The sequence below is a fragment of the Hyla sarda genome, chromosome 2, assembly GCF_029499605.1.
Source record: "Hyla sarda isolate aHylSar1 chromosome 2, aHylSar1.hap1, whole genome shotgun sequence".
NCBI classification, from domain to species: Eukaryota; Metazoa; Chordata; class Amphibia; order Anura; family Hylidae; genus Hyla; species Hyla sarda.
In genome coordinates, this window is record NC_079190.1 from 73,709,403 (window position 1) to 73,853,581 (window position 144,179).

The following is a 144,179-nucleotide window of genomic DNA, read 5'->3' on the forward strand; positions in this document are numbered from 1 at the left end:
TATCTAATCCTCCCAGGTGTGATCTGTCTGATGAGCAGTGTATTTAATCCTCCCATGTGTGATACTGTTTGCTGAGACCCTGTATCTAATCCCCCCATGTGTGATACTGTTTGCTGAGCCCCTGTATCTAATCCCCATGTGTGATTTGAGCTGTGTATTTAATCCCTTTATGTTTGATATTGTCTGCTGAGCTGTGTATCTAATCCCCCTATGTCTGATACTGGTTACTGAGCCCCTGTATCTAATCCTATAATGTGTGATACTTTCTCTATCTAATACTGTTACACTGTCTGCTAAACAGTGTGTCACCCCAGTAGTAAGGAGATTACATGAGGAGGTTTGTTACAGTGTGTCACCCCAGTAGTAAGGAGATTACATGAGTAGGAGGTTTGTTACAGTGTGTCACCCCAGTAGTAAGGAGATTACATGAGTAGGAGGTTTGTTACAGTGTGTCACCCCAGTAGTACGGTGATTACATGAGGAGGAGGTTTGTTACAGTGTGTCACCCCAGTAGTAAGGAGAGTACATGAAGAGGAGGTTTGTTACAGTGTGTCACCCCAGTAGTAAGGAGAGTACATGAAGAGGAGGTTTGTTACAGTGTGTCACCCCAGTAGTAAGGAGATTACATGAGTAGGAGGTTTGTTACAGTGTGTCACCCCAGTAGTAAGGAGATTACATGAGGAGGAGGTTTGTTACAGTGTGTCACCCCAGTATTAAGGTGATTACATGAGGAGGAGGTTTGTTACAGTGTGTCACCCCAGTAGTAAGGTGATTACATGACGAGGGGGTTTGTTACAGTGTGTCACCCCAGTAGTAAGGTTGGGCATGTCAAAGGGCAAAGCCAATGTGTGGGGTCAAGGGGGCGGCAAAATTAGCTTTCGCCTAGGGTGCCAAAAGTCCTTGCACCAGCCCTGATCATGTATGATTGTGACTGTCTATTATATGTAGGCTCACAGCTAAGGACTACACCCCCATCATGTGTGAATGTCTATTATATGTAGGCTACATATAATAGACAGTCACAATCATACATGATGGGAATGTAGTCCTGAGCTGTGAGCCTACATATAATAGACAGTCACAATCATACATGGCAAAACCTTGGCAAATATAAGATCAGGGGTAGAATTAGTCCCGTAAGCCTCATGGTAAATTCTAGACTTGTCCTCCTCCCTACAATTATAACTATACTGCACCTAATGTGGGGGAACTATACTCCACCTAATGTGAGGGAACTATACCCCACCTAATGTGGGGAACTATACTGCACCTAATGTGGAGGAACTGTACTACTAACCTAATGTGGGGGAACTATACTGCACCTAATGTGGGGGAACTATACTGCCAACCTAATGTGGGGGAACTATACTACTAACCTAATGTGGGGGAACTATACTGCACCTAATGTGGGGGAACTATACTGCCAACCTAATGTGGGGGAACTATACTGCACCTAATGTGGGGGAACTATACTGCCAACCTAATGTGGGGGAACTGTACTGCACCTAATGTGGGGGAACTGTACTACTAACCTAATGTGGGGGAACTGTACTGCTAACCTAATGTGGGGGAACTGTACTGCACCTAATGTGGGGTAACTGTACTACTAACCTAATGTGGGAGAACTATACTGCACCTAATGTGGGAGATTTATACTGCCAACCTAATGTGGGGGAACTATGCTGCCAACCTAATGTGAATACAAAAATATAAAATTGTACTATTCTGATCCCTATAGCACTTTTATTTTTCTGTATATGGGGATGTATGAGGGTCATTTTTAGCGCTATGATTTGTACTTTTTATCGGTACCATTTTTTTTTTTTTTGCTTTTTAGATATTTGTTATGGTATTTGAAGTGACCACAAATGTGCTAATCTGATTAGTGCACTATTACAACTTTTGGGACCCCACTTCTGATTTTGCCCAGAGCCATGCTAAGCCTAAAACTGGCCCTGGATCCAATCCTCCTACACTATGCAAGTAGTGTTGAGCGGCATAGGCCATATTCGAATTCGCGAATATTCGCGAATATGTGGAAGAATATTCGCATATTCGTAATATTCTCATTTTATTTTCGCATATGCGAATATTCGCGCATGCGAAAATTACCATGTGCGAAAATTACATATGCGAAAATTAGCATATGCAAATTTTCGTATATGCGAAAATTCGCACACCGGTCTCACACAGTAGTATTAGAGCCTTCTTTACACCACACAAGCTGGAAGCAGAAAGGGATGATCACTGTGATGTGTACTGTGAAAAAAAAACAAAAAACCAATATTCGTAATTACGAATATATAGCGCTATATTCGCGAATATTCGCGAATATGCGATATTCGCAAATAAAATTCGAATTGCGAATATTCGCGAGCAACACTATATGCAAGCAGGAGTGTGTGTGTGTGTATATATATATATATATATATATATACACACACATACATAAACACACACATACGCGTACGCGGAGTGAGTTTGTGCTTTAGGGTGCACACCCTAGTGCAATAGGCTGCGCACGCCTATGATAACAACAGTCAGAATCCAGGCACTAAGAACTGGAATTCCATACAAGGAAAAAAGTTAGAGATTGAGCTCCCGCTCCTCCTGGCTCCCGCTGATAAAATACTGTTTCAGGGGTGCTTTGTCACCCGTTTTGTTCTGCCGTTTCCTGACTGAAGTTGCCATGATGACATTAGGGTCTGTAGGAGTCGCAGGTATCGTCGCTGGCAGGTAAATCAAGGGATTATTGAGAGTCTGGTGCGGAGTTCTGCAACTATGCGACCATTCCCTCTCGTGGTCAACATTAAAAAAAATTATATTTTTTAGAACAAAATTTTTATTAATTTTAAAACAGGGATCAATTTATGTGGGCGAGGAGAGAACTAAAAATCTAGCCGGCAATATATAAAATGTAGAAAGGGACCATTTAATTATAAAAATTATATATTTTTTATAATTTTGTAAAACTTTTTATTAGTAATGTATTTTAATTATGTGTTTAATAAAATGTGTGTGTTTTTTTTTTTAGGTAGTACTACTACTCCCAGCATGGAACAAACTGTTCCATGATGGGAGAAGTAGTACCTGTACTAATAGACAGATCGCAGGGGGTGTCACTTCTGACACCCGTTACGATCCTCTGGTATAAGCTATAGAAGCGGGTGGCACGCTGCACTTGTCTGGTCCCCTGCCTGCACTATACTCCGCTGTGATGGGAAGTTCTCTTCACTTCACAGATTCATATTTCCCGCTGAGAGCTGTGAATGGCCAGATGATTGTGTCGGACACTCACAGCTCTCAGCGGCATATACGAATCTGTGATGTGAAGATAACCTCACATCACAGCGGAGTACACATTCTACAGCACTACACTGCCCGCCAGTCATGGCCGTAAATGTTGGCACCCCTGAAATGTTTCTAGAAAATCAAGTATTTCTTACAGAAAAGGATTGCAGTAACACGTTTTGCTATACACATGTTTATTCTCTTTGTGTGTATTGGAACTAAACCAAAAAAGGGAGGAAAAAAAGCTAATTGGACATAATGTCACACCAAACTTCAAAAACTGGCTGAACAAAATTATTGGCACCCTTAACTTAATATTTGGTTGCACACCCTTTGGAAAAATAACTGAAATCAGTCGCTTCCTTTAACCATCAATAAGCTTCTTACACCTCAGCCGGATGATGAACCATTCTTCCTTTGTCTCCAGGTCTCCCTTATTGGAAGGGCAATTTTAAGATCTCTCCACAGGTGTTCAATGGGATTTAGATCTGGACTCATTGCTGGCCACTTCAGAACTCTCCAGCGCTTTGTTGCAATCCATTTCTGGGTGCTTTTTGACGTATGTTTTGGGTCATTGTCCAAGATTTCTGACTCAAACCCAGCTTTCTGACACTGGGCTGTACAGTGCGACCCAAAAGCCATTGGTAATCCTCAGATTTCATGATGCCTTGCACACATTCAAGGAACCCAGTGCCAGAGGCGGCAATACAACCCCAAATCATCATTGAACCTCCACCATATTTCACTGTAGGTACTGTGTTCTTTTCTTTGTAGGCCTCATTCCGTTTTCGGTAAACAGTAGAATGACGTGCTTTACCAAAAAGCTCTATCTTCTTCTCATCTGTCCACAAAACGTTTTCCCAGAAGGATTTTGGCTTACTCATGCTCATTTTGGCAAAATGTAGTCTTGTTTTTTAATGTCTCTGTGTCAGCAGTGGGGTCCTCCTTGGTCTCCTGCCATAGCCTTTCATTTCATTTAAATGTCGAAAGATAGTTCACGCTGACACTGATGCTCCCTGAGCCTGCAGGACAGCATGAATACTTTGCACACACCCCCCCCCCCCCCTCGTCATCATCACTAGAGATGAGCAAATCAAAGCTGACTAACCCGAATTCCTTACGAATTTCATGAACATTTTGATTCGCAACAAATTATTCTATCGCACGAATTGCGTCATTAGACTCCATTTAGAGCAGTCCAGGCTCCAGGGCATCTAAAATGGTGGATCCACATGTCAGGACATGGGGCAAGGAAGGATGGAAGGCCGGTGGGCGGGATGCATCCTATCAGCAGCCAGTCACCCCTGTGATGTCACAGCCCTATATATTCGGCAGCCATATTCCGGCTTGTCATTTCATTCATTACACTGCAGAGAGATAGGATGGACATCGCTGTGTGTGTGTTACACAGAAAAGCTTGTTGCAGCAGCGTTTCACCTCTTAGTCACCTCAGCCTTCTGTAGGACACAGAGCACAGCACTTTTGCACAGATATTAATTCTTACTGCAGCAGTTTGCCCCTCTCTGTAATACAATGCTGTTCACAGTTACTGAGGGGTTGAGAGCTGTGTGTTGCCTCTGCAGAAACGTTTTCAAAGGAGGGAGATTTTTTTTTTTTTAGGGCAAATCTGTGTCTTTGTTCCACAACAACTGGTCTGCTGGTTATACTAGTCTGTAGATGGTATAATCCATACCCAGCAGTCCATTCCTAATAGTATTTGAGAGAGAGTCTTTTTGCAATTTTGGGTTTAGTACAAAGCGACTTTTTTTTAAGCATACTGCAGCGCATTCTTCCTCCCTCATAAGTTCATACCACATACCTACATCTAAGTGGTGTACTATTTGGTACCTGTTAATCTGTCAAGGGCCTACATACTGTGAAAGGACAGCCAAAAGTAATCACCTGCTGGTGTTTTACTCAAATAATTTTTGAAGCATACAGTAGTACATACCATAAATTTTTGTGTTCCAACAGTCCTGGAGGGATCTATCCAATGTGGGTTAGTGTCAGATCAATAGTGGTGGTTTTGTTTGTTAACTTCACCATTCACATAAAAGTTTGCCTCATCACTGAACAAAATCTTCTGTGTAAACTGAGGGTCCTGTTCCAATTTTTGTATTGCCCATTCTGCAGCACCTGAAACTCGGATACTGGAAGCCTGTGCTAGCATTTCTCCTGCGGTGTTGCTATCAGTGTGTGAAGAGTGGGAGAAGAGGGTTGCATTGACAATCCAACACAATGGGGAGCACATTGAACGCATGTTATAAGTGGTCAGAAACTTGTAAATAACTAATGAAAGAATAAAGTTACGTTAAAACCAAGCACATTATTGTTTTTCATGTGAAATTCCCAATAGGATTGATGTGTCACATGACCCTCTTCCTATTGAAAAAACAAAAGTTGGATTCAAAATGGCCGACTTCATAATGGCCTCCATGGTCATCACTCATCTTGAAAAGTTTCCCCCCTCATATATACTAATGTGCCACAAACAGGAAGTTAATATCACCAACCATTCCCATTTTATTAAGGTGTATCCATATAAATGGCCCACCCTGTAGAATTGGTGGCACAAAAAAAAAACAAAGACCTCATATGGTTTTTTTTAGGTGCAAAATTGAAAGGTTATGATTTTTAAAAGGTAAGGAGGAAGAAAGAAAGTGAAGAAACAGAAAAACGGTTGGTCCTTAAGGGGTTAAGCATACTGTTGCACATTTTTCTGCACTCATAAGTGCATACCACATACGTACATCTAAGTAGTGTACTATTTTGTACCTGTTAATCTGTCAAGGATCTAGATACTGTGAAAGTCCATACAAAAGCACTCGACAGCTGGTGTTTTTACTCACATACTTTTTTAAGTGTACTGTAGCGCATTTTTCTGCCCTCATAAGTGCATACCACATACCTACATCTAAGTAGCGTACTATTTTGGACCTGTTAAACTCTCAAGGGCCTAGATACTGTGGAAGGCCAGGGAAAAGTAATCCAACCTGCTGCATCACCCAGTGGCACGCCACTCCCTCTTTCAGCCAGCCAAGGCTCCATCACCTCAGCCATACGGAGCGGTGTGTTATAACCTCCTTCTGTCTCTCCAGATGCTCCTGCTCCTCCTACTTTTAGTCAGTCATACCACCAACAATCCATTGGCAAAGCCACATCCAAGAGACAACGGTATGCGCCCACTCATTCAATGGTGCAGAAGCTGAATGTGCTCCTGTCTAAGTTGCTGGTGCTGCAGTCCCTCCCTTTTCAAGCAGCAGCACATGTGATTGGTGAGCAGTGGGTCAGCGAAGGGTGACACAGGGACTTAACGTACAGAGTCTGTGGCGGTGCGGCATAGCGCCTGACCGCCACCCGCAGCAGCCTTATGAACGCTGGTGCCCGGACAATTAATCGGGCGATTATTCGATAACTGAATTCGTTGACAACGAATCCCATTATCAAATGTTTTCATTTTTTATCGAATAATCGTTGTAGCCCTAATAACAGTGGTGATTGACACACTTTTCTTCCTTGTTTCAATGACAGCAGTACAGATCTGACCCGATGGAACTAACTGATAAATATGTCCTCCTGTTTTGTGGTCACTCAAGGTTGTCCAGGTCATGATTAACCAGCATATCTCCTGAGACCAAGAGAAGCGTTCTCCAGGTAAATTGTTTCCTATGCCATGCATTTCTCAAAGCAGCTATGGCAGATCACTTTGTGACTGATAACTTTCTCCTGGCAGCTATTTATTAGACCACTAGGTTTACACTCAACTGTGTCAACACACCATGAAGATCCGCTGGACTTCTGGGCAGCCAAATTTGATTTGTGGCCACAACTAGCAGAGTTTGCCCTGGAAAAGCTGTCCTGCGCGGCTAGTAGTGTGCCATCAGAGCGGGTGTTTAGTACGGCGGGGGCCATAGTCACCCCAAGGAGAACTCGTCTGTCCATGAAAAATGTGGAGAGACTGACCTTTATGAAGATGAATCAGGCATGGATCAGCCAGGATTTTCACCCACCAATGCCTGATGCATCAGAGCAGATTGACCATGGTGCAACACTTTACAAATATGGATAGTGCCAAACACGTTTAAGGCGCTGCTCTCCAGTTAAAACATTCCTCCGCATCAGACATTTTTTTCACCCACCTTCGTCACCGGGTACTGGTATTGCCACCACACCACTCTATCACCTGGTCACTTTCAGGACTCCTCATGCTGCCACCTCCAGGCTGTGCCATTCAACCACTATATGGTCTCCTCATGCTTCAGCTACCTCCAGGCTGTGTCATTCAGCCACAATATGGTCTCCTCATGCTTCAGCCAACTTCAGGCTGTGCCATTCAGTCACTATATGGTATCTAGTGTTGAGTGGCATAGGCCATTTTCGAATTTGCGATATTTCTTGAATATATGGACGAATATTCGTCATATATTCGCTAAATTTGCATTTTCGCAATAATCACGTTTTATTTTCGCATATGCGAAAATTTGCGAATGCGAAAATTAGCATATGCGAAAATTAACATATACAAAAATTAGCATAAGTGAACATTCGCACGACAGTCTCACACAGTAGTATTAGAGCCTTCTTTACACCACACAAGCTGGAAGCAGAGAGGCACTGTGATATGTACTGTGGAAAAAAAAACACAAACAAAAAACAACGAATATTCGTAATTACGAATATATAGTGCTATATTCGCGAATATAATAAAATTTGCAACACTAATGGTATCCTCATGCTTCAGCCAACTCCCGGCTGTGCCATTCAGCCACTATATGGTCTCCTCATGCTTCAGCCAACTCCAGGCTGTGCCATTCAGCCACTATATGGTATCCTCAGGCTTCAGCCAACTCCAGGATGTGCCATTCAGCCACTATATGGTATCCTCATGCTTCAGCCACCTCCAGGCTGTGACATTCAGATACTATATGGTCTCCTCATGCTTCAGCCACCTCCAGGCTGTGCCATTCAGCCTCTATATGGTATCCTCATGCTTCAGCCAACTCCAGGCTGTGCCATTCAGCCACTATATGGTATCCTCATGCTTCAGCCAACTCCGGGCTGTGCCATTCAGCCACTATATGGTCTCCTCATGCTTCAGCCAACTTCAGGCTGTGCCATTCAGCCACTATATGGTATCTAGTGTTGAGGGGCATAGGCCATTTTCGAATTCGCGATATTTCTTGAATATATGGACGAATATTCGTCATATATTCGCTAAATTTGCATATTCGCAATAATCACGTTTTATTTTCGCATATGCGAAAATTTGCGAATGTGAAAATTAGCATATGCGAAAATTAACATATACAAAAATTAGCATAAGTGAACATTCGCACGACAGTCTCACACAGTAGTATTAGAGCCTTCTTTACACCACACAAGCTGGAAGCAGAGAGGCACTGTGATGTGTACTGTGGAAAAAAAAAAAAAAAAAAAAACAACGAATATTCGTAATTACGAATATATAGTGCTATATTCGCGAATATAATAAAATTTGCAACACTAATGGTATCCTCATGCTTCAGCCAACTCCCGGCTGTGCCATTCAGCCACTATATGGTCTCCTCATGCTTCAGCCAACTCCAGGCTGTGCCATTCAGCCACTATATGGTATCCTCAGGCTTCAGCCAACTCCAGGATGTGCCATTCAGACACTATATAGTCTCTTCATGCTCCCACAAACTCCAGGCTGTGCCATTCAGCCACTATATGGTCTCTCCTCATGCTTCAGCCACCTCCAGGCTGTGCCATTCAGCCACTATATGGTCTCATCATGCTGCCACAAACTCCAGGCTGTGCCATTCAGCCACTATATGGTCTCTCCTTATGCTTCAGCCACTTCCAAGCTGTGCCATTCAGATACTATATGGTCTCCTCATGCTTCAGCCACCTCCAGGCTGTGCCATTCAGCCTCTATATGGTATCCTCATGCTTCAGCCAACTCCAGGCTGTGCCATTCAGCCACTATATGGTATCCTCATGCTTCAGCCAACTCTGGACTGTGCCATTCAGCCACTATATGGTCTCCTCATGCTTCCGCCAAGTCTGGGCTGTGCCATTCAGCCACAATATGGTATTCTCATGCTTCAGCCAACTCCAGGCTGTGCCATTCAGCAACTATATGGTATCCTCATACTTCAGCCACCTCCAGGCTGTGCCATTCAGCCTCTATATGGTATCCTCATGCTTCAGCCAACTCCAGGCTGTGCCATTCAGCCACTATATGGTATCCTCATGCTTCAGCCAACTCCGGCTGTGCCATTCAGCCACTATATGGTCTCCTCATGCTTCTGCCAAGTCTGGGCTGTGCCATTCAGCCACAATATGGTATTCTCATGCTTCAGCCAACCCCAGGCTGTGCCATTCAGCCACTATATGGTATCTCCTCATGCTTCAGCCAACTCCAGGCTGTTGCATTCAGCCACTATATGGTCTCCTCATGCTGCCACAAACTCCAGGCTGTGCCATTCAGCCACTATATGGTCTCTCCTGATGCTTTAGCCACCTGCAAGCGGTGCCAATCAGACACTATATGGTCTCTTCATGCTGCCACAATCTCCAGGCTGTGCCATTCAGAAGCTATATGGTCTCTCCTCATGCTTCAGCCACCTCCAGGCTGTGCCATTCAGACACTTTATGGCCTCCTCATGCTGCCACAAACTCGAGGCTGGGCCATTCACCCACTATATGGTCTCCTCATGCTTCAGCCACCTCCAGGATGTGCCATTCAGACATTATATGGTCTCCTCATGCTGCCACAAACTCCAGGCTGTGCCATTCAGCCACTATATGGTCTCTCCTCATGCTTCAGCCACCTCCAGGTTGTGCCATTCAGACACTATATGGTCTCCTCATGCTTCAGCCACCTCCAGGCTGTCATTCAGACACTATATGGTCTCTTCATGCTGCCACAAACTCCAGGTTGTGCCATTCAGCCACTATATGGTATCCTCATGCTTCAGTCCTGGATCCCCATTAGTGGAGTGAGCGCCTCTCTGCCCAGAACCAGCCCTGCGTGCCACTCAAAAGAACCCCGCGTGCCATGAGTGGCACTCGTGCCAGGGGTTGCCCTGATATAGTGTATACCTCCCAAAGGGGCTATATGAGCAGGGAGTTCTGTCAGTCTGGTGACTGGATTCCCAGCTCCTGTATATTATACACGGGTACACTATGCCCCCCTGTATACTATACGGCCGGGGGAGGTGAGGAGTGATGCTATACATCACTCCTCATCTGCTTACACTCTGTGGACTGGGTGCTCAGCATCCAACCCACAGAGTGGTCCTGAAGGCAGTGAAAAAACTGCCACAAGGGACAAATTTGGCAGTTTCCACACACCAGGAAAAAACTGCCAAAACGCTGGAAAAAGCTGTGGCTTTCTGCCGTTTTTGCTGGTGGGAAAAAACCTCACTGGAATCCTAGCCTCATTGTTCAGACAGTTACCCATATATGTAAAAAAAATGTTTTTTACTTTTTTTTGTATAGCAATAGGAAAAGGGGGGACTAATTTTTATTGGAGGAGTGGTTTATTTAAAATGTTTTTTTTTTTTTTACTTTACTTAATATAGCACTCCTATACACATGGGGGTTTGTACAGACTGCAGAGCATTGCACCCGACCCATGTCTGTACTACACTCTGTATTAGTACAAACACTAGGGTGCAAATGCTCTGCACATACCCCATGTGTAAAGCAGTGTGTGTGTGTGTACTACATACACACTGCTATACACATGGTAGTATGTGCAGAGCATTGCATCCTAATATCTGTACTATAGACACAAGGGTGCAATGCTCTGCATATACCCCTATGTGTATAGCGGTATGTGCAGAGCATTGCACCCTAGTGTCGGTAGATGACACTAGGGTGCAATACTCTGCAGATACCCAACATGTGTGTGTCAATATGCAATGCGGCAGTAACAGTGGCAGGGCGCATCAAATAGCAGGAAAGTGGCCTACTGGCATCAGTAGTATGGGTGAGGTCCTCCAGGGAAAGCTGAGGCTCCATAAAATGAATGCACAATGTAGTGCGTCCACAAGCGGTGGGGGAGGGGAGGAGAGCAGAGCAGCAGCACATGTGATTGGTGAGCAGTGGGTCAGCGAAGGGTGACACAGGGACTTAACGTACAGAGTCTGCGGCGGTGCGGCATAGCGCCTGACCGCCACTCGCAGCAGCCTTATGAACGCCGATGCCCGGACAATTCATCGGGCGATTATTCGATAACTGAATTCGTTGACAACGAATCCCATTATCAAATTTTTTCGTTTTTTATCGAATAATCGTTGCAGCCCTAATAACAGTGGTGATTGACACACTTTTCTTCCTTGTTTCAATGACAGCAGTACAGATCTGACCCGATGGAACTCACTGATAAATATGTCCTCCTGTTTTGTGGTCACTCAAGGCTGTCCAGGTCATGATTAACCAGCATATCTCCTGAGACCAAGAGAAGAGTTCTCCAGGTAAATAGTTTCCTATACCATGCATTTCTCAAAGCAGCTATGGCAGATCACTTTGTGACTGATAACTTTCTCCTGGCATCTATTTATTAGACCACTAGGTTTACACTGCGTTTCCGTCTTGCTCTTTATCAGTTACCTGTTGGCAACCTCTAACAACGGTGTGTCAAAGTACAGCTTTATGTGCTGATAGATAAATTGGGCCAAACCAGTCTAAGGGCCTGTTCACACAACGAAAATTCCATGCGGATTCTGCTTGCAGCAGCCTCCCATTGATATTATTGGAATTCTGCTGCTTAGTTCACACTTGAGAAGTTATGCTAGGGAAATTCCAATGAGGAATTGGATTGAAATTTAACATCACCGTCTGTCAATGGAAACACCGAAATTTAGAGAGGAATTTTTCTTCCTGAACTTCCTCAGTGTGAACAGAATCTATGTGACTCTATTCCGTATATTTTGCACACATATCTTTTGTGTGGTCAGGGATCAGAAACATTTATGTGTAATCTCTTTATTGGCACAAAATACAACACAGTACAATGGTAATAAGGAAAGCAAAATGAAAACAAATCAGAAACGTATTTAGAAACCTGTGTAAGGGTGCATTCACACGTGCATATGTTTACTGCAGATCTGCAGCAGATTTGCTGCTGCAGATTTTGCTGCCCATTGACTTCAATGTGCAGCAAAATCCGCTGCAGCAGATCTGCAGCAGTAAATACGCATGTGTGAGGGCACCCTAAGGGTGCCACCACACCACGTTTCAGAGATCTGGCTGCCGGATCCAGCTGGGAAACCGCGGCATACCATGGTTTTCAGTCCGGCCAGAAAACCAGATACGGGGCTAAAATGAGTCGACCAGAGTCACTAACTGACTCTGGTCAGCGCATTTAAATGAATGAGATTCAGCGCCATTCTGGCTGGGATTCGGCAGCAGCTGGTTTTGAATTTTCCCAGCCGGATCTGGCAGCTGGATCTCCGAAACGTGGTATGACTGCACCTTAAAAGAAAAACAGTTTCTGTTACCCATAGCAACCAATCACAGCTTTCATTTCATGATCTGAGGTAAAAATCAAAAGCTGCCTTGTAATTGGTTGTAATGGACACAAAAGTCAGTTTCTCCTAGAGCAGGGTAGCGTCACACGTGCATTATTTTGCTGCGTATTTTCCCACTCATTGCAGCCATTAAGAAAATATGCAGCAAAATATGGCACATGTGACCCTACCCTTAGGGCTTGTTCACACAATTGTATTTTGCTGTGTATTTTAGTGTGTATTTTGCTGCAGATTTTCAGCTGCTTATTTTCTTTATACAGCAGAAAATGAAAAACAGCAGATCAGCTGCGGAATATCCGCACAAAAATCTGCTTGTGTGAACGAGCACTTAAACAGGTTTCATGGTCCTGTTTCTTGAAAAACCCAAATTTTGTTAGGGAGATTTATATAAATAACAATAAATATTATGCAGGAAAGATGTATACAAAAACTGTTTACTACGTTATTGTGTACGCCAAAAAAAAACTATATGTCGCAATCTGGGTTTTTTTTTCAGAAAAAAATGTATACATTAACAGATGCTAAAACCAAATGCTGCTGTATGCCATCCGTTTCTCATTGATTTAAAGTTTTTTTTATTTTTATAATGTAGTGTACACTTTTTTGTGTAGCTGACTACATTTTTGCATACAGCTAAATTTAACGTACCGTAGCGGAAACGGGTAAAGGAGGACAGAAACGCAGAAGGCAGACATATTCCTGTGCGAAACACATGGATTCTAAGCTACTGCGCATGTGTAAAAATTTAAAAATTTAAATCATGTACAATTAAATGGATCAAAATGTACAGGGATACAATTCAATACGACTTATATACATAGACAATAATGTAAAAAAATAAAACGGATTAACCACTTAAATTAAAGGAGTATTCCAGTGCAAAATAATTTATCCTCTATCCAAAAGATAGGGGATAAGTTACAGATCGTGGGGGTTCGAGCGCTGGGGCCCCCTGGGATCTCCTGGACGGGGCCGGCAGACACCCCCCCTCCATGTATCTCTATGGGGTACATTGAGGGGGCGTGTCGGCCGCCGCGTCATGCTGCGACCCCGTCCACGAAATCCCGGGGGACCCCAGTGCTCGGACCCCCCGCGATCTATATTGCACTACAGATCTCCTTTAAGCTCCCCAGAGTCCTCCTTTCTCAGATACTTTTTCCCTATCCACAGCCTAGGGCATAAGTGTCTTCTCACTGCTGTGAATGGCGCAAATGTAAATGAACAACAACAAAAAAGAAACAAAACTTTTATTTTTGCTTCGCCGTAGAATTTGTGGTAAAATGAGTAATGTCCTTACAACATACAATTAGTGGCACAAAAAAACAGGCCCTCATATTACTTTGTAGGGGACAAATCGACTATAAAAAAACTATTAGAAGGCAAAAAGAATGAATAAGAAGAGAAATATCAAAAATCTCTGGGTTAAAAAGGTTGTTCAGTATTAGCAAAACACTGCTTCTTTATATGCAAAAACAGCACCACTTCTATCCACAGGTCGTGTGTAGTACTGCAGCTCAGTCTCATTCACTTCAATGGAGCCGTTCTGCAATACCGGACACAACCTGAAGATAGAAGTGGTGCTGTTTTTTTTTTTTTTTTTTTTGCAAAAAAGCAACAATGTTTTACTAATTCAGAACAACCCTTTTAAAATCTGTTTTTTTTTTAAATCTATTCGGGATTAAAAAAAACGCGGTCAACTGTGAAAAATGTAAACAGACCAAAGCAGGTGCATGTGTTGGATACAATTTGCTAAAAGAAGTCAATGGATACGTCTAGACCAGCGTTTCCCAACCAGGGTGCCTCCAGCTGATTCAAAACAACAACTCCCAGCATGCCCGGACAGCCTTTGGCTGTCCTGGCATGCTGGGGGTTGTAGTTTTTGCAACAGCTGGAGGCACACTGATTTGGAAACACCGGTCTACATCTACAATTTTCAAGGATGGAATCGCATTGATGCAAATTTTGTAATGTGAATGCAGCCAAAGGCTGTCCGGGCATTCTGGGAGTTGTAGTTGTGCAACAGCTGGAGGCACCCAGATTTGCAAATACCGGTCTACATATACAATTTAAAGCATAGAATTGCATGGATGCTAAATTTGTAATGTGAATGCAGTCAAAGGCATGCTGGGGGTTGTAGTTTTGCAACAGCTGGGGGTACCCTGATTTGGAAACACCGGTCTACAGCTACAATTTTCAAGGATGGAATCGCATAGATGCAAAATTTGTAATGTGAATGCGGCCAAAGGAAGTCAGTGCATGCTGGGAGTTGTAGTTGCGCAACAGCTGGAGGCACTCTGATTTGCAAATCTACAATTTAAAGCAGTGGTCCCCAAACTGCGGCCCTCCAGATGTTGCAAGACTACAACTCTAAGCATGCCTGGACAGCCAACGGCTGTCCAGGCATGCTGGGAATTGTAGTTTTGCAACATCTGGAGGGCCACAGTTTGGGGACCACTAATTTAAAGCATAGAATTTGCATGGATGCAAAATTCGTAATGTGAATGCAGCCTGCAAAGAAAAAAAAATATGAAGGCAAGCACTAGCGTAGTCACCAAGGGGTTAATACACAATTGCAGGCGCCGTCCAATGAGGAGACGTCTCACATCCCAACCAATCAGATCTCCGCTTGTATTCTACAACCAGGGACAAATAGCAGCCACGATAATGACACGGAACACCGCCAGCAGCGCTCTCCCGGCGCACGTCAGTGACGTCACGAGAGGGAGACGCGCCATGTCTTTCCCTTTGTGGGTGCAGCAAGAGGGCGGCGGCGGCGGCGGCGGCGCTGGTGAGCAGATATTCCGGGTGCGGTCTGTCCCGGGGGCGGGGTCTGGGCAGCAGCATTGTCAGGCCCGCCTAGTTTCCGTGTCAGATTGAAGAGCGGGGGAGCGCGTCATCCCCCGGAGCTGCTGCTGCTGCTGCCTCTGTGCCGTGTATCTCGGCGGCGGAGCTGCTGCAGGAAGATGTCTGCCCTCTCGGCCTGGTTCTGGAATGAACGCTTCTGGCTCCCGCAGAACGTCACCTGGGCGGACCTGGCGGACACCGAGAGCGGGGAGCAGTACCCGCGGGCTGGACACCTCCTCTACGCCTTCCCCACGGCGCTGGGGATCTTCGCATTTAGGCTGCTGTTCGAGAGGTGAGGCGCCCCCTGCAGACCAGTGGTGACCATCAATAGAGACCAACAGTGGTCACCAGTCCCCTCCCCATAGCCACCAGTATGATCCATAGAGCTCCACTTCTTCACACTTATTAGTCTATTGTCAGTGTTTCCCAACCAGAGTGCCCTCTGCTGTTGCAAAACTACAACTCCCAGCATGCCCAGACAGCCGTTGGCTGTCTGGGCATGCTGGGAGTTGTAGTTTTGCAACAGCTGGAGGCACACTGGTTGGGAAATGCTGGACTGGAGATGACTTCTATCTCCATAGTGCTGGAGAGAAGTGTCACCAGAGGTGTTCTCCCGGTCAGCTGACGGCGGTCTGGTGTATACGCCGCTATTCAGACGCTATAAAAATAAACCGGAATCCTCAAGATAGGAGTAGCCTGAATGAAAGTGTAAGGGCCCGTTCACACTGCGGAATCCAGCGGTAAAAAACTCTGCGCTCAATTTCCGTTCTGTTTTCAATGAGATTCTAATGCACCGCGCACATGGTAGAATGCGTAAAATTCTACGGCAGAAATTCCGGTTCCGGAACTCATCATGGTCACTTTCTCCGCTCCGAGATGCGTTGCAGTCAGTGGATTAGTTGTTTGTGGTGCACAGAATATATATATATATATATATTCCGGCGTGATACATTAACTGCATGACACGAGTCGCTGTTATTTCTCCTCAGGATTATGTGCAGTTTCTATGGTCTATTAAAGGAGATCTGCAGTGTTAGATACTCATGTGTCTGGTCGCGGGGGTCTGAACGCTGGGACCCTCACGATCTCCTGTATGGGCCCCCCTATAGCATGACTCTGTGGCAGACACCCCCCTTATTGTATCTCTATGGTAGTGGTGGAGATGCAGCGTTCGTGCATCACCACCTCTCCCATGGAACTGTATGGAGGGGGTGTGTCATTGACCTCAGTGAGGTTGACGACATGCGCATTAGCCGTGCAGAGCTGCAGCAATGCTGGGTCCCCATGCGGGAGATCCCAAGGGGTCCCAGCGGTCGGACCCCTGCGATCAGACACTTATCCCAGATCCTGGGCATAAGTGTCTAACACTACAGTTCTCCTTTTAAAGGAGTAGAGCAGTGAAATATTTAACTTATCGCCTATCCAAAGGATAGGGGCTAAGTTATAGATCGCAGGGGGTCTGACCTCTGGGACCCCCTGCGATCCTCTGAACAGGGCCCTGGCAGTCTGCTGGAAGCGGCCATTCTGACCCCCGCAGGAAGCCGTGGCTGACACACTCCCTCCATGTATCTCTATGGGATGTATGGAGGGGGCGTGTTGGGTGCCGCTCCATGTGAGGGTCAGCACGCCCCCTTGGTGGTCCCCCTGCAATCTATAACTTATCCCCTATCCTTTTGGATAGGGGATAAGTTATATTTCACTACAATGGGCACTTCAAATGGGCACTGTCAGCTACAAAAACTTTTGATATGTTGTAAAGCATGCAAAACCGATAGGTTTTGCAATTGCTTTCATTTCGAACATTTTCAGTGTTTCATACTGAAAAAGACAGTCAAACAACTGCCCCCCCCCCCCCCTGCCTGCTTGGACACATACTAGTCCTACTGTGTCCATGCGTCATCACCTATGTCATGGACACACTTCCTTGATTGACAGCTGTGAGCGAAGGGCTCAGAGCTGGAGGAAAAATCCTCCCACTGTCAGCTTGTGTCCCGCTACTGTCAGTGAGGACAAGCTGGGAGGTGTAGGCTAATGCTAGGGGAGATGTGAGCAGACAGCATACTGAGCGAGGGGGCGGAGACGTGCAGTGAGGCCACGCCCCCTCCCTTTGAGAGGAATTCAGACTAGTGAGCTAAATTAAAAGTGTAATCAAAAAAATAAAGGTGCTAGACACATAAATTAGATGTACATGGTCAGGATTAGGTACTGAGTAATTTTTTTTTTTTTTTTTTGTTCTGACGGATACCCCTTAAGGACCGGGGGTTTTTCCGTTTTTGCATTTTCTTTTTTTGCTCCTTGCCTTTAAAAAAAATCATACCTCTTTCAATTTTGCACTTAAAAATCCATATGAGCTAACCGGCAGTTCTTACTTTCACTTTTAGCCGCGTGGCTCAGCTCTGAGCGTGCGGCTAAAGGGTTAATAGCGCGCAACTATTAGCGGCGGGTCCCGGCATCACTATGATGCCGGGCCCGCCGTGATATGATGCGGGGTTACTGTGTAACCCCGCGTTATATCACGGGAGCAGGACCAAGGACGTACCGGTACGTCCTTGGTCCTTAAGGGGTTAAAGCAGACTGCATACATCTATGTAAAAATAAAGGATATCTTAAAGTACCAGCTGGTGCTCAAGGGAACTACAAGTCTCAGCATGTGCACTCTAAATGCATGTAAACAAGAGAACTGTGAAGTGTCTAGGATATAGCCTGAAACTGTATATAGAATCCTGTAGAAAGCAATGACAGCGACTCCAATTCGCATACGTAACTTGTCTCTTGAGTAAACTTCATCACCCTGGAGAGAGATTCAGCCGTCTAAATGGACCCTAAGGGGAATTTCCTTGGTGAGTTTTCTCACTGGATCTGCACCATTCTAAAATTGTCCAGAATCGGTGTTTATTTTTGCTGCCAATGTAAGCGCCGTTCCATTGACAAATGCCGACCCACCATTGGAATCTGCCAGAAGATTGAACATGTTCAATCTTTTACCAGAATCCAAGTCCTCGTTACAAGTTGCGCAGCGGGACTTCTGACATGTGAACTGAGCAGCAGAACTTCCTTTGAGTTTAAAAGAGAAATGTGGCAAAAAACTTTTATCTTCTCCTGTGTCCAGGCTGCAAAACAAATAAATAATAATATAATAAAACCACTTTAGCTCACCTTCCTATGTTCCCCCGTGGCGGTGGTATCAGCATCCCATTCCCACTGCTCGGGTCCCTGGTTCTTAGGCTCGAAACGTCGCACTGCGGTCAGTGAATTACGATGTCCCGCCTCGGCCGGTGACAGGCTGAGCGCACTGTCATGTAAAGGAGCCCGGGCAGCAGGGAGAAGGCGGGGCCCAGGCTCCTTATGTGACGGTGCACTCAGCCTATCACTGGCCAAGGAGGGACATCGCTGCGGCCGGCGATACACTGACAGCACTGTGACGTTCCAAGGAATTGAAGCAGGGACCCGAGCATCATCAGAGGAACGTGATGCCGATATCTCCGCAACGGGGGAACGTAGGAAGGAGGGCTAAAGTTTGTTTTTGCAGCCCGGGCACAGGGGAAGGTAAAAGTTTTCCGCCACATTTCTCCTTTAATGAGAGGCTGCTGCAGGCGTGATCTTGGTAGCGTGAATGGGGCCTAAGGCTGGGTTCAGATCTGCGTTGTCATTAATTTATTTTGGAAGGAAATTTTTTTTCCCCTTGTTATAGGACAATTGACATGCGTGTGTGTATGTATGTATAATATATATATATATACTTTTATTTTAATTTTTTTACCTTCTTCTGGATCAACACAGTAGGGTTAGGTCACGTTCACATGACGGAATCTGGTGGAAAAATTCTGCTCAGAAACATCTTCCACAGATATCCGAATTCCAGCCTCCGCCGAAAGAATGGATATGTCAATTCATTCTACTCGGAAATGCATTGCCCTCTATGGAAACGTGCATTTCTGAGTGGTCCTAGTGCCGGCATGTTCTGCCGCTATTTGCAGAATGTCCACTCGTGTTTTCTGGGTGGACAATCAGTAAATATTGCGCTGTGTGAACATAGCCTTAGGTTGAATTGATGGACTCTGGTGTTCTCTCAACCTTATGAACTATGTAGATCAATTTTGCAACACCTGGAGGTCCAAAGTTTGGAGACCACTGATGCAGACAAATGGATCCCAATAAAACTGATGCAAACAGAACACTTTTTCATATACATCCTTCACCATAAAATTAAATTTTCGAATGTCCCAAAGGATAAGGGATAAGATGTCTGATCGTGGGGGCCCTGCTGTTGGGACCCCCATGATCTCTGTGCAGCACTGGCATTCTATGCGGGGCTGCGTCTCCAGTCTCAGAAACCTCTTTGTTTCCGAGACTGGAGACATGTCTAGCCACGCCCCCTAGTGACGTGGATAGATGTATTTATTTGGCCGGAAAACACCTTTATTTAAAAAAAAAAAAAAAAAAAAAAAAAAAAAAAACATAAACTGAGTTGCACTGACATATAATGTGACCCATTAAAATCAATGGAATATGTTCACTTCCATTATTCTGATGCTTCAGACAAACTGGAATCAAGAGCTTAAAGGGGTACTCCAGTGGAAATCTTTTTAATTTTTTTTTTTTATCAATTGGTGCCAGAAAGTTAGATTTGTACATTTTAATTACTTCTATTGCATTTTTTTTAAATCCTTCCAGTACTTATTAGCTGCTGAATACTACAGAGAAAATTTTCCTTTTGAAACACAGATCTCTCTACGGACATTGACCACTGTGCTCTCTGCTGACATTTCTGTCCATTTTAAGAACTGTCCATAGCCGCATATGTTTGCTATGGGGATTTTCTCCTACTCTGGACAGTTCTTAAAATGGACAGATATGTCAGCAGAGAGCACAGTGGTCATGATGTCAGCAGAGAGCTCTGTGTTCCAAACAGAAAAGAATTTCTCTGTAGTATTCAGCAGCTAATAAGTACTGGAAGGATTAAGATTTTTTTTTTTTTTAATAGAAGTAATTTACAAATTTGTTTAACTTTCTGGCCCCAGTTGATTTAAAGGTCCCTACAGACGCACCTTCCACTTTCCTGACTTCCCCATTCTACATATAGAAATATGAATAAAAAAAATATAAAAATCACCAATAAATATTGACATGGTTGCGTCACTACTAATGAGCTGGACATGGACAAAAAATGTGGGCATTTAGCCCCAATACATTAGCCTCTATTTTCCAGTACATTAGATTGCGGTGCGGCATGACTCTTGTTGGTGTGCGTCATACTGTGTGCTGCCTGTACTCCTAAGGGCCTGCTCACATCTCCATTGTAGTGCACCCAGTGATGAATGGAGGTGCCGCATTCTTCAATGGCGCACTCCACCTGCCCCTGTACTTGCACCACAGCTTGTCAGTCACCGACGTACACGTAGGAAGCTCTAGAAAGCACAAAAATGTTATATCATTTATGTATCTTTTTTTTTTTTTTTTTTTTTCCCCTCTGTGCTTTCTAGGCTAATTGTATCGACTTGTAGCATTTAAAATGCAGTACATTCAGCTGACTGATCTGATTTAAAGGGGTACTCCGCTGGAATTTAAAAAAATAAAAAATGTGTGTGTGTGTGTGTGTGTGTGTGTGTATAGATAGATAGATGTTATGCTAAAGGGGATGAGTATTTATCTCAGGGAGAGATTACCACTCCTGGTATGACGGAGCTTCATAAGGCCATTTTGCACTCCGCGGGCATTCTGGGTAGGGGAATATGCAAAGCAGCTCATTACATCACCTTATTCAGGTAGTGTTCCCTGGTATCAGCTTAGCTCCTGTTAAGGAATATGAAAAGCTCCCGATCAGCTTTTCATATTCCTTAACAGGAGCTAAGCTGATACCAGGGAACACTACCTGAATAAGGTGGTGTAATGAATATATACCGCACCGCCCCAATTGCCTCCCCCATCCCCGGTTTTATAATTACCTGTTCCCAGAGCCCACGCTACTTCTTGCTCCTGCTGCGTTACGCTGTGCGCAATGACGAGTGACGTGCGCGATGTGACATCACAGTCAGTGCGCACAGTGACAGTTCAGGAGGACGCCACCGGAGCCAGATGTAGAGTGGACCCCGGGAACAGGTAGTTGTAAAACCGGGGATGGGGAAGGCAATGGGGTCGGTCGGGGGGGCGGTCGCAAGTGTGGTGCGGCGGTGGGGGGGAGCGGTGGCGGTGATAGGTCTCAGGACCCCCGGACAGGCAGAGGGAGAGAAGCAGGTGGCGGCGGCGGCCTATGGCACCGCAAAAGCCGCTGCAGTGCATTGACTTAAAGCGCCCGCTTTTAAATCAATGATCTGCAGCGGTTTCGCGGGGGGATAAATAGCCGATAACTTATATTGGTATAACCTCCACCGATTATCGGTATCGGCCCTAAAAAAAAAAACCGATATCGGTCGATCCCTAGTCGGCAGGTCCTGATGCGTTTGGGGTGTTTAGTTGCAATAAAGAGAACCTGACAGCTGTTTTTATGCTGTCGGTGATTCGGGCAGCATGAAACAGTGCAGTAATACAGCTAAGTATTTATTATGAAAGAGGTCATAGTTTTAAAAGCTGCCAGGAACAGAGTAAGTAGTCACTTGGGAAGGCTCTCTGCGGATCTGACATCTCTCCTTATGTTCTGTGTAGCTGCTCTCCATCCTAGCCAAGAGATGAGGCTTTACCTCCCCTGCATTACTTTAGAATTCCCCAATACATGTCATGGTAAGAAATCTTCATCATCATTTAATTTATTTATACATTTTTTTTTTCTTTTTTTGTGAAGACCTAAAAGCTCCTATGCTTCCTTTTAAGGTTTTGACCATTTATGATGGCTTTTATAAACGGGTCTTTCACCTTATTTACACCTTCTAGGCTTCTGTTCTATAATCTGTACATGTTAATGCACCTTTAGACCCAGAGCTTGTATCTTGGCTTATTTACTTTTTCTTCTCCCATATCTAATAGAGCTCCACTATAGCACTGATAAGCTGTGTGCACTCTTCAGGACGGCCGGCATGTAGCATAACTGTACGCTGCAATCTCTGCTATTACTCTATGGAGCATGTAAACACCTTCGAGTCTGCAGCATTTTCTGGTAAAATGTAGTGCAGTGTTTCCCAACCGGGGTGCCTTCAGCTGTTGCAAAACTACAACTCCCAGCATGCCCGGACAGCCTTTGGCTGTCCGGGCATGCTGGGAGTTGTAGTTTTGCAACAGCTGGAGGCACCCCGGTTGGGAAACGGTGATATAGTGACTAGCCAGTATTAAAATACAGTTTCCAGCGGTGACATATACCTCCCTGTTCTCACCTGTGCACTGCCGGGTTGGCACTTCTTTTTGGCTGTATTCAGACAATTAGAGCAGCGCAAATGGGATACAAGCAAACTACTTAAAGGGTTAGTCCACTGGACAACCTTTTTTATTTAATTTTTTTCCTAAATCAACTGGTGCCAGAAAGGTAAACAGATTTGTAAATTACTGCTATTAAAAAAAATAAAAAATTAATCCTTCCAGTACTTATCAGCTGCTGTATACTACAGAGGAAGTTCTTGTCTTTTTGAATTTCCTTTCTGTCTGACCACAGTGCTCTCTGCCATTTTGGGAACTGTCCAGAGTAGGAGCAAATCCCTATAGAAAACCTCTCCTGCTCTGGACGGTCAGACAGAGAGCACGGTGGTCAGACAGAAAAGAAATTCAAAAAGAAAAGAACTTCCTGTGGAGCATACAGAAGCTGATAAGTACTGGAAGGATTAAGATTTTTTTTTTTTTTTTAAATAGAAGCAATTTACAAATCTGTTTAACTTTCTGTTACCTGTTGATTTAGAAGAAAATGTTTTCCAGTGGAGTACCCAATTAACCCCTTAATGACCACGGACGTAAATGTATGTCCTGGTTTGGCAGTACTTCGCGCACCAGGACGTACATTTACGTCCTGCGTATGACCACAAGCATCGGAGCGATGCTCACGTCATACACGGCAGGTTCAGGCTGCTATCAGCTATATTGGTCCTTAAGGGGTTAATGTACACATTGTTATGCATAATCTGCATCAGCCCGTTCACTTTAAGTTAGACGTACATATAACTCACAGTATATGGACAGATGTAAACAGTGTTATTCATAATACTACTCTGCCCCAATAAAATTGACAAGAGGGTACTGTGGGTATCCCTTCTAAGACTTTAAAATACCCCCCAGCCCCTCCTCTGGTTCAGTTTATTACTGATTAATGCTTAGGCGCTTACCCGATTAATGCTGTCTTTTCCCTGCAGTGAAATGTGTAGAGAGACAGCGATCAGAGAGTCAGGTCTGCGACTCTCCGCCAATATTTTTTTTGGAAGGGGCAGAAATTTTTGGTAATATGAAAATAATAAATAAATACTGTACAATAATACATATCTATTTTGTGCGATTTTAATACAGCAAACACAAGATCGTCAGCAGGATCTATGGGGCTGCCAAACTTATTCACTGGAGGAAACATTCATTGTATTGACATGTGATGTCAGTCATATGATGTGATGAACATCATTCAGCTACAAACAAAACCTATCATGGGCTTTGCGGGGCTGGTGTGATGAATGAAAAATATAACTTTCCAGTATACAGTTCATTATCACCAATTTACTTTCTAAGCCATTGGTGCAGTATGGTTTTATAGGTCTGAAGGCATTGGATACCCATATCCGAGGTTTAGCTGCCTCTCTGATCTCAGCGACAGCTTAGTAATGTAGATTTTTATCCAGTGCCGAGGCGGACATGTCATTTAGGTTATTGAGGTGTGGTTGTTAACGAACTATATATTTTAACTATTTTCCCCAGTGTTGTTTTGCACAGTTAGTACAAGGCTAACACTCTGTACCTTCAGGTAGTAGATGCCTGCACCATATAGGTAGTTACGCACACCCCCCCCTGCCCCCCCCCCCGTAGCAAGTTGACCTGTCGCCATGATTATAAACCAATAACTAACTCTCCTTCCCCTACTTAAACCCACGCAGTCCTAGCCTAGCTGGCTAGTGATTACCAGCCTGTATTAGCTGCTGTAAGGCCCCTTTCATATTACAGGTATCATCCTGCTTTTTTGCTGCCGTTATTTTACAATAATGGATGTAATAACGGATGATAACTGATGACCATCATCCGTTATTTTTAATGGGCTTTTTCTTAAAAAAAAAAAAAAAAACTGATGTTTATCTGTTATTACCTGTTACATCTGTTTTTTTTTTTTTTTTTTTTTTTTTTTTTTTTTTTTTTTTTTTTTGTAAACCTGTACTGAGCATGCTCAGTACAACAAACTGATGTATATTTTTTTAACAGCAGTTTCCTATAGACTTCAATGTTATATTATATTATTTTTCACCATTATTTTTGCCGGACCAAAAATTAGTGCATGCACCGTCTTTTGTGCCGGCAAAAATAACTGACATTAGTAAAAAACGGACATAACTGATGCAAAAGGATGGTCAAAAATCCCATTGACATGAATGGGATTTTTTGACAGCCGTTTTCAGGACTTTTTGCCGGGAGTAATAACGGAGGTTTTTACAGGATGATACCTGTAGTGTGAAAGGGGCCTAAGATGCTGCCTGTATTGCTGCACATTACTGAGACTGAACCCCAGCCCAGCATTAGGACATAGTGTCAGCAGTGCAGGGAACATCATCATAATGCCATATACACATAGCCTTGTGATCTGGAGGGGGCCTGGCGTGGTGGCTTCTGCACTGTAAGTACTTGTGTGGAGGGTGGGGACTAATTGTGGTGCTTCATTGAATGGGAGGAGCGTCTTTCCTTAGCTGCTGCAGGAATGTCCTTCCTATGCGTTCCTGCATGACTTAAGCTCTGCTGTCAGGACAATATTTGTAAGAGCTGATAAGACACAGACACTAGGATGAAAAACATAGTCAATCTGGTGCCTGGAATGTATTGAGCTACGATTTGTGCAGCTCATGGGGGCATTGCTACCCATAAAGAGGTATTTTCCGATCAGCAAGTTATCCTCTATCCACAGGATAGATTGGGGGTCTGATCAATGCAACCGTAGAACAGAGATGAAATGGCCCCCAAGGGATTAATGGCGCGCACCACGTGTGGCCAGCACTTCATTCACTATGAGGGTGCGTTCACACTACGTAATTCCTGAGGAATCCCGCAAGCGGAATTACGCGCAGTGAACGTTAACATCTGTGTGAATAGGTCTTCCGTGAGACCCGTTCACAATGAGCAATTTCAGCAGTGGACAATTCCACGAGCAGAGATTCAGGAAGATTTCCTCAGTGTGAACACACCCTTAGGCTCCATAGAAGGTCCCGTCAGCTTTTTACTGGTGGATTGTAAGGTAACGTTGTCATTACTTCAAAAAAAATTCCCACTGTGGCTCTGCTGTGTAATAAGTACAAAAATGGTTAAAAAATATTATTTTTATTAAGTTTTTATGGTGGGTCTCCTTGAAGTACTGTTTGCACAATGTGCTGCCTGGAGCTTACAGTGATTGTGGAGCATTCAGTGACACAAATAGTCACTCAGCAAAGTCATTAGCACTTAAGGATTAGTTTCAGAGAGAGATCCCTGTCAAGGATTTGGTTGCAATCCCTTGTATTAAATTGCATCCTCTACCTCCAAGAGATCTCTTGTCTTCTTACACTAACCAGTTAAAATAAACACTGATAAGCTTTGGCCAGAAAACATGTTTAATTCGTCCTGTGTGTGCGGTGCCATTCACATATCATAAGGGTACAGTGGTAAAGAAGGCAATTAATGTAACAAACTTATGGAGCCGGTACACGTAATGTCAAGGTGTGCGCTCCGGTTGTTGTCTTTGTAGACACCGCCATAGATTTCAATGGAGTGACTTACATAATTTGCTTTACATTCTGCTTAGGCTGGGTTCACAATGCGTTTTTGTCTTTCACTATTTCACAGAGAACTTTTCGTATGGAAGGGGGTTAATGTTTTTTATTTTAAACACTTTATTAGTCCCATAGACGACTTTAAGAAGGAATCATTAGATTCTGCTTAAAATCAATGCAGTTCCATAGAACTGATCCGTGCTCATTTGGTTGAGTCTGCCCAAAGCAGGCTCAAACAAATGCATTTCCACGCCAGCCATGGCATAAGAGGTAAGCCCTCCTGCTACCTCTACAGTGGATCGATCCACCCCAACTAGACCACCAGGGATGATTAAAAGGTACCCATTCAGATCGCTGCTGGGTTAATAGTTGGGAGCATTCTGGCTATTAGCGGCAGCCCTAAGCTACTGAAATCAGTTGGGGGGCCGCCGCATATGGAGCATGCTCGAGTCAGCACCCCACTCCATACACCCTGAGCGCCGCCAGCTTAAAAATCAGTGGTCTGGTTCTGCTTGCCCAAAGCAGGACTTAATTCATGAAAAATTCACCTGCCTGGCACCCGGAACTGCATTTCCACATCCCTGCAGCAAAAAAAAAAGTTATTCCATGGAGGACTGTAATTTCGGTACTAGACAAGGCATTTAGGTCTCGCAACCCTTTTCTCAAGGGCATCAGCAAATCTGGAACAAAGCAGTATGGAAACCCTGACCAATGTTAAGGCCTGTGTTTTGTGGTCTGTTTACAATACAAATAGTTGTCTGTTTTTAGTCTCGCCCTTTTTATTTTATTTTTATTTTATTTATTTATTTTTCAATATTCTTTGTTTTTTAGTTTCAGATTTTGTGAGATTTGACTAAAAAATATCAGGCTAGGATTCTAGGTTTTTCATGCAATACAAAACTCCAATAAAAAATGCCCATTTTGCCGGACAGTGTTTTTTCTTTAAAATAAATAAAATCCGCAGCAGCCAGATGTTAGCTGCAAGTCAATAGTGAATTGCAAAATGGCAGATACACTTCGTGTTTTTAGTTTGGCGATTAATTTTTTTTATCCTTTGGGCGTTTCTTGGCTCCTCCTTTTTTTTTTTTTTTTTTTTTTTTTTTTTTTATATTTTTTTTATTTATCTTTTTAAATTCTTGGTTTAGTGGTCTATGGGAGTAAAAAGAAGAAAAACACGAAGGAAAAACTGCATGCGAGTTTTAACTTTGGCGTTTTTGCAGGCGGTTTTTATTCTTTTTTTGGACTTTAGCGATCCAAAAAAGTGGAGATTCCACTTTTTTTTTTTTTTTTTTTTATTAAAATGTATTTTAAATGTAATAAAAACTTTACATTTATAACATATTTTTAATGTATTTTAATGTGTTGACTAAAGTGTGTGTTTAACTTCCCCCCCCCCCCTTTTTTTTTTTTTTTTTTTTTTTTTTTTTTTTTTTTTTAGTTAGTCCTACTACTCCCAGCATGGAACACTCTGTTCCATGATGGGTGTAGTAGTACCTTAACTAATTGACAGACCGCCCCAAGTGTCCCTTCTGACACCTGCTGTGATCCTCCTGTATAATGTATAGATGCCGCCGGCCGCTCTTCTATGGTCCCCTGCACTGACGTGTATATATACACATATTCATATTTCCCGCAGAGAGCTGTGATTGGCCAGATGGTTCCAGCCAATCACAACTCCTCTGTAGGAAATAAGAATGTGTGTGTGTGTGTGTGTATATATAATATATATTTTCAGCTGCATCCATACATTATACAGGAGGAGTACAAAGCAATGTGGTCATGGGAAGTCAGTACCCTGGGGTCATGTGGGAAGAATCATGACTTTTGGTCCACATTGGACAGGAATGTAAAAAAAATTAAAAGATTTCTAGTACTTCAGACATTTGGTCTATGGGTGTTGCAGCATATAGGTGGATATAGGGATTAGGGGTTTGGTCTTTGAATGGAGTTTAAGGTAATAAGTCTTTTTGTGGGAGAAAATAATAAACTCTTCCGTATTGCTGTAAGAGTTAAATTCTTCCATCTTCAAATCTGTTGCGTTTTTTCCTTCTCATGAATTTCCCACACCATGACTGTTGGCATGGTCAGTGGTAAATGCTGCTGGCATCTCCACAGAGATGACAACAAAAGAAGTCTGGTTTCTGTAAGGAGAGAGGATGGAGCTGTCCTGTTCTTCACCCAGAACTATCTGCCATCGAAGATGTAGTCAATGACATGTTGTAGGATCTCTACTTAGCTGAGCTTGCTCCCTTGAGGAATCCCAGGCACTAGCTCCTGAAACTTGGAGTAGTAGTCATTCATGTCATAGAGTGGACCTATGGGCTTTCCTGATCCCCTGTGACTGCTGCTTCTGGCTTTGCTCAGGCTCTGTTCAGACAAGCAGCACACAGCCTGGTAGCAGCTGACCATTGATCTCATGGGGTTGATGGCTTTTATGGTTGCTGTTGGTATAGTAGTAGCTTCTTTGGGGATGATATTGAAGCTCAGGTGCTTAGGACTCCTCAAAGGTAAAGTGCTGCTCTTGGAACTGAGAAGGTGTAGCTGTCCAAGGTCCTTGTCGTCTATCTGGGAGTGTGTTTTTATACAGGAGGATCACAGCAGGTGTCAGGAGTGACACGCTCTGTGATCTGTCCTTAACTGCAGGTACTTCTGCTCCCAACATGGAGCACACTATGCTCCATACTGGGAGCTGTAGTACCTGCATTAATAGGCAGATCGCAACAGGTGTCAGAAGTGACACCTGTGCCATCTGTCTATTAATTCATGTACTACAGCTTCTAACATGGAGCAGAGTGTGCTCCATGTTTGGAGCAGTAGTACCTGCAGTTAAGGACAGATCATTGTGGGTGTCACTCCTGACACCTGCTGCGATCTTCCTTCATCCTTGAGATGCTTTCTCCTGCCCTCCGCATCTCTGCACTATACTCTGGCCGGTCAGTGATTCATATTTCCCACTGAGAGCGGAGATTGGCTGCCACTATTAGGCCTATCCCCACTCTGGGCGGAAAATATAAATGAGTGATGTGAATTACTATTAACATCACCGGCCGGCCCAGAGTACAGAGCAGAGCCGCTCCGCATCTCTGATATATTATGGACGATGGCATCGGGATATATATCAATTTAAATGTAAAAATACTATCTACACTTTTATTATTGTCGGCTACATGTTTAGTTCCCTGCCCACCCACATAAATTGATCCTTGGTTAAAAATGTTGTTATAAAAAAGATACCAAACAAACTTTGAAAAAAAAAAAAAAATGCCAAAGGGGCCAAAAATGCAATTTCCACTCAAAGGCAAAAACGCAGGGAAAACCAGTGGCGTTTTTAAGCATAAAACCTCAGTGGAATCCTAGCCTCATGGTTCAGTTCACCTACAATCACACTCACTGTAAAACCTTTCATACATCAGAAGTGATAGTAAATTTTTTTTGGACCTGTCTATGTATCCTGCATTTGGTTCACAAACACCTGCAATAGGTCCTCTCCATCTAGATCTCTGTAGCACTGTGTATTGAGAACTCTCTCTCTCTGCCATGGACCATGTGTAGAGATTGCGGTGTGTATAATTGTCTGTAGAAATACCTATTAACTACCATAAGCAGTCACTAAAAGACCATTCTTGCCATCCACTTGTTAGGATAAAAAAAAAAGCCCACAAGCTTCATTGAACTCATATATGAAAGTGTAAAAACTAAATAAACACACTATTAAAATCTTGTGTTTACCCTTTTGTCTCGTACACTATTCACTCAAACACATGCCAGCCGGCCATGTATGTGCATTGTCTGTGATCAGGATTATCTGCAGTCTAATCCCAATTGTACAAGGGGTATTCACACTAGTTTGAAATACTAGATCAATGCCCCCTCCTCGACATGTTTCGCCACGCTGTTTGTTTATCACTTTCATATATGATATCAATAAAGCTTGTGGGATTTTTTTTACTCTGATAAGTGGATGGCAAGAATGGGCTTTTATTAACTGCCTATGACAGTTAATAGGTATTTCTTGGAATTATTAAAGGGGTACTCTGCCCCTAGACATTTTATCTCCTATCCAAATTATAGGGGATAAGAAGTCTGATCGTGGGGGTCCCGCCACTGGGGACACCTGCGATCTCTGCTGCGGCACCCCGGACATCCGGTGTTCAGAGCGAACTTCGCTCAGTGCCAGATGACTGACGTAACGCCCCCTCCCATAGACTTGTATTGAGGGGACATGGCTGTGATGTCACGAGCCTTCGGCGCTGCACCCAACACTCTAAACGAACGCCGGGTGCAGCAGGGAGATCCGGGGGGGGGGGGGGGGGGGGGGGGGGGGGGAAGATCCGGGGAGTCTACCATTGGGAATTTGTTGTCTGTAGGATTGCATCCATACGGCCCCACTTTAGGCCAATATCCTGTGAAGCCTCTTGCGAGTACTTTGAGCAATTTAAACTAAAACTGTTGATCACATAATAAGCCTTACTAACGCCAAAGACTTTCTGATGGGACTTAATGGATGTAATAGAGTACAACATGCTGCATATGAAAACGAAACACCGAACAGAGGTCCACACTAATGTTCATGAAAGTAGGTGCAAAGAGCTCCATACAGTGTCTTCTATAGAACAGTGTTTCCCAACCAGGGTGCCTCCAGCTGTTGCAAAACTAAAACACCCAGCATGCCCGGACAGCCAACGGCTGTCTGGGCATGCTGGGAGTTGTAGTTATGCAACAGCTGGAGGCGCCCTGTTTGGGGAAATACTGTTCTATAGAGGGGTAGTTTTATTTCTCACTGAAACCAGGCCAAGCACGCAGGTGTGAATAAGCCCTAAAACAGCATAAAAACATCCCCTGAGGTCAGAGGTAATGTGGAATCCATGTTCTGAAAGTACAAGTGGGACCTACACACTATTGAGCAGGTGGCCTTAAAGTGGTTATCCACCATAAGGTAATTTAAAGGGGTACTCCAGTGAAAACCTTTCTTTCTTTTAAATCAACTGGTGGCAGAAAGTTAAACATATTTGTAAATTACTTCTATTAAAAAATCTTTCCTTCCTGTACTTATTAGCTGCTGAATACTACAGAGGAAATTCTTTTCCTTTTGGAAAGCTCTCTGATGACATTACGAGCACAGTTCTCTCTGCTGATGTTATTATAATAACGCTTTATTTATTGTTGTCCTTAGTGGGATTTGAACCCACTAACCACTGAGCCACCATGCTGCCCTTAGCATACATCTGCTATACATCTGCTATGCATGGTTGCTAAAGTGGACAGAGATGTCAGCAGAGAGCACTGTGCTCGTGATGTCATCAGTGTTCCAAAAAGAAAGGAATTTCCTCTGTAGCATTCAGCAGCTAATAAGTACTGGAAGGATTAAGATTTTTTAATAGAAGTAATTTACAAATATGTTTAACTTTCTGCCACCAGTTGATTTAAAAGAAAAAAGATTTTCACCGGAGTACCCCTTTAAAGGAGTAGTCCAGTGGTGAACATCTTATCCCCTATGCTAAGGATAGGGGATCAGTTGCAGATGGCGGGGGGTCCGACCGCTGGGGCCCCCTGAGATCTCCTGTACGGAACCCCAACAGCCCGCGGGAAGGGGGCGTGTCGACCTCCGGTCGACACCCGCTATCTGGCCGGAGAGTCTGGCCCCGTACAGAGGGATCGCAGGGGGCCCCAGTGGTCGGACCCCCCGCGATGTCAAACTTTTCCCCTATCCTTAGGATAGGGGATACGTTTTTCACCACTGGACTAACCCTTTAAGTACGTACCTGGCACGCAGTAATGGACGTGCTTAGGATCTTGTCTTGGGGCTAAATGGCTATGTTGGGAGATTACCATAACACTGGATAGCTTTTTGTGAACTTGTATTTCCTGTTTGACTATCTTCTTACTACAAATTCCACAATTCCGTTTTCCTCCCTCCCACACATCAGCCACCCGACCCATTGAAACATAAATGAGCTGCATCCATTCAAAAGACCTGTGGTTTTCAATCAAGGTGCCTACAGCTGTTGCAGATTGAGCTCTCTCCCACCAAGTGATCCCTCCACCCATTGAAGCAGACTGGCTCCCTGTCATCAGTTGGCTAGTGAGTCAGGTCTCGGCCACATTGCAACCTGGGAAAAATCTGAGACAAGTAATTTTTTATGCTGTTAAAAATAAATAGTGAAAATCACAGAAGAATTGTGAGAAAACCGTCACAGGTACAGACACTATATTATGAACTACACTAACTTTACAGCCGCTGTAGCATAGTTAAATAAAACAAAATTCCTGGAATCCTCCTTTTAAAGCTATGGCTGGTTGGTGTACACTTCGGGGGAGATTTATTAAAACCTGTCCAGAGGAAAAGTTGCTGAGTTGCCTATAGCAACCAACCAGATCGCTTCTTTCATTTTTAACAAGGCCTCTGCAAAATGAAAGAAGCAATCTCATTGGTTGCTATGGGCAACTGGGCAACTTTTCCTCTGCACAGATTTTTATAAATATCCCCCTTCAAGAGGGCTAATGGGTGATTTTTATGACTTTAAATTTTTTTAAAATATTTTTCCCCAACTCAACCGTCGTTCTTTTCATTAATCTGAAGACTGAAATCCAGAATGCATATGACATGTATAAATAATGGATGGTAAATACATCAAGTTTTCACAGGAACTGTTTTCCTTGTGGTTATTTTAGCTGTGGTTAAATAAACATTGGTTCATTATATAAGCATTACTGTTTAGCAGGAAAGCAGGCACTGATAATTGTCAGTTTTATAGTGCCGGTGTAATCCATAGCGCATTACATGTATAAGGAAAGCCAGAAATTGCAGAGCAACAGACTAATTCAAGCAAGAGCTACAGTCAATGTGGACATATGGCCGGTTACTAGAGATCACGTTAGATAAGCAGGAGCTGGTGGCGCTGTCAGGCCTGCAGCTTGTTATGTCATCGCCCTGTAGATTTGACTGTACTAGACTTACCGATAGGTAACTGATATGCCAGCCTGTGCTAATGGATTCTGGTGTCTGTGTGAAAGGCTTCCTGACTGCCTGTCAATCAATAGAATTACTAGTGCTTGTATGGGAAGAGGATATCCTGCCTCTATTCATAAGAATATTAAAGGGATTATCTGGCATTAAAAATAGATTGCCTGTCATCTGTATCAGATCAGCAGGGATCCATCTTCTGGCACCGGCGGTTTGAAGGGACCCCGACACACGGGGTTCAAACTGTGAAATTTCTGAAAGGAATTCCGGTCAAAAATTCCGGTCAGGAATTCCGCTGCATGAAGGTTTACATGCAGGGGAATTGGTTTTATGTAAACGCATTCACACCGCGGAATTTTCTGTCAGAATCCGTTGAGCGAACTTACAGTAAATTGGCTCGTAGCGAACCTCACAGCTCTGCTGTTGATTACTTTAGTCTACATAAATTAGTTCAGCTTTCCAAGGGCTCCAGTTACCTGTAAAAGGTGGATACAGACCTAGGAGACCGAAGACTGTCATCCCGGAGGACTTTTCCAGGTAACCAGAGTAGGGATCAACAGATTATCGGTTTGGCCGATATCGGACGATATTCACGATTTTGGACATTATCGGCAATTACCTTGCCGAAAATGCCCCTTCCCAGCCAGAGACCACCGCTGCCCCATTGCCTCCCCCCATCCCCGGTTTTATAATTACCTGTTCCCTGGGTCCACGCTACTTCTGGTTCCTGCGGTGTCCTGCACGCTGCGCAGCGCAATGACGACTGATGTCCTCAACGCGACATCCCCATCAGTGCGCACAGTGACCGCTCAGGATGCTGCCGGAGCCAGAAGTAGCGCGGACCCCGGGAAAAGGTAATTAAAAAATCAGGGATGGGGAAGGCAATGGGGCAGCGGTGGTGGTTGGGCTCAGGACCCCAGGACAGGCAGGGGGAGAGAAGCAGGTGGCGGCAGTCTCTGGCCCCGCAAAAGCCGCTTCAGTTCATTGATTTAAAGTGCCCGCTTTAATTCATTGATCTGCCGCGGCTTCTGCCGGGTGGGTGGGGAAATAGACGATAACTTATACCGGAATATCAATATAAGTTATCGGCTATCGGTCACAGATTATCGGTATCTGCCCTTAAAAACTCTATCCCTAAAACGGAGCCCTTGGAAAGCTGAACTAATTTCTGCAGACTAAAGTAATCAACAGCCGAGCTGCGAGGTTTGCTACGAGCCAATTTACTGTAAGTTCGCTCAACTCTAGAATCCGCTCCACAGATATTGCTTTGCAAGTGTGAACCTGGCCTAAGAGTTACTTGTAGTCACTTTACTATTTAGTATTGATAGTGAGAGGTACTGCTGTATTGTCTGATTAAAGTGACTGTACCTTCCACCACTGCCACAAATAGTGCAGGACTTGAAGAGGCAGCAGTCACACAAATGCAGTTGCTTCTCCAAACAGCTGATTGTTGGGGTGGCCAGAAATGACCCCCCCCCCCCCCCCCCCCCCCCCCCCCGATATTAAGGGCCTATTCTGATGAGAGGCCATTAATATTTACAGGCTGGATGAGAACGCTTAAAATAGTGCTGGTAGTAAAGTGCTGCAGGGGCTTATAGCAGTGTTTCCCAACCAGGGTGCCCCCAGCTGTTGCAAAACTACAACTCCCAGTCAGTAAATCAGCTGCATGCATTCCCTGTCTACTCCTGTGGCATTGTCCAGCACAAGGCAACACTCTCCCTATATTTCCCAACAAAGGAATATATAATCAAGGAGATGGTAATGTAGGCTTTAGGGGCTGGACAGAGGCGATGACATCGCTCAGGGTGGGATTTGAGCTCAGAAACCAGATCCAGTCAAGCCTCCTAAAAGGATGATGGAGGAGATTTATCAAAACCTGTGCAGAGGAAAAGTTGCCCATAGCAACCAATCAGATCGCTTCTTTCATTTTGCAGAGGCCTTGTTAAAAATGAAAGAAACAATCTGATTGGTTGCTATGGGCAACTGGGCAACTTTTCCAATGCACAGGTTTTGATAAATCTCCCCCGATGTGTAGAGGGAGGAAGGAGCCCGGAAGCTGCTACACCACACTGAATATGTAAGGACTACACAACTTTCTTGTGGCTAATTCAAGCAAAAATCATGTTAAAGCCTGAACAGTTTGACAACATTATATTAGAAAGTTCTGTCTTTTTGAAGTGATTTTAGTTTTTATACAATAATATTTTATTTTTCATAATTTTTATTTTTTTTAAATAAATATACATGACCTTTTCTAAAAACTGGATTGACATGTTAGGAGCAGTTTTTCCCAAACTGATGAAAATTGTATAGGATAAGTGGGTCAGAGTGCTTTAGTTAGGTAGGTTTGGGGAGGTAAGTTGGGTCCAATTTGTTTGTCACACCCACAGTCTATTCCTGGAGGCTCTTTTTATATGAAGCTCATATAAGGTCAGACACACAGATGTGAAATTTCACCTTGTGGTGCCAAGGGAGAGGTGTGACTATGAAGACTTGCAAGACTCACCATAAAATATTAAGCACCGTTTTCCCAGTGTGCATCCGACCCGCTTACGTTACTGGTGGATATGAGTTGCGGTTAGATGCTGGCATCTCAATGAATTACGTGTAGATGTCTATGTAGCCCCCCCCCCCCCGGCCAGGTTCCTGTTAGACTGGCTTATGAAGGGGTTAATGATACGGCACTGGAGTGAGCAGGTCCTGCTGAAGTGCAAATGAAACTTCCATTGTTAAGGGACACTGTTTTTTAGAAGATACTGTAATCTCATCCATTTTGGTTAGACACAGGCTGATCATTTCTAAGGTGAATTTCTAATAGGAAGATTTGTATTTGGTTCATGACTACTTTAGTGTACATAGGCACTTACTTGTTTCTCTATTTTTCTACAAGGCTACCATGTTTGTCATGTAAAGTTTAGCATATTCCATACTTGTTTTGTCCTGTAATACTTAGATACCGTATTTTTCGCTGTATAAGACGCTCCGGCATATAAGACGCACCCAATTTTAAAGGAGGAAAATCTAGAAAAAAAAGATTGTGAACCAAATACAATGTAAAGTATAGGAGGGTGGTCTTCAACCTGCGGACTTCCAGATGTTGCAAAACTACAACTCCCAGCATGCCCGGACAGCCGTTGGCTGTCTTGGCATGTCGGGAGTTGTAGTTTTGCAACATCTGGAGGGCCGCAGGTTGAAGACCACTGGTATAGGAGGTAATACTCGCGTGTCCCCACCGCTCCGGACCCGTCACTGCTGCACTGGATGTCGCCCTCCATCACTGTCACCGTGTCTCTGCTGCCTGGGATCCTCGCTCTTTGTCCTTGCCATCATGTCGCTACGCACGTAGCTCCTATTGGATGACGGGATGGCGTGCGCAACGACATGATGACGACAGAGAGCGCCGGCCATACCGGGGATCCTGGCATGGAGCAGTCATTCGCCGATCGGATACCGAAGAGGCAGTTAAGGTCCCTCCCGGTGTCCTGTAAGCTGTTCAGGATGCCGCGTTTTCACCGCAGCGGTCCCGAACAGCCCGACTGAGCAGCCTGGTTAGTTTTACTTTCGCTTCAGACGCGGCGGTCAGCTTTGATCGCCGTGTCTGGAGGGTCAATACAGGGCATCACCGGGATCGGTGATGTCCTGTATTAGTCGCGGGTCCCGGCCGCCGGGACCGCCGTGATATGACAGGGTTTTAATGTGTATAAGACGCACCAACCCCCCCCCCCCAAACTGGGGAAGAAAAAGTGCGTCTTATATGGCGAAAAATATGGTAAGTGCTGCTGACATTTATACTGAATGCTTGGATGAAATGACTTTCCAGTGGCAAGTCTTATATGTGAGAATTTTCATGTGTATAAGGGTGTTGTCTAGAGATGTGGTGTAGAAGTAAAATCGTCCTTCCACATTTAAAGAGTAGAGCGAAATGACATAAACAGATAAACAGGCCATTCACATTACATAGCTGTTGGCCGAACCCTCATTATTGCTTCCAACCATACAAATGTGTGTTTGGCCAAGCGTGCATCTGTTCTAAATGGTTAGGGGGGAGGATGCTGCTGCAGGACACCTCTTTGTTTGTGGCTTATTTTAACTGAGAACAAAAGAACTGTATATGTAGAAAATCCAACAGCCAGATCATTCTTTTCCCAAACACCTGGCACTGGGATGAGGAGAGCAGTGACGCCCCCATACACATTAGAGGTTTAAAAGGTTCGGCCAACATTAATCTAACATGTGTGGCCGTCTAGTGGGTATCTCATGTTGGGACTTACAATCTGATACACAGTAAAGGTGCGTTCACACGGCCTTCTGTCTCAGTTCCCTCCCCCCCCCCCCCCGTTTAGGTTCCGTTGTTGCTGCATGTAAACAGATTACAAACGGTTGTAAAATAATCCCATTGATGTCAATGGGATTTTTTATTTTTTACAATCCTTTCACATCCGTTTGCGCTCCATTTCCGTTTTTGTATTATATTTTTTTACAGGGTAATAAACGGTGTATGCAGTATTTTTTTTTCCTCCCGTCAAAAAGAAAACAGAAGAAAAAAGGGATACAGTAAATTTAACGTTGAAATCTATGGAAAACGGATAAGCCTTTAATGTCATCCATTTGCATGCGTTTTTTCACTTCGTTTTTTTGATCTGTTTTAATTCTGAGCATGCTCAGAACAAAAAACATTTTTTTTTTGTTAACTGAACAATAACGGATTCAAACATATAGCATCCGTTATTGTGAGTTTTTTTTGTTTTTTTTTTTTGACGGGAGAAGAACAGGACGGGTCTAGATGGCCGTGTGAACGCAGCCTTAAATGCAGCGCTGTGGAGTCGGAGTCGAGGAGTCAGACGAAATTTTGGGTACCTGGAGTCGGCAAACAATGCATCGACTCAGACTCCGACTCCTACTAAATTTAGATTGGCATAAAAAAAAAAGCAAGTTTAAATGTCCCAATTCACAAAAAGTTCTAATTTAATGAATTCTCTACTATAAGAATTAAGATCAATGCATGCAGTGCCTCATGTAACCCAAAACGAACACGTTAAGTGACTGTGAAGAAGCATGCTTTTCATGTGCTTTACTATTTGGCACGCAACACACAATTAGGAGCGGCAATACTTATACTTTCCATAGTGTTGTGTCCTGCTGTTACAGGGAACCCATGGGTAACCTAGCCTCTCACTGATAAGGGATTAAGAAATATGTTTTTTGCAGGACTAGAGACACTTGCATAAGTGAAGGGAATGGAGGGTCAATAGTTCAAGACTGAAGCTGTAAACCATTGGAAAAACTGCTGCCATTCAGCTAAGGCTATAAAAACTTGTAAACTCGATTTGTTAGCTTAAAGGGGTACTCCGCCCCTAGACATCACGAGGGGCGGAGCCGTGATGTAGTGATGCTCCGGCCCCTGTATCGCCCATCATTACGCACAGAGTGAACTTGCTCTGTGCAGTAATGATAGCGCAGTGGCGTTCCCGGGGGTCCTCAGCAGCGGGACCCCGGCGATCTGACATCTTATACCCTATCCTTTGGATAGGGGATAAGATGTCTAGGGGCGGAGTACCCCTTTAAACTTGACTATGGGATTCTACTAGGGAAATCCTGTTTTTATAATAAATGCCCCTTCCTGGATCCTCCCACTGCCCTATCTTCAGCAGCAGATCAGCACACAAACTGTTCAATACAGTAGACTGTTGGCTTCCCAGCCAGTAGTCCTGTGGTAATGACAGGTATGTTGCCTTTCTTTCCCTCAAGGAATGTATAAAATACATTCACATATTAATACAGAGGAGTCGGAGTTGGAAGCACAGAAAACTCCGGAGTCTGAGTTGGAGTCGGAACATTTATCTACCGACTCCACAGCCCTGCTTAGATGAATATGTAATCAAAACGTTATCTGTTGAAACAAAGTTTTTATTTTAAACAAACATACATGTTTTTGGGTTTAATCTTTGATATTTGTAATTCTATGTCACTACATTCTTAAAATTATACTGAAAACCCCTTTATGGTGGGTTCACTTGGGCGTATTACGGATGCATTTTACTTTTTCATTCATATCATTATTATTCATTTTTATTTATTTATTTATTTATTTTACTTGGTGGAAACCCTGCTGACTTAGAAAAAGGGAGGGTATCAGGCTTTCTGTACTTTGGCTCCTAAAAAGTGTGATAAAAACTGTAATTCAAGCCTTTTGTGGCCTACTTGGCTTAGGATTGGCTCTAGATCAATGCCCTCTATTAGTGTTTCCCAACCAGGGTGCCTCCAGCTGTTGCAAAACTACAACTCCCGACACCCTGGTTGGGAAATAGTTGTCATGTCAGTTGTTAAAGTCTTCTCTTGGGTGTTGACCAAATTAACTTGTTATACCATTGTAATATTGATATCTCATTACATTTTTACATCTTTTCCAGGTTTATTGCTAAACCATGTGCACTACAACTGGGTCTCCAGGGCAGTGGACCCCGAAGAGCACAGCCCAATGCCATCCTAGAAAAAGTCTTCATATCCATCACAAAGGTCAGTGACAACACATAGCTCTGTTGGGTGTCTTTCAACAAGCTTCCATTGTTTAGGTTTTTCTTGTTTGATGAGATGCACTTTTTCCATACCCTTGGAGAGTTGGTAATCTAAGTACCATTTTTAACACCTTAACGATGAGTGGTGTAAATGTTCGGCGCTGTGAAGTGTCACTTCACGCACAGTGCCATGCATTTACGGCGCTGCGTTCCTTGATCACTGAGTCTCTGGACGCGGTGATCAGAACAGGATGACTACTGATATCTATCAGCAGCCATCCCGGCATATTGCCCAGAGGAGGGGTCCTGAAACAATGCCCAACGCCATCCCCCCCCCTTGTCGGCAATCACTGTGATTTGCCAGGCAATTCTGGTGACCCGATTGCCCGGAAAATAAGGATGATCAGAGCTGTTAGAGACAGCCCCTGTCAAAGTTTTGAAAAAGTTCCATTTTCAAATTTTTCATGAAATTTTTGATTTTTTCACCAAGAAATGATGGAAGTATTGACGAAAATTTCCCACTAACATAAAGTAGAATGCCAAGAAAAAACAGTCTTGGAATCAAATTCATAAGTTAAAGCATCCCAGAGTTATTAATGCTTAAAGTGACAGTGGTCAGACTTGCAAAAAACGGATGCATCCTTAAGGTCAAAATGGGCTGTGTCCTTAAGGGGTTAAAGAAAACCTAAGTAAACCCTTTAGCATGCAGTCCTTTACAATAATGGTCTATGAGGTCTCGAGTTCTTGCAGGTGGTATAGCTGTTCTTTTAGTCGTTTTGTGTGTACGGCACATTTTGTGGTCTACCCGGAGGTGCTCAGTGATATTAAAGGGGTCATCTACCTGGCAGACAGTAATGGACATGCTTAGCAAGGATCTGTGCTTGTCTTGGGGCTAAATGGCTATGTTGTGAGATTACCATAACACTGGGGCTAGCTTTTTGTGAACTGGTATTTCCTTTTTGAGTTTCCTTTTTTGCCTACACATCCAATAATTCCCTCCCACACATCAGCCACCCCACCCATTGGAACATAAATGAGCTGCATCCATTCAAAAGACCTGTGGTTTTCAATCAGGGTGCCTAAAGCTGTTGCATTAGTTGCAGATTGATCTCTCTCCCAACAAGCGATCCCTCCACCCATTGAAGCAGACAGGCTCCCTGTCATCAGCTGACTAGTGATGTCAAGTCTCGGCCGCATTGCAACCTGGAAAAAATCTGAGACAGCAGTCATTTTTGTATGCTGTTAAAAATAAATATTGGGGTGAAAATCACAGAAGAATTGTGAGTAAACAGGTACAGACACTAAATTTTGAACTACACTAACTTTACAGCAGGTCTTTTGACAGTCTCCATGGCTCAGTTTCTCTCCTACTCAGTGAATCCACGAGGGCTAACAAACTCATTGACTATATGATCAAAGACAATTTACAATTTAAAAAGTCACAGATGTGACAAAATAAGTGGGAATTATTGTAGGTTATTAGAAGTCCTTTTCACACGTGGTGAGGGTACAGGTTGCAGGGACCAATGAGGTGTTTGTATTTATTTATTTATTTTTTTGATAAAAGCCTCCAGAGTTTGGCAACCTTCTAACACATGCATACAAAATGACTATGCACAGGGAGCTTAGTTTATGTGGATACATAAATTACACCCTTTACATGTCCGTACATGCAGGCTGGAGAGCTAAGGTGTAGAGTGATGGCATGCCACCAATAAATCCTTGCATCTACAATTTCCCATTATTGGACCTTTTTTTTTTTGTAATTTTTATTTTTTTTAAATAAAGGTAATTTAAAAATTCCAATCTTATAGTAATGACTTCATGTAGGGGAATATCTGAGATACAGCACCACTCCCTCTGCAGAAGTGAATGGTCCCCCGTGACACAAACTGGGCATACACGGGTAATTCTGAAGATGGCTACCTTCCCTGACCTATCTGTATGACTAAGGCCTTGCTCTAAGTCCGAAACGAGTCACTGTACCTTGTGTTCCTGTATGTGACCATCTGGTGAAATAAATATCATCCTCTGCGTTATTGGACGCTGGACTCCTTCCTCTTCTTGCTTCCCTGACCTATCTGTACACAAACCTGATCAACTCAGGCAAGTTTTTTAACATAGAGGCAAAGCCAGAGGTGTCTGAGAGCTGCTTATCTCCTTGGATTGGAGAAGCAGGTTTTAATTGAAAAACCTTTGTCGATCCCACCTACTATACAAATGAACCATAAATTCCATTGCTGTAAAAGATTAGGAGGATCACTGGAGTAAAAAAACGATTACATGGGTCATATCCAGAAATCTGTATGCTTTTGATATGCCGGTCCGGTCAGAAAACCGTATACAGGGCAAAAATGAGACCACTGGAGTCAGCGTTTGACTCCGGTCGGCTCATTGAAATAAATGGGATTTGGACTGTTTTCGCTCCTCCCAACCAGATCAAGCACCCGTACACTAAAAACATAGTGTGAACCTACCCTAACACAGTCTTGTAATGTCTACGGGGACCTGAGGTCTTGTTGCATCTTCAATAAGTGATGACTGTAGGTCAATAGTTGCATGTATACGTTGTGGGAAAACATGCATTATATGGGTTAAGTTCAGCAAGCAAAGAATAAATGTGCTGCATGGTTATAATTTGTGCATTGAGGAATGGAAAGGGTTGAACCAAACCCTGCACACAGTGTGGCACCGCAGTGTAAACTGACTGGTTAAAGGGGTACTCCGCCCCTAGACATCTTATCCCCTATCCAAAGTATATGGAGATAAGGTGTCTGATCAGGGGGGTCCCACAGCTGAGACTCTCGCAATCTCTGTGCAGCACCCGGCGTTCGTTTAGAATGCTGGGTGCCAGTGGTAGGGTTCGGGACACCATGACGACGCCCCTGATAACGTCACACCACGCCCCCTCAATGCAAGTCTACTGGAGGGGGCGTAGCCACATTTAATTTGCTTTAAAATGTCTGCGAGAAGAATGGCGTTGCTCATTCTTCCGAAGGATATACTCGTGGAACACATTGCAGTCTATTGGGGGCTGCAATGTCTGCGCGGTCCTGATTCAGTCGGCGCTGGCTGTACTCAGAATCTCTAGACCTTAATTTTCCGTCTGGAGATTCTGCAGTCTGAACCTAGCCTTAAAGTCAATGGTTGGTAAGATCAGCTGCATATTTTGCTAGCCATTAACTTCAATGGGTAGGAAAATACGCAGCAGCAAAATATGGCACGTGTGACCCTACCCTTTAAAGAGGTTTTCCAGGCAAGTACATTACTTTTATATGCTTCCCTGTGCACTAAAAGCAAGCCTGCATACTTGTCTCCCCCAATGCTATCAGATCTTCCGGTCCCTACTGGTCCTGTAAATTCTCCTAATGATAATGATCCACTCACCACTCGGAGGAAAAACGGGACCGCAGTGGGAACTGGAAGATCTGACAACTGTATCTCACTCTATTAAGCAATTGCAGCTCCTACACTCTCTACATAGATAGAATACTGCGGGGGCGGCACATTATCGGAAAGGTAATTGCCGATACCGATAACGTCAAAAGTCGTGAATATCGGCCGATAATATCGGCCAAACCGATAATCAGTCAATCCCTAATTTATGTCCATTATCCTTAAGGGGTTAAATGGGCACTGTCCAAAAATGAAAAATTGTGGATTTACATTGAAAGGATGCTTGAATTAAGTTTTTAAAACTACTCTGTACAGTAGCTTGCTGTGGATGAAATCTCCCGTGTCTCATTGCACCCTAAATCTCTATCTTGCCTTCAATGTTTATGTATTGGACAGATAAGTTCCTAGAATTATCTTTACGTTCACATGCCATAAAGGCTTCATATAGGGGATTAGTATCAATAAAGTACCGTATTTATCGGGGTATACCGTGCACCGGCCTATAACACGCACCCTCATTTTACCAAGGATATTTGGGTAAAAAAAGTTTTTTACCCAAATATCCATGGTAAAATGAGGGTGCGTGTGTGTGCGTGTATACCCCGATATACCCCCAGGAAAGGCAGGGGGAGAGAGGCCGTCGCTGCCCGCTTCTCTCCCCCTGCCTTTCCTGGGGTCTAGAGCCCTGCTGCCGGCCCTTCTCACCCCCTGGCTATCGGCGGCGCTGCCCGTTCTGTCCCCCTGACTATCGGTGCCGGCGCCGATAGCCAGGGGGAGAGAAGGGGCAGCGGCACCCATTGCCGGCGCCGCTGCCCCGTTGCCTCCCCCCATCCCCGGTGGCATAATTACCTGAGTCGGGTCCGCGCTGCTGCAGGCCTCCGGCGTGCGTCCCCTGCGTCGTTGCTATGCACGGCGCGGCGCACTGACGTCATGCGCCGCGCCGTTCAGCGCATAGCAACGACGCCGGGGACGCACGCCGGAGGCCTGCAGCAGCGCGGACCCGACTCAGGTAATTATGCCACCGGGGATGGGGGGAGGCAACGGGGCAGCGGCGTCGGCAATGGGTGTCGCTGCCCCTTCTCTCCCCCTGGCTGTCGGCGCCGCTTCTCTCCCCCTGGCTATCGGCGCCAGCACCGATAGTCAGGGGGACAGAACGGGCAGCGGCGCCGATAGCCAGGGGGTGAGAAGGGCCGACAGCAGCGCTCTAGACCCCAGGAAAGGCAGGGGGAGAGAAGCGGGCAGCGACGGCCTCTCTCCCCCTGCCTTTCCTGGGGGTGTATCGGCGTGTAATACGCACACAGACTTTAGGCAAAAATTTTAGCCTAAAAAGTGCGTGTTATACGCCGATAAATACGGTATATCAATTCATTGCTTCCTTTTGGTATCCAATAATCCCCAACTATGCAAATACTGTATTTGGTAGGCCGGAGCGTTTTTTGCAATTCTGACCACTGTCACTGTAAACATTAACTCTGGAATGCTTTTACTTATCAGTCTGATTCTGAGATTGTTTTTTCGTGACATATTCTACTTTAACATAGTGGTAACATTTTGCGGTAACTTGCATCCTTTCTTGGTGAAAAATCCCAAAATTTGATGAAAAATTAGAAAATTTAGCATTTTTCTAACTTTGAAGCTCTCTGCTTGTAAGGAAAATGGATACACCAAATATTTTTTTTTAATTCACATATACAATATGTCTACTTTTATGATTGCATCATGAAATTGATGTGTTTTTACTTTTGGAAGACATCAGAGGGCTTCAAAGTTCAGCAGCAATTTTTCAATTTTTCACAAAATTTTGAAACTCTTTTTTTCAGGGACCAGTTCAGGTTTGAAGTGGATTTTAAGGGTCTTCATATTAGAAATACCCCACAAATGACCCCATTATAAAAACTGCACCTCCCAAAGTATTCAAAATGACATTCAGTCAGCATTTTAACCCTTTAGGTGTTTCACAGGAATAGCAGCAAAGTGAACGAGAAAATTCACAATCTTCATTTTTTACACTCGCATGTTCTTGTAGACCCAATTTTTGAATTTTTACAAGGGGGTAAAAGGAGATAATGTATACTTATATTTGTAGCCCAATTTCTCTCGAGTAAGCACATACCTCATATGTATATGTAAAGTGTTCGGCGGGCGCAGTAGAGGGCTCAGAAGCGAAGGAGCGACAAGTGGATTTTGGAGAGTACGTTTTTGTGAAATGGTTTTTGGGGGGCATGTTGCATTTAGGAAGTCCCTATGGTGCCAGAACAGCAAAAAAACAAAAAAAAAACAAATGGCATAATATTTTGGAAACTAGACCCCTTGAGGAACGTAACAAGGAATTAAGTGAGCCTTAATACCCCACAGGTGTTTCACGACTTTTGCATATGTAAAAAAATATATATATTTTTTCCACTAAAATGTGTTTCCCCCCAAATTTCACATTTTTGCAAGGGTTAATAGCAGAAAAGACCCCACAACATTTTTAACACCATCTCTTCTGAGTATGGAGGTACCCCATAAGTTGGCCTGAAGTGCACTACGGGCTAACTACAATGCTCAGAAGAGAAGACGTCACATTTGGCTTTTTGAGAACAAATTTTGCTAGGGGGGGCATGTCGCATTTAGGAAGCCTCTATGGTGCCAGGACAGCAAAAAAAAAACACATGGCATACCATTTTGGAAACTAGACCCCTTGAGGGACGTAACAAGGAATTAAGCGAGCCTTAATACTCCACAGGAATTTCATGACTTTTGCATATGTAAAATGTATCTAAAATGTGTTTCCCCCCAAAATTTCACATTTTGCAAGGGTTAATAGAAGAAAAGACCCCCCCCCCCCAAAATTTGTAACCCCATCTCTTCTGAGTACGGCGATACCCCATATGTGGCCCTAAACTGTTGCCTTGAAATACGACAGGGCTCCGAAGTGAGAGAGCGCCATGTGCATTTGAGGCCTAAATTAGGGATTTACATAGGGGTATTCTACGCCAGTGATTCCCAAACAGGGTGCCTCCAGCTGTTGCAAAACTCCCAGCATGCCTGGACAGTCAACGGCTGTCCGACAATACTGGGAGTTGTTGTTTTTGCAACAGCTGGAGGCTCTGTTTTGGAAACAGTGGCGTACCAGACGTTTTTTTTTTTTTTATTGGGGAGGGGAGCTGTGTAGGGGTATGTGTATATGTAGTGTTTTTTTACTTTTATTTTGTTAGTGTTAGTGTAGTGTAGTGTTTTTTTTAGGGTACAGTCACACGGGCGGGGGATCACAGCGAGTTTCCCGCTGGAGTTTGAGCTGCCGTGCAAAATTTGCTGCAACTCAAACATGCAGCAGGATACTGTAACTGTAACCCCTGCCCATGGGAATGTACCCTGTACATTCAAGGGGGGGGGGGGGGGGGGGAAACCTCCAGCTGTTGCAAAACTACAACTCCCAGCAAACCAAGACTGTCCAGACATTTGAAGGGCCAGATGTTACAGAACTACAACTCCCAGCATGCCTGGACAGTCTTGGCAAGCTGGAAGTTGTAGTTTTGTAACATCTGGAAGGGCACAGTGGTCCCAAAACTGTGGACCTCCAGATGTTGCAAAACTGCAACTCCCAGCATGCTCAGATGCCAAGGGCTGTCTGGGCATGCTGGGAGTTGTAGTATACAGGGTCCCAATACAGCAATGCATGTCGCTTTACGGCGCCGTGCATTGCTGTAAAGGGCCCGACCGCGGCTGAAGAGGAACTCGCCTGCCGGCGCCGCCGTCTTCATTGCCGGGATCCAGGTCTTCAGGGACGAGGTAAGTACTGGGGCCGGTCCCCAGCACTCCCCCCATCCTCCGGTCTTCTTCCCGTCCTCTCCGGACTTCCAGGGGCCGGGCAGGGCGGGAGGAAGTAACCGCCCCCCCCCCCCCTGGATTGGTCGGTTAGCTAACCGACGGATCGCAGGGGATCGGAGGAGGTTGCAGGCTTGCCACCTCGCTCCTAGCATCCAGCATGGTCCTGGCTGTCTGTGACAACCGGGATCATGCAAAATTACTTGGCGGTCGGGTCCCAGAGACCCGATCAGCCCGGTATCGCCGCAAATCGCTAGCGCGATTTCGCCGGCCATTTGCGGTGATCGCCGACATGGGGGGCAGACATGGCCCCCCCCCCCCCTCGGCGTTTGCCCTGGATCCCTGCTGAAGGATTTCAGCAGGGATCCGCTTCCGATCTCTGCCCGGCGCGCGGCAGATACCAGAAAACGCCATGACATCCTGGGACGTCATGTGTCCTTAAAGCCCAGGGTGCCATGACGTCCCAGGACATCATGTGTCCTTAAGGGGTTAAAGGAGTACTCCCGTGGAAACCTTTTTTTTTTTTTTTTTTTTTTTTTAAATCAACTGGTGCCAGAAAATTTAACAGATTAGTTAGTCATGTGTAGTATGTGTAGCTCACCTAGGATAGAGATAGTACTTGAGGTTAACACTGTTTCCTTCACCCAAAAAGGCGTATAGCTAAAAAGTATATGTAATATAAATATGAAATATTTATCGGTTCCAGTCCTCTAAAGTACTGCAGATATAGGGTGGAAGTAAAGTGGAGAATGAATAGTAGAACTGATAGTATAGATGAATGAAAATTTATTGATTTATACAATTGGTGCATGTAGTCACCTTTAGCAGGGCCCTTGCGTGGGGTGAACGGCACTACTGGTTAATAACAATAGAATATAGAATGGTATTAAAAATATTAATAAAAATATCAATTTCAATATATAAAAAGTAAGACGTAAAAAGTTCTCTCTCTCACTCGCTTCTTGCACTTAGTCCATTCAGTGTATATATAGCATTGGATCCATAGATGATACAGTTCGTATGATTGTATACTTGTGTATACTTCCTATGTAGTTTGTACATACAGTTCATAGGTATAGTTCGTTGGTGGTATAGTGCCAATAGTGATGATAATACTAGTAGATGATGGGGTGTCTTAAAAGCGTAATAATAGTAGTGGTAGATGCTGGGATGTCTAGGAAGCATGCTGTCAATGTGGCGCTTGTAAGGAAAAACGGTGCACAGCACCTCTCACCCTCCGCAGGATATATTTCTGCTTAGGCTGGTGCGGCTGTCACGACTGCGTCCTGTGCTGGGGACGGCTGCGTCCTGTGTGAGCCCGTCTGTGTGATGGGTGAGTGGTTCTCCGGCGGTTTGTGGGTCCCAGGCTGGCACGGCAAGCGTCTGGCCTGTAGAGATGATGTCCGGGGCTGTGAGGATGGATCAGAGAGAGCGTTCCACGTATGTGAACGCGGCACTATGTGCGCGCGGGCTGCAGTGGTCTCCAAATAAGGGGCATCCAGCAGTTTCAAATGGTGAATCTCAAATGGCAGTTATGATAGTCTTTTATGGTTGATGTACAATAGCGTATAGATTGTGGCAAGCTAGACGCGTTTCAATGTCACGGACATTTTCTTCAGTAGCTGTATGATATCTATGATCATATGATCTAAGATCCAATGCTAAATATACACTGAATGGACTAAGTGCAATAAGCGAGTGAGAGAGAGAACTTTTTACATCTTACTTTTTATATATTGAAATTGATATTTTTATTAATATTTTTAATACATTTTAATACCATTCTATATTCTATTGTTATTAACCAGTATTGATGTTCACCCCACGCAAGGGCCCTGCTAAAGGTGACGACATGCACCAATTGTATAAATCAATACATTTTCATTCATCTATACTATCAGTTCTACTATTCATTCTCCACTTTACTTCCACCCTATATCTGCAGTACCTTAGAGGACTGGTACCTATAAATATTTCATATTTATATTACAGATTAGTAAATCACTTCTATTAAAAAATCTTAATCCTTCCAGTACTTTTTAGGGGCTGTATACTAAAGAGAAATGCATTTCCTCTGATGTCGTGACCACAGTGCTCTCTGCTGACCTCTGCTGTCCATTTTAGGAACTGTCCAGAACAGAAGAAAATCCCCATAGCAAACATATGCTGCTCTGGACAGTTCCTAAAATGGACAGCAGAGGTCAGCAGAGAGCACTGTGGTCATCAGAGGAAATGCATTTCTTTTTTGGATTTCTCTTAAGTATACAGTCCCTAAAAAGTAATGGAAGGATTAAAATGTTTTTAATAGAAGTGATTTACAAATCTGTTTAACTTTCTGGCACCAGTTGATTTAAAAAAACAAGTTTTCCACAGGAGTACCCCTTTAAAGGGGTACTCCGGTGCTTAGACATCTTATCCCCTATCCGAAGGATAGGGGATAATATGCCTGATCGCGGGATTCCCGCCGCTGGGGACCCCCCGTGATCTTGCATGCGGCACCCCGTTTGTAATCAGTCACTGGAGCGTGTTCGCTCCGGGACTGATTACCGGCGACTACAGGGCGGGCGGCGTGTGACGTCACGCCCCCGCCCCCGTGTGATGTCACGCACCGCCCCTCAATGCAAGCCTACGGAAGGGGGCGTGATAGCTGTCACGCCCCCTCCCGTAGGCTTGCATTGAGGGGCGGAGCGTGACATCACACGGGGGCGTGACGTCACACGCCACCCGCCCTGTAGTCGCTGGTAATCAGTCCCGGAGCGAACACGCTCCAGGGACTGATTACAAACGGGTTGCCGCATGCAAGATCACGGGGGTCCCCAGCGGCGGGAATCCCGCGATCAGGCATCTTATCCCCTATCCTTTGGATAGGGGATAAGATGTCTAAGCATCGGAGTACCCCTTTAAGTGCCCTGAAGTTGAGCTTTATTGTGAAAGGCTTTCTACCTGAAAGGCCAGAAATAGTTATTCTCAACTCCTAAAGTTATCCCCTAGCCACAGTATAGGCCATAGCAAGGTGGTCAGTGGGGGTCGGTCCACTGGGTCTACCACCGGTCATAAAAATGGAGGAAAATTGTCCCCCAAATAAAAGCTCACACAGCGCTCCATTCATCCTCTATGTGGCTACTAATTATTGCCGAGCTCGGCACTTGCCAATGTTTAATGGAGCGCTGGCCACACGTCTGCTGCCCTCCATTCGAGGAATCATTTTCTGCTATTCTAATGATTGGTAGCAGATCCCTTCAGATCAATTTGTTGTCAATTAGCCTGTGAATCGGGTATAATTGTAGGAGTTGGGAATTCCCCCTTTTTTAAGTCTTTTGAATTATGTGAAAATTTAAATTTAGACTTGGTCACAGTAATTGTGGAAGGTTATTTACGTGTGCTAATCACAATATAAGATGAAATCAGTTTACAATGGCCGTACAAATAGGCTTTATGAGATATTGAGGGAGAGTTGGCTGTTAGCCAGACCCTCTCATATGGGCAGAATTACACTAGTGAGGCTGCCTCTTAGACTGCATTTCGCTGACAATAAAGACTGAAGGTGGCCATATGCTTTAGTGGTCTGCGAAATGCTTGTCTGGTAACACCTGTTTCCTGCACCCGCCAACCCCCCCCCAAAATAAACATCCATGACTGACTTGGCCAAGCATGCATATTTATTGCAATGGGGAGAGAGAAATAGGCAGTGCCAGCTTATCTACCGCAGAACAAAGCATTAGGTATGGTAACATGCAGCAGGCCAAAGACATGACATTTCTGTCAGATGGCTTCTGTACACATTAGACCATAATAGGGGGAATTTATTTCCTGTACCAGAAAAGTGCCAAAGTTGTGCGCACACCTCCTTCTTCACTCCAAACCACCATAGGTAACAGCTCACCCCTTCTTGTTGCTGCACACTTGTGCATGGAGCCTGCCGGTGTCATCCCTGGTCAACCAATGGGATATAGCAAGAGGAAAAGTCCAGCACTACAGCATGCAGTCCAGATGCCTTTACTTTTATTGAATGTATTCGTACAGGATACAAACAGGATACAACCACTTACTCAGGTTTCCCCCACATATATCCGTGACACAAAACTTGTCATTGGCACATTGGAAAGTATAAAGTGGCATTCAGATTTTTTCTGTTCTGTGGGAACAAGGTCTACTGGCTCCTTCCCAACTACTTGATCAATACAGCAATTACTCCCCTGTTCTGAAGGAATTCCTCATCTTATCAATAGATTTTTTTGTTACATCATAATTTTTTTATGTTTGATGGGGAATATTCCCTTCAGACCAGGGGCGCCCCTATGGGTTTTTAAACCTATTCAATGTGTGGGATGTTTTATAGATGACCTTTTTAATTGTATGGAGGGGTACAGAGCTGGAATTCGTTAATTATATCATTACGAACTATTTCAGTCTTAGGTTTACATCACACTACCATTAGAAATACCATAAACTTTTATGGATGTCAATATCTCCATATTTGATAATAAAGTAACAATTTCTCCATATAGAAAAGATGCAGCTACCAACTCTATCTTAAAAGCATCCTCGTGCCACCCTAGGCACGTAGTTAATAATATTCCATGTGGAGAAATGTGCCGTTTTCAAAAGAAATTGATGTAGAGTAAGTACGTTTGAGGTAGGAGTCCTACTTAAAAATCCTCTAAAAGAGAGAGGTTGTGGAGAAAAAAAAAATCCATAAATAAAGCTAAATCTGAAATACATAATGTGAACGGGGATGAATTAACAAAACCTATTAGTAAGAACCGGAGAGGAGAAAGTAAGAAAAAATGCCATAAACCCACCTTTGTAACTGCGTACAGTGCACAGTTTAATGCCATCAAGAGGATTATTGACAAGTATATCCCTGTTAGAAGTAGATCCCGTGTTGAAAAAGATCGTGGGGGAAGGTGTGAATATGGTGTCCTGGAAAGGGCCATTGCTGGATTCGGCAATATCCCAGAGCCTGTTTGTTGGCAATAGGACAGGCAAATCTTGCCGCACATGGTTGACATATAAAGGGAACTGGAGATGTGGACATGCACGATGTCTGACGTGTACCTACATTGCGGTAGGTGGTTCTTTTGAGTCATCTGTTACTAATAAGGTGTACAGTATTAAGAATTACATCAACTGTAACACATCATCCGTAGTGTACCTCGCATCGTGCATGTCCTGTTCAGTACAGTATGTGGGCTGCACACGTAATGCCCTAAAAGTAAGAACAAGGAAGCATTCATCAGATGCAAAAAATGAAAGCGTTAATATTTCTACTCTATCACAGCATTTTAGGGATGTTAACTAGAGATGAGCGAACTTGCAGTAAATTCGATTCGTCACGAACTTCTCGGCTCGGCAGTTGATGACTTTTCCTGCATAAATTAGTTCAGCTTTCAGGTGCTCCGGTGGGCTGGAAAAGGTGGATACATTCCTAGGAGACTCTTTCCTAGGACTGTATCCACCTTTTCCAGCCCACGGGAGCACCTGAAAGCTGAACTAATTTATGCAGGAAAAGTCATCAACTGCCGAGCCGAGAAGTTCGTGACGAATCGAATTTACTGTAAGTTCGCTCATCTCTAATGTTAACCAAGGGGACATCCGATCCTTAAAGATATGTGGTATTGACAGAGTACGTTTTAATGCAAGACTGGGAGACCTCAGAAAACGACTATACAATCGTGGGACGTACTGAATGTTCATTCTTGGTACAAGACGACCATCAGGTTTGAATTGTAGATTGGATCTCATTACCATATATTAAAAGGATTGGGTACAGTTCAGATCATGCGTTTTTTGTGTATTATAAGTTTGGTCTGTTTTTTTTTTCTCTTCCATGCAATGGTAACGTGAACATGTGCAGTAGAATTATGTCATTTGTGTTACTATTGTAAACCAACTGTTTATTCTCCTGAATGATACAAGCTGCCAGTGAAGTGTATACAGTATATACAGTTATGAAGGCAGGAACATGTTTATGTGGCAGCTTGTTCATCTGTGCTGGAGTTAACATTTGGAGAGAATCACCTGCTCAGAGGGTGACTATTAGTTTGGAATTTCACGTCATAGGAAGTAGGATGTGGCTTACAGAGTATTTTAAGGAAAATTTGTGTCTGTGTAACTATTCTATGACTAAGCACTGACGGCTCGAAGCGCGTCGTTTATTTTTTTTATTTTTTTTATTTTTTTAAATCTCCAGTCTGTATCCTGTATGAATATGTTCAATAAAGTAAAGGCATTTGGACTGCATGCTGTAGTGCTGGACTTCTCCTCTTGCCACCAAACGGGAGTTTGCACAACCTTTTTTGGACTAGGACTTGAGTTTTGCCACTCTGCACTGGTGCAGGGAATGATAAATTCCCCCAATGTGTATGTCAGCTTAGGACTGGACTAGTGCTTATGTGCGTTCATAGTTCAGATGTGTCATGAGTTCGGAGTTCACATTCTTTGTGTTAATGTCTCACATAAAACATTGTCATCAAAGATGTGTAATGACTGATCATAAAGCGGGGAGATAAGCTCTGACTTGATTCTGTCTAATCATAGGATTTCTTATCGCCAATCTTCGCACCTTGTACTTCAATAGCATGTGAGAAAACACGTGGTAAAGAAGTTGACTGACTGGTATGGTGTGGTGTGTTTTTTTTTAAATTTATTTATTTTTTTATTTTTTTATTTTTTTACTGAACTTTAACATTCACAATCTGTTTTTAGTTAAGGAATAAAATGCATTCAATAAATAAAAATGTATTCCAATTGAGGATTAAACAAATAAAAGCTACTTTTGACGCCAGTACAATCAATTAGCATGCATTGTGCTTCAGTGTCAGATCTCTTGACGCAGGTCTGAACAGAGCCTTAGTTACCGAGATGTCATTGTGACCTGAGCTTTTTTGTACAGAAATATATTTCTCTATAATTTACAGATTGAAGATTTTACGTCCTAACCCGCAATGTTCCCTATAGTGCGCATGTTTGAACCAGACTAACTGTAATAATGATAATGCATTAATGGGAAAGGATAGTAAATGCATATATGTGCCTTATGGAGTGAAGACGTAGATGTTAGAGGATCTCATTCATTTCAGTGATGACAAATTGGCTAGATAAATGTCTAAAAGACTAGATAAATGTCAGCCAAACCTGCTGGGTTGGTCAACCATGTAATCTCTATATAGTGGTCTTGATCGCAGATATAAAATTTTAATGTGCCCGATCCTGGAGGAATCTGGAAGTGTCTGAAACTCCCCTTCGTACTGAGGACTGGGGGAAGGTTGGGAAGAATAGCTGTTGGTCAAACATTTGGCCGACAGCCATTGTAGGTACCTAGTCAGATATCTGAACCTCAATGCTTGTGGACATTTCCATCTTTGTTTAGGAAAGGACTGAAAAAAAAGAATGATCCAAATCCTCTCCATTCATCCGTTGTTTATTCTACCGTCTCCATATCCTAGCAAAAGCAAACACATGTAAACTGTATACAAGTGCCGTATATTAGAGCAAGCACTGTCCTTAAATGTTCTCATTGTTATACATCAGGTAAAAGCATTGCCGCTTTGTTATCCCGTGAATAGAATGGGATTGATCAGGAAACTTGCTAAACTAGTTTGTAAATGACATGACATTTGTTATCGTGTGTGTGTGTGTTCCCTCAAGTTACAATGGTCGTCCCGGAACCAATTAATATTGTATGTTGAGACCAGAACTCTATGGAAACCTGGTAATTGGTTCTGAAGCTCCAAAATGTCATCCAAAAAAATAGGAAAAAGTGAGGATTAAAGAAAAATAAGTAGATAACGAATATAGATAAAGAAAATCCTTCCATATAAAAGTAAGAAAGATCTGCTGGGAGCTGTAATCACTGTCTATGTCAGTGTTTCCCAACCAGGGTGCCTCCAGCTGTTGCAAAACTACAACTCCCAGCAGGCCCGGACAGCCGTTGGCTGTCCGGGCCTGCTGGGAGTTGTAGTTTTGCAACAGCTGGAGGCACCCTGGTTGGGAAACAATGGTTTATGTAGAGGACAGGAGCTACTTCAGGGTCCTATACAGTACACACAGTGTCCCAAATGGAGCCGCCCTTACTTGGTGTCCAAAGGAGCAACTAACCCTGGCACAGGTAAGGAGTAGTACGGAACTTGTAGTTCCTCCCTGTACTGTAGGGGGCGTTACCAGACAGCCAGTCAGTGCATGCACTTCAGTAATAGAGGTGATTTACCAGTAAAATGCCCATTCTGATTGGTCAGTTCCTCCAGTTGTGACACGTTTCACAGATCTGGACTGTCCATACATTGTATGTTGAGTCTGGTTTCAAGTTACAATGGTCCAGAAAAGACCATTGTATGTTGAAACTATTGTATGTTGAGGCCATTGTAAGTTGAGGGATCACTGCATATGTATTTTAGAGGAACCAACAACTCTGCTTAGTGCATTCAACTAGTAAGGCCTCGTTCACATTGCTGTTCGCATCCGACCCGCACTATTTTTTTTTTCTCTGCTAAACTCCTTTTCTTCTGGCCGGATTGCTGATGGAACGTCGAATAGCAGAATCTGATGGCAATGTGAACGAGGCCTAACCAGCATTATGAGACAGGGCTTTGGTGATGTGTTGTGTTTTTTAAGACTTACTCCAAGTTGTACACTCATATACTCTTGTTGTATTTTTGTACACCTGTAATATATGTAAATGTTGAACATACCACCTCAGTCCTTTCGTCTGTGCTATTCTGTACATTGCATAACCCTGTTGGTTGCTCTTTCTTTCTCTTGCTCATAGGCTGCATCTGATATTACAGTTTGCTCCAAATCACAGCTCTATCCAATGGACAATATAGTGACTGTATGCTATTCTTATTTCGTACAGTAGAATCTCCCTTAGCAGACACCTCCCAATAGCGGACAGTTTTTAATTCCCTGGCCGAGTCCCATAAGACTTAATGTATTTGCACCCTCCAAATAGAGGACACTCCCAATATCCCAATAGCGTATGCGGTCATACGGAATGGGGGACAAAACACTCCCAATAGGAGATAACCAGGCTTATATTCCGGCCCTACCTTGCACACAGGGCTGCTGCGAGGTACAGCCAATACCCCAGCAAGGGGTCCAGGCCCCGCTGCACCCCCTTTCAGAAGCCCCAGCACAGAGGCATAAGACCGCTCATTAAACAGTGGTCTTCTGCTTCTGTACGTTTGGCAGCCCTCCTTCCCCGATTTCCCCCCCCCCCCCCTTTATTACCTCCTGTGCTACATCATTTCCTCTTGATTAACCCCCCCCCCCCCCTTGTACCATTTCATCCCCCCTTTATCCCCCTGTGCCACTTCATAAAGGAGGACGATGACTTTACACAGAGGATAATAAAGGGGGAATGAAATGGCACAGGGGGTATAATTTGGCATAAGGGGATGAAATGATACAGGGGAGGGATAAGGGGTGATTAGATAGCACTGGGAGATTATCCTGTAATATTGCTTTTATCATGTTCTATAGGTAATTACGCTCTATAGTGAGTACAGTACAGTATTCTGTCATTTTGAAAGATTTTTGATATTTTTTCCCAATAGGGGACATCTCTCAATAGTGGACCCTTTTATTTTTATTTTTTTTATTTCCCGTGACTGTCCGTTATTGGGAGATTCTACTGTAATATGCACTCCAAAGCAGTGGTATCCAAACTGGGGACTTCCAATTGTTGCAAAACTACAACTCCTGGCATGCCTGCACACTACTCTAAACACTCTTTGAGGATACAGCCTTAAATACTGCACAATGGAGGCCTGACTAGTGATCTGTAGTGCTATCATCGCTTGTTCATCACTTGGACCGTCAGAGGAGATTATTTTTTTTATTACACTCTGTGCCAAGGCTGCATCAACCTCCTACTTGCAAAGAATTAGAGTACCTGTCACCAAATAAAACTTTTAATAAAGTTTTACTTGTGTAATTAGCAGACACTTTCCATTCACTTGCTTTTAAAATTATCAACCTGAATATATTTAAAATGTAATAGAAAAAACGGCCACTAGGTGGTGGCTTTGTTCTGTTCCCTGCCATAATTAATACAGTGAGTTTGGTCTCCTCCCGGCCTGGCAGGAGACCAAACTCAGGAAGTGTTTCTCTGCACTGAGCTTGATCGTCAGCTGCACAGAAAGTGAAAGCTCCACAGATTCTCACAGAAAGCTGCACAGACTGAAAGCTGCAGGAGAGCCTCACTGATAGCAACACAGACTGAAACATGCACAGAGCCTGAGGTCTTCTATTAATCACAGCACTGCAACCATGTGAGGGCGAAAGTGGTCCCCCAGCCGCCTTCAGTGATGTCATGGCTGCTAGGAAACGCCCACTTTCTCCTGCAGGGAAATTACACTATGTGAGTGAGAAGAAAGGTATGATACACAGCTTTTTAAAGCTCTGAAATTGTTTTTGATGGCAGGAGGGGTGTTAGGAAAACAGTTTATTTGGTGACAGGTACTTTTTAACTTTGTGCATTATATAAGGTATATAGCCTGTTCTTCTGATGCTACTCTCATTTAACCCACAGTGTCCCGATGGGAAGCACCTGGAGGGACTGTCAAAACAGCTGGACTGGGATGCACGCAAAATTCAGAGGTGGTTCAGGCAGAGGCGGAATCAGGATAAGCCAAGCTTAGTAACAAAATTTTCAGAGAGCATGTAAGTACAAAAAGAAAGTCATATATACTGATTTTTTGTGTGGTGGTGTTTTAAATTTATTTGTTTTATTTCATTTCTGTCACTTCCAATGCGGAAGAACAGAGATCTGAGCAGTAAGCTGACTTTTTTCTAGGTATTACAGAAGATTTTTGTAGAAATTTACTCCAGTGTCATACCTGCTATTTTAACCATTTGGGGACTAGACTATTTTAGGCCTTTAGAAGGCTGCAGCCACAGTTGAAAAATGTGTTGGCATACTGTTAAAACTAAAAAAAAAAAAAACAGACATAAAGAGTTCACCTAGGTGTAGAATTAGAAAGTCTCTCTCTCTCTCTCATGAAGCCCCAAGTTCATGTGACCTATTTATTTTATTTTTTCTCATTTATTTTATTACAGCCATAATTTTAATTGGCATATTAAATTAGCTTAAGAATAAGTGCATTGTACTTATTTTGTACATAGTATGACCATTTGACATGCAAAACAGCATTTATTTGCATTTTGTTTTACTTTTTGTTTGTTTTTTTTTTACTTTGTTTTTGCATGTAAATGCTCCCAAACAATCTGATTTTCTTAAAACTCCCCAAAGCATGCCAACAAAAACGCTTCTAAAAGCATTCCATTAAACAAAAAACCTGCTTAAACACTCAAAAAAGCAAAAAAGAAAGTTTTAATTCAAATTTTAGGCTTTTTTTTTTCTTGCACAATAAGCATGTTTTTACATTTAGAATATTGTCTGAAAATATCCTGTGTTAACTCACACAGTGCTGCCATGCCACCTTTTCTACTACTGGAGCCGTCATGTGGGTGCAATTTTGCACCTGTATTACAACCACAATACTTGCGGTAAAACTGAACTTGTCATGTTTTTATTTTATGTGGAATTGTGTTATCTGAGAATACAAAGTCAATGAGAGAATGTGCTGGTGCTAGTACAATAGGATATTCAGGACAATTTTATTTATATATGTGTAAATAATATATTATAACAAAATATAATATATTTTATTTTAGTACATTATTTTATTGTTCTTGGCCTCTTGCATTGTAAAGCTTACTAGGTGTGGCATATGTTTTATCAGATTAAGGCGTGCCCTTGATCAGCTGGATTTTCTTCTTGCTGGTTATCTAACTACTGTGATATTACCAGGTTATGTTAATGCAAATGTTACAAGCCACTGAGACCTCTTAATGTGCAGAGTCAATACATAAAATGTATTTCTCTATCGGCTCCATTGGGGGACACAGACCCCGGGTGTATCTTGCTGTCTCTAGGAGGTGTGACACTATGGTAATAAAAAAAGTCAGCTCCTCCCAGCAGGATATACCCGCCTTCAGGCTCTGAGCTAGTCAGTTTAAGCTTAGTGTCTGAAGGAGGTGGACATGGGCTGGATTCTCCAGTCCATGTCTTCTGTTTTTTATTTTCCTAGTATAGGGACGTGTTAGTTTTTTATTCCCTTTCTTTTCCGTTTTCAGGTGGGGACTCAGGAACTGCGGTTCACTGTTTCCCCATTGCGAGTAAGGGGGCACAGACATTGCGTATATGCGCTGTTAACCCCCTCTCGCCAACGGTCAGCGTCTGGGTGGTACCTTATGGGTCCCGGTCCCCCTTTTTTCTCTGCTCGCCTCGCTCGCGCATAGCAGCCAGGCGTGATGCAGGGACAACAAAGCTGACTGAAGACTTCATTGAAGACTCATTAGGTAAGTTCTTTTGACTGAGGTAAGTACTTTCCCCTTTTTTCCCATAGGTATGGACTCGCAACCTCTGGAGACTTCCTGTTTTGGCCCACCTTCACTGTATGGGGCTTGATTTTTCAGGGGCTGCACTTATGCTGGGGGAGCAAAGACATGAGGGGGCATATTTTTATGTGGTTTAAAGCTCTTTAATATGTGTGTGTGTGTGTTGGTGCACTACTCAGCCCCTTATATGTGGCTGTCAGCCGCGACGCTGCTTCGGGTCAGGCGCTTTCAGCGCCGGCTTCCTTCTTATGCTTGCTCCTTATTCGCGGCTGCAAGCCGGCGGCGCTGTTACGAGCCGGGCGCTTCGCGCCGGCTTACTTTCACTTTCGCCGGCAGCGGCTGCCAGCGTTCTGGCCGCCCGCTCTGTTCCCCCGAGCGCATATACAGCTAGGCAGGTGCTCTCGGGACAAGGAGCGGGCGCCATGACAGTTCTTCTTTGGCCATCTGGGGCTCCGCCCACAGGGCTGGGAGCTCTAAGAGGTGCGAAGCATCGTCCTATCAGTGCTGTGGGCGCGATTTTCTTGGGTAGGAGTCGGTTACTGGGTGCTTTGTTCCAGGCACGCCCCTCCCTCCCTATTGGCTGGCTTGTTCGGTCTCTCTGGCTGCACGGAGCTAGTTCTGTTCACTGCAGCTTACAGGGGACTCGGATCTAGGTGAGACAGTGCCTGTCTTCTTTTTTACCCCATTATGTCTGTACCCAGGGCTGTTCCTCCCTCTAATCAGAAACCTGGGAGTTCAGTGACTTACTATACCTGTAAGCACTGTCATACCAAGATGCCTGGCTCCGCTGAGCCCGCTTGCTCTGCCTGCTCCGCTGCTCCCCCAGACCCCCTGGTGCCCCCTGATGCCCTTTCGGTCCCGGTGGGTTCAGCCGCCCCTCCGGCTTGGGTTTCTTCCCTGACCCAGTATATTGCTGACTTGACCCAAGTCTCCCGTTCGGTGGCTGAGGCCTCCTGGGGAAATGGTGTCCGCCTTGAAGGGGTCTTCCCGGCGCAGGACCTCTGAGAAGGCCCGCTCTTCGTCTCCTCGTACTTCACGCTCTCACAAGCATGCTAGGGGTGCCTCGTCGGACTCTTCCATTGAGTCTTCGGATAGACGTGAGCGTTCCCCTCGTGGGTCCCGCCCCCCTATCATCTGGGCACAAACGTCGCTCTTCCAAAGGACGTCCTCTGAGTTGCCACTCTGCCACGCCAGAGCCGCGTACCCGGTCTGGATTGCCCCCCCCCCCCCCCCCCTCCAGTACTGCCTCTACTCACTCACATTCCCCTGGTGAACTAGTGGACGAGGCTTCCGAACCGACATCTGACCCAGAGGACCGCTCAAACTCAATTGCTACGGTGAACTCATTGGTGACAGCCATAAGAGACACCTTTCACTTGGAGGACCCAGGATCTTCGGATGTCAATCCAGGAGTATCCTTTCATCGTACTAAGCCAGCACCTCAAAGGTTCAGCTCTCACACTGACTTTGACGACATTCTGGAATCCACATGGAAACATCCAGACAAGAGATTCCTGGGAGTCAAGGCAATTCAAGAGCGTTATCCATTTGACAAGGACTTTGTGGCTAAGGTGGCTTCCCCTCCCTCAGTGGATCCACCAATCGGAAGTCCTTTTCATTTCGGTACTTTAGGACCTCTGGCTCCACTAAGGGGTCCGGACAGGTGCCCTCGCGGGACAAGAAGGCTCCCTCGTTCCGGGCACGCCCGTCTTTGAAGTCTGACTCTAACCGCTCTGGCCGTTTTGCGCCCAAATCGGGCAACCACAAACAGACTTCTGCATGAAGTGAGGCCTCCACCCGTGGTTTCTTTGCGGGTGGGAGGTCGTCTCTTGTTTTTCCGAGACATCTGGACCTCACACATTCAGGACTCTTGGTCCAACGGTTACCGAATCAAATTCGCCTCCCTTCCGAGGGATCGCTTTTTTCAATCCCGGGCCCTCGGTCTCTTCCCCTGGCGAAGCATTTCCGTGCGGCTCTCCAGTCTCTGCTTCTCCAGGGGGTGATCGTCCCCGTCCCTTCAGGGGAACGTTTTCGGGGTTTCTATTCAAATCTCTTTGTGGTCCCCAAGAAAGACGGTTCTGTACGACCAATCCTAGACCTCAAGCGTCTCAACCGTCATCTTCTCATCTGCCACTTCCGATGGAATCTCGCTGCTCGGTGGTGGCGTCCCTGGAACAGGGGGAGTTCCTTTCATCGGTGGACATCAAAGATGCCTACCTCCATGTGCCTATATTTCCGGGCCATCATCGGTACCTTCGTTTTGCGGTTGCGGAGGGGCACTTTCAATTTGTTACCCTCCCCTTCGGTCTAGCCACAGCTCCTCGGGTCTTTACAAAGATCCTTGCGCCAGTGATGGGCCTGTTACGGTCGAAGGGGATCTTGGTGATACCCTATCTGGATGACCTTCTCATCAAGGCTCCAACCAGAGACCAGACTCTGGAGAATCTGGATGTCACTCTCCACACTCTGACTCTCTTCGGGTGGCTGGTCAACCGGGACAAGTCAGTCCTCCGGCCTACCCAGTCTCTAACCTTTCTGGGGCTTCGATTCGATACGGCCTCTGCCCGAATTTGTCTTCCGCCGGACAAACGTCTGGCGCTTCGGGAGGGGGTCCGCTCCCTGCGGACTCTGGTATTAGTCTCCATCCGCACTTGTATGGAAGTCCGGGGTCGGATTCATTACCGCCCCCTCCAACTGGCAATTCTCTCTCGATCGAACAGATCTCATCTGTCCCTCGATCGTCAGATTGTTCTCCCTCTCAGGGCCCGTCAGTCCCTGCTCTGGTGGCTCCGCTCCCCCCTTCTTCTCCAAGGGCGGTCATTTCTTCCCCTTCACTGGCAGGTTGTTAGGACGGATGCCAGCCTGTCGGGCTGGGGCGGCGTGTTCAGGGATTGGACGGTTCAGGGACTCTGGTCTCCCCAAGAGACCCTTCTTCCGATAAACCTATTGGAATTACGGGCGATTCTTCTTTGTCTTCTTCATTGGGAGCCCCGTCTTCAGTCCTGCCCTGTCCGCATTCAGTCGGACAACGCCACGGCCGTGGCGTACATAAATCGACAGGGCGGCACTCGCAGCTCGGCAGCCATGGGCGAGGTAACCAAAATTCTCGCCTGGGCGAAGAGCAAGGTTCCGGCCATTTCGGCGATCCACATTCCGGGAGTGCTCAACTGGGAAGCGGACTTCCTCAGTTGGACCTCCCCCGACCCCGGTGAGTGGTCTCTTCATCCGTAGGTCTTCACGCAGCTCTGCGACCTCTGGGGCGTTCCGGACGTGGACCTCTTCGCGTTCCGACACAATCGGAAAATCCTTCTGTTTGTGTCCAAGTCCCGGGACACTCAGGCTTTGGCCGTGGACGCCCTAGTGATTCCTTGGGCGGGGTTCGCCCTACCTTATCTGTTTCCTCCTCTTCCACTCCTTCCCAGGGTGCTGAGGAAACTCAAGGCAGAGGACGTCCCCGCCGTTCTGGTCGCTCCAGATTGGCCCCGAAGGTCATGGTACGCCGACGTAGTCAGACTCCTGGACGACGCTCCTCTGCGCCTTCCGCTTCGCCCGGATCTTCTCTCTCAGGGTCCTCTTTGCCACCCCAATTTAAAGTTGCTGCATTTGACAGCGTGGCGGTTGAGACCGCGGTTTTGAGGGCCCACGGGTTCTCTTCCCAAGTCATTCGCACCATGCTCAAGGCTCGTAAGCCCTCCTCTGCAAGAATTTACCACCGTACTTGGCGGTCTTATTTTCGTTGGTGTGAAGCTCAGGACTTCTCCCCTGTGACCTTCTCTGTTCCCAGTCTTCTCTCCTTTTTGCAGTCGGGGTTGGAACTGGGGTTGTCTCTCAGGTTTCGTCCCTTATTGTTCTCTTCCAGCGGCCCCTGGCTTAGTAGCGCACGCTGTTCCTCCTTATCGGTCACCCTCTCCTCCTTGGGACTTGAATTTGGTTCTGAGGGCCCTCCAGGGTGCACCCTTTGAGCCCCTTAGAGAGGTGTCTCTCCGCCTCCTTTCTTGGAACACAAGCTGGACATAGTTTCTTCTACACAAGCTGGACGTAGTTTGGGCTGTTCGGTCTTATATCTCCATCACTTCTTCGTTTCGTCAGTGTGATTCCTTTTTCGTCCTTACAGAAGGTGGTCGCATAGAACAACCTGCTTCCAAGGCCACCATTTCTAGGTGGATTCGGTCCGCCATTTCGGAAGCCTATCGCTGTAAGGGGAAGATTCCTCCTTTCCGGGTTGTGGCTCATTCCACACGTTCTGTTGGGGCATCCTGGGCTCTCCAGAATAGAGCCTCGGCCTCGCAGATTTGCAAGGCGGCTACCTGGTTGTCTTTGCACACTTTCTCGAGGTTTTACCGGGTTCATCGGCTGATGCTAGTCTGGGACGTAATGTGTTGCAGGCGGCAGTGGATCGGCCGTCTGCCTGATTACTTATCTGCCCACCCAAGGGACTGCTTTGGTATGTCCCACGGTCTGTGTCCCCCAATGGAGCCGATAGAGAAAAGGAGATTTTTTAACACTTACCGTAAAATCTCTTTCTCGAAGGATCCATTGGGGGACACAGCTCCCGCCCTTTTTGGGTTTTTCCCTTGGTTCTCTGTCCGAGGGTATGTTCAGTTATGTTTTTTTCTTCTGGTTCTCGGATAGTTTGGGGTTTTTTCCTTGACCTATTGGTCTCCTATTGCTCTGGGACTTAAACTGACTAGCTCAGAGCCTGAAGGTGGGTATATCCTGCTGGGAGGAGCTGACTTTTTTATTACCATAGTGTCACACATAGAGACAGCAAGATACACCCACGGTTTGTGTCCCCCAATGGATCCTTCGAGAGAGAGATTTTACGGTAAGTGTTAAAAAATCTCCTCATTCTGGCTGTAAATTTTGAAACCATGGAAAAAATTGCATCTTTGTTTCCAGTTTCTTAGAAATTGAGTAGTTTTATAAATGTAATATAATTTCAATGCTTTGTTAGTTTCATCATTTTACCAAGGAGGGGGGAAAATGAAACCAATTTACTAGTCCCCCAGATATCTGTGAGAACATTAATGGGAATCAGATAAATGTCCATTTTGGCCAATATGAGAGGTCAGAAATCAACTACTGTAATACCAACAAGATGGAGCCCAGACACAACCTAACTAAATTGAAACCTTTCTCTACAGTGCCCCTAGAGACAGAAATATTCCTCGCTATTCTGTAAAAATGTCATTTTCAGTATTTTAATTGTATTTCAGGACTTGCTTGTCTTCATGGTTTGGATACCATGTTATGAACATATTATATATTTTAATTTTTTTTGTTATTTTTCAGAAACAAAACCCCAAAAAACTGCTTTGGAAAAATTAGAATTTTTTTTCCAGGCCTTCCATCTCTATTTCTGGCTAAACCATGGAGCCTGATAATAATTTGTTTATGTGCTTTTTTTACCAAATTGTCTTTTCTCTTTTCTAGGTGGAGGTTTATATTTTATCTATATATCTTTTCCTATGGAGTGTGGTTTCTCTGGACGGTAAGTAGTCCGTGTGCACATCAATATTGTTCCGTGAACCGGGATGATACGATAAACCAGCATAAATTCACTGCCAAGTTCAAGAAACATACTTTCTAAATGTGTCGGCTGACACAAGGTTTGTGATATCCACACTGTTTTCAGAAATGAAGATCGTGTTTTGACAGTGAATGGAAACTGGCAAGTTTTACTTGGTCTGATAGAATAAACTAAACAATGTGTAATCCTTTTGCCCAGCAGAATAACCTCCTAACTGGAAGCAATATGCAGTATTTTTTCTGTGCACTAACTTACTCGTGCCAAGTTCAAAGTGCAGATACTTCCTGTCTGCTAATTAAACATTAGCAGTATATTCAGTCATGTGCCGCACTTGTATACCACCGGCTGTTAACCCTTCATCAGTCATGGGCAAGTGGGGTGCAGGTATTATTGACTAAGCAAGGGGACTCTCTAAACTTTCTTATACCTGTAGACAATAAGCAGTGTTGTGATTAAAGGTTACAGGCGGTTGTTTGGTTTAGAAAACACATTTTCAAACAATTTTGACTTGAGGGTGCCCTGTTAGGAGCGGGGACCCCCACAATCTCCCTTCTGTAGCTGGCTTTCCTTTAGTGTTGGGTGCAGTGTTTGAGGCTTGTGACGTCATGGCCACGCCCCCTCAATGCAAGCCTATGGGAGGAGGTGTGACGGCCGTCACCCCCCCCCCCCCTCCCATAGACTTGCATTGAGGGGGTGTAGCTGTGACATCACAAGCCTCCACCCCACATAGTAAGTCATCCGGATGTCTGGGGTGCCGCAGCAGAGATCGTGGGGTTCCCAGCGACGGGACCCCCACGATCAGAAATCTTATCCCTTATTCAAAGGATAGGGGATAAGATGTCTAGAGGCAGAGTACCCCCTTAACTTATTCACGTACATACTGTCCTAAAGAGGTACTAACATTGAAAATAATGAATAATTGTTTAATTTTAATTTGCCTTCATAATACAACTGTGGAGGTCATCAACTATTTGGAAGATTAAAGATTAGTGTTTTTTTTTCTTCTCACAGAGCCTCACTTGAGAATTAATTTTGTACTTTTATCTGTGTGTGTGTATGTGTGTGTGTATATATAATGTGTGTGTCAGGTCTATAAATATTGGGACATTGACACAATTATAACATTTATTGCTCTATCCACCACCACAATGGATTTGAAATGAATCGAACAAGATGTGCTTTAACTGCAGATTGTCAGCTTTAATGTGAGGGTATTTACTTCCAAATCAGGTGAACAGTGTAGGAATTACAACAGTTTGCATATGTGCCCCCCTCTTTGGTCCAGATGTGTGTTATTCCCTCATTATCCCAATTACAATGAGCAGGTAAATTTCAAGTGTGCTATTTGCATTTGGAATCTGTTGCTGTCAACTCTCAAGATGAGACCCAAAGAGCTGTCACTATCAGGGAAGCAAGCCATCATTAGGCTGAAAAACAAAAACAAACCCATCAGAGAGAGAGCCAAAACAACTGTTTGGAACATTCTTAAAAAGAAGAAACGAATTGGTGAGCTCAGCAACACAAAAAGACCCGGAAGACCAAGAAAAACAACTGTGGTGCATGAGCGAAGAATTCTTTCCTTGGTGAAGAAAACCCCCTTCACAACAGTTGTCTAGATAAAAAAAACACTTTCCAGGAGGTAGGCGTATGTGTGTCAAAGTCAACAATCTAGAGAAGACTTCACCAGAGTGAATACTGAGGGTTCACCACAAGATGGAAACCATTGGTGAGCCTCAAACAGGAAGGCCAGATTTCGAATTTGCCAAACGACATCTAAAAAAAGCCTTCACAGTTCTGAAACAACATCCTATGGACAGATGAGACAAAGATCAAGTTGTACCAGAGTGATAGGAAGAGAAGAGTATGGAGAAGGAAAGGAACATGATCCTAAGCATACCACCTCATCAGTGAAGTATGGTGGTGGTAGTGTCATGGCATAGTGGGCATGTATGGCTGCCAATGGAACTGCTTCTCTTGTATTTATTGATGATGTGACTTCTGACAAAAGCAGCAGGATGAATTCTGAAGTGTTTCGGGCAATATTATCTACTCCTATTAAGAAAAATGCTTCAGAACTCATTGGACGGCGCTTCACAGTGCAGATGGACAATGACCCAAAGCATACGGCAAAAGCAACCAGAGTTTTTTAAGGGAATGAAGTGGAATGTTATGCAATGGCCAAATCAATCACCTGACCTAAATCCGATTTGAGCATGCATTTCACTTGCTGAAGACAAAACTGAAGGGAAAATGCCCCAAGAACAAGCAGGAACTGAAGACTGTTGCAGTAGAGGCGGCAGAGCATCACCAGGGATGAAACCCACCGATGTCTGGTGATGTCTATGCGTTCCAGACTTCAGGCTGTAATTGACTGCAAAGGATTTGCAACAAAGTATTAAAAAGTGAAAGTTTGATTTATGATTATTATTCTGTCCCATTACTTTTGGTCCCTTAACAAGTGGGAGGCACATATGCAAACTGTTCTACACCGTTCACCTGATTTGGATGTAAATACCCTCAAATTTAAAGCTGACAATCGCAGTTAAAGCACATCTTGTTCGTTTCATTTCAAATCCATTGTGGTGGTGTATAGAGTCAAAAATGTTAGAATTGTGTCTGTCCCAATATTTATGGACCCTTCTGTAATATATGAATATAATTTTCCATTTCTCTTTTTACTTTGCAGACGCCTTGGTTCTGGGATACACGACAATGCTGGTACAACTATCCTTATCAGGTAGAGATGCTGCACGTTCATTTCATAGGTCTTGAACAACAAAAACTGTTTTTGTTATCTTTTAATAGTTGAGACTGCCTAATGGTTAAGTAATTCTGTCCGTTTATTTGTTGCTAAGAGCTGCAGGCAGAGATGGAGCTGGTGGTGGTTGCCAAACTTATAAAATAGCCTAAGGAGGTAGGACCAGGCTGCTTAAAGCAGAAGTGTCACCAGGATTCACCCTCTAAAGCTATGCACAGAATGTAAAACTGTGTAGCACAGTAACACAGCCATACCTTTCTTTTCTTAATCTGTGGCTTTATGATGCTAAAAACTCCTTTATCCACTGTCACGAACAGTCGGAAAGGCGGAATTTCAGTGTGCTCAAAACACAGAATTCTGCCGCAATTTGAAGCCCTATTGAGTTCAATAGGGTTCCACCCGCAATCTTTAAATTTTACGGAAATTCCGCTTTGTGAATGGGACAGCGGAATCCCACTAAACATAATGGACATTAAAATTTGGCAGATTTTCCGGCAGAATTATTCAGCAAAATTCCTCCGTGTAAACATAGCCTAAGTGTGATAGCCGAGCATGCCTCTTCACTTACCCTCACCAGACCCTATTTATTTTTTTACATTTATTTTAGGAGGCACTGAGAAGAAAGGGCAGGTGTTCCAGGCTGTGGCACTTAAGCAGAACAGTTCCACCTCCTTGACACTTGGCTGAGAAATGAACACTATTGCATTACAAAAAAAAAGTTACTACACTTCACAAATTTGCACCGTTTATTTAGTAATAAAAATTGTAAACTCGAACAACGTATACAACTGTATACTTTTGTACCAGGATAGTGTTACAGTAATGGTGAAAAAATGTAACTACAAAAAAACTTTATTCAAGTAACTATTGCAATAAATACATACTCATGTTAAATATGCATTTAGTAGGAAGGCTAAGCGTAATCCAGTAGTAAGACACCAATTAGCAGTGATTATCACACGCCACCATAAATTATTACCTACACGTGTTCAACAGCGGCTACAGCAGCGCCTGCTGCATGGACTCCAGCTCCCCCAGCATCTTATGGGCTCTGCGTTATGTACGTGATGAATCACATGACCTAGCAGCAAATTGATACAAAGACTAAGCCCCTTTTTTGCTTGTCTTGAGTATGGGAAGTAAAAAGGTGATTGTATAAGTTTGACAACCACCATGAGCTTTTAGGGTGCAGTTTATTTTTATACCCGAACAGCGATCCCACAGTGTCTACAGCGCCCACATTCCCTTTCAGATGTTGTTTTAATTATTGCTGTTCTTCCTACAAATTCTCTTTCCTCTTTTACTCCCTACGTTTGTTACAATGGACCATTGTGAAGCCAATGGCATATTGGTGCAGGTTACACAGCAGAAGTCACTTCAAGGGCAGCCTAAAGCAAGGAAAATAGAACCTGTATCTACGTTCACCTTCCTTTTCTATCATCAGTCCTACCAAGATAGCAGTGTGCACAGATCTGTGAACTTATGGGGTCTTCTGTTTCTCTTCCTTTATCTTTTCAACAATTTCGACAGGAAAAAAGAACTGGAGTTGTTTAAAACTAAACTAAATCATAATATAAAAATTGTTTATATTTTTTTTAACTCTCTACTAAGAAGATCAAACCTTCGTAGTGCTCTACTCCAGAAAAAACAGTTCATATACATCCAAAAATTAAAGGTAGCGAGTGGCACTGACCATGGTTGCTCTTCTTAAAGTTTCTTTATAGCTCACAAAAACAAATCCTGCTTGTGTCTTCACAATCAAACAGATGAGGATGCCAGTGTGTACACAGGTGGTGACAGCTGTTATGTGCAAATCTGCCCTCCCACCTAGTGTCACACCTATTATCTAGAAGGGGCGAGCTTAACAGTGTGGTTACAAACAATTGGGGGAGATTTATCAAAACCTGTGCAGAGGAAGAGTGGTGCAGTTGCCCATAGCAACCAATCAGATTGCTTCTTTCATTTTCCACAGGCCTCTTTAGAGGCCTGTGGAAAATGAAAGAAGCAATCTGATTGGTTGCTATGGGCAACTGCACCACTCTTCCTCTGCACAGGTTTTGATAAATCTCCCCCATTGAAACATGCGAAAAGGTAAGCTACTGCAAATTACAAATCAAAAAATTCATTAAAAAATGTCTATTTTATCCAGTGCTCCTCTCTATTTGTAATAAATGTCTGTGGATGCTGACTGGTTTAAAGGAGTACTCCAGTGGAAAACTTTTATTTATTTATTTATTTTTTTTTTTAATCAACTGGTGCCTGAAAGTTAAACAGATTTGTAAATCACTTGTATTAAAAAATGTTAACCCAGTACTTTTCAGCTGCTGTATGCTCTACAGGAAGTTGAGTTGTTCTTTTCAGTCTGACCACAGTGATCTCTGCTGACACCTCTCCTGCTCTGGACAGTTCCTGACATGGGCAGAGGTGTCAGCAGAGAGCACTGTGGTCAGACAGAAAGTCATCAGCTGCTGTATACTACAGAGAAAGTTAAGTACTGGAAGAGTTAAGATTTATTAACCTCTTAAGGACGCAGGCCGTATATGTACGCCCTGCCCCCCCACCCCTCCCCTGCTATGATACGGGGTCACGAGCTGACCCCTGCGTCATAGCGGGTCGGTCCTGGCAGCTATCAACGGCCAGGATAGCCACGTCTAAAATGAAAGAAAATACTTCCCTGAAGCCCAGTCGGGCTGATCGGGACACCACGGTTTTACCGCGCTGATCCTGATCAACTGAGAGGACGCGAGGAGGGTCCCTACCTTTCTCCTCAGTGTCCGATTGGCAATCTATTGCTCCATGCCTGAGATCCAGGCTGTAGCAGCGGAGCGCTGATAACACTGATCAATGCTATGCTATGGCATAGCATTGATCAGTGTCTGCAATCAGAAGATTGCATGTTATAGTCCCCTATGGGGGCTATAAATGTGTAAAAGTAAAAAATGAAAGTTTAATGTGATTTCACCCTTTCCCTAATAATAAAAGCTTTAATCGCCCCCCTTTTCCCATAAAAAATATTAAAACAAAAAAAAAATATAAATATTTGTGTTATCGCCACATGTGTAAATGTCTGAACTATAAAAATATATCGTTAATCAAATGGCGTACAGGTAAAAAAAAATTCAAAGTCCCAAATTGCGTTTTTTTTGGGTCACTTTGTATACCCTAAAAAATGTATAAAAAGAGATCAAAACATCGAAACAAAAATGGTACTGATAAAAACCTTCAGATCACGGCACAAAAAATTAGCCCTCATACCACCCTATATGCGGAAAACTAAAACAGTTATAGTGGTCAAAAGAGGACGTTTTTAAACATACAAATTTCCGTGCAAAAAGTTGTAATTTTTTAACAGTAGTAAAAAAAAATCAAACCTATATAAGTTGGGTATCATTTTAATTGTATGGACCTACAGAATAAATATAAGTTGTCATTTTCACGGATAAGTTAAACTGAAACGGGAGCCCCCAAAAGTTACAAAATGGCATTTTTTTATTCTATTTTATCCCACAAAAAAAAAATTTTGGGGTTTGGCCGTAGACTTTTCTGGTAAAATGACTGATGTAATTACAAAGTAAATTTGGTAGCGCATAAAACAAGCCCTCATATGGGTCTGTAGGTGGAAAACTGAAAGCATTAAAGGGGTACTCCGCCCCTAGACATCTTTTCCCCTATCCAAAGGATAGGGGATAAGATGTCAGATCGCCGCAGTCCCGCTGCTGGGGATCACCGGGATCCCCGCTTCAGCACTGCGCTATCATTACAGCACAGAGCGAGTTCGCTCTGCATGTATTGATGGGCAATACAGGGGCCGGAGCATCGTTATGTCATGGCTCTGCCCCTCGTGACGTCACAGCCCGCCCTTTTCAATACATGTCTATGGGCGGGGGCGTGGAGGTCATCACGCCCCCTGCCATAGACTTGCATTAAGGGGACAGGTTGTGATGTCACGAGGGGCGGAGCCATGACGTCACGCTGCTCCGTCCCCTGTATCGTCCGTCATTACGCACAGAGCGAACTTGCTCTGTGCAGTAATAAAGGGGTGCCGCAGCGGGGATCCTGGGGGTCCCCAGCAGCGGGACCGCAGCGATCTGACATCTTATCCCCTATGCTTTGGATAGGGGATAAGATGTCTAGGGGAAGAGTACCCCTTTTAAGGATTTGTTTTTCCCTCCTCCCCTTTTAAAAATCATAAGGGGTTAATGGATATAATTTACAAATCGGTTTACCTTTTCTGGCACCAGTTGATTTTGAAATTTTTTTTTTTTTCCACTGGAGTACCCCTTTAACTCTTTCTCACCTCATGAAGTTTAGCTTCACTCTTCTGCCTTCATGTTGCATTCTAATGTATTCAATAAGATGTGGCAATTCTTTTCCAGTCCTTATGAACCATATATGTTCTGTGCAGTTGTGGAAGTGTCCGAATTGGTAATGCAACTCGTTCACTGCATACAAGATTCGGAAAACATACATAGTCCATAAGGTCTGTAAAAAGGATCATCACGTCTCATTGAACACATTTTAGAATGCAAGATGGAGACAGTTGAAGGTACTACACTTCAGGGCTAGATGATGGAATAGACATTTTCTTATGAATTTTGTAGTACCTTACCTTTTTGCATGGGGTTATTGTGTTTTTAACTGCGCTATTAAAGGCAAACTTTCATCAGTTTCACCCGCACTAACCTGTTGGAACGGATAGGTAGTGTAGGTCACACTGTTGATAATTATACTTGCCTACCACCAATCCGTTGGTCCGTTATAGTCTTTCTTTTTTCAGGCGGCTGGCTTGGTGCTTGGGCAGAGCTTCAGGAGCACACTAACGTCGCCAAGCCTGCCGCTTGAACAGGACTACGGATCGGGGGAAGTATAGTTGTCAGTGTCACCCGTGCCACCAACAGGTTAGTGGGGGTGAAACTAATGAGTTTCCCTTTTTAAGCAAGCCCCTTAAAGATGACTCCACTATAGGATCTGTATATTAATAGTAACACTACCCTTGGGAAAGAGGTCTGTAGAAGCACAAAACAGCTGTCACCACCTCTGTACACAACTGCATCCTCACCTGTCTGTCTGTAAATTTAAAGCATGATTGTTTTTGTAATAAAGAAATTTGCCATTCTCTTTTTAAAATTTTAAAGAATTACGGTTGCGCAAAGTGAACCTTTTGAATGACTTTAATTCTCAGCATTGGCCTGATTTGTGTTATTAGTTTAGCCAGATTGTGGTTGTCTATAATTGTGATCTGGAAAACAAACCGTTGAATTGTTCATATCTTTTACTTATCACTTTTGCGTAAACACTCACAATGTAGGGAGAAAGAGTAAGTTAAGCGAACCCTAACCTTTAATAGCATACAGATCCCCTTTAGCTGCAGTCACTTGCTGCAAGCATTTCATGTAGTGCATTTAAGTTTCAATTCAGCAATATTTCTGGGATGTTTTGCATGCGCCGCCCCCCACAGTTCATGCCACAGAAATTCAGTAGGGTTAGGAGTCCTTATTTTGACTTTGCCTTTCCATAACAGATCATCATATTTTTCAAAAATTCTTTATTGATTTATGTGCATGCTTTAGGTCGTTTCTGCAGCTTTGAATTTGTTTACTACATAGTCACTAGACTTCAAGGGCCTAAGGCAGCAATGGAGCCACGAACAACGATTCTTTCTCCACCCGATAAGAGGAGGTTTTTGTGTCTATGTGCAGCGTTCCTTTTCCTCCAAACATAGCTCTGTGCTTTTGTGCAAAAAACGTTCTATGATTGTATAAGTTCTATCATTTTTATTCTGTAGGCAGCGGCACATTCTTTTCTGGTGTCCTTCTTGTTCAGTTTTTCTAATAGTGGATTTAACAGCAACCAGGCTTTTTGTGATTTATTTACAATGTTGCAGCTTTTGGAATTCTCTCTCCAGACATAGAGGGAAAAAAAAAAAAAAAAGTTATGGGATGTTGCTTTGCCACAGACTTGGATTGTCCAGAAACGGGTTTGGCAGGAACCTGTTTTTGAACAGAACTGATACTCTCTTCCCCCCCCCCCCCACACACACACACAGTTTTTGGTGCTTGTCTCAGAGGTTTCACCTTTTCTCAGAAAAGATTGACTGAAATCTCTGATCTTTCTATGCTTAGAATTCCAGTGGGTGATCCAAACATGGAGTGACCCTATGCACTGGACTCCTAGGAATAGAAAGATCATGGATTTTATAATGACATACATACAAATTTAAAAAGAAGAGTGATTGAAAAGGCCTTTTATTTTTTTTCTGTGCACTGTGGGTATTTAGGTTAGGTTCATATGACTCTTTCTCTCCCGTCCCGCTCTTCTCCCGTAATTGCTGCATAACTGACCATACCAACATAACCGATTAAAAACTGGTGCAACAGGAGGCCAATTAAAGGGGTACTCCGGTGGAAAACTTGTAATTTTTTTTTTTAATCAGCTGGTGGGTGCCAGAAAGTTACATATTTGTAAATTACTTCTATTAAAAAATAAATAAATCCTTCCAGTACTACTTAGCTGCTGAGGAAATGGTTTTCTTTTTGGAACACAGAGCTCTCTGCTGACATCGAGCACAGTGCTCTCTGCTGACATCTCTGTCCATTTTAGGAACTGTCCAGAGCAGCATGTGTTTGCTATGGGGATTTTTTCCTACTCTGGACAGTTCTTAAAATGGACAGAGATGTCGGCAGAGAGCACTGTGCTCGTGATTCAGCAGAGAGCTCTGTGTTCCAAAAAGAAAATTATTTCCTCTGTAGTATTCAGCAGCTAATAAGTACTGGAAGGATTAAGAAGGATTAATCCAAAGGATAGTGGATAAGATGTTAGATCGCCGCGGTCCCGCTGCTGGGGACCCCGGGTATCACCTCTGCGGCACCCCGCCATCATTACTGCACAGAGAGAGTTCGCTCTGTGCGTAATGACGGGCGATACAGGGGCCGTAGCAGCGTGACGTCATGGCTCCGCCCCTCATGACATCATGGCCCATCCCCTTAACCCCTTAAGGACCCAGGACGTACTAGAACGTCCTGGCACCCTGGGCTTTAAGGACCCAGGACGTACTAGTACGTCCTGGTGTTTCTCCGGTCTCTGCCCATGTCGGCGATCGCCGCAAATCGCAAGGGAAATCGCCCTTGCGATCTGCGGCGATACCGGGCTGATCGGGTCTCTGGGACCCGACCGCCCGGTAATTTCGCATGATCCCGGCTGTCACAGACAGCCAGGACCATGCTAATGTATAGGAGCGAGGTGGCAAACCTGCCACCTCCTCCTATACCCTGCGATCTGTCGGTTAACTAACCGACCAATCGCAGGAGGGGGGGCGGTTACTTCCTCCCGTCCTGCCCGGCCCCTTGAAGTCCGGAGAGGACGGGAGGAAGACCGGAGAACGCGGCGGGGGACGGGGGAGTGCTGGGGACCGGCCCGGTACTTACCTCGTCCCTGAAGACCCGGATCCCGGCGAGGAAGAAGGCGGCGGCGGCGACAGGTGAGTTGATCTTCAGCCGCGGTCGGGCCCTTTACAGCAATGCACGTCGCCGTAAAGCGACATGCATTGCTGTAATGGGACCCTGTAAACTACAACTCCCAGCATGCCCAGACAGCCCTTGGCGTCTGGGCATGCTGGGAGTTGCAGTTTTGCAACATCTGGAGGTCCACAGTTTGGAGACCACTGTGCCCTTCCAGATGTTGCAAAACTACACATCCTCAGCATGCCCTTACTGTCCAGGCATGCTGGGAGTTGTAGTTCTGTAACATCTGGCCCTTCAGATGTTGCAGAACTACAACTCCCAGCATGCCTGGACAGTTTTGGCATACTGGGAGTTGTAGTTTTGCAACATCTGGAGGGCTGCAGCTTGGACACCACTGCACAGTGGTCCCCAAACTGTTCTCCTCCAGCTGTTACGTAACCACTACTCCCAATATGCCCTTCGGCTGCCTGGGCATGCTGGGAGTTGTGGTTTTGCAACAACTGGAGGCACACTGGTTGGGAAACATTGTCTGTTTCCTAACTCAGTGTTTCCCAACCCGTATGCCTCCAGCTGTTGCAAAACTATAACTACCAGCATGCACTGATAGACTGTGCATGCTGGGAGTTGTAGTTTTGCACCAGCTGGAGGTCCCCCCCCCCTGTGAATGTACAGGGTACATTCACATGGGCAGGGGCTTACAGTGAGTATCAGGCTGCAAGTTTGCGATGCAGCAAATTTTGCGCGGCAGCTCAAACTCGTAGCGGGAAACTCGCTGTAACCCCCGCCCGCGTGACTGTCCCCTAAAAACACTACACTACACTACCACAAAATAAAATAAAAAGTAAAAAACACTACATATACACATACCCCTGCACAGCCCCCCTCCACTCCCCAATAAAAATGAAAAACGTCTGGTACGCCACTGTTTCCAAAATGGAGCCTCCAGCTGTTGCAAAACAACAACTCCCAGTATTGCCGGACAGCCGTTGACTGTCCAAGCATGCTGGGAGTTTTGCAACAGCTGGAGGCACCCTGTTTGGGAATCACTGGCGTAGAATACACCTATGTCCACCCCTATGCAAATCCCTAATTCAGGCCTCAAATGCGCATGGCGCTCTCACTTCGGAGCCCTGTCGTATTTCAAGGAAACAGTTTAGGGTCACATATGGGATATCGCCGTACTCGGGAGAAATTGCCTAACAAATTTTGGGGGGCTTTTTCTCCTTTCACCCCTTATGAAAAGGGGAAGTTGGGGTCTACACCAGCATGTTGGTGTAAAAAAAAAATTTTTTACACTAACATGCTGGTGTTGCCCTATACTTTTCATTTTGACAAGAGGTAAAGGGGAAAAAAGCCCCCCAAAATTTGTAATGCAGTTTCTCCTGACTACGGAGATACCACATATGTGGGCGCAAAGTGCTCTGGGGGCGCACAACAAGGCTCAGAAGGGAGAGTGCGCCATGTACATTTGAGGTGAATTGCACAGGGGTGGCTGATTGTTACAGCGGTTTTGACAAACGCAAAAAAAAAAACACATGTGACCCCATTTCGGAAACTACACCCCTCACGGAATGTAATGAGGGGTGCAGTGAGAATTTACCCCCCACTGGTGTCTGACGGATCTTTGGAACAATGGGCTGTGCAAATAAAAAATGTTGTACAGCCCACTGTTCCAAAGATCTGACAGACACCAGTGGGGGGGTAAATGCTCACTGTACCCCTTGTTACATTCCTCAAGGGGTCTAGTTTCCAAAATGGTATGCCATGTGGGGGTTATTTTGCTGTCCTGGCACCATAGGGGCTTCCTAAATGCGACATGCCCCCGAGCAAAATTTGCTCTCAAAAAGCCAAATATGACTCCTTCTCTTCTGAGCATTGTAGTTCGCCCGTAATGCACTTCATGCCAACTTATGGGGTACCTCCATACTCAGAAGAGATGGGGTTACAAATTTTGGGGGGTATTTTCTGCTATTAACCCTTGCAAAAATTTGAAATTTGGGGGGAAACACACATTTTAGTGAAAATTATTATTTTTTTTTTTTTACATATGCAAAAGTCGTGAAACACCTGTGGGGTATTAAGGCTCACTTAATTCCTTGTTACGTTCCTCATGGGGTCTAGTTTCCAAAATGGTATGGCATGTGTTTTTTTTTTTTGCTGTTCTGGCACCATAGGGGCTTCCTAAATGCAACATGCCCCCCAAAAACCATTTCTGAAAAACGTACTCTCCAAAATCCCCTTGTCGCTCCTTCGCTTCTGAGCCCTCTACTGCGCCCGCCGAACACTTTTCATGGACATATGAGGTATGTCCTTACTCGAGAGAAATTGGGCTACAAATACAAGTATAAATTTTCTCCTTTTACCCCTTGCAAAAATTCAAAAATTGGGTCTACAAGAAAATGCAAGTGTAAAAAATGAAGATTGTGAATTTTCTCCTTCACTTTGCTGCTATTCCTGTGAAACACCTAAAGGGTTAAAACGCTGACTGAATGTCATTTTGAATACTTTGGGGGGTGCGATTTTTATAATGGGGTCATTTGTGGGGTATTTCTAATATGAAGACCCTTCAAATCCACTTCAAACCTGAACTGGTCCCTGAAAAATAGTGAGTTTGAAAATTTTGTGAAAAATTGGAAAATTGCTGCTGAACTTTGAAGCCCTCTGGTGTCTTCCAAAAGTAAAAACACGTCAATTTTATGATGCAAACATAAAGTAGACATATTGTATATGTGAATAAAATAAAATAAATATTTGGAATATCCATTTTCCTTACAAGCAGAGAGCTTCAAAGTTAGAAAAATGCGAAATTTTCAAATTTTTCATCAAATTTGGGGATTTTTCACCAAGAAAGGATGCAAGTTACCACAAAATTTTACCACTATGTTAAAGTAGAATATGTCACGAAAAAATAATCTCGGAATCAGATTGATAAGTAAAAGCATTCCAGAGTTATTAATGTTTAAAGTGACAGTGGTCAGATGTTCAAAAAATGGCCGGGTCCTAAGGTGTAAAATGGCTGGGTCCTTAAATGGGCACTGTCATGAAATCTAAAAATTGATATGTTGTAGTACTTAAGTACTACAACATATCTCTAATATACTTTAATTAAAAAAAGTGATTTTAAACAAGTTTAAAATCACTTTTAAATTCGGCCACTAGGGGTCGCCCTCCTAGTGGCCGAATGCATTCTGCAGTGACGTCACTACTGGATTTCGACTCATTTCAGCCTGGCAAATTAGTCGAAATCCAGTCACTGCGGTGCTCGCTCGCGCCTGTCAATCAGACAGGCGGGAGCGAGCACGCTGATAGCTGGGGCTGCGCGCATTGGCCAGCTCCACTGGCCTCGCGCGCGGCCCCGGCCCCGCCCCCCCCCCGCCCCCCCCCCCCTTACCCTGTCCGGAGGCCGTTACCCTGTCCGGAGGCAGCTCATTGATCCTCTGGTAAGTCTTCCTCACTGTAGTAGTGGTGAAACAGCTGGAGGCACCCTGTATAGTGAGCTAAGGGCGGAAGTGCCGGCTCCAGCAGGCATCAGTGACGTGGTGCCTGCTGGGGAAGTCTGCCTGGTAGTGAGCACACTACCAGGCAGACAAAAAGGGATTTTAATATAGTAAAAAAAAAATGTAAAGGGAGGGAGGGGGTTAGGGAGAGATGGGCAATAGGCAGGGACAGAAAGAAAGAAAAAATGGATGGTGGGAGCTACACTTTAAGGGGTTAATGTAAGTCTATGGCAGGGGGCGTGACGACCGCCTTACTCTCTCCCATAGACTTGTATTGACGGGGGCGGGCCGTGACGTAACGATGCTCCGGCCCCTGTATTGCCAGTCATTACGTGCAGAGCGATCTCGCTCTGCGCAGTAATGATAGCGGGGTGCTGCAGCAGCGATCCCCAGGGTCCCCAGCAGCGGGACCGCGGTGATCTAACATCTTATCCACTATCCTTTGGATAGGGGATAAGATGTCTAGGGGCGGAGTACCCCTTTTAAGGACTCAGCCCATTTGGGCCTTAAGGACGCAGACAATAAAATTTTTACGTTTTTGTTTTTTCCTCCTCGCCTTCAAAAAATCATAACTCTTTTTTATATTTTCATCCACAGACTAGTATGAGGGCTTGTTTTTTGCGCGACCAGTTGTCCGTTGTAATGCCATCGCTCAATTTGCCATTAAATGTATGGCGCAACCAAAAATATACTATTTGTGTGGTGAAATTAAAAAGAAAACCGCAATTTTGCTAATTTTGGAAGGTTTTGTTTTCACGCCGTACAATTTATGGTAAAAATGACATTTGTTCTATATTCTACGATTAAAATGATACCCATGATGACATACTTTTCTATTACTGTTGCACTTAAAAAAAAATCGCAAACTTTTTAACCAAATTAGTATGTTTAAAATCCCCCTATTTCGAAGACCTATAACTTTTTCATTTTTCCATATAAGCGGCGGTATGAGGGCTCATTTTTTGCGCCGTGATCTGTACTTTTTATTGATACCATATTTGCTTATATAGAACTTTTAATCAATTTTTTATAAAAAAAATTTTGGGTATAAAATGTTATAAAAAAAGCATCTATTTTGGACTTTTTTTTTTAAGTTCAAGGCGATCACCGTACAGTATCATTAACATTTTATTTTAATAGTTCAGATATTTACGCATGCGGCGATACCAAATATGTATATAAAATATTTTTTTAACACTTTTTGGGGGTGAAATAGGGAAAATGGGACAATTTACGTTTTTATTGGGGGAGGGGGTTTTTCCCTTTTTTTTATTTTTTTTTTATTATTATTTTTTTTACTTTTATACTTTTTTATTTTTACACTTTAACCCCTTAAGGACCCAGGACGTACTAGAACGTCCTGGCACCCTGGGCTTTAAGGACCCAGGACGTACTAGTACGTCCTGGTGTTTCTCCGGTCTCTGCCGCGCCCCGGGCAGAGATCGGAACGGCTGGCCAGCTGAAATCTTTCAGCAGGCTTGCCGTGCATATGCCGAGGGGGGTCCCGGGACCCCCGGATGTCGGCGATCGCCGGAGATCGCTTGCGAATTCACGCAAGCGATTTTCGGCGATTCGGGTCATTCGGGTCACTTGTGACCCGATGACCGCGAAATACAGGGTGATCAGGGGTGTACCATACACCACCAATCACCTGCCGTTGCTGGGGAGCGGTGACAATACTGTCACCGCCCCAGCAACGCTACTATTGGCCAGCGATCGTCTGGCCAATAGTAGCGCGGCAGAGGAGGGGTTAACGGTCCTTCCTGCCGCTGTACCCGCTCGCTGCGTTCAGTCAGCGGGTACAGCAGCGCAGAGAGGACCGTGGATCCCCCCTCAGAGCTCCGGAGCCCCCTCTGGAGCCGTTAGAATAGGGATAGTCTCTTGCAGGGACAGGTAGGTGAAAAAAGTGTCAATAAAAGTTATTAAAAGTAAAAAAAAAAAGATAAAAAAAGTAACCCCCCTCCCCCCCTGACCCCCTAATAGGTCCCCAAGGGTCCTATTAGGGTCTGATCCCTGACCCCGGGCCCTATTAGGGGTTCAGGTAGCTGCGTGCGCCATCCGTTTTTTTTTTTTTGGCGGCAGTTTTTTTTTTTTTTTTTAAATAAAAAAAAAAATCCCCCCTGACCCCCTAATAGGTCCCCCAGGGTCCTATTAGGGTCTGATCCCTTACCCCGGGTCCTATTAGGGGTTCAGGGAGCCGCATTTGCCACCCCTTTTTTTTTTTGGCTGCAGCTTTTTTTTTGTTTCTAATAACGGTGTGTGGTTGTAAATCACACACCGTTATTATATCAAGTTTACACCAAGCACCACATACACACTTCCCCCCCTCCCGCCACTGTCCCCCCCTCCACTGTAGAAAAAAGGCGATGGCCCGCCGGGCATTTTCGGTAGCGGAGGCTTACGCTTTTTTAGCCTCCGACTCCGAATCTGCCAGTGAGGACGATGAAGATCCAACTTTTTTGTGTTCTTCATCGCCCTCCTCATCATCTAGTAGTGATGATGAGCCCCCTGCACGGCGGCGGAGACGCCGCCAGGCGAGGCCACGCACCCCCCATGAGAGTGACCCAGTGGCCGACACTAGCACAAGTGGCAATGCCGCTCGTAATAGGAGTCCGGCCCCCCAGACAAGTGCACCGGAGCCCCCTTCCGATGACCCTGTCTGGAGCCCCCCAGAGGATTATCAGCCACGGATTCCTGAGTTTGTTGGCGACTCAGGAATCCGGATTGACTCGGCTGGCTTCACTGATCTAGACTTTTTTAAGTTTTTTTTCAGTGACAGCCTGGTCAATCTAATGGTGGAGCAAACGAACTTGTACGCCCAGCAGTTCATCGCCCACCACCCCGATTCCTTTTTGGCCAGGTCCAATGAATGGCGTGCCATTGATGCAGCGGAAATGAGGACATTTTGGGGCCTCTCGCTGCATATGGGCCTGGACAAAAAACCAAGTGCTCGTCATTACTGGAGCGGGGACGTCCTATACCAGACCCCGCTTTACAGTATGGCGATGACACGGAAGCGGTACGAGGCGATTCGGAAATGCCTGCATTATGCAGATAATGAGGCATGTCCGCCCCAAGGTGATCCCGCTCATGACCGGCTTTACAAAGTGAGGCCGGTCATCGATCACTTTGGGGCCAAATTTTTGGAGGCCTACGTACCGCTCAGGAACCTCTCGGTAGATGAGTCTCTCATCAGTTTTAAGGGAAGACTCATCTTCCGCCAGTATATTCCCTCGAAGCGGGCGCGGTATGGCGTGAAGCTCTATAAACTCTGCGAGAGTACCTCCGGGTACACTTGCAGGTTTAGAGTGTATGAGGGACGAGATTCCCGTATTGAACCCCCAGATTGTTCCCCCACTCTGGGTGTTAGCGGGAAACTCGTTTGGGACCTTTTGCACCCATTGCTGGATAAGGGTTACCACGTATACGTGGATAACTTTTATACCAGCATCCCTCTCTTCACATCCCTTTCCGCCAGATCCACGTCCGCTTGTGGGACCGTGCGGAAGAACCAGAGAGGCCTCCCTATAAATTTGGTCCAGATGCCTATCCCCAAGGGTGAGTCCCGTGCCCTGACCCATGATAACCTGTTGTTGGTGAAGTATAAGGATAAGAGGGATGTCCTTATACTCACCACTATTCATGGGAACGGCAGCACCCCTGTCCCTGTGCGAGGTACCGTGGGACCGGTCCTCAAGCCCGATTGTATTCTGGACTACAATCGGTATATGGGGGGAGTTGATCTCTCAGATCAAGTCCTCAAGCCATATAACGCCATGCGGAAAACACGGGCATGGTACAAAAAAGTTGCGGTCTACTTGGTACAGGTTGCCATGTACAACGCTTTTGTACTATCCCAGTACGCTGGCAACACAGGGACATTGCTCCAGTACCAAGAAGAAGTCCTAAGGTTCCTGATATTTGCTGACCGGGAAAGATCAGGCCGGACTTCCCAAGGGTCTGGAGTTATAGGCGCCAGGATCGTCCCAGGCCAACACTTTCCAGGTGTGATCCCCAACACAGGAAGGACGGGACGATCCCAGAAAAAATGCAGAGTGTGTCACAGGAAGGGGAGACGGAAGGACACCACGTATCAATGTGACACTTGCCCAGATAATCCGGGCCTCTGCATAGGCTGCTTCAGGGAGTATCACACTTCCATGGAGCCCTAAATTTTCCCTTTTCATTTGAATTTTCCATAATTTGACCAATGTACCAAGTCCAGAGTACATTCCAAAATTTAACCCCCATAAATCACTAAATTGCCCCAAAAAACCTGAGAAAAACAAAAAAAACCTGATAAGACCTCTGGGGGTGTTTTTTTTCAGAAATGGGTCATGGGTCACTGAGTCACTATCATCCAGGACTTTTTATGTTGCCTGAAATGCGCAGCGCTCTCTCTCTACCTGAGCGGGTGCGCATTTGAGGCAACAGATTAGGGACGGCCACACACATCACATTCCCAGAATGATGATTCAGAGCATGGGGTTTGGGGCGGGCATATTTTTTTTTGTTTTGGCTATGCTCTGGGTCATCATTCTGGGAATATATCCTTTTTTAAAATTATGATTTATAATTTTCTGGCCCACTGTACCCCATATTTACAGGCCTCTGTACCCCACCTGTCTACCCCAGCTAAGGCCCGTTGTCCCCCATAATGTTCCCCTATTTTAGGGCTCAGTGCTCCCCCCCATTAATGCTCTTTGAGGGGGGGTCCCACATCCTGGCTCCATATCAAGCTCAAGGTCCCTGACTGCGCTCCCACTCAAGCAAGACCTGCTGTGCACCCGCCATGCCAAATTCATCAAAAAATAAGGTATGTCCTTACTCCAAATAAATGTATTTACAAATTGTGGGGGGTCTTTTCTGCTATTAACCCTTGTAAAAATGTAAAATTTTGGGGAAAACCCACATTTTAGTGAAAAAAACTTAAAAATGTTGACATATGCAAAAGTCGTGAAACCCCTGTGGGGTATTAAGGCTTACTTTACCCCTTGTTACGTTCCTCAAGGGGTCTAGTTTCCAAAATGTGATGCCATGTGTTTTTTTTTTTGCTGTCCTGGCACCATAGGGGCTTCCCAAATGCAACATGTCCCCCACATTTCAGCAAAGTTTGCAAATGTGACTCCTTCTCTTCTGAGCATTGTGGCGCTCCTGCAGTGCACTTGACGTCCACTTATGGGATACCTCCATACTCAGAAGAGATGGGGTTACAAATTTTGGGGGGTATTTTCTACTATTAACCCTTTCAAAAATGTGAAATTTGGGGGGAAACACACATTTTAGTGAAAAAAAAATAAAACATTTTTACATATGGAAAAGTCGTGAAACCCCTGTGGGGTATAAAGGCTCACTTAATTCCTTGTTACGTTCCTCAAGGGGTCTAGTTTCCAAAATGGTATGCCATGTGGGGTTATTTTGCTGTTCTGGCACCATAGAGGCTTCCTAAATGCGACATGCCCCCCTAGCAAAATTTGCTCTCAAAAAGCCAAATATTACTCCTTCTCTTCTGAGCATTGTAATTCGCCCGTAGTGCACTTCAGGGGAACTTATGGGGTACCTCCATACTCAGAAGAGATGGGGTTACAAATTTTAGGGGGTATTTTCTGATATTAACCCTTGCAAAAATGTGAAATTTGGGGGGAAACACACATTTTAGTGAAAAAAAAATAAAAAAAATGTACATATGGAAAAGTCGTGAAACCCCTGTGGGGTATTAAGGCTCACTTAATTCCTTGTTATGTTCCTCAAGGGGTCTAGTTTCCAAAATGGTATGCCATGTGGGTGTTTTTGCTGTTCTGGCACCATAGAGGCTTCCTAAATGCGACATGCCCCCCTAGCAAAATTTGCTCTCAAAAAGCCAAATATTACTCCTTCTCTTCTGAGCATTGTAGTTTGCCCGTAGTGCACTTCAGGGGAACTTATGGGGTACGTCCATACTCAGAAGAGATGGGGTTACAAATTTTGGGCAGTATTTACTGATATTAACCCTTGCAAAAAAGTGAAATTTGGGGGGAAACACACATTTTAGTGAAAAAAAATAAAAAAAATGTACATATGGAAAAGTCGTGAAACCCCTGTGGGGTATTAAGGCTCACTTAATTCCTTGTTATGTTCCTCAAGGGGTCTAGTTTCCAAAATGGTATGCCATGTGGGTGTTTTTGCTGTTCTGGCACCATAGAGGCTTCCTAAATGCGACATGCCCCCCTAGCAAAATTTGCTCTCAAAAAGCCAAATATTACTCCTTCTCTTCTGAGCATTGTAGTTTGCCCGTAGTGCACTTCAGGGGAACTTATGGGGTACCTCCATACTCAGAAGAGATGGGGTTACAAATTTTGGGCAGTATTTACTGCTATTAACCCTTGAAAAAATGTGAAATTTGGGGGGGAAACACACATTTTAGTGAAAAAAAAATAAAAAATGTACATATGGAAAAGTCGTGAAACCCCTGTGGGGTATTAAGGCTCACTTTATTCCTTGTTATGTTCCTCAAGGGGTCTAGTTTTCAAAATGGTATGCCATGTGGGTGTTTTTGCTGTTCTGACACCATAGGGGCTTCCTAAATGCAATATGCCCCCCAAAAACCATTTCAGAAAAACGTACTCTCCAAAATCCCCTTGTCGCTCCTTCGTTCTGAGCCCTCTACTGCGCCCGCCGAACACTTTACATAGACATATGAGGTATGTGCTTACTCGAGAGAAATTGGGCTACAAATATAAGTATGCATTTTCTCCTTTTACCCCTTGTAAAAATTCAAAAATTGGGTCTACAAGAACATGTGAGTGTAAAAAATGAAGATTGTGAATTTTCTCCTTCACTTTGCTGCTATTCCTGTGAAACACCTAAAGGGTTAAAACGCTGACTGAATGTGATTTTGAATACTTTGGGGGGTGCAGTTTTTATAATGGGGTCATTTGTGGGGTATTTCTAAGATGAAGACCCTTCAAATTCACTTCAAACCTGAACTGGTCCCTGAAAAATAGTGAGTTTTGAAATTTTGTGAAAAATTGGAAAATTGCTGCTGAACTTTGAAGCCCTCTGGTGTCTTCCAAAAGTAAAAACTCGTCAATTTTATGATGCAAACATAAAGTAGACATATTGTATATGTGAATAAAATTTTTTTTTATTTTGAATATCCATTTTCCTTACAAGCAGAGAGCTTCAAAGCTAGAAAAATGTAAAATTTTCAAATTTTTCATCAAATTTGGGGATTTTTCACCAAGAAAGGATGCAAGTATCGCCAAAAATTTACCACTGTGTTAAAGTAGAATATGTCACGAAAAAACAATCTCGGAATCAGAATGATAACTAAAAGCATTCCAGAGTTATTAATGTTTAAAGTGACAGTGGTCAGAATTGCAAAAAATGGCCGGGTCCTAAGGTGTAAAATGGCTGGGTCCTTAAGGGGTTAATAGTCCCCATAGGGGACTATTCATAGCAATCTTTCGATTGCTAATCCTGTTCAGTGCTATCGGTCACCACCTGCTCTGGTCTGCGGGAAGGCAGATCAGAGCAGAAGACACCGGGAAGGCAGCGGAGGCAGGTGAGAGGACCTCCGGCTGCCGTGCTGGATGATCGGATCGCCGTGGCAACACTGCAGGCGATGCGATCATCCATTTAAGTGACCGCAATGCTGCAGATGCCGTGATCTGTATTGATCACGGCATCTGAGGGGTTAATGGCGGACATCTGTGGGACCTGCCGCGCATGATCCGGGCATTGCTCCGATGCTTGCGGTTATGCTTAGGACGTAAATGTACGTCATGGTGAGTTAAGTACCAACACACCAGGACGTACATTTACGGCGCTCGTCATTAAGGGGTTAAATGGCATCCCTTTTGCATCAGTTTTCATCTGTTTGTATCTTTTGTTGTCTGTTTTTATTTTTGTCTGGCTACTTTTTTGCTGCTCACACCTCATGCTCAGATGTAATAACTGATGAAAAACGGATTAGAAAATACGGATGCAATCGGATGGCTTTAAAGGCTACAATGTAAAATGTATTATATCCGTTTCTCTTCTTTTTTTTTTTTTTTTTTTTTAAACTTTAAACTGGTAAAAAAAAAATACTGCATGCACAGTCTTTATTAAAAAAAAAAATTTTAAAAAAATAAACGGAATAGAAACCGAACGTGTGCAAAAGGATTGTAAAAAAAAAAAAGTAAAAAATAATAAAAAACCTCATTGATATCAATGGGATCCATTTCAAAAGGCTTGAACGGATTTAAGAATGGGCATGAAATAATGGGGACAGGTGGCCGTGTAAACGAGCCCTTACTCAAGGTCTCACGACGTGAACAATACAGCTCTTGTGAGTTAGTTAGATTGTTTGTCTCCATAAAATTTTTAAGAGTAATGCACAAGTCCAAGTAATGCCAATGGATTCACTTTTTTTCTTTCATTCAATACCACATTATCGGGACAGGAGAAATATTTGTGCTGTTGATTTTTGAGTATTGTCTAGACTGCATAAAACTGGATCCACCTCTTGGCTGTGACAAGACGCTGCGTGTATTCAGCATCTGGATGTAAACAAGGATATTTCCCACTCATTGACATTCATCAGATCTTGATAATGACAACAAATTAAATTACCAAGCATGTTAAGAGTTGCAAACCTCTGCATTGATTTATTTATAGACATCTTTATTTAACAATCCCCCTCAAAGTCCTTAGTAGGGAAAAAAAAGTTCCACAAGGCTCTGTTCACACTGCTGATAATTTCTGGTGCTTTCTAAAGCCTGAATATTTCCTATAATAGATGGAAAATGGTGATCTCAGTATGCTTCAACAAGATCACTATGGATCATGTACATAGTGGAACCATAGTAACCTCTGTGGCTCCGGTAATGATATGTGTTGTTATATCTGGCTACATCACTGTTAAAATATTTAGCTTGTCTAAATTCTGCTTCTGTTTATTTCCTTAACAGCCACTCACACAGGGTCTCTACTATTATTATATTCAAGAGTTGGCGTTTTACTGGTCACTAATGTTCTCCCAATTTACAGATATCAAGCGCAAGGTAAGACTTCTCAGTTTGCCACCATCTTGGAATAAGTTGCTATGTAGTGAGAGAACTTGCTTGAGTAGCATTCCATGTAGATTTATTCATGAAGTTGCACCATTCTGCTGAATTCCACATGTGTGATGCCTTACAACATTGTTCCCAGTGCGAGCAGCACATTTTCTTTTCAGCTTCCAATTGCACAAAGTGTGTTGGGTTTGGTTAAAGGGGCACTCTGCCCCTAGACATCTTATCCCCTATCCGAAGGGATGCTGCACCCAGTGTTTAGAGCATCAGATGCAGTGCCGGAGGCTCGTGACGTCACGGCTGCGCCCAGCTTGTGATGTTATGGCCATGCCCCCTCAATGCAAGTCTATGGGAGGGGGCGTGACTACTGTCACACCCCCTCCTTTAGACTTGCATTGAGGGGGCATGGCCGTGACATCACGAGCGGGGTGTGGCCGTGAGGTCTCCAGCCTCCGCCCCTCATGGCCAGTCATCTGGAAGGGAGCCAAGTCTTATTCCCTATCCTTTGGATAGGGGATAAGATGTCTAGGGGCGGAGTACCCCTTTAAGACAATTTCATAAAGTTATGTCCAATTGTAATGATATGCCATTACTTTATGATCTGGTTCTGTAGATGAAGGCATTACAGGGGCAAGGCATTAGGGGCAGCCTAGTGGGCTAGTTCACACTGAAGAAACATTCCATGTTAAATTCTGCACGAATTCCGCCTTTAAGACACCCAATGGTTTTAATGAGAATTCATGGAATCTATTCACAGTGTATTTTCCCAGCAAAAAATTGTATAACTGATTCCAGTTCCACCTGAAGAATAGAAAAGTCTGTTCTTCCATTAGAACCTGCCAGTAAAATCCCATAATCAATGGGACTTTGTATTTCCGTATCAGTCTGTTTAAAATTTCAGCCAATTTTGCTTAATTTTAGCATGGAGCAGAAAGAGAAGAATTTTTGTCCCAAAATGTCCTTATTGTGAACATGCCCTTAGTCATTCCCTGCACATTAGTGCCTGGCTCCCTGCAGGGGAACTGTTGCACAGTTCCATTAGAAATAAATGAATGCTGAATCCTCTTTGTGGCCTCTTGATTTGCAGGATTGGGGCGGTCTATAAAGATTGGACTAACACGAGTCTTAAAGTGATTAATCATTAGCAATATGCCCTCCCTTTATTATTAAAGGGGTACTCCACTGGCCAGCATTCAGATCATTTAGTTCCGAACGCTGTGTGTGCGTGCTACGGGGGTTGGCCATGCCCCTAGTGATGCCACGCCCCCTCAAAGCAAGACTATGGGAGGGGGTGTGGCGGTCGCCACACCCCCTCCCATAGACTTGCATTGAGGGGTGTGGAGTGATGACACAAGGGGTGTAGCTGACCCCTCAGCATGCGCACACAGAGTTCGGAACTAAATGTTCTGAATGCTGGCCAGTGGAGTACCCCTTTAAAATACCCATATGACAGCTTATTTTATGTATTAACATTTTCAGAACAGAAAGGCTGACCTAGAGTTATACAGCAGCTTCCGTGTTCCCCAGCCTGCCTGCCCTTTGTTGGAAGATATATTGCAGGCTACACTGCAAAGTAAAAATCGGTCATAACGAGAGATACGTACATCAGTGTGTGGGGGGGAAAAAAGAAACCCTGCATCATGCATCCTTATTAACAGCTTGGAATAGACTGGTCCCTTGGATTAGGTTCCAGCTGTAGAACAAAGCTGCAGAGAGGAAATAAGAAGTGAGCTTTAATTGACTCATACCCCACAGTGGGAGTTTCAGTGCATTCTGTATTCTGAGATAATAGTAGCACCAATTAATTTCAGTGCACTGCAATACTATATAAATGGGGGTAGATGAACCAGATGCTGTTATTAAATAAAGAATTGTTTTGGTTGAACTTCCAATATTCTCTATTGTTAGTCACTTCCTCTACTCTGATCCTGTAGGGTGATAAATCCCTTCACAGTAATCTGTTCTTCTCACTGCTATACTGTATAGATATGATAGCTATAGAAAAGAATTTCTCATAATTTCAGGAATTGGTGCTATCTGTAACTTTACTAATTTGGGCTGTAATTGCATGTACACTCTTGGCTTAAAGGGAATGTGTTTTTTTTTATTTTTTTTATTTTTTTTATTTTTTTTGTTTCCATTTCACTATCTATACTTTAAAATAACCCTGAAATCTTGCAATTTCCATTCTGGCCCTTAGGTGTAAAACTACAATGAGACTTGCCATTCTATACAGCTAGCCATTCTATCCAGCAGTTCCTTAAAGAAGGAACTCCACCCCTAGACATCTTATCCCTTATTCAAAGGAAAGGGGATAAGATGTCTTATTGCAGGGGTCCCAGCGGCTATACCCCTCACGGTCAGACATCTTATCCCTTATCCTTTGGATAGGGGCAGAGTACCCCTTTAAGGTTAGGAGAGTGTGACTACTGCAACATTTCAGGATTATTTTAAAGTATGGATAGTGAAATAGAAACAAAAATAATTTGTAAAAAAAAAAAAAAATGGTTGACATAAAAACTTAACTTAAACAAGTGGCTATTTTTTGATGACACGTTTCCTTTAAGCCAAGAATATTATGAATTTACACCCGGCGCCGCAGCGTTCTGAAGACAGAAGATTGGAGCTTTCATGTTTGTGACCTAGCCGTCACGTCTCCTCCCATAGATGTGTACATAGCCGTCACTTCTCCTCCCATAGACGTGTACATAGCCGTCGCTTCTCCTCCCATAGACGTGTACATAGCCGTCGCTTCTCCTCCCATAGACGTGTACATAGCCGTCACTTCTCCTCCCATAGACATGTGTACATAGGCACCATGTCTCCTCCCATAGATATGTACATATCCGTCACGTCTCCTCCCATAGACTTGTACATAGCCGTCCCTTCTCCTCCCATAGACATGTGTACATAGGCACCATGTCTCCTCCCATAGACTTGTACATAGCCGTCACTTCTCCTCCCATAGACTTGTACATAGCCGTCACTTCTCCTCCCATAGACGTGTACATAGCCGTCACTTCTCCTCCCATAGACATGTGTACATAGGCACCATGTCTCCTCCCATAGATGTGTGCATAGCCGTCCCTTCTCCTCCCATAGACATGTGTACATAGGCACCATGTCTCCTCCCATAGATATGTACATATCCGTCACGTCTCTTCCCATAGACTTGTACATAGCCGTCACTTCTCCTCCCATAGACGTGTACATAGCCGTCACTTCTCCTCCCATAGACATGTGTACATAGGCACCATGTCTCCTCCCATAGATGTGTGCATAGCCGTCCCTTCTCCTCCCATAGACATGTGTACATAGGCACCATGTCTCCTCCCATAGATATGTACATATCCGTCACGTCTCCTCCCATAGACTTGTACATAGCCGTCACTTCTCCTCCCATAGACGTGTACATAGCCGTCACTTCTCCTCCCATAGACATGTGTACATAGGCACCATGTCTCCTCCCATAGATATGTACATATCTGTCACGTCTCCTCCCATAGACTTGTACATAGCTGTCACGTCTCCTCCAGTAGACATGAATGGAGGCGGTATAACGGCTGTGGTCGCCCGTCATCCGGTACAGTGCGGAGTTTGCACTGTGCACTGGATGAACTGGCTGCCGTGCTGGAGATCACCTTGGAGCGGCGGCCCCCTGCGATCAGACATCTTATCACCTATATTTTGGATAGGGGTAGAAGGTGTCTAGGGGCGGAGTACTTCTTTAAATATAAACAGGGTTTCAGTGAAAGGTGACAACAGAAGACCAAATCCACCACAACACAACAGAGCTCAGCAGCACCCTCCCTGTAGAATGACCTCTGAAAAGGTCACAGATCAGGGGCTTGCTGTAAAGCATATCACTAAATTCCCTTTTGAACTGGATGTTTTTTTTTATGTGAAACTCGTCTGATATATGTTCAGCGACTATTTAAGGTTATTTCACCCACTTAAAGGAACTTGATTGTATCTACTAGTCTTTATCTGATCTGCTATACGAGTGATATGGCGCTTATAGCTGTGTGAAGCTTCTGTTTAGTTGCCCTCTGTAGACAGCGTGCGGTGCATATCCTGCTTCATGCTAGAACAGAGCCATGTACATCAGTCATGTGACTACATTTCCTGTACTCCCTGCTGTAATTGAAGCTAATAGGTCTCAACCACATTCTTTCGTCATCTCTTGCCCTCGTGTCTCAATAATTCGAGTCAACCAGTTTCTGATTATGAAGAACAAAAATCCTCATAGCCTGATGCGTGTGTTGCCAAATCACTGGAACACAAGGCAAAGATCACTTTACATTAGGAAACTGTATTCATTTACTTTATGCTAAGGCCTTCAAAATATAGAAAGGCATATGAATATCATAGAGCAGTGGTCTCAAAAGTATGTACCTTCTGATTTTGCAAAACTACAACTCCCAGCATGCCCAGATAGCCAATGGCAAGAAAAATGATTACATTTTTTTTTTAAATAAAGTCAGTAAATGGATCCCCAGTCATGTTTCAAGGCTCTTTAAGTGTCCCTGTCATTTAGTAACTCTGAGTGCTCAGAACTCTACTGATCTCCAGATATCTCCTATATGGGCTCCATTATAAATCATTGAAGCCCATCTTGTGGCCAGCCAGGGCTTGAAAAGCACTACCACATGCTTCTCCCAGCAATATCTTGCGATCGGCGGGGGTCTGAACACTCAGACCCTGAGTGATCAAAACTTTTGACTTTTTAAAATTCTTTTCTTTTTTTTTTCTTTTTTTCAAATAACAGGGACACTTAAAGGGGTACTCCGGTGGAGAAATTTTTTTTTTTAAATCAACTGGTGCCATAAAGTTAAACCGATTTGTAAATGACTTCTGTTAAAAAATCTTTACCCTTCCAGTACTTTTTAACAGCTATATGCTACAGAGGAAATTCTTTTCTTTTTGAATTTCTTTTTTGTCTTGTCCACAGTGCTCTCTGCCGACACCTCTGTCCGTATCAGGAACTGTCCAGACCTCATACGGGCATCAGGTGTCAGCAGAGAGCACTGTGGACAAGACAAAGAAGAAATTCAAAAAGAACAGAATTTACTCTCTAGCATACATACAGCTGCTAATAAGTACTGGAAGGATTAAGATTTTTTTAATAGAAGTAATTTACAAATCTGTTTAACTTTCTGGCACCAGTTGATTTAAAAAATAAAAAAAATAAAAAAAGAGATTTATTTGGTGAATAATTAGTCCCCTATTACAATGTTATCATTGGGATCTCTAAAAGATGGGAAACTTGAAGATGATGCTTCTAGTAAATTCTGCACGCTGTATATATGTATTTTTCCCCACAAATAATTCCACATGCACTCTTGGGATGTGAGATCCTCTCCACCCTATTCTTTGTATGGCTGTTATGTGCTGGGGATGGTTCCTTCTCTTGTGTGTGTGAAAAACTCTTTAGCTAGCCATGCTATAGCAACCCATCCACGTGATTCCTTATGTAAAACACCGAATATGCAGAATTGTTAAGTTGTAACATAGTAGTGTTGTGTTCCTTCCTTTTTGTATACATTGTTTTACTGCTGACGGTAGAGTTTACTGTGATTCCTTGACCCAGGGTAAAATGACAATGTCTACTACTACATCCATGTCCGCCTTATCAGAAGAGTGTAGATTTGTAAACTATAAATGTATTAGACTTGGTTTTCCTGTCTAACCGTATTTCTTTTCTTACTTGGCAGGACTTCTTAATAATGTTCGTTCATCATTTGGCCACGGTTGGCCTCATATCGTTTTCCTATGTGAATAACATGGTCCGTGTCGGGACTCTGGTGCTGTGCCTGCATGATGCTTCTGACTTCTTGCTTGAGGTAAGTTACTCTTAGGAGAAATATATAAACATGTAATGGCTACAGGGAAACGAGTTGACCAGGAAGGCTAAAATCTTAAATAAAAAATCACCCAAATTGTTGCGAGTTTAGTTTTTATTTACAGAATTCACAGATATTACAGCAGATATTTGTTACTGAAATATACATCCTATGGCAGTGTTTTCCCAACTAGGGCGCCTCCAGCTGGTGCAAAACTACAACACCCAGCATGCCCGGACAGCCAATGGCTGTCCAGGCATGCTGGGAGTTGTAGTTTTGCACTAGCTGGAGATATCCTAGTTGGGCAACTGTCCTATGGCATATATGAAGGCTGAGAGGTTGTGATGATGTATTAGGCTGTGTTCACTCCACATTTTTGCAATACAGTCCCCGTATACGTTTTCAATTTGAAAACCGTACGGCATTGACACTCCATTATGAATAAAGTTTCATTTGTTTAATTAAAATTCCAAGAAAAAAAGACTGTGCAAAGTCAAAAACCTTATGGTGAAAACTGGATGGAACCGCACACACATACGGTTCTCTACGGTTCCCATTGACTCCCATGTTAAAAAAAAATAAATAAATAAATAAAAAATATACGGTTTTTCACCCAGACCAAAAACCTTGGTAGGCTACGGTTTTGGGTACAGGAAAAAAAACAGACAAAACTGTGCAAGACGCAAAACGGATGCAACCGGATGCATCGTTTGGCATAGGTTTTCATAGGTATGTCAAACGTTGCATCCGTTTTGCGTCTTGCACAGTTTTCTGCTTTTATTTTATTTTTTTTTCCTGTACTCAAAACCGTAGCCTACCAAGGTTTTTGGTCTGGGTGAAAAACCGTATTGAAACCGTATAAGTTTTTTTTTTTTTTTTTTTTTTTTTTTTTTTTTTGTTGTTTTTTTTAACATGGGAGTCATTGGGAACCGTAGAGAACTGTATGTGCGTACGGTTCTATCCGGTTTTCACCATACGGTTTTTGACTTTGCACAGTTTTTTTATTTTTATTTTTTTTCTTGGAATTTCAATCAAATAAATAAAATGTTATTCATAATGGAGTGAAAAGTTAATGTATATGTTTTTTTTCTTAAGCAAAAAGCTGATGCAACCAGACATCACTGGTTAAAATGTGTACACATGTTTTGATACAGTTTAGTACGGTTTTGAGGAAGTTATTCATCAAAAACCTGATATGGGAACTGTATTGCAAAAATGTGGTGTGAATGCAGCCTAAATCTACAAATGGCTGAAAGTACAACACAATGCAGTTTTGAATTATCTTTTAATACTGTGTCTTCTACCCCTAAAAGGCAGCAAAAATGTCAAATTATGCAAAGTACCAGCGAATATGTGATGGCTTCTTCATGATGTTTGGGCTGATGTTTGTTACCACTCGACTTGTTATTTTTCCTTTATGGTAGGTATGTTTTTATAAACATTTACATAAACCCTAGGGGGGAGAGTTATCAAAACCTGTGCGGAGGACGAGTGGTGCCATTGCCCATAGTAACCAATCAGATCTCTTTACTCTTCCGCTCTAATGGCTTTGATAAATCGCTCCCTGTGACTTTTGTTTGTACATGAAATGGTTGTCCTGGTGCAGTAAATAAAGTTTTACACCTTAATGATCAAGATAAACATCTTAGGGCTTGTTTACATCTTAGAAGATCAATTACTGAGGCAAATAAACAACACAGCAAATCAGAATGAGGTGATAATAATGGGGGACTTTAACTATCCTGATATAAACTGGGAGACCGACCTGTGAATCTCATAAAGGAAACAGATTTCTGACTATAGCTAAAGACAATTATCTGTCCCAAATGGTGCAGAGCCTGACCAGAGGGGGCGCCCTACTAGACTTAATATTAACCAACAGACCTGACAGAGTAACTAATGTGCAGGTAAAAGGACACCTGGGAAATAGTGATCATAATATAATACCTTATAACTTGTTCTGCAATAAGGGAATCTCTAGAGGAGCCACAAAAACAATGCACTTTAGGAAGGCAAAGTTTGATCAACTCAGAGAAGCCCTTAACAATATAAAATGGGATTATGTCCTCAAAAACAGGAATACTGACACTAAAAATATCTTAAATTCTCGCTGTAAGATGTATATACTAGGGATCGACCGATTATCGGTTTGGCCGATATTCACAATATTGGACATTATCGGTATCTGAAATTACCTTGCTGATATGCCGATAATGCCCTGCCCCCTCGCCCCGCTTCCCCCTGGCCAGAAACCGCCGCCGCTGCCTCATTGCCTTACCCCATTCCCGGTTTTATTATTACCTGTTCCAGGGGCCTGCGCTACTTCTGGCTCCTGCGACGTCCAGCGCAATGACGAGTGACGTCCTCAACGTGACGTCACCGTCAGTGCGCACAGTGACAGCTCAGGACGCCGCCGGAGCCAGAAGTAGCGTGGACCCCGGGAACAGGTAATTATAAAACCGGGGATGGGGGAGGCAATGGGGCAGCGGTGGTGGTTGGACTAGGGAGGACCCCAGGACAGGCAGGGGGAGAGAAACAGGCGGTGGTCTCTGGCCCCGCAAAAGCCGCTGCAGTTCATTGATTTTAAAGCGCCCGCTTTAAATCATTGATCTGCAGCGGTTTCTGTGGGGCCAGGTGGGGGGGGAAATAGCCGATAACTTATACAGATATTCCGGTATAAATTATCGGCTATCGGCCTGAAAGGTCACAGATTATGGGTATCGGCCCTAAAAAATCTATATCGATCGATCCCTAGTATATACCTTTATGGGAATAAAATGATCAGGAATAAAAGAAAACCAATATGGATGAATAAAAATGTGGGTAAGTAACTGGCTCAGTGATAGGAATCAGAGGTTGGTTATTAATGGTACTTATTCTGATTGGGTGACTGTTACTAGTGGGGTACCACAGGGGTCAGTCTTGGGTCCTGTCCTATTTAATATATTCATTAATGACCTTGTAGAGGGGTTGTGTAGTGAAGTAGGAATCTTTGCAGATGATCCTAAACTCTGTAAAGCGGTAAACACTATAGAGGACAGTGCACTGTTACAAATGGATCTGGATAGGTTGGAGGTTTGGGCTGAGAAGTGGCAGATGAGGTTCAACACTGATAAATGTAAGGAAATGCACATGGGGAAGAAAAAATCCAGGCTGGAATTATGTATTAAATGGGAGAACACTTGGGACGACTGACATGGAAAAGGACTTGGGAGTCTTAGTTAACAGTAAATTAATAGGGGCATAGATGCCCACGACAAAAAAATAATTCTACCGCTGTACAAATCACTAGTCAGACCACACATAGAATACTGTGTACAGTACTGGGCACCAGTGTACAAGAAATATATAGTGGAGCTGGAGAGGGTTCAAAGACGAGCAACCAGGGTAATACGGAGAATGGGAGGACTACAGTACCAGAAAGATTATCAGAATTGGGGTTATTTAGTTTAGAAAAAAGAAGGCTTAGGGGAGACCTAATAACTATGTATAAATATATCAGGGGACAGTACAGAGATCTCTCCCAGGACTGTATCTATAACAAGGGGGCATCCTCTACGTTAAGAGGAAAGAAGGTTTCTACACCAGTAAAGGTTTCTTTACTGTAAGAGCAGTGAGACTGTGGAATTCTCGGGGGAGGTGGTCTTGGTGAACTCTGTGAAAGAATTTAAAATCTGGATACATTTTTGGAGAATAATAACATTACAGGTTATGTATACTAGATTTATAGGGACAGAACATTGATTCAGGTATTTATTCTGACTGCCATATTTGGAGTCCAGAAGGAATTTTTACCTGAGGTTTTTTTTTTGACTTCCTCTGGATCAACTCAGTAGGCACTCATTAGGTATATAGGTTGAACTTGATGGACTCTGGTCTTTCTTTGAAACCTTATGAACTATGTTACTATATTATGAACTATGTTACATTGCAGTTGGGATCGGCTTTATGAAGCTCCATCGTCAAGTCCGACTGGAGTTTTAGTGGAAAAGTGCTTGCACTGTTTTATTTCTCCACTAAATTCCAGTAAACTACCGGATCCATGACAGACCCCATTCAAGTCAATGGATTCTGTTGGGACCTGGTGGTGACCCAGCGGTGTAATTTAGTCGTGCACCGACCAGTTTTGGGGCCATTTGGTATAAAAAATAAATTCTAAATGGACCCTGAACAGGATGGAGCTCAACTGCAGTGTGAACTTAGCCTAAGACAGATTATATGGCGTTCACATGGCTAAAATCCAGGCTGATTTTGATGTGGAATCTGTACATCAATTCTCCTTGTGAACAAGTAATGGCATGTGTTTTGTCTTCTGCCGGAAGCATTCACACTGCAGCCGACCCACAAGTATTGAGATGTATTCCTCAGCCTATCCATTGACTTTAAATGGCCAATATATATGCTGGTGTCCAAAAGTGGGTAGAGACTAGAGAGCATTCATTCAACGTTTTAACTAATAAAAACGTATGCATGTTAATTACTTAAAAAAAAATAATAATAAAAAAATAACAACCAAAGCATAAAATGGCTCCTTTGTCTATACCTATAAAGAAGTTTACAATAGTGCGGAGGACAAGTTGACCGGTTGCCCATAGAAATCAATGTGTGCTTCATATTTTTTTTTTTTTTTTTTTTTTTTTTTTTTTTTTTAAGAGGTCTGTTCAAAAATAGAAAAAAGCAATCTGATTGGTTGCGATGGGCAACTGGTTAACGTTTCCTCCACACAGATATTGATAAAATGTGATGTGGACAGGGCTTTACATTGAAGAGCTCACATCTATGAACAAAGTCTATAACTTGCGACTGGTATATGAAGGTCCGTCGGCACTGTAGGAGTTCAAGCTCCAGACTGAGAGCTGTGCCCACTGCCTAGATCAGTGGTTTCCAACCAGTGGGCCTCCAGCTGTGGCAAAACTACAACTCCCAGCATGCCCGGACAGCCTTTGGCTGTCCGGGCATGCTGGGAGTTGTAGTTTTGCCACAGCTGGAGGCACACTGGTCTATATAGTGATCCTAGGTTCCAATTATATTGATTCTGATGAATACATTGTATTGTTTTGCAGGATCTTGAATACAACAATGTTTGAGAGCTGGGATCTGATCGGCCCTTATCCTTCATGGTGGCTGTTCAATGGCCTTTTGTTAATCCTACAAGTTCTACACGTCATTTGGTCTTACCTCATCATACGTATAGCGTACAGGTCTCTGACAAAGGGAAAGGTAGGTTGTTGAATGCTGAAGTGTTGTTGAGTTCTCAAGCGCTTTGGGGAGGAATTTAAATAGAAATCTTCTCCTGTCGGCCGTGTCTTCTGTTAGAAAGTCTTGTTTTTACCTTCACTCTTTCTAATCTTATGGGTCTACTGCTTATCTACTGCCGCTCTGTCCTGACACGGTGACCCTGTTAGGAGGAGAGCTTCTGATGTCTTTGCACTCCCTGCCTCACTCTTTCTCTCCCTCGTTTTTTCTCTGTGTCAGGTTGGAACTGGAAAATGTCACCCTTTGCCTGTAAGTTTTCTCTGCTGTTTCCAATCTCCTGCTTGCTTTACCTTCACATCCTGCATGTTCTTTATCTTCACGTACTACCACCGCCCAAATTCATGAATGTGAACTGGCAGTGAGTGGTCTTGGCTATACACTTCATGATAAATCTGGGCTTCTATCATATGGAACATGGGTGGATTATCCACAGGATGGTCATGAGTACACCGGGGAGTGTTTGGCTTTATATTCATTGCCTGCCAGAGTAGTTGGGTCCAGAGTTTACTCTCCAGGACCATGGATAGAAAGTGTGCCAGGTAGATAATCCACCACTGTGACCATAACACCTTGTCATCAAATCTCATCATTTATTTTATTTATTTATTTTTTTTAACAAAGAATTATTACAAATAAATACAAAATTCTTCTTTCCAGCCACCCCCATTGCTTCCATACCCTCCTTCATATTTAGACCAGACCGGAGTAATGTACAGAAAACAATTAACCCAATTACACTAAAGTGACTACTTTCCACTTGCCCTAATGCAGTCCCTTTATTTTTAAATTTTTTTTATTTTTGCAAGTAAAGAGCTGATTTTTTTTTTAATCAACTTTTTTTTCAGGTGTTTTTTCTGAACACCAATGTCTTACTGTTTGAAGCCTGACAACAAAGAGGGACATTTATCAATCTTTGCTTATGGATTTTTTTTTTGTAATTTTTTCCTTACTTTTTTTTTGCTTATGTGTGACGTATTTATCAACTGGTTTCAGCCTGTTGATGATTTTCTTTCACGTAAGCAATTTTTCCTTCTTTTACTTTGGTAGTAGCTTTTTCTGCTCCATGTTTGAGCTGGAGTAAATTTAGTCAATTTTTAACCCTGTTGCGACTTTTTTTTTGCGCAGTTGCGACTGTCGCAGTTAATGAATACCTGACTACCCGTAGTCCATTTTAAAATTATTACTACGTAGTTAGTTTTTGGAAAACTTGCTTTTCTCGCTTTCCAGTCAAAATGTCGCACGAAAAATCGCATAGTCGAAGTTGCGACAATTTTGCGACAATTATAGTAAAGAAAACCTGACTAAACCCATTGATAAATGTCCATAAAAATGTTTTAATCTTACCCATTTTTTCCCCTCAACAACTGAAGCTCTGAGCCATCGCCTATCATAAGATTTCCATCTCTTTCCATCCACAACTTCAAATATAAAATTCTGGCAGTTCCACAATAAATATATAATCTGCATTGTGATTTCCATCTCACTTAGGATATAACTTTATTTAGGAATGGTGAAATAGAATACAGCCTATAGATCAAGTTTAATTGTAGTAGCTGGTAAATGACTACTCAAAGCAACCTTCCTCATATTGCTATATGATCTTTCCCACAGTTTTTGATCTATATTCCCTAGACCTTCTATCCAGTATTTTTAGCTATTAGGGTAGGGTCACACAATTCCTGATATATGTCTGCTACGAGAAGGCACTGTGTCTACATCTGAAAATCTGCCGCTATTCTGTATCTTTCACAGGTTTCCCACATGATTTTATTTTTTTTTATTGTTGCCTACAATTGTGACATGCCCTTGAGGCGCAGTCTGGGGCTTGTGATTTGACTGTCGGCTCATTCGTAGTGATAAATGATTTGTTCAATCAGTTATCTACTAAAGGTGTGATCTTTGTACTGTATAGGGAATTGCTATCCTCATATCATGAGGCCTATCCATTTAGTATTAAGGATAAATGGGAGGTGGATGTGGGTCCCATATCGGATGAGCAGTGGGCACAGATTAGGACTATGACCCCGCGCCTTGCAGTGATACATCGGGTGTATCGTATTCCCGCATTTCTCCATAGGATTGGAGTACGGCCAGATTCCTGCTGTCCCCGTTGTTCCTTGCCCGATGCTAACTTGCTTCATGTGATGTGGGACTGTACTCGTTTTACACAATTTTGGAATGATGTGGGACAATCTATTAGCCGGGTGCATGGTTGTCCGTTTAGCTTGTCCGCCTTGACATGTGTATTGGGATATTTGGATGGGTTGGATGAGGATGGTGGCTTGTTCATTGGTATTAGTAGGATTTTATACCAAGCTCATAAACTTATTGCACAACATTTGTTGCAGGGCTCCCCACCTACTATTTCCGAATTGATTATACAATTAAAACATATTATTAGATTGGAAAAAGGTGTATCATAAATAAATAAAAAACCATATGTAAATTTGAGTCCATTTGTGGGCCTTGGATTGATGGTTTGCCATCCACTTATTTGTGGAGAACTCCTATGGATGTGTTTTTTTTTTTTTTTTTTTTTTTTTTATTTTATTCTTATTATATATATTTTTTTTGTTGGGGGGGGGGGGGGGTCGAACCACTAATTGTTTGTTTTTGCTTGTGAACTGTTCTTATCTAGTCTACATTTTCTGTTTTGTGATCGCGCTGGTGTGCTGAAGAAAGGACACGGGGGTTGGGGGGTGGGGAAGAGGGTATTTCTGTGTGGGTGGGATGTTTTTTGGGGGTTTATGTATTTTCTTTGTTTTTGTGTGTTTGTTTTACACACAACTTTTAATAAAAATTTCTGATTAAAAAAAGGAAGAAAATCCACCGCTACAAGCTGACACGTAGAGCTATCCGGCCGCTGCAGGTAGCTCACTCTTGTGACTGCCACTGGCACATCCGCAGCATGAAATACGCTGTGGATGCACTCCTTGTGACTCTACCCTTAAACTTTATTTTTAGATAACATCTGAGACCAGTATATAATGCTGTCTTTTTTTATTTTACACCTGAGGCAGAAAACCTTTGAAAACCATCCTTATCAGAATGCTCTAGATCATGTTTAATTTAGATTTACCCAAATATTTCTCTACCTAGTTTATACCCCCCAGGGTTTCACTTCAACTTTTTCCATGATATTAACAATATTTTCAATCCCCTTTTTCCATTCAAGACTCTACTCTGGTAGGGAATACATTTCCACTAGGTTCGGATTGAACTACGATGGAGTAGACCAAAATGACCCCCATCAGCTGGAATTTTTTCCCAAAGCCCCCATCAAGTTTTCAGTGTCCCCTTGGTTTAATAGGCCAAATTCAATAGTCTCCAAAAATGCCCAGATAAAATTATCCCTTACTCCTTCTCTTTTTTATATCTCTAATCTTAATTTCTAATCGGTATCATAATTCCAGAATATATTCCCCTTGATCCAAACTTTGATGCAAACATATATATAGAATTCCTTCCCTTCGGAAATACAGAGAATTCCTATATTGCTCGTTCCGGAGCGATCCTCCAGATCTATAATTAATTTTAAGGATCTCATCTCATTCCCTTTTTTATTTTTTTTATTTATTTATTTATTTTTTTAATAGTCACATCATCTTCTGTTTTAATTACCCTATTTTTAACCTTAGTGCATTTTGCTTTTATTTTCCTTAATTCATCATTCATACTAGTAATATCTGCACTATCATTCCCCACCCGAGACGACATATTGTTACCTCAGGAATGTCAGCCAAGGATGGCCCTTCTGATCACGCCTCTATTGTTTTACTTGCTGTTCTGGCTGTATTCGTGTGGACAGTGGAGGCAATAACTTTATCCACCTATTTCCTATCTTTAGGTGGCATGTTGCAGAAGTTATCATTTTGCCTCACATGTTGGAATTTCCGCACAGAAAATCTCTGTGCGGACATTCCGCAGACTGTGAGCATCGGCATAAATGCATTTCATGTGGCGTCTGCAGGATGAATGGACGTTTTCATTCTTTCTGCGTACACCAAAATTGGAATTTCCGCGCTAGATATTTTGCAGTGTGCACAGCGTAGCAGAATCCTCTGCGAAGCAGAGGACTCTGCTGCTGCGGAATCTCCGTGCAGAATTCCACACAGAAATTCTGAGGTGTGAACATACCCTTATGGTGGTAATATAGTGATCTTATACTGGTAATATACTGATCAGAAAATAACAGGCTGATATACTATAATGGGTGCTTATATGAATTAGTCCAGTTAGGGCAAGACTATTATTGTGCTTGTAGAAAAACATAAAACCTGAAAAGCTTCTATGTATTTGCTAACACTGTCATCATAGAGGCCTACACAACTGCGACAAACACTGGGGGAATTGCGTAGATCCATTCCTCCCAATAAACAGTTAGTACAGGTTAAAGGGGTCATCCATTTGAAAAAAAAAAGTAAAAAGCCCCCAATGTTCGTTTAAGGCAATTAGAGATGAGCGAACTTACAGTAAATTCGATTCGTCACAAACTTCTCAGCTCGGCAGTTGATGACTTATCCTGCATAAATGAGTTCAGCTTTCCGGTGCTCCGGTGGGCTGAAAAAGGTGGATACAGTCCTAGGAAAGAGTCTCCTAGGACTGTATCCACCTTTTCCAGCCCACGGGAGCACCTGAAAGCTGAACTAATTTATGCAGGAAAAGTCATCAACTGCCGAGCCGAGAAGTTCGTGACGAATAGAATTTACTGTAAGTTCGCTCATCTCTAAAGGCAATGTTTCCCAACCAGGGTGCCTCCAGCTGTTGCAAAATTACAACTCCCAGCATGACCGGACAGCCTTCGGCTTTTTTAAAGGAGTAGTTCAGTCCTGAAAAACTTATCCCCCTATCCTAAGGATAGGGGATAAGTTTCAGATTGTGGGTGGGGCCCCCCCGCGATCTCCTGTACCGGGCCCCGGCTCATTGGCCAGAGAGTGCGTGTCGACCACGGCACAAAGCAGCAGCTGACACACCCCCTCAATACAGTGCTATGTCAGAGCAGGTGATTGCCGAAGACGAGCTGCTGGGGCCCCGTACGGGAGATTGCGTGGGGGTCCCAGCGGTCGGACCCCCCCCCGCGATCTGAAACTTATCCCCTGTCCTTAGGATAGGGGATAAGTTTTTGACTGGAGATCTCCTTTTAAGGTTTTAAAAAGTTTTGGAGCCTTTTACAATTTTTTTGTTAAAACCTGGATAACCCATGTACTCAAATTTTAGCATGCTATATTTAGCACAGAATATGTAAAAAATACAACTTATCCTACAAAATCCATGGACAGAAAAAAAATTAGTGTATCTGTTCTTTAGACATGATGATGAAAAAGCAAAAAGGTAATTGGCCCTTATTAGGTTAAATTATGTCTTTAGCTATAACAAGACCGTACTGTAGCTTGTCCAGTCATCCCACCGGTCCTAGGTACTGTGTCGGCTCAGTCCTAACCAGCCTTATTAGCGCAAATAAAAGACCAACACTGCATCTCCACTCGAACAATCTAAATATAGGACTGAATTATATGAATAGCCATTAATAGCTAGACTACTTCAAGATAGAAAGAACTATGTAAATTCTATTGGAGTGTAAGCAGGGTAAAGTGCTTATATACCTGAGACAGTTCAGCTCATTAAAAACTAGTTAATTGTTCATAATCTCTTATGTAAATTGGTGGGTGACTAAGTGCAGAAGTATCAGTAACCAGAACCAATAATTGATTAGTAGAAATCCATAGTTCTCTCTCAAGGGTTAATAAAGCTGCTTCTATAAGTACACGCAGGTTAAAGGGCAAATTCAAAATAATCTGCTCATTTAATCCAAAAGCATTAATAAATTAAATAAGCACTCCAGGATTATTTTTTCCTTGTGCAGCAGGGACTAATAGAGAATAATGTAGAGGTTTGTGTACAACTACTACTGCTGCAAGGATACATATTCTGATCTCCTAAATGTAGCAGCAGCAGTATACAGATAGAGCTGGAAGGGGTCTGGGAGCTGTCAGGAGAGTCTGATGTCATCCTGTAGTTTACGGTCAGCTGACCCTGGACAGACCCCTTCCTCTGACACATTAACCACTGATTATATTATTGTTGTTGTTAATAATAATTATAATGATGACAATGATAATAGTTATTATCATTATCATTATTATTATTATTTTTTTTTGGGGGGGGGGTGAAATGGGTGATAACATGATCCAGTTACAGTAATAAAACGCATGAATGCAGGTGTACTGGAATAAAACACAGCGCTGTAGGAATAGTTGTGGTTAATGTGCATGATATGGGCAAAAGATAACAAGCCTGGAGTGCTTCTTTGATGCCAACCCATGAAGGTTTTTCTCATGAATAAAATGTGCTACTTATAACTGAAGCATAACCATGCCAAGTCTTCCTGCTATCATAACATCTATTATGCCTGAAGACACATACCAATGGTTTCTGCTCTGCCGTCAAGCTGAAACATACCTGTTTTTCCAGGGTGAATAAATTCACATTTTCTTTATTTCAAATCATGATGTATGGATTGTCGCTTCTTCCTTGGATTCATAGATTTATTAGGCAGTGCCTGTAACCATGATCGAATGGGTCTTGTCTAAAGTGAACGTTGTCTGAAGGCTGCTCTTACACTTCTGAAAGTCCTGTTATTCTTGTTGGTTCAGTTTTCCTACTTCTATATACAGACTGGGGCATGACTGCACAAGGTAAACAGAAAAGTTTACTAGACAATTTTTATTGACTTAAAATAACCACATAACCATTAAAGGGTAAGTTCACCTATATCAAATGCGTCAAGCTCTATTTCCTTTAAATGTGCACTATCATTTTAAACCAGTGGTCTTCAAACTGTGGCCCTCCAGATGTTGCAAAACTACAACTCCCAGCATGCCCGGACAGCCAACGGCTGTCCGGGTATGCTGGGAGTTGTAGTTTTGCAACATCTGGAGGGCCACAGTTTGAAGACCGCTGTTTTAAAAAATTTTGTCTGTTGCACTCCTTATGGTAAAGAAAAAAATGTTCTAATGTACTTTAAATAAAAAAAATAAAAAAAAAGTTTTCTATGTTTTATTTCTGTTAAAAAAAACTGTCACCAGGTGTCTCCCTACTTGTCCAGAGCAAATTCCCCCCTCCCCCCAATCTCTTGCACAGACTTTGGACTTCTGCTGGCCTGGCAGAAGTCCAAACTCAGGAAATGCAGGTGGGGGAGCTTTAGGGGGGTGGGGGACTGGAGGGAATGCAGCCTTAGCCAATCATAGCTAATCTCACACACTGAACTGCTCTGGGCTGTGTGTAGCAGAGTGAGGGAGGAAGTTCTCCCCTGTATGGCTTCAGATGATGTCACACCTGCTTGGGAACGCCCCCTTCCCAGTCTGAATCTGACTGAGCAGAAAATACAGCGCAATATCAAGGTAGAAAACTGGATGATAATAATAAAAATACAGGGGGTGGTTTATCATGATGGGGGCAGTGAACTGGGAGGATTATAACATTTTTACAAGCTCATGACAGTTGCTCTTTAAATCAAAACTGACCAGAACTGATGGCAAGAGTATCTATCAGCTGTCATCAGGCTTTTTCAATGAAAAAACATCAGTTGTCATCCTTTTCTACCATCAGTTACATGCACACAGGTATGTTAGTGTCTAGAGTATTCAACCTATAGAAGAGGTAGCCCTTGTACCCACTTTCTATGGCACATGACACCAACGTTTCAAATTCGGACAACTAGGCTGAGTTTGCACAAATGGAATCTCCAGCTGGAATTATAGCAGGGGGGCCAAGGGCGGCCATTGCCCACAGCAGACGGCTCTAAGATGGTTCTGACTGCATGAACATCCCCAGGCAATGCAGTTCTGAGTGGACCGGAGTGTGCCTTCTTTCGGTGGATCCCTTAGAAATACATTGCATTCCCCACGGTCCTAGCACTGACTGTTGTCTGCACTGGTCACCCTCGGGATCTCCTGCCGCTATTCCAGAACAGCACATCTAAAACTAAACTGAGGAGGATCCCCTCCAGTTGTTGGGAAGTCATTTTACAAATGGAGAATGAAGAATTGTTCACTTTTTTCTTACTCTTTCACAAGGAAAGTAATTCCTGAGCATAAAAGTACAAGTGTCATTGATTCCCATTGAGCAGACGTGATGGCAGTGGTATACACCTGACAGCTATGATACATTTTTCTGATGGGTGTTGCTTCCTGTAGGCTGGTGCTGTCTGGCTGGGTTTTCCTCGCCTGTCTACACTTGCACCAGTTTGTGTATATCCATAAACAGATGTTTTAAGTCAAAGGTTTGGTTACAGTATTCTGCCTCCATGTAGTAGTATTCAACCACTTTAGATCCAGCCGTAATGAACTATAGAGGAGGGGAATATGTGCCGCAGGTGAATTGTTGTAGTGTCCTGTGCCAGCTTTTGCATGCCATGTGTGATTTGCTGTGAGCTAAATATTGTGATGGTTTCATGAGTGTTTTGGCGGCTTTGCCTACACCTAGTGTCTAACGGGTAAAGACCAATTTAGTGGTGGCACAATGACCAAAGTGAAAGGCATTGCAGTCCTCTGCCTAGCCCTGCAGTCTTGTAGAAATATTGCAATAAAGGGCTACCTAGTTTTGCAAATCCGGTTTACATCCATAAGGCTCTGTTCGCACAGTTGTTTGTAAAGCCATACGCTTGGAGTCTTGTAAAGCAATCTCATTTGACATTCAATCTATCAGCCATAGTGAAGAACTTCTACAATGTGGCCTTCACAGGAAGGAAACCGCTGTGATGATTCATTTATTCCAAGTGCACCAGGGAAATTGAGGACCTGCTGACTTCTTACCCTTGGTCATTGCCTAAACAATGACATTTAGTGTATATTGAGTCAGAATAAGGCTTTATAACCTGGACATCTGTGCAGTTCTAATGCCCCTCAAACATCCTTTAAGGACTTTCTATCCAATACAGACAGATACCGGTACCTGCTTGAGACTTTTTTCCATTAGCAAAAAACAAGATCCCGGTAGAAATATTTTTGGCAGGTAGACTAGTCTATCCACTTAAACAGTAGACATCTATTGTTTACAAACTTGCAGACTGGTTTCTATGGTTCAGTATAATTCTTGGCAATAAACGTACAGAACTGGAGATGAAGTCTTAGAATTATACATCATGACCACAGAGTTTCCTTTTGTGCTGTTTGATTAAACACATTGAGACAATGATTTAACAGAATCCACGCTCTTATTGTTTAATGGGGTGTGAAAAATGTATTGCTGGGTATACATTCTTTAAAGGGAATCTTACGTCAGGTTAGGGTATCCTAAGGTTTGGATAGGGGGTGGGGGCTTTCCTTTACCCTTCAGTGAGTTAGGTCTATTAGCAGGCTAGGATGCCCTAACCTGCTGTCAACAAGAATTTTCATTGCTTCCCTAGAATCTAGAGAAAATTCTATTGTCCAATTATTATTATTCTTTGTTTGCCACCTAACTAAATTTCATGCATCCTGGGCCAACATCTTCCGCAGCCCTCGTTTAATGCAGAAAAGACTCTACCTGGCAAAAATGGCTCCTGGCACCCCATGGACCAAATAGACGAACTTGTGGCAATTGGTTAATTGGACACAGCAGTTGAAGTGGTGTTTCTGAGACAACACCCTTAAAATGAATCCTGGGTATTTGTTATTAAGAATTGTGGTTGATTTTTGAAGCATATAATATTTGCATGTTCTGTTAAAAAATATTCCTGCATCTTTGCCAGAAGGCAGTGCCAATGTATGAGGATGCGTTGTAGTATGGACTGCATCTAGGATATCATAGATGAATACCCGATCACACCATACAAGAAGGCCATGACCAGCTTTATGGATAGAGCACAATTTGACTTCTCGTCATACTAAGCAATGAATGCTATGAAGCTAATGTGTGGTGTCTCCTATGTATAAAGAATAATTCTCAATTTCCTGTGTAAATGCAGAATGTAGCGTTAAGATAACAAACTCGCTATTACTAATAGTGTTTTTTTTTCTTCTTCTAAGATGTGAAATCTAATGCATATAAGTAGTTCTCTACTAATACAATATTTTCTCTTTGCCAGGCATTGAAAGATGAGCGCAGTGATATAGAAAGCAGCTCAGAAGAGGAGGATGCAGCATTAAATGGCACAAAATCAGTCCATAACACATCCAGCAATGGAGCCAACCGGGTGAATGGCCATGCTTCAAGTAACCAGTGGTCTGAAGAATAAGAAATGGACTGTCCAACAACATAGATATGTTCCTTTTTTTTGTTAAAGACATGTTGTAAGACTTGGCTTAAATCATTCCTCATCAACAACCAGTCCTGAACTGAGCCGCCCCTGGAGGGTGAAGCACATTCTGCACCAGACTTCATCCCAGCCATTACTTGACAGATGGTTTAAGAGATCTGGATTATCAAGCACTGGCTGCCATACACAGTCGAACTCGATGGATCTGCACCTTTTATAAACTGTGTGCTTAATACCCATACCCCTCTTCATCCAACTTGGACGGTCATGCATAAACAGTGACAAGGATTGTGCAAATTGGTACAATGTTACACCGGCCCTGGTTGTCTTTAAATGATCCAAATGGATGAGACTATATCCCCCTCCTCCCCCCGAGCTCTCACATAGCTGTGCCAGGTACAAGGGGTGGCAACCCTTTCACAAGCAATGTGTGGAAAATGATCAGGAGTGTGCGCCTTAATGTCATATTTTATATATTTGTTTACTTCAGTCTGTGAAAAAAATAAAACCAAAAAATGGACACATTTTTATTTTTTGTCTGTAAGTCAGGCTTTTGTTTTGTTAGTGTTTAACTTTAATCCTTTTTTTTTTTTTTTTTTTGTTACCCACGGTTGGCACCATTTTTTTCTTTTTTGCCTTCCATTATAAAACCCATTGCTGTACTGCTCTGTTACTAAGCAGGCTGGTCGTTAAGGCGGGCAACTTCGCGGGAGCTGTAATCAGCATATTGGTCAATTTGTGTAAATCAAAGACATTTTAGAATTATTACAAATTGATGGAAGAGGAAAGCTTTGTACTTGATTTTACATTATCTTTCTACTTAAGTTTATGGCTCAGAAAAAAGCTGCAGAGCTTGATCACACAACCATATTTAATATCTGCACCTGTTGTTTTAAATATAAAATGGATTTCCAGCAGACTAAAGAAATTCTAATGGTGTCCTGGTACTGAACCATTTTAGTCTTAATTCACACTTTTATTACACTTCTCCAAGTGAGAATTGACCCTTAACAGCCCCTGGAAATCAGAACCTATTGTTGGTGCTTATCAGAAGGGTATGTTCACATATACTTTAATTTGCTGTGGATTTAATCAATATAAATAAATAGCTAAAATGTTCATCATAAAATCCACAGTGGATTAAGTGGGCGTTGTTATTTAAAACAACTTCCCTTTATTTCACAGCCTATGTGATTCCTAACATTTCTATAGATCACTTTATTTTCCAAAAATTACTGTTTTGCCTGATTAAAAACTGCTCTAAGTCCTTGGCCACCAGGTGTCTCACTTTCCTGCCATCTGCTATTCCCTGCCTGTCAGAGGAATTCGGTCTCTATCAGTACGCGAGGGGCGTACTTGGCTTGTGCTGTGAGCATGAGAGTGAGAGGCTGTGTACTTGCCATTTGTGTCCATTCTCCAGAGAACTTGCAAGGTTCAAGAGTCAAGATTTCCCTCATCACAGCAGCAGAAATTTCAGTGCTTTGAGTAACCTCTTCTTTGTGTGTGTGTGTGTGTGTGTGTGTACACAGTGCTGCCTTCTGTATTTAATTTTCACTCTCCCTTTTGTCTAAATTCTGGTCTTCAGCAGCTCAGTACGAAGTGTAACACTTTCCTGGCTGTGCTGTTTTAGTTTCTTTCCTCTCTGCTCACCCTGCACCTTGCAAAGCCAGTGCATCAGTAACCCTCTTCTCTCCCCAAATGCCATTTATAGTAGTATAAAACATCAGCCCAGCATAGTGCCAGGCTGCTCAGTGCACTTTCACCAGCGCTATGATATAGAGAGGAGATGTTCCTGTGCTGTGATTACCAGTAGTACACACAGTTACTTCCTCTTAGTTGCAAACCAACTCTGGTCCAGCCCCCTAAAATTGTGTAAATAAGAAATTGCTGTGCACCATAGAGGGGACTCTCGGGCTCAATAACAGCAGTAAGAGCACTAAAATCACCTTGTCAACACAAGGTTTAATGTAACCCAGCCAGGTAGGTTGTTAAAAAAATAAAAATAAAAAAATCTTTTGAATCAACAGGTATCCTGTAAGTATGTGTGAGAATAGGTTCACATGGACAAAAAATGTGCGTAAAGTCTACTCTTTCTGTAGGTACCAGAATCTGAATTTCCCTACCAGAAACATCTTGTGTGGGAATTCTGCCGTGTAAACAGTGCAGAAAAATCCCACTGAAATCTATGGGACTCTTCTGCGGAATGTCCTTGCGGATTATTCATGTGAAGTTCTGCACGGACACTCTGCCGTGTGAACATAGCATGAATGTTACTCTGAGGCTGTACATATGGCTGTGTAAAGAAAGCCTTAGGGCTTGTTCCGTTTAGAATTTCCCATTAAAGAGGTACTCTGGTGGAAAACATTTCATTTATTTATTTATTTTTTTAATCAACTGGTGCAAGAAGGTTAAACAGATTTGTAAATTACTTCTATAAAAAAAAATCTTAATCCTTCCAGTACTTATTAGCTGCTGAATACTAAAGAGGAAATTATTTTCTTTTTGGAACACAGTGCTCTTTGCTGACCAGAACAGCATACGTTTGCTATGGGGATTTTCTCCTATTCTGGACAGTTCTTAAAATTGACAGATGTCAGCAGAGAGCACTGTGCTCGTGATGTCAGCAGAGAGCTCTGTGTTCAAAAAAGAAAATCATTTTCTCTAGTATTTGGCAGCTAATAAGTACTGGAAGGATTAAGATTTTTTAACAGAAGTAATTTACAAATCCTTTTAACTTTCTGGCACCAGTTGATTTAAAAAATATATATATATAATAATTTTTTTTTTTTTTTACTGGAGTACCACTTTAATCTCAATGGGAGGCTGCTGCTCAGTTCCACTAAATTCTGCAGGGAAAAATGAACATGTTTATACTCCTGGCGGGATTGCCCGGAAAAGCCCTTTTATCAATGGGGCTTTTTATTTCGGACACTTATCAGCCAAATTCTGCAGGACATAAGTGCCAAGTCCGGTGTGGATCCACTGAGAAATTTCTTCATGGAAACTCCTTTGTGGAAAATCCTCTGTGTGAACATATCCTTAGGTAGGCTCTGTGAATATGGCAAGCTTTTGGAAAACTTTCCTAATGGAGCTCTGAATACAGCCATATTTGTTACCTCATTCATCAACATCCACAACAATAGGCTGCACAGTCAAAGCTATAAAGACGGTGGGAGATTTATCAAAACCTGTCCAAAGGAAAAATTGCTCAGTTGCCCATAGCAACCAATCAGATCGCTTTTTTCATTTTTCAAAGGCCTTTTCAATAATGAAAGAAGCGATGTGATTGGTTGCTATGGGCAACTTTTCCCCTCTGGACAGGTTTTGATAAATCTCCCCCTATATTTAGGTAAAGGGGTTTAGGTAAAGCACTAATATAATAGCACCGTTGATGGCTGAGCAGTGCTGCTGCATTTTGTTCATTGATTACCCGAGCACAATGCCATACATGTGTTGTGGTTGTGTCTGGTAGTGCAGCTTAGTGCCAGAAATAAGACCCTTACCGATCAGATATTGATGTGCCATCACTATTACAGTCCTATAATCTCCTAAATGAATCCATTGACTTCATGGTTAGGATCTCAGAGTAGACCTTTTACCGGTGAACAACATTTTTTTCAAAAATAGAGGTACAGGTGAGTCTGCACTGCCGCGTATATTTACCAGAGGTAGAGTGAACTGCAGCTTGAACCTGGAGTCTTGGCCCGGCTACTCCTCCGTGCTCAATCCCATAGATGTGTAGAGGAGAGGAGGCACTCGTGACTACAGCCAAATGCAATTGATTCCGGTCTGAGAGGCTGTGTTGTATCCGTGACCACACTAAAGCCAAATGCAATTTATTCCAGTCACGAGTGCCTCCTCTCTTTCTTCATATGGACACAATGGGGGACATTTACTAATCTAGTCTATTCTGGGTATGCCTATAGACCAGCGTATGTGGTAGTCTCCTGTCCATTGTGCTCCTAATTTATCAAAGGTCTCACAGCCCTTGATAAATTCTGTGCTCAGACTTCAGGGTCTACAGCTTAAACTGCATTTAGACCTGCTCTAACATGGTCTGACATTTCAGCGTATTTTGGGCAGATGCGACTTGTCGCACAAAAGTCGCACTTGATAAATTCAGCACCAATGCATTTTCCAATGCAATTCCGTCTAAAATAGACTTGCATGCATTATGTTCTAAAAATCCTCCACAGCAAAAGTTGCAGAAAAGTCGCACATATTTAGACTGTGACTTTCTGTGCGACAAATTTAGACAGGAAAAACCAGTCTAAATCCTTTGATAAATCTCCCCCAATATCTTCTTCTTTGTTCCCTCTGTGGCAGAAAAACTTATGAGGGGGGGGGGGGGATATATCAATACCTGTGCAGAGGAAAAGATACCTATAGCAACCAATCAAATCGCTTCTTTCATTTTAGAGGCCTTGTTAAAAATGAAAGAAGAAATCTGATGGGCATTGCCATGGGCAACTTTTTCTCTGCACAGGTTTTGATAAGTCCCCCCCAATATGTTCATTTTAAGCATTAAATTGTTCAGAAGACAAAATAAATTGCAATAGATAGCAGTGATAATAGAAGCGTCAATATTCATATCACAGTTTTCACTAAGGAAGAGGCGAGTGACTGGCAGCAACTTGTTGCATAGATTATTAATATTTATGAAGATGGATCCACCCAGCCCTGTGAGATGAGATCAAATGATAAAGCTGAAAAGTGTTTTACTCATTTACTGGGTCCCTGGCGACTACATTACATTGGCTCCCACCCATTCGAGGTTCTGATGAGTCAAACTGTTCTGTTTGAAGGACGACAGGTATTGCTTCCTAGTTACCACTGGCAGTTTACCAGATACCCACAACCTGGAATTTCCTTGTTTGCTTTAAAGCAGTTTTTCCCAACCAGTGTGCCTCCAGCTGTTGCAAAACTACAACTCCCAGCCTGCAGCAAAATTTCTGAACAGAATATATCTGCAGAATTTCACTGTGTGAACATAGCCTCATGTTTTGTTTTTCCACAACAAAAAGTTTGACATTTAACCTGCATGTACCAAATAATTATGTAAAATAGGTTACTGTAAGGGTTAATTAAATTTGTACTTAAAGGGGTACTCCACCCCTAGTCATCTTATCCCCTATCCAAATGCACCCAGCATTTGTTTAGATCGGCGGGTGCAGCGCCCCCTCAATGCAAGTCTATGGGAGGGACGTGACAGCAGTCACACCCCCTCCCATAGGCTTGCATTGAGAGGGCATGGCCATGACATCACAAGCCTCCGGGGCTGCACACGACGCTCTAAACAAACGAGTGCGGGTGGATAGGGGATAAGATGTCTAGGGGCGGAGTACACACGTTACATTAGTAAATAACTGATGGTGTATACATCTGTACACATGCTCTGTAGTCTTGACGCCAATGCAGTACAGGTGTTATGTGGTGTGCAGCCATGTTTGCTTTCCATAAATCATGTTTCCACTGGAATATTAGGACAGGTGTTTAAGGACGGTGACACATTTTACTAGATATACCCCTCTCCAGTTCCATCATTGTCTTGTAAATAAAGAGAACACTGGTAGAATATTTATAATGCTGTATTTTAAAAGGTACACCCACACTATACCCAATACATGGGGTTTAGTGCAGGTGAACCAGATAAAAAATTAGGTATAACTTACCGAATCCGTGGTTCAGTTCCGTAGACAGACCTGCTATTAGCTGGCATTGCTAATATGTTAATCTCTGCCTTTGCACAATGGAGGCAGGAGGGATTTCCTGTGCTACTAACTGGTAAGTAAACGAAATCATACCTTCTGTTTACATCCTGCAGCAGCAAACACTATTTTAAATCCTATTTGTGAGAGCTGTCCCAGGATAAAAGGTTATCACATCCCCATAGGATACTGGATAGCCATCTGCTCCATCTCTGCTCCCCACAGCAGAAAGCAGTTCTCAGTCACAGCAGTTTCTGTCAGTATGAGCTCACTGCTGCCCCATCTAATGAGCAGTCATACCAGCAACTCCCTCCCCACATTCAGATCACTGGTCTAGTCCTGTGCTGACAGGATGGGGGAGCAAGGATGGAGCAGACTGCTTTTACAGCCTGTGATGTGATGTCACAGCTTACAAGGGAACAGCACAGCTCATATGGAAGATCTCTGCACTATGGCCAATATGATATTAGCAAGTTGCTTTATTATACTTTTCGATCATACACAGTAGGGCTGCACAATATGGGAAAAATGTGTGATTGCGATTATGGAGGTAAATATTGCAATTTTGATATGCGATAAAATAAATGGTGAAATCCTCCCTATTTAATGTCCAATCCATCTATTTCATAAAGGCAACTCGCCCAATTTCATGTTCAGTGACTGAACATAAAATGAAGAGGATTGAATATGAAATGGGGAGAAATAAGCTTAATTCCTCCTCTGCATTTCATTTGCCCGGCGTGGGATAGTGTAGTTTCCACCTTTTCCGGCATTGTTGCACTATTGTGCAGCGCAGCCACACGGGAGGGAACACTGGGAGTATGTGTATTCCCTTAAGGACCTAGAGGTGGTTTGTCGGGAGGGGGTTTTATTTTTTTTTCTTCCTATGATTAAAATTGTACCCTTCTGACCCCAATATCTCTATATACGGGGCTGTGTGAGGCTAATTTTTCACGCCGTGATCTGTAGTTTTTATTGGTACCATTTTTGTTTTGATGGGACTTTTTTGGTCACTTAAATTTTTTTTTCTGGTATTTGCAATCCTGTTTTTTTAACGTTTCCGCCATTGACCGTGTGGTTTCATTAGTGTTATATTTGAATAGTTCTGACATTTACGCACGCGGCAATACCATGTATGTTTAGGTTTATATTTGTTTAAATTATTTTATTAAGGGGGGGGGGGCTTATTAACATTTATTACCTTTTTGTTTTTAAAAAATGTTTTATTCCCCATAGGGCAGTCTTTTCCAAACAGTGTTGCATAAATAGAAAAAAGGCTATAGCACTCACCACTGTAAGTATCCAAAAAAGGCTTTATTTTCATCGGTGCATATTCACAGTTGCAGCGAGGAGGTGTTGGTGTACGGGCAGGGGAGCTGCAGTCGCACTGATTGCAGCTCCCCTGCAGCTACACCAACACCTCCCCGCTGCAACTGTGAATATGCACCAACGAAAATAAAGACATTTTTGGATACTTACACAGTGGTGAGTGCTACAGCCTTTTTTCTATTTATGCATTGCTAGTATACCACTTTATGCTGGGCACCACCAAGAAGTAGTAATAGGTGTAAGCGGACGTGCAATGTGAACTGCAGCATAATATCCTGTGCCAGACTTATTTTTACTAAGTGTGACATTTTACAAACAACGTGCCTCCAGCTGTTGCATAACTACAACTCCCAGCATGCCCGGACAGCCAAAGGCTGTCCGGGCATGCTGGGAGTTGTAGTTATGCAACAGCTGGAGGCACACTGTTTGGAAAACACTGACATGGGGACTATTAGATGCAATCTTGTGATTGTAGACACTGAACAATGTTCTGCCATATGAGCCTATAGCACAGCCTCCGCTCATCCTCTTAGCTGATTGGGACCCCGTGGGTTTTACAGCGGGTGTCCCAATCAGCTCCACTTAGCTACCAGTGCTTGATTTCGGCATTTTAGATGCCGCAATTAACTTTGATCGCGGCGTCTAAAGGGTTAATGCCGGATATTACCTGGATCGGTGATGTCCGCCATTAGCCAGTATGAAGCAAGCTCAGATCCTGAGGTCGCTTCATACATTTGCCGCGCGTCGTAGAGGGTTTAATTCACCTCCTCCCAGCGCTCGGCACTGCTGGGAGGAGAGACAGTTGGCCGCACCAGTGGAGGACCAGTACCCTGCCGCAGGCGAGTACAGGATACAGCCGCTGTTGGATCCGCCGCTGAAGCCGCAGGTAATAATCGCATCATATTTTCCAAGGCCAATATCGACATATTGCAGTTCGATTGGGATTGCTATATATCGTGCAGGCCTAATACACAGGTCGTTTCTTTCGCCGGACAAACCCCCTTTTATCACAGCTGTAAAAAAAAAAAGGAGGAGGAAGCCTCTTCTAAAAAAGAAGCATAAGAAAGCTTGCAAACAGTTTGCTGAAGACAAGCAGATTAAGGACATGGATTACTTGAACCATGGGGGAGATTTATCAATGCATTCCTGACACTTTTTTGGGCTGTAATTTGGCACATTGATTTTGGTCAGCGGAAAAAAAAAAAGTGCCTTTATCAAATAGACACCTTTGGCAAAAGAGATGCAGTGCTTCACTCTTCACTACGCAGTGGATTTGATTTTAAAAATGAGTCTTAAAAAAAATAAAAAATATTTTAAAAAGCACAAAATAATGTGCAAAGGAGCAAAAAAAAAAAAAAAAAAAAAAAAAAAAAAAAAATTTTTTTTAAAAAGAATGGGACTTCAAAACAGCCACACTAATAACACCCCAGACCCCCCCTCCCCCGCCCTTTGGTCAGATGAGACCAAGAAAAACGTATCTGGTTCATATGGTGTCAAGCGTGTGTGGTGGCAACCAGGTGAAGAGAACAAATACAAGTGTGTCTTGTCTACAGTCTATCATGGCGCTGGGAACTGCAGTTCATTATGGGACCCATGAAAGACTCGCTCTCTGAGGGGGCATTTATCATTATTTGTGTAAATCAAGCACTTTTTACCTGGGCGTACTTCATGTGTAATTATCGAAGGTGCACATTTTTCACTAATAGAAACTTGTCCACTAAAGATGAGCGAAGTTACAGTGATTCAAATCGTCACAAACTTCTCGGCTCGGCGGTTGCTGACTTTATCCTGCATAAATTAGTTCAGCTTTCAGGTGCTCCGGTAGCTGGAAAAGGTGGATACAGTCCTAGGAAAGAGTCTCCAGCCCACCGGAGCACCTGAAAGCTGAACTCATTTATGCAGGATAAAGTCAACTGCCGAGCCGAGAAGTTCGTGACAAATCGAATCACCGTAAGTTCTCTCATTTCTATTGTCTACATCTAAGCAAATTTGCTTAATCTAGTCCAGGGTTTGCTAATTTTTTTGTGCTTTAGGGTACATTCACACATACAGGATCCTGTGCAGATTTGATGCGCAGGATTTGTAACTGCAGCAGAAAATCCTGTGTATCAAATCTGCGTACATGTGAATGTACCTTAAATGTTAAAAAAAGCATTTTATAAATACATTACCACAAATTTCTGTGGCTGAAATGACAATTCTGCACATGCTCATTCTTTTGGTGGATTACAGCAGTACCAGCTACACGCAGCAGCCAGCAAACTTGCTTGTTGACTGGACAAATCTTTTATGTGGCTATTTAAAGTATCCAATACACATTATCCTGTAAACAAGAGACATGCAAGTGATAATAGTCCATCTGCTAGGTTAGTGGTTATTGAGAATATCCAAAAAGTTATGATTCAGATGAAACAGGAGCCTAAATAGAACAAAAACAAATGACATTTATTTGTACAGAAGAAAATTCCAATAAAAAATGTAATTACAGCCCGGTTATGGGAAAGAAGCTCCATTGCACATTTGTAGGGTCACAGGCTGATGCCTGGTAATGCGGATGGATCATTATTTGGCGGGAGGTGCTGGACAGTCAAGTCCTGTTCTTTCAGTCTTTGATAATGGTTTCTGTCTGGTTCTCTGCTGCCAGTTTCAGCTGCTCCTTCCTCTGAAAGTACCGATACGCCCGGAAACTGCACAGGTACCCACCATACAGTGTCAGCAGGATCATGGTCCCAGAGAACACCTTATATCCAAGATCTGCCATGCGCTTCGGTGGAGCCATCCTTATACTGAAATAAAGAGGGAGAATGACATCTTCAGCACTGCAGCTACACCATGTGGATTATTCAGCACTATGAGGCTATGTTCACACACAGCACTAGGGATCGACCGATATCGATTTCTTAGGGCCGATAACTTATACCGATATTCCGCTTTAAATCAATGAACTGCAGCGGCTTTTGCGTTGCCAGAGACCACCGCCCCCGCCACTAGCTTCTCTCCCCCTGCCTATCCTGGGGTCCTCCTGAGTCATATCACCGCCCAAACCCCCAAGCACACCGCCCCGGCCAGAGACCACCGCCGCCGCCGCCGCTGACCCATTGCCTCCCCCATTCCCGGTTTTATAATTACCTGTTCCCAGGGTCCGCGCTACTTCTGGCTCCGGCGGCGTCCTCCTGAGCTGTCACTGTGCGCACTGACGGTGACGTCGCGTTGAGGACGTCACTCATCATTGCGCAGCGCACAGCGTAACACAGGACGGCGCAGGAGTCAGAAGTAGCGCGGGCCCTGGGAACAGGTAATTATAAAACCAGGGATGGGGGAGGCAATGGGGGAGCGGCGGTCTCTGGCCAGGGCGGTGGGGGATGCGGCGCAGGGCATTATCAGATTATCGGCAAGGTAATTGCCGATAACGTCCAAAATCGTGAATATCGGCCAAACCGATAATCGATTGATCCCTACACAGCACTTTTATGGTTAAAAAAAAAAAAATGGCCAAGAAAAGGCCGTTTCACAGCTCAAAAAAAAAACTGACAGAATTCAGTTTCGCACCTCTTTTCTCAGCTTTAAAAATTGCTGAAAACTGCATTGGAACATAATTAGACTTCATGCACATTAAAGACCTGTGTACATTAATAAAAATGACAGTAAAGATTTGGAGCAGAACTACAAACCACCATTGACTTCAATGTGAGGTTTCTGCCTGAAGGGGGTACTCCGCCCATAGACATCTTATCCCCTATTCAAGGGACGTGATGGCTGCTACACCCTCCCATAGACTTGCATTGAGGCGGTGTGACCGTGATGTCTCTACCCGCACCCAGCAGTCTAAATAAACACCGGGTGCTGCATAGAGATCGCAGGGGCCCCCCATGATCTCTGTGCAGGCCCCCCACGATCTCTGTGCAGCACCCGGAGTTCATTTAGAACGCTGGGTGCAGGTAGTGACGTCACGGTCACACCCCCTCAATGCAAGTCTATGGGAGGGTGTAGGAGCCATCATGTCCCCTCCCATAGATTTGCATTGAGGTGCGTGGTGTGATGTCACGTGGGGTATGGCTGTGACATCATGACCCCACCACACACTCCAAGCACTCGGAACAAAATGTTCTGAACACTTGGGATGCAGAGTACCCTTTTAAAAAGGTACTCCACCCCTGGACATCTTATCTTCTATCCTCCATTCATGTCTATGGTAGGAAGCATGGCGGCTGCGTTGGCTCGTCCCACCCCCTCCATTAACAGGAATGCAGGGGGTGTAGCGGGACGTCACAACCACGGCCGCCAAACCGAGCGTTCTGAACAAAAACGTTCAGAATGCTGGGGTCCTGCCTGTGGATCGAAGGGGGTCCCAATGGCCAGACCCCCCCAGGATCAGACATCTTATCCCTTATCCTTTGGGGAACCTCTTTAAAGGATAAGGGTTTGTTCACATTGTGGACATTTTGCCAGCAGAATTCCACTTGCAGCAGAGTCCCATTATTTGAAACGGGATTCTGATGCTCTGCCCATACTGCAGAAACGCTGCAGCGAAATTCTGCCTACAAAATAGACATCCACCTAAAGAATAAACATGCTAATTGTCTGGGTAGAATTCTGCCTGACTCCATAGCCATCTATAATAATAATAGTTTGGGGGGAGCCTTCAGCCAGCAGTATGTCCACAGTGTGAACGAGCCCGTAACAGGTCAATTCTTCTGGATCAGTGTCATCTTGGATCAGAGGTTTTCTTGAGAAAATGACTATGAATTATTTTGGACACTTAAATCCCACTGACATTAATGAGAGTCGGGCGTCAGGCGGAATTCACCCTTAGAGGCAGAATATGCTGTGAATTCTGCCTGAAATTATCCAGTGTGAATTTACCCTCAGGCCTGTGATAAAACCATCGAAAACTATTTCATGTAGGTCTATGGGGGGTCTCCACTATACAACATAATGCAGGTCTATGGGGGGTCTCCACTATACAACATAATGCAGGTCTATGGGGGGTCTCCACTATACAACATAATGCAGGTCTATGGGGGTCTCCACCATACAACATAATGCAGGTCTATGGGTGGTCTCCACCATACAACATAATGCAGGTCTATGGCGGGTCTCCACCATACAATATAATGCAGGTCTATGGGGGGGGGGGGGTCTCCACCATACAATATATTGCAGGTCTATGGGGGGGGGGGGGTCTCCACCATACAATATAATGCAGGTCTATGGGTGGTCTCCACCATACAACATAATGCAGGTCTATGGGGGGTCTCCACCATACAATATAATGTAGGTCTATGAAAGGGGGGGGTCTCCACCATACAATATAATGCAGGTCTATGGGGGGGGTCTCCACCATACAATATATTGCAGGTCTATGGGGGGGGGGGGGGGTCTCCACCATACAATATAATGCAGGTCTATGGGGGTCTCCACCATACAATATAATGCAGGTCTATGGGGGATCATCACTATACAATATAATGCAGGTCTATTTGAGGAGGGGGGGGGGGTCACCTCTATACAAAGTAATTCAGATCTGAGGTTCTCACCTTTACATTATAATGCAGGACTATGGGGGATCACCCCTGTACAATGTAATGCGGGTCTATGGGGGTCTCCACCATACATTATAATGCAGGACTATGGGGGATCACCCCTGTACAATGTAATGCGGGTCTATGGGGGTCTCCACCATACATTATAATGCAGGTCTATGGGGGGGGGGGTCTCCACCATACAATATAATGCAGGTCTATGGGGGATCACCCCTGTACAATGTAATGCGGGTCTATGGGGGTCTCCACCATACATTATAATGCAGGACTATGGGGGATCACCCCTGTACAATGTAATGCGGGTCTATGGGGGTCTCCACCATACATTATAATGCAGGACTATGGGGGAATCACCCCTGTACAATGTAATGCGGGTCTATGAGTGACCTCTACAGTACATCACAGGTTGCCCCTCCCTTTGTTCCAGCCATAGACAGGGGCTCAGACCCTCACTGGAGAAAACTTCTCCCATAAGTCTATGGACTGTCAGACGGATCTACTGTACCCTGCAATGCTCGCACTGACCAGCAGGGGGAGCCATCGTTTCAGCTGTCAAACACCAACATTACAGGTTACACACAATGGTCTTCAAATGGTGACCTCCAGATGTTGCAAAACTACAACTACTAGCATGCCCGGACGGCCGTTTGCTGTCCGGGCATGCTGGGAGTTGTAGTTTTGAAACATCTGGAGGGCCACAGTTTGCTGACCACTAGAGTAGGCAGAATACGAGGGGTCACTCTGAGGAGAGGGAGGATCCCAAGACTTCATGGAAACAACGTGCAGGAAGGAACATGAAGTAAACCGAGCGGATGTATCTGGTGACTGCACATAGAAGGCTCTACCGGCTCCATGCGGATATTATACACTTGCTGTAATCTAGTGTGAACAGCAGCAGCATCCCCTTGGCTGTCCCTGCGCCATTCTGCAGTCACCCCGTACACGCCGCCATTTATATCAGCCGCTGCCCCGCACAGCCCGCTCGCCCTCACATCACTCCTCACATAACACAACACTCGACATTACCGGTGACTTTCAGCCTCTCTCTAACATCATTTCCTACCGGAAACACGTGACTCCTCCAGACAATCATAGAGAGGAGCCGTTCTGTTTTTATTAAATTAACAACAACAAAAAAAAAATCTATGGTAGTAGGAGGGAACAAAAGAGCGCCTGTGACTGAATTCGCCAATCAGCATGAAGCAATGTGTTATGTGGGCGGAGACTGGGGATCTAGAGCTACATCCCAGTGACCTGTGCCCAATGGGATCGTCCCTGATTGGCTCTCAAGCAGTGCTCGTCCCTGATTGGCTCTCAGGCAGTGCTCGTCCCTGATTGGCTCTCAGACAGTGCAGACAGCTCCCGAAGAGGAAAGGAAGCCTAAAGTTGAGATTTATCAAAACCTGTGTAGAGGAAGAGTGGTGCAATTGCCCATAGCAACCAATCAGATTGTGTGGTAGCGGGGTGTGATGATGGCAGATGGCATTAACCCCTTGTATTCATGACGCCAGGGCATGGTTTAGCCTGAAACCACCCGAAGGTATACCGCTGGATCCTGGGCTAGGCACGGGGGAAAATAAGACTCCGACGCCAAGTTACAGACAACAGTAGCTTTACTGAGGGTAGACAGATGGTAAAGTCTATAGAGTTCAGCCAAGGCCCAAGGAGGTGACCAGTGACACAGAGACTTAACTTTAACCCTTTAACGACCTGGGTTTTTTCCATTTTTTGCACTTTCGTTTTTTTCCTCCTTACCTTTAAAAAATCCTAACCCTTTAAATTTTGCACCTAAAAATCCATATGATGGCTTCTTTTTTGCGTCTCCAATTCTACTTTGTAATGAGATCAGTCATTTTACCCAAAAATCTACGGCGAAACGGAAAAAAAAATCATTGTGCGACAAAATTGAAGAAAAAACACCATTTTGTAATTCTTGGGGGCTCCCGTTTCTACGCAGTACATTTTTCAGTAGAAATGACACCTTATCATTATTCTGTAGGTCCATACGATTAAAATGATTCCCTACTTATATCGGTTTGATTTTGTCGTACTACTGAAAAAAATCATAACTACATGCAGGAAAACGTATGCGTTTAAAATTGTTATCTTCTGACCCCTATAACTTTTTTATTTTTCTGTGTATGGGGCTGTATGAGGGCTCATTTTTTAGTGCCATGATCTGAAGTTTTTAGCGGTACCATTTGTATTGATTGGACTTTTTGATCGTTTTTTATTCATTTTTTCATGATGTAAAAAGTGGCCAAAAATACGCAATTTTGGACTTCGCCACGGCGGTCCCGAACAGCCCACTGAGTTTACTTTCAGTAGTTTACTTTCACTTTAGATGCGGCGATCAAGTCCACTCCCTTTCTATAACGTGGGGCCAACAGCCGGGACCCGTGGCTAATGGCGCGCGGCACTGATTGCGGCGCCACACGCTATTAGCCATGGGTCCTGGCTGTTGTTAGAGGCCAGGCCCAACCCACTATGACTGTGCGTGGCCCCGCGTTATAGAAAGGGAGAGGACTTGGGACATACCGGTACATTCTGGGTCATGAAGGGGTTAAGGGCTTGCTGGGACTTGCAGTAGGACTGGACAATTGAATGCAGACCACGCTGACTTGACAGATGACAGGGACTGACTTGACTTGACTCATGAAGCTGTGACTTTATCTTACCTGACTTGATGGTGGCTGCTGGACTTGTTGGTCTCCAATACTCTGGATACACACACTAGACAGGACTGCACTGGACCTCAGCAGAAAGAGCTCTAAACTCAAGAGAGCAAGGAAAGAGAGCGAGCTAGCTCCTCCTAGGGCTTTTATGGGGGAGACTAGCAGGGAGCCCATAGGTCACTCTTGGGGTCACCTGGTCACTGATACCTCCTGGGTAACAATCACATGGTATAACTCTTAAAGATACAACACATTTTACGACACATTAGGGTGTAGAACATATATACAGGGGGGGGGGGGGGACCAATGCAAGGGGGCCCTGGGGACACTGAAGGAGGCTGCTTGACAGGACAGCAAGGGTATGAGGTAACACCTCCCGTACTGGGCCACCACAATTTCTTCTTTCATTTTAAAAGAGGCCTCTAAAAAATGAAAGAAGCAATCTGGTTGGTTGCTATGGGCAACTGGGCAACTCTTCATCTTCACAGGTCTTGGTAAACATCTCTCATAGTGTGCAAAATTCCTCCCTGTAACTTCTCCCAGCAGCTAAGGGAATCATAAATACATAGGTCTCAGTTGTGTATCTAAGCAAAACGTGTGATACTGCCCAGAGCCTTGTATCTAAGTCCATTCAGTGTGATACTTCCCAGAGCATTGTATCTAAGCCCATTAGTGTGATGCACTATCTGTTGTAGCACAGCAGGGAGACGTACCCTTGATTTACTAAGGGTGCGGACACACTATGGGGGAGATTTATAAATACATGTGCAGAGGAAAAGTTGTTCAGCTGCCCATAGCAACCAATCAGATCACTTCTTTTATTTTTCACAGGTCTTTTCAAAAATGAAAGAAGCAATCTGATTGGTTGTTATGGGCAACTCATCAACTTTTCCTCTGGACAGGTTCTGATAAATCTCCCCCTATGTTTCTACCCCCGTTAATCATATCTGCCAAAAAGATGCTGACATATACTGTTAACAGGAGCAGCAGACCCCATCCACTTCTATGGCCATAAAGGAGTCACCTAGATCTCGATATTTCAAAAGCACAACAGCCTCCATTATGAGTCCATCTAAAATAGCTCATACGTCCCAAGCAGAGTCACTAGGGGTGACTCCGTGCGTCATAGAAGTGAATGAAGTTTGCTGCTCCCGTTAACAGTATACCGTATATACTCGAGTATATACGGTATGTCGGCATTCCGTTTTCAGCGTAGTCTGTTTCCACCCTAATTCAGTGGACTATGTATATAACAATGTTTTTTTTCTCCTAAATAAAATGGTCAATGAGGGCTGTTGGGGTATTTTAATTTCAGTAAAATAATTTTGTGGGAGTATTTTTTCTTTTTTTATAGCTAATGCATTAGCAATGGCTGCTGGCTGATTGACAGCATATATTGCTAAGGAGGGGCTTAATGTTAGTTTCTAAAAAGGTTAACAATTAATAACCCTTCCCCTAGGTTAATACCCTGGTGCCCCCTGTGGTACCGGGAAGAGCCAGGTATGGTCCAGTACCTGACTATCTATTGACGGTTTGCTATTGGGGCAGCATCAGGCTGGTATTATCATGCTGGTGGACTTTGCCACCCTGGTAATGCCAGGCTCCTGTTTCCTCATCGTGTCTGTTTTGTTATGTAAAATAGGGGGCCCGTACATCTTATTTTTTATTTTTAATATTTCTTTAATTTCATAAATAAATGCAGTTAAGCTTGCTGCATGGAGCAGAGGCTGATAGGAAGTTGCATTGACTGCCACTGCAGAACCTCTTGTGGCCAATGTTAAACAGTCTATTGGGCTTTGTAGCACAGCTAATGTCCCACATTGTGACTGCTGGCTGCAAATCCGCTGCTACGAGCAGACACACAGAGCTACCCGGCTGCAGCAGGGAACATGCTCTGCCGTCGCTCTGTGACAGCAGTCAGCGTATTTGCAGTGCGAAATACGCCACAGATGTGCTGTGTGTGACCCTACCTTAAGGCTGTAAGAGATTCTAGTGCAGGGTAAACATAATCTGTCTCCTCTCTAAGGCAAGAGTGGCGCCTGTGAAGAAAAAGTGACTACACTTAAATAAAATGTCCAGTGGATGACAACTTATCCCCTAAGTGTCTGATCGCGGGGGGCCCAACCACTGGGATCCCCGCGATCTCCCGTACGGGGCACCAGCTCTGCTCCTCTAATGTGAATGTCTCACCCAGCACTGAGGTAGGTCGATACACGCCCCCTGCATTCATTTCTATGGTAGAAACACAGCTTTTCTTTGTCTTTGCCTTTCCCATAGAAATGAATGGAAGGGTAATTTCCGAAAGCCAAGCCGGGGCCCTGTACTGAAGATCGCAGGAGTCCTAGCGGTCGGATTCCCTGCTATCAGACACTTGTCACCTATCCTGCGGACAGGGGATAAGCTGTGTTCCACTGAACTTCTTTAACAAGATCTCAGGTGTTCCTGCCAAAATACCAGGAGTATTGCAATTTAAATTAACTTATTTCCTATCCACAGGATAGATACCGTATTTATCGGCGTATAACACGCACTTTTTAGGCTAAAATTTTTAGCCTAAAGTCTATGTGCGTGATATACGCCAATACACCCCCAGGAAAGGCAGGGGGAGAGAGGCCGTCGCTGCCCGCTTCTCTCCCCCTGCCTTTCCTGGGGTCTAGAGTCCTGCTGCCGGCCCTTCTCTCCCCCTGGCTATCGGCGCTGCTGCCCGTTCTGTCCCCCTGACTATCGGTGCTGGCGCCCCATTGCTGGCGCCGATAGCCAGGGGGAGAGAAGCGGCACCGACAGACAGGGGGAGAGAAGGGGCAGCGGCACCCATTGCCGGCGCCGCTGCCCCGTTGCCTCCCCCCATCCCCAGTGGCATAATTACCTGTTGCCAGGGTCGGGTCCACGCTGCTGCAGGCCTCCGGCGTGCGTCCCCTGCGTCGTTGTTATGCACGGCGCGGCGCACTGACGTCATGCGCCGCGCCGTGCAGCGCATAGCAACGACGCAGGGGACACACGCCGTAGGCCGGCAGCAGCGCGACCCCGGCAACAGGTAATTATGCCACCGGGGATGGGGGGAGGCAACGGGGCACCGGCAATGGGTGCCACTGCCCCTTCTCTCCCCCTGGCTGTCGGCGCCGCTTCTCTCCCCCTGGCTATCGGCGCCGGCAATGAGGCGCCGGCACCGATAGTCAGGGGGACAGAACGGGCAGCGGCGCCGATAGCCAGGGGGAGAGAAGGGCCGGCAGCAGGGCTCTAGACCCCAGGAAAGGGAGGGGGAGAGAAGCGGGCAGCGACGGCCTCTCTCCCCCTGCCTTTCCTGGGGGTGTATCGGGGTATACACACGCACACACGCACCCTCATTTTACCATGGATATTTGGGTAAAAAAACATTTTTTACCCAAATATCCTTGGTAAAATGAGGGTGCGTGTTATAGGCCGGTGCGTGGTATACCCCGATAAATACGGTATGTGTCAGATCATGGCTGTGTCCACCCCAACTCTATTCATGACTCTGTTCTGGAGATTGTGGGAGGTCTCAGCAGTTGTACCTGTTACGCCGAGCGCTCCGGGTCCCCGCTCCTCCCCGGAGCGCTCGCTACACTCTCGCTATTGCAGCGCTCCGGTCAGATCCACTGACCCGGTGCGCTGCGATCCTGCCTCCAGCCGGGATGCGATTCGTGATGCGGGTGGCGCCCGCTCGCGATGCGCACCCCGGCTCCCGTACCTGACTCGCTCTCCGTCGATCCTGTCCCGGCGCGCGCGGCCCCGCTCCCTAGAGCGCGCGCGCGCCGGGTCTCTGCGATTTAAAGGGCCACTGCGCCGCTGATTGGCGCAGTGGTTCTAATTAGTGTGTTCACCTGTGCACTCCCTATGTATACCTCACTTCCCCTGCACTCCCTCGCCGGATCTTGTTGCCATTGTGCCAGTGAAAGCGTCTCCTTGTGTGTTCCTAGCCTGTGTTCCAGACCTCCTGCCGTTGCCCCTGACTACGATCCTTGCTGCCTGCCCCGACCTTCTGCTACGTCCGACCTTGCTTCTGTCTACTCCCTTGTACCGCGCCTATCTTCAGCAGTCAGAGAGGTTGAGCCGTTGCTAGTGGATACGACCTGGTCACTACCGCCGCAGCAAGACCATCCCGCTTTGCGGCGGGCTCTGGTGAACACCAGTAGTGACTTAGAACCGGTCCACTAGCACGGTCCACGCCAATCCCTCTCTGGCACAGAGGATCCACCTTCTGCCAGCCGGCATCGTGACAGTAGATCCGGCCATGGATCCCGCTGAAGTTCCTCTGCCAGTTGTCACCGACCTCACCACGGTGGTCGCCCAGCAGTCACAACAGATAGCGCAACAAGGCCACCAGCTGTCTCAACTGACCGTGATGCTACAGCAGCTACTACCTCAGCTTCAGCAATCATCTCCTCCGCCAGCTCCTGCACCTCCTCCGCAGCGAGTGGCCGCTTCAGGCCTACGACTATCCTTGCCGGATAAATTTGATGGGGACTCTAAATTTTGCCGTGGCTTTCTTTCTCAATGTTCCCTGCACTTGGAGATGATGTCGGACCAGTTTCCTACTGAAAGGTCTAAGGTGGCTTTCGTAGTCAGCCTTCTGTCTGGAAAAGCTCTGTCATGGGCCACACCGCTCTGGGACCGCAATGACCCCGTCACTGCCTCCGTACACTCCTTCTTCTCGGAAATTCGAAGTGTCTTTGAGGAACCTGCCCGAGCCTCTTCTGCTGAGACTGCCCTGTTGAACCTGGTCCAGGGTAATTCTTCCGTTGGCGAGTACGCCGTACAATTCCGTACTCTTGTTTCAGAACTATCCTGGAATAATGAGGCCCTCTGCGCGACCTTTAAAAAAGGCCTATCCAGTAACATTAAAGATGTTCTGGCCGCACGAGAAATCCCTGCTAACCTACATGAACTCATTCATCTAGCCACTCGCATTGACATGCGTTTTTCCGAAAGGCGTCAGGAGCTCCGCCAGGATATGGACTTTGTTCGCACGAGGCGTTTTTTCTCCCCGGCTCCTCTCTCCTCTGGTCCCCTGCAATCCGTTCCTGTGCCTCCCGCCGTGGAGGCTATGCAAGTTGACCGGTCTCGCCTGACACCTCAAGAGAGGACACGACGCCGCATGGAGAATCTCTGCCTGTACTGTGCCGGTACCGAACACTTCCTGAAGGATTGTCCTATCCGTCCTCCCCGCCTGGAAAGACGTACGCTGACTCCGCACAAAGGTGAGACAGTCCTTGATGTCAACTCTGCCTCTCCACGTCTTACTGTGCCTGTGCGGATATCTGCCTCTACCTTCTCCTTCTCTACTATGGCCTTCTTGGATTCCGGATCTGCAGGAAATTTTATCTTGGCCTCTCTCATCAACAGGTTCAACATCCCGGTGACCAGTCTCGCCAGACCCCTCTACATCAATTGTGTTAACAATGATAGATTGGACTGTACCATACGTTTTCGCACGGAGCCCCTCCTAATGTGCATCGGACCTCATCACGAAAAAATTTAGTTTTTGGTCCTCCCCAATTGCACTTCTGAAATTCTCCTTGGACTACCCTGGCTTCAACACCATTCCCCAACCCTGGATTGGTCCACAGGGGAGATCAAGAGTTGGGGTACCTCTTGTTTCAAGGACTGCCTTAAACCGGTTCCCAGTACTCCCTGCCGTGACCCTGTAGTTCCCCCTGTAACCGGTCTCCCTAAGGCCTATATGGACTTTGCTGATGTATTTTGCAAAAAACAAGCTGAGACTCTACCTCCTCACAGGCCTTATGACTGTCCTATTGACCTCCTCCCGGGCACTACTCCACCCCGGGGCAGAATTTATCCTCTGTCCGCCCCAGAGACTCTTGCTATGTCTGAGTACATCCAGGAAAATTTAAAAAAGGGCTTTATCCGCAAATCCTCCTCTCCTGCCGGAGCTGGATTTTTCTTTGTGTCCAAAAAAGATGGCTCCCTACGTCCTTGCATTGACTACCGCGGTCTTAATAAAATCACGGTAAAGAACCGCTATCCTCTACCTCTTATCTCTGAACTCTTTGATCGCCTCCAAGGTGCCCACATCTTTACCAAACTGGACTTAAGAGGTGCTTATAATCTCATCCGCATCAGGGAGGGGGATGAATGGAAAACGGCATTTAACACTAGAGATGGACACTTTGAGTATCTGGTCATGCCCTTTGGCCTGTGCAACGCCCCTGCCGTCTTCCAAGACTTTGTTAATGAAATTTTTCGTGATCTCTTATATTCTTGTGTTGTTGTGTATCTGGACGATATTCTGATTTTTTCTGCCAACCTAGAAGAACACCGCCAACATGTCCGCATGGTTCTTCAGAGACTTCGTGACAATCAACTTTATGCCAAAATGGAGAAATGTCTGTTTGAATGTCAATCTCTTCCTTTCCTAGGATACTTGGTCTCTGGCCGGGGACTACAAATGGATCCAGACAAACTCTCTGCCGTCTTAGATTGGCCACGCCCCTCCGGACTCCGTGCTATCCAACGTTTTTTGGGTTTCGCCAATTATTACAGACAATTTATTCCTCATTTTTCCACCATTGTGGCTCCTATCGTGGCTTTAACCAAAAAGAATGCCAATCATAAGTCATGGCCTCCTCAAGCGGAAGACGCCTTTAAACGGCTCAAGGCTGCCTTTTCTTCTGCTCCCGTGCTCTCCAGACCTGACCCATCTAAACCCTTCCTATTGGAGGTTGATGCCTCCTCAGTAGGAGCTGGAGCGGTTCTTCTACAAAAAAATTCCTCCGGGCATGCTGTTACTTGTGGTTTTTTTTCTAGGACCTTTTCTCCGGCGGAGAGGAACTACTCCATTGGGGATCGAGAGCTACTGGCCATTAAATTAGCACTTGAGGAATGGAGGCATCTGCTGGAGGGATCAAAATTTCCAGTTATTATTTACACCGATCACAAGAATCTCTCCTATCTCCAGTCTGCCCAACGGCTGAATCCTCGCTAGGCCAGGTGGTCTCTGTTCTTTGCCCGGTTTAATTTTGAAATTCACTTTCGCCCTGCCGATAAGAACATTAGGGCCGATGCTCTCTCTCGTTCCTCGGACGCCTCGGAAGTAGAGCTCTCTCCGCAACACATCATTCCTCCTGACTGCCTGATCTCCACTTCTCCAGCCTCCATCAGGCAAACTCCTCCAGGGAAGACCTTCGTCTCTCCACGCCAACGCCTCGGAATCCTCAAATGGGGTCACTCCTCCCATCTCGCAGGCCATGCGGGCATCAAGAAATCCGTGCAACTCATCTCTCGTTTCTATTGGTGGCCGACTCTGGAGACGGATGTTGTTGATTTTGTGCGGGCCTGCACTGTCTGTGCCCGGGATAAGACTCCTCGCCAGAAGCCCGCTGGTCTTCTTCATCCTCTGCCTGTCCCCGAACAGCCTTGGTCTCTGATTGGTATGGACTTTATTACAGACTTACCCCCATCCCGTGGCAACACTGTTGTTTGGGTGGTCGTTGATCGATTTTCCAAGATGGCACATTTTATTCCTCTTCCTGGTCTTCCTTCAGCGCCTCAGTTGGCAAAACAATTTTTTGTACACATTTTTCGTCTTCACGGGTTGCCCACGCAGATCGTCTCGGATAGAGGCGTCCAATTCGTGTCAAAATTCTGGAGGGCTCTCTGTAAACAACTCAAGATTAAATTAAACTTTTCTTCTGCTTATCATCCTCAGTCCAATGGGCAAGTAGAAAGAGTTAACCAGGTTGTTACGCCGAGCGCTCCGGGTCCCCGCTCCTCCCCGGAGCGCTCGCTACACTCTCCTCACTGCAGCGCTCCGGTCAGTTCCACTGACCCGGGGCGCTGCGATACCGCCTCCAGCCGGGATGCGATTCGCGATGCGGGTAGCGCCCGCTCGCGATGCGCACCCCGGCTCCCGTACCTGACTCGCTCTCCGTCAGTCCTGTCCCGGCGCGCGCGGCCCCGCTCCCTAGGGCGCGCGCGCGCCGGGTCTTTGCGATTTAAAGGGCCACTGCGCCGCTGATTGGCGCAGTGGTTCCAATTAGTGTTAACACCTGTGCACTTCCCTATATCACCTCACTTCCCCTTCACTCCCTCGCCGGATCTTGTTGCCATCGTGCCAGTGAAAGCGTTTCCTTGTGTGTTCCTAGCCTGTGTTCCAGACCTCCTGCCGTTGCCCCTGACTACGATCCTTGCTGCCTGCCCCGACCTTCTGCTACGTCCGACCTTGCTTCTGTCTACTCCCTTGTACCGCGCCTATCTTCAGCAGCCAGAGAGGTTGAGCCGTTGCTAGTGGATACGACCTGGTCACTACCGCCGCAGCAAGACCATCCCGCTTTGCGGCGGGCTCTGGTGAAAACCAGTAGTGACTTAGAACCGATCCACTAGCACGGTCCACGCCAATCCCTCTCTGGCACAGAGGATCCACTACCTGCCAGCCGGCATCGTGACAGTAGATCCGGCCATGGATCCCGCTGAAGTTCCTCTGCCAGTTGTCGCTGACCTCACCACGGTGGTCGCCCAGCAGTCACAACAGATAGCGCAACAAGGCCAACAGCTGTCTCAACTGACTGTTATGCTACAACAGTTACTACCACAGCTCCAGCAATCATCTCCTCCGCCAGCTCCTGCACCTCCTCCGCAGCGAGTGGCCGCTTCTGGACTACGACTATCCTTGCCGGATAAATTTGATGGGGACTCTAAGTTTTGCCGTGGCTTTCTTTCCCAATGTTCATTGCACTTGGAGATGATGTCGGACCAGTTCCCCACTGAAAGGTCTAAGGTGGCTTTCGTAGTCAGCCTTCTGTCTGGAAAAGCCCTGTCTTGGGCCACACCGCTCTGGGACCGCAATGACCCCGTCACTGCCTCTGTACACTCCTTCTTCTCGGAAATTCGAAGTGTCTTTGAGGAACCTGCCCGAGCCTCTTCTGCTGAGACTGCCCTGTTGAACCTGGTCCAGGGTAATTCTTCCTTTGGCGAGTATGCCGTACAATTCCGTACTCTTGCTTCAGAATTATCCTGGAATAATGAGGCACTCTGCGCGACCTTTAAAAAAGGCCTATCCAGCAACATTAAAGATGTTCTGGCCGCACGAGAAATCCCTGCTAATCTACATGAACTCATTCACCTAGCCACTCGCATTGACATGCGTTTTTCCGAAAGGCGTCAGGAGCTCCGCCAGGATATGGACTCTGTTCGCACGAGGCGTTTCTTCTCCCCGGCTCCTCTCTCCTCTGGTCCCCTGCAATCTGTTCCTGTGCCTCCCGCCGTGGAGGCTATGCAGGTCGACCGGTCTCGCCTGACACCTCAAGAGAGGACACGACGCCGCATGGAGAATCTCTGCCTGTACTGTGCTAGTACCGAACACTTCCTGAAGGATTGTCCTATCCGTCCTCCCCGCCTGGAAAGACGTACGCTGACTCTGCACAAAGGTGAGACAGTCCTTGATGTCTACTCTGCTTCTCCACGTCTTACTGTGCCTGTGCGGATGTCTGCCTCTGCCTTCTCCTTCTCTGCTGTGGCCTTCTTGGACTCCGGATCTGCAGGAAATTTTATTTTGGCCTCTCTCGTCAACAGGTTCAACATCCCGGTGACCAGTCTCGCCAGACCCCTCTACATCAATTGTGTAAACAATGAAAGATTGGACTGTACCATACGTTTCCGCACGGAGCCCCTTCTAATGTGCATCGGATCTCATCACGAGAGGATTGAACTTTTGGTCCTCCCCAATTGCACTTCTGAAATTCTCCTTGGACTTCCCTGGCTTCAACTCCATTCCCCAACCCTGGATTGGTCCACTGGGGAGATCAGGAGTTGGGGGCCCTCTTGTTCCAAGGACTGCCTAAAACCGGTTCCCAGTAACCCTTGCCGTGACTCTGTGGTTCCTCCTGTAACCGGTCTCCCTAAGGCCTATATGGACTTTGCGGACGTTTTTTGCAAAAAACAAGCTGAGACTCTACCTCCTCACAGGCCTTATGATTGTCCTATTGACCTCCTCCCGGGCACTACTCCACCCCGGGGCAGAATCTATCCTCTGTCCATCCCAGAGACTCTTGCCATGTCTGAATACGTCCAGGAAAATTTAAAAAAGGGCTTTATCCGTAAATCCTCCTCTCCTGCCGGAGCCGGATTTTTCTTTGTGTCCAAAAAAGATGTCTCTCTACGTCCTTGCATTGACTACCGCGGTCTTAATAAAATCACGGTTAAGAACCGCTACCCCCTACCCCTCATCTCTGAACTCTTTGATCGCCTCCAAGGTGCACACATTTTTACCAAACTGGACTTAAGAGGTGCTTATAATCTCATCCGCATCAGAGAGGGGGATGAATGGAAAACGGCATTTAACACCAGAGATGGACACTTTGAGTATCTGGTCATGCCCTTTGGCCTGTGCAACGCCCCTGCCGTCTTCCAAGACTTTGTTAATGAAATTTTTCGTGATCTCCTATACTCCTGTGTTGTTGTATATCTGGACGATATCCTGATTTTTTCTGCCAATCTAGAAGAACACCGCCAGCATGTCCGTATGGTTCTTCAGAGACTTCGTGACAATCAACTCTATGCCAAAATAGAGAAATGTCTGTTTGAATGCCAATCTCTTCCTTTCCTAGGATACTTGGTCTCTGGCCAGGGACTACAAATGGATCCAGACAAACTCTCTGCCGTCTTAGATTGGCCACGCCCCTCCGGACTCCGTGCCATCCAACGTTTTTTGGGGTTCGCCAATTATTACAGGCAATTTATTCCACATTTTTCTACCGTTGTGGCTCCTATTGTGGCTTTAACCAAAAAAAATGCCGATCCCAAGTCTTGGCCTCCTCAAGCGGAAGACGCCTTTAAACGGCTCAAGTCTGCCTTTTCTTCGGCTCCCGTGCTCTCCAGACCTGACCCATCTAAACCCTTCCTATTGGAGGTTGATGCCTCCTCAGTGGGAGCTGGAGCTGTCCTTCTACAAAAAAACTCTTCCGGGCATGCTGTTACTTGTGGTTTTTTTTCTAGGACCTTCTCTCCGGCGGAGAGGAACTACTCCATCGGGGATCGAGAGCTTCTAGCCATTAAATTAGCACTTGAGGAATGGAGGCATCTGCTGGAGGGATCAAGATTTCCAGTTATTATTTACACCGATCACAAGAACCTCTCCTACCTCCAGTCTGCCCAACGGCTGAATCCTCGTCAGGCCAGGTGGTCTCTGTTCTTTGCCCGATTTAATTTTGAAATTCACTTTCGGCCTGCCGATAAGAACATTAGGGCCGATGCTCTCTCTCGTTCCTCAGATGCTTCTGAAGTTGAACTCTCTCCTCAACACATCATTCCTCCTGACTGCCTGATTTCCACTTCTCCAGCCTCCATCAGGCAAACTCCTCCAGGAAAGACCTTTGTTTCTCCACGCCAACGCCTCGGAATCCTCAAATGGGGTCACTCCTCCCATCTCGCAGGTCATGCGGGCATCAAGAAATCTGTGCAACTCATCTCTCGCTTCTATTGGTGGCCGACTCTAGAGACTGATGTGGTGGACTTTGTGCGAGCCTGCACTATCTGTGCCCGGGATAAGACTCCTCGCCAGAAGCCCGCTGGTTTTCTTCATCCTCTGCCTGTCCCCGAACAGCCTTGGTCTCTGATTGGTATGGATTTTATTACTGACTTACCCCCATCCCATGGCAACACTGTTATTTGGGTGGTCGTTGATCGATTCTCCAAAATGGCACATTTCATCCCTCTTCCTGGTCTTCCTTCAGCGCCTCAGTTGGCTAAACAATTTTTTGTACACATTTTTCGTCTTCACGGGTTGCCTACGCAGATCGTCTCGGATAGAGGCGTCCAATTCGTGTCTAAATTCTGGAGGGCTCTCTGTAAACAACTCAAGATTAAATTAAATTTTTCTTCTGCATACCATCCTCAATCCAATGGACAAGTAGAAAGAATTAACCAGGTCTTGGGTGATTATTTACGACATTTTGTTTCCTCCCGCCAGGATGACTGGGCAGATCTTCTACCTTGGGCCGAATTCTCGTATAATTTCAGAGTCTCTGAATCTTCCTCCAAATCCCCATTTTTCGTGGTGTACGGCCGTCACCCTCTTCCTCCCCTCCCTACCCCCTTGCCCTCTGGTCTGCCCGCTGTGGATGAAATTTCTCGTGATCTTTCCATCATATGGAGAGAGACCCAAAATTCTCTCTTACAGGCTTCTTCACGCATGAAGAAATTCGCGGATAAGAAAAGAAGAGCTCCTCCCATTTTTTCCCCTGGAGACAAGGTATGGCTCTCCGCTAAATATGTCCGCTTCCGTGTCCCTAGCTATAAGTTGGGACCACGCTATCTTGGTCCTTTCAAAATTTTGCGCCAGATTAATCCTGTCTCTTACAAACTTCTTCTTCCTCCTTCTCTTCGTATTCCTAATGCCTTTCACGTTTCTCTTCTTAAACCACTTATCATTAACCGTTTCTCTCCCAAATCTGTTCCTCCCACTCCTGTCTCCGGCTCCTCGGACATCTTCTCCGTCAAAGAGATTTTAGCATCAAAAAAGGTCAGAGGGAAAACCTTCTTTTTAGTGGATTGGGAGGGTTGTGGTCCAGAAGAGAGGTCCTGGGAACCTGAGGACAATATCCTGGACAAAAGTCTGGTCCTCAGGTTCTCAGGCTCCAAGAAGAGGGGGAGACCCAAGGGGGGGGGGGTACTGTTACGCCGAGCGCTCCGGGTCCCCGCTCCTCCCCGGAGCGCTCGCTACACTCTCCTCACTGCAGCGCTCCGGTCAGTTCCACTGACCCGGGGCGCTGCGATACCGCCTCCAGCCGGGATGCGATTCGCGATGCGGGTAGCGCCCGCTCGCGATGCGCACCCCGGCTCCCGTACCTGACTCGCTCTCCGTCAGTCCTGTCCCGGCGCGCACGGCCCCGCTCCCTAGGGCGCGCGCGCGCCGGGTCTTTGCGATTTAAAGGGCCACTGCGCCGCTGATTGGCGCAGTGGTTCCAATTAGTGTTAACACCTGTGCACTTCCCTATATCACCTCACTTCCCCTTCACTCCCTCGCCGGATCTTGTTGCCATCGTGCCAGTGAAAGCGTTTCCTTGTGTGTTCCTAGCCTGTGTTCCAGACCTCCTGCCGTTGCCCCTGACTACGATCCTTGCTGCCTGCCCCGACCTTCTGCTACGTCCGACCTTGCTTCTGTCTACTCCCTTGTACCGCGCCTATCTTCAGCAGCCAGAGAGGTTGAGCCGTTGCTAGTGGATACGACCTGGTCACTACCGCCGCAGCAAGACCATCCCGCTTTGCGGCGGGCTCTGGTGAAAACCAGTAGTGACTTAGAACCGATCCACTAGCACGGTCCACGCCAATCCCTCTCTGGCACAGAGGATCCACTACCTGCCAGCCGGCATCGTGACACAGGTCCTGGGTGATTATTTACGGCATTTTGTTTCCTCCCGCCAGGATGACTGGGCAGATCTTCTACCATGGGCCGAATTCTCGTATAACTTCAGAGTCTCTGAGTCTTCTTCCAAATCCCCATTTTTCGTGGTGTACGGCCGTCACCCTCTTCCCCCCCTCCCTACTCCCTTGCCCTCTGGTTTGCCCGCTGTGGATGAAATAACTCGTGATCTTTCCACCATATGGAAAGAGACCCAAAATTCTCTCTTACAGGCTTCATCACGCATGAAGAAGTTTGCTGATAAGAAAAGAAGAGCTCCCCCCATTTTTTCTCCCGGAGACAAGGTATGGCTCTCCGCTAAATATGTCCGCTTCCGTGTTCCCAGCTACAAATTGGGACCACGCTATCTTGGTCCTTTCAAAATTTTGTGCCAGATTAATCCTGTCTCTTACAAACTTCTTCTTCCTCCTTCTCTTCGTATTCCTAATGCCTTTCACGTTTCTCTTTTTAAACCACTCATCATCAACCGTTTCTCTCCCAAACTTGTTTCTCCCACTCCTGTTTCCGGCTCCTCGGACATCTTCTCCGTAAAGGAGATACTGGCCTCCAAGAAGGTCAGAGGAAAAACCTTTTTTTTGGTCGATTGGGAGGGCTGTGGTCCTGAAGAGAGATCCTGGGAACCTGAGGACAATATCCTAGACAAAAGTCTGGTCCTCAGGTTCTCAGGCTCCAAGAAGAGGGGGAGACCCAAGGGGGGGGGTACTGTTACGCCGAGCGCTCCGGGTCCCCGCTCCTCCCCGGAGCGCTCGCTACACTCTCGCTATTGCAGCGCTCCGGTCAGATCCACTGACCCGGTGCGCTGCGATCCTGCCTCCAGCCGGGATGCGATTCGCGATGCGGGTGGCGCCCGCTCGCGATGCGCACCCCGGCTCCCGTACCTGACTCGCTCTCCGTTGGTCCTGTCCCGGCGCGCGCGGCCCCGCTCCCTAGGGCGCGCGCGCGCCGGGTCTCTGCGATTTAAAGGGCCACTGCGCCGCTGATTGGCGCAGTGGTTCTAATTAGTGTGTTCACCTGTGCACTCCCTATGTATACCTCACTTCCCCTGCACTCCCTCGCCGGATCTTGTTGCCATTGTGCCAGTGAAAGCGTCTCCTTGTGTGTTCCTAGCCTGTGTTCCAGACCTCCTGCCGTTGCCCCTGACTACGATCCTTGCTGCCTGCCCCGACCTTCTGCTATGTCCGACCTTGCTTCTGTCTACTCCCTTGTACCGCGCCTATCTTCAGCAGTCAGAGAGGTTGAGCCGTTGCTAGTGGATACGACCTGGTCACTACCGCCGCAGCAAGACCATCCCGCTTTGCGGCGGGCTCTGGTGAACACCAGTAGTGACTTAGAACCGGTCCACTAGCACGGTCCACGCCAATCCCTCTCTGGCACAGAGGATCCACCTTCTGCCAGCCGGCATCGTGACAGTACCCTTCGTATTCTAACACTTATGCAAATGGGGGAAACATCCAGAAGGTTTACCATCACTCAAGCACTCCACCAATCTAGGTTAAATCACAGAGTGGTCAGAAAGAAGCCTCTCCTTAGTAACATGAAAGCCGTCTGGAGTTTGCAAATAAAAAGTATCTAAACGACTCTCAGACTGTGAGAAACAACATTCTTTGATCTGATGAAACCAAGATTGAACTTTTTGGCCTCAATCTTAAGCGTCATGTCTGAAGGAAACCAGGCACTGCTTATCACCTACCCAATACCATCTCTACAGTGAAGCATGGTGGTGACATTATTATGCTGTGGGGATGTTTTTAGCGGATGGGGCAGGAAGAGTGGTCAGGGTTGAGAGAAAACTGCAACTAAAGAGATATTATATAAGGGGGGAACCACCATAAGGTAATTTTAGTAGTTACCTGGCAGACAGTAATAGACATGCTTAGGAAGGATCTGCGCTTGTCTTGGAGCTAAAGGGCTATGTTCTAAGTAATCTTTAACGCTGTGGCTATCTTTTTGTGAAATGGCTATTTCCTGTTGGAGTTCCCCCCTCCAACTACAAGTCCCATGATTCCTTGTATGTAAGTGTGAGATAACTTCCCTCCCTCCTCCCTTCCATTCAATAGAACAGTGTTTTCTAATCTCATTTATAAATGCCATTTATAAACGGTGCTGTGGCTTGGCAGGGTTATGAAGCGAGCTCCTTATTTTGTGTTTTGCCATGGAATGTGTTACACGATGTCCATTTATTTCCTAGCACTGACTGATTCAGTAGGCCCCGTCCACCTATAAAATTACTGGCCGGAGATTCCTCAGTATGAACCCATCCTTATTACCAAATATCTCCACAAATCACAGCTGTTCACTGGGGATCACAGTAATCTGCCTATTGTCAAGGGACCTTTATGGTTCATTCACAATGAGGAAATTCAGCAAGGAATTTCCTCAGTGGATCGGTGCCGTTGAAAATGGTCTGAAAATGGCACTTATGACCGCGGCAATCTGCTGTGGACATAAGCACCGTCCAATTCACAAACAGCACTTCTCTGGCAGATTCCGCTGGATGAGTGAACATGTCATTCTTCCGTCAGAATACAATTCCTCATAAGTAGTTCCACTATGGAACTTCCAACCTATGAGCAGAGAAGCAGAGTTTCCACTGAGATCAATGGGAGGCTACTGCAAGCAGAATATGCACAGAATTTCCATAGTGTGTCAAATAGGAATTGCCTGAAGTGGAAAATTCCTTTTAACTTGCAACAGGTATAACTTATCTATTTTGCAATCAATGCCTTCTAATGGGTCAATTGCATTTCTTTCAAGTTTTTTTATTTTTATTAACCTGTTCAGGACTCAGGGCATATGGATACGCCATTGTGTCCTGGTACTTAAGGACGCAAGGCGTACCTGTACGCCCTGGTCCCGTTACCGGTGTTTGAAGCATCCTCAAGAGCTGATCATGCTTCAAACCCGGTGGGTCCTGACTGCTATCAGCAGCCAAGACCCAGTGTTAATGCCGGGCACTGCCAATCGGGCTGATGCCCGGCATTAACCCTTTAAACGCCCCGATCAAAGTTGATTGCGAAGTCTAAAATCAAAGTTAATCGATCCCAGTAGCTCAGTGGAGCTCATCGGGACCATCATGATGAAATCGCAATGTCCCGATCAGCAGAGAGGACGACGGGAGGGAGCTTACCTGCCTCCTCGCTGTCCGATTTGTGATCCTCTGTTGCCTCCAGTCCGCAGGCTGGAGAAGCAGAGCACCGATAACACTGATCAATGCTGAGCCAAAGCTCAGCAATGAACAGTGTATGCAATCACAAGAAAGTAAAATGTGTAAAAAAAAAGTTAATCAATGTGAATGAGCTAATAAGTGTGAATCACCCTACTTTTCCCATTTAAAAAAAATAAAATAATGTAATCAAAAATAAAAATAAACATATGTGGTATCGCTGCATGCATAAATGTCCAAACTATTAAAATATATGGTTAGTTAAACCGCGCGGTCGATGGCGTACACGTAAAAAAATAAAGTCCAAAATTGTGTATTTTTGGTCACTTCATATACCATAAAAAATGTTTAAAAAGTGATCAAAAAGTCCCATCAAAGCAAAAATGGTACCAATAAAAACTACAGACCATGGGGCAAAAAAATTAACCCTCATATATACCCTGTATGCGGAAAAATAAAAAGTTATAGGGGTCAGAAAATGACTATTTTAAACATACTAATTTTGGTGCATGTAGCTATAATTTTTTTTACATAATAAAATAAAATAAATCCTATTATAAATTGGGTTTTCTTGTAACAAGATAGGGTGTAATTTTTACAGAAAAGTGCACTGTGTAGAAATAGAAGCCTGCAAAAGTTACAAAATAGCGTGTTTTTTTTTTATTTCACCACACAAACAGGTTTTGTTTTTTTCCCCGTTTTGCTGCAGATTATGTTATAAAATAAGTGGTGCCATTAGAAAGTACGATTAGTGATGCAAAAAAACAATTCCTTATATGGGTCTGTAGGTGCAAAATTTAGAGCTTTATGATTTTTTAGAAGGGGAAGAGGAAAAAACAAAAGAGCGAAAACAAAAATTGGTCCTTAAAGGGGTAATCCGTTGGAAAAAAAAATGTTTTTTAAATCAACTGGTGCCAGAAAGTTAAACAGATTTGTAAATTACTTCTATATAAAAACCATAATCCTTTCAGTACTTATCAGCTGCTGTATGCTCCACAGGAAGTTTTTTTTCTTTTTTTCTTTATTTTCTCTCTGACCACCGTGCTCTCTGATACCAAAACCTATCCTGCTCTGGACAGTTCCTGACATGAGCAGAGGTGTCATCAGAGAACACTGTAGTCAGACAGAAAAGAAATAAAAAAAAATGTATTCCAGCATAGTACCCCTTTATGGCCAAAATGTGCTTGGTCCTTAAGGGGTAAAGGGAAAGAATAGCATATCTGGCTACAGTATTTTGGCTGTCAAAAAGCAATATAAATCTGACAGAGAATAAATACCATGAAATTGTGAACAAATTCTAATATAAGATAACACTATATTAGGATTCATTTGCATAATGTTTGTTGGGTAAAGTAAATGTACAGTTGTAAGTTTGAAGTCCGACAGATGGCAGTATAAAACAGTCCCAGTACATTCCCATAGGCATAATAAGTGGAAAACTGAAACAAAAACCAAGATTAGATCCCATTTGCTTCAGAAGAAAGCATAGAACTGTTAGGGAAAGGTTTTCCTACTTCTCTCTGTTGATATATTCACACTTTTGGTGTATGATATTAGGCAGCCAAACACCATAATACCTTATGGACACGTGAATTAACACTGGGTCCAATAAATGAGTGCAAATACCCTTTTTTATTTTTTTATTTTTTATAATACAGAGTCAGGGCTGGTGCAAGGAGTTTTGCCACCCTAGACAGCACCTAATTTGGCTGCCCCTTGACTCCTCCTCGTGGTAGCACCTCTTTCTTGCACCGACCACCTGTGGCTGCCTGTGGGAGGCTTAAAGAGAGAGGGACTGTCTGCGGCTGCTATTGCCAGGCAGGACTTTTAAAAAGCAGCTGCCTGGCTGGGCGCTGCTATATTCACTGGTGCCAGTGGCAATGTTGAACCTGGTAGGCAGAGTGCCACCCATGACTCGCGACATGCCCCCCTGCCAGAATGTGTACATGCGGCGATGGTGGAAGATATAAAGGTGCCTCTCTCCCTTTCCTGCACGTGGGTGAGTCACAAGCAGGGACAGATTAAGAAATTGTAGGGCTATGGGTACTGTGAGCACTTATAGGGTAAATACCCCAAAAAAGTGTAAGTAAAAAATTACACACACACACACACATATGCGTATGTATATCATGATAATATAAAATAAAAATTAACACTGTATTATGAACCCAATAATACTAATAATATCAGTATAAAAGAGGTTCATTATTTCAACACATATTACCATCATAATGTTGCTGACCAAATCCGATATACTGAGACCAATGTTACCAATAATACCAGTATACAAGGAGGAATATTATCCCTATATATACAACTATCATACTGTTGCTGATTAAATCCTGTAAGCTGAGACGAATATTACCAATGATAACAGTGTGGGGTCCCAGTACAGGATATGGTCCTTCTGTCAGGTTGAGTCCCTGTCTGTCCCGGGGCTCTCCTGTAGTATCTCCCCCTGTGTACATAGGTTTTACATAAAGAGTAAAGGACCTTTATTGTTTGTCACATGATTATATTTGTACCCCATTATTGTGTTTAAGTCACATGTTCAAGTCATATGATTGTTACCCAGAGAGCCCAGTGACCAGGTGACCTCCCAAGTCACCTATGGGCTCCTTGCAAAGCCCCCCTATATAAGATAGGGAGGAGCTGCAATCGCTCTCTTTCATCTCTCTTGTTCCTGAGGTCCAGTGCAGTCAAGACATCTTACAGAGTGTGTCCAGAGCATTGGAGGCCTCAAGCCTAAAGTCTGCAGCAACCTGTCAATTGCAAGTAAGCTAAAGTCATCTAATTGTCAGTCATCAAGTCAGTCAAGTCAAGTCTACTGTCTATTCAACGTGGCCTGCAATATAGTTTGTCAAGTCACTGCAAGTCCCGCAAAGCCTGCAAGGTCCTCCTGTGTCACTGTCCACCTCTCTGGGACACTGGCTGAACTGTATAGACTGTACCATCTGTCTAACCTCAGTAAAAGCTACCGTTACCCTTAACCTGGCCTTGGACTCTTTATTGCCCCTGCCTGACCTAGGACTAGCTGTACTACCTTCGGGTGGTTATATAGGAAAACCACACCCTGGCGTCACGAACATGAAGGGGTTAATACCATCTACCCCTAGGCAACACCATCTGCCCCTTACACCTCACCTCACAGCCCGTGGGTCA

At 44.5% G+C, this 144,179-nt stretch overlaps 2 protein-coding genes across 4 annotated transcripts; one reads left to right on the forward strand and one right to left on the reverse strand.

Moving 5' to 3' along the window:
* Positions 1–15,325: 15,325 nt before the first annotated feature.
* On the forward strand, positions 15,326–110,456 carry CERS5 (ceramide synthase 5). 2 transcript variants are annotated; one of them, XM_056562085.1, is made up of 11 exons: positions 15,326–15,948; positions 39,875–39,980; positions 57,717–57,847; positions 65,021–65,078; positions 67,804–67,854; positions 87,766–87,858; positions 93,582–93,710; positions 95,024–95,130; positions 98,774–98,930; positions 99,186–99,215; positions 109,033–110,456. In XM_056562085.1, the coding sequence occupies exons 1-11, from the start codon at positions 15,776–15,778 to the stop codon at positions 109,180–109,182; spliced, it is 1,185 nt and encodes a 394-aa protein (XP_056418060.1). In that variant the 5' UTR covers positions 15,326–15,775; the 3' UTR covers positions 109,183–110,456. The 2 variants fall into 2 exon arrangements, with proteins under 2 accessions (XP_056418060.1, XP_056418061.1); XM_056562086.1 differs by lacking the exon at positions 99,186–99,215 and having other exon boundaries at positions 15,338–15,948; positions 109,033–110,453.
* An 8,208-nt stretch (positions 110,457–118,664) lies between these two features.
* Positions 118,665–122,997, reverse strand: LOC130358610 (cytochrome c oxidase assembly protein COX14 homolog). Of its 2 annotated transcripts, none has more exons than XM_056562091.1 (2): positions 122,847–122,997; positions 118,665–119,026 (listed from the first exon to the last, which is right to left on the reverse strand). In XM_056562091.1, exon 2 carries the CDS (start codon positions 119,017–119,019, stop codon positions 118,843–118,845), a length of 177 nt encoding a protein of 58 aa, XP_056418066.1. In that variant the 5' UTR covers positions 119,020–119,026; positions 122,847–122,997; the 3' UTR covers positions 118,665–118,842. The 2 variants fall into 2 exon arrangements, with proteins under 2 accessions (XP_056418066.1, XP_056418065.1); XM_056562090.1 differs by having other exon boundaries at positions 122,810–122,965.
* Between the last annotated feature and the right edge of the window lie 21,182 nt (positions 122,998–144,179).

What these genes read in the sequence shown, in the direction of transcription:
- CERS5 (XM_056562085.1), top strand. Translation starts at nt 15,776, where the DNA reads ATGTCTGCCCTCTCGGCCTGGTTCTGGAATGAACGCTTCTGGCTCCCG. An exon ending in ACAAAATTTTCAGAGAGCAT is followed by an intron (nt 57,848 to 65,020) that starts GTAAGTACAAAA and finishes TCTCTTTTCTAG; the next exon opens with GTGGAGGTTTATATTTTATC. An exon ending in GGTACAACTATCCTTATCAG is followed by an intron (nt 67,855 to 87,765) that starts GTAGAGATGCTG and finishes TTTCCTTAACAG; the next exon opens with CCACTCACACAGGGTCTCTA.
- LOC130358610 (XM_056562091.1), bottom strand. Translation starts at nt 119,019, where the DNA reads ATGGCTCCACCGAAGCGCATGGCAGATCTTGGATATAAGGTGTTCTCT.